The sequence below is a fragment of the Ahaetulla prasina genome, chromosome 2 (genome assembly GCF_028640845.1).
Source record: "Ahaetulla prasina isolate Xishuangbanna chromosome 2, ASM2864084v1, whole genome shotgun sequence".
Classification (NCBI taxonomy): domain Eukaryota; kingdom Metazoa; phylum Chordata; class Lepidosauria; order Squamata; family Colubridae; genus Ahaetulla; species Ahaetulla prasina.
Window position 1 is genome coordinate 255,816,261 of NC_080540.1, and position 144,179 is coordinate 255,960,439.

The window sequence follows — 144,179 nt, forward strand, 5'->3', positions numbered from 1 at the left end:
AAGGGAACTATTCTCTTCTACTCAGGTTTTTGGAGGAAACAATGGCATGTCCCAAGACAGATTTTGTTTTCTAGGCATCTTAAAAATGAGTTAACTATATATTAACCTGAAATAACCCTTGAGATTCACTCTTGCCTATGTTTATCATTTTTCTCTAATAGCCTTAGCCATGCATCCTTTCTAAAACAAGAGGATATGAGGTATTTAAAAAGGGTATTCACATAATACTACACAACTTGTGGTAAGTTTTCTACCATATGATTTTTTCCAACAGTTCTCTTACCCCCAGCGCTAATGAGCAGACACAGCCCACACATATCTAAAAAAATGTTCCTTCTTATGCTAAGGGAACCCCAATTCAATAAATATATCCTATAAGAAAAGGATTCTATATATAAAATATATATAGGGATATATATTTTAAGATGTATAAACATCTTAAATTCCATTTTCTGAATTCTGTGTGAGAATATGTCTTCTTTGTCCTTCTGAAAAACAATTGTTTTTCCTTGAAGGGAAAGCATTTTTATATCCACATAATCAAGTTACTTTTTGTTGAAGATGACACTCTCCGCTTTAACCAATGTCAAACATTAAAGGTTGTCCTCAACTTATGACTACCATTGAGTCTGGAATTTTGATTGTAAATTGTTGGAGTCATTAAGTGAGATGCTCACGTGACTCCTTTGCTCAACCAATGCAATCCCTTGTAGTTGTTAAATGATCTTGTTGGCAGGGGTGAAATCTACTTACCTTCCTTACCGGTTCGGAAGTGCACGTGCCACATGAGTGCATCACATGGGTGCACAGACCTTCTGCGCATGAACAAAACCTTCTGGGCATGCGCAGAAGGTAAAAAACACAGAAGGTTCAAACCAGGAAGTAATGACTGGTGGGTGGGCGGAGCTTTGCTCCACCATCGCTACCAGATCTCCAAACTACCAACCATGCTCGCTACCGGATCTTATGATCCGGTCCGATCCGGGAGCATTTCACTCCTGCTTATTGGTCATTAAGCAGAGGGAGTCCCAAGTGTATGGATATCTCAGGGAGGTTGGGTAGCCCAGGCTCAACTGTGCATGAGTTGTGGGGGTGGCTGCAGTGTGGCACCATGCAGGAGTGCCAAAGAAAAAAGCTGTTTCTGCCCCAGGATGGCACAACTAGATGGCAAAAAAAAAATGCCAAGAATTTCAAAAACCAGGGAAGCCTCCACAGTGAAGTGTGAAGCATCTACCACGCCTCCCCCACAAATGACCAAAAGCCTGGGAAGTTTCACATTGGGGTGCAAAGTTCCGAATGTCCCAGAGATGCACAGGATGTGCACAGTGCAAAGCAGCCATTCCTCCCCCCCAAAAAAAGTTCTGAATACCTTAGAAGCCCACCCCAGTCACTCTCACTGCCTAACACTCTACTGTGCAGTAATCTTCACAGTTTTCATCATCCCAATGCTTAAGAGGCATTCCCAGACTAGCCTTTTGAAAAGTAGAAGAATAAATGCTAAAAGCGGCTGCTCAGCTTCAGCCTCTAAAAACACCCTCTTTCCCATATTCTGTTTAAACTGTTTCAACTCCTACCCTCAAAACAACGCTATAGAGAACTGCACACCAGAACAACTAGACACAAGAACAGTTTTTTCCCGAAGGCCATCACTCTGCTAAACAAATAATTCCTCAACACTGTCAAACTATTTACTAAATCTGCACTACTATTAATCTTCTCATCGTTCCCATCACCAATCTCTTTCCACTTATGACTGTATGACTGTAACTTTGTTGCTGGTAATCCTTATGATTTATATTGATATTGATTGTCCCTGATTGCTTATTTGTACCCTATGATTAGCATTAAGTGTTGTATCATTAAGTGTTAAATTATACCCTATGACCATCATTTGTGTTGTAAATGTTGTACCTTGATGAAGGTATCTTTTCTTTTATGTACACTGAGAGCATATGCACGAAGACAAATTCCTTGTGTGTCCAATCACACTTAGCCAATAAAAAAAAATTCTATTCTGAATTCTATTCTATTCCCATATTCTGGGGGGAAAACAGAGCAAAGGAATCTGTTTGATGGTTTTTAAGGAAAAATTTTGGCTTGACGTCTGTGGGCTAAAACTATGGAGCAGGTTCCTAGAGGAGATGCACTTCACAGGAAGCCATTTATTCCCTTCCTACAATTGTTGAAGTCAATAAAGGGAATGAAATCACACTCACTCTATTACATACTGTTAAAACTAGATTAAGGACCCCAGATCATGTGTCTTCAGCCTGAAAAAGCAAGAGATAGTACAGTAGCAGCACTGACAGGTTATTTCTTTTATGATTTGTTTTAAGAGAGCAGACATGTTCTGAATGGAAATTCTAGCCTTTATGACATTTATGAACATATATTATGTTTATTTCTACAATATATATAAGACTAGAGAATCTCTGGGGAAATTTAAGATGGCAGATGGAATTGGGCTATACCTTATCACCATATAATTTACTTAACTTTTTTTTTGTTAACAAAGGAAAAACAAAATTAACGTAGAAAGATAATAAGTTAAATTTGGAAGTTTTCTATATCACTCTGCTGCCAACTACTTGTTATTTAGATCTTTGAAGGGATAAATGAGTTTATTCCTTTATTTGTTTTCTTAAAATGTTTTCCAGATGTCACCTGGTTGCCCATTGATTTATCTTCAGAATTATAAAAGTAGAAATATTATGGATCTAGAATTCAATTAATCTCATGTGATCCCACTTCAGAAAGGACAGAAAGAATCATTTCCTATGTTCTCCTTATCTTAAACAAAAACTCTATAATATTATGTAGATTCAAAGAATTACTGAAATACCCTTTTGCCTTTTCTCTCTTTTAGAACTTCAGAAATCTGGTGATTAAAAAATGACCAGGGATCATTAAAGACAAAAAACTGGTAAACAGAGATAGTGATCCAACTGGACTGGCCAAACTCAGCACTGTGCATTCTAAAATCTGTCAATTTTTTTATCTTGCCAAGTTTCAGACTTTTATGCATATCCACCACATTTTGAAATTATTCAAATCATAACTCTAAATTCTTCTAGTCTCTCACCTTGTCCAGAATATCATATTGTACTTGCTTTGTTTAGAATTTTTTTGGAAAGGAATTAAAACCCAACTCATTTGTTTCCTTCCTATTATTCAGTAAGATTTGATGGAGAATATTGAATTTCAGTAGGTTGTAAACCATTCAGATTATCTAACAATTAATTAACTAGTAGAGCACCAAAACAAGATATGAAAGATTCCCCTGGAAAGGTTCCCCTGGCACATATGTGCTAGTCGTTCCCGACTCTAGGGGGCAGTGCTCATCTCCATTTCAAAGCCAAAGAGCCAGCACTGTCCAAAGATGTCTCTGTGGTTTTGTGGCTGGCAGGACTAAACACCAAAGGCACACAGAACGCTGTTACCTCCCCACCAAAGGTGATCCCTATTTTTCTACTTGCATTTTTTACATGCTTTCAAATTTCTAGGTTGGCAGAAGCTGGGACAAGTGACAGGAGCTCACTTGTTATGTGGCGCTAAGGATTCGAACCACTGAATTGCCGACCTTTCGATTGCCTTAGCCATTGAGCCATCGCATCTCTTTATGAAGGATAGAAAGCACCTTACCAAGGATTTCTTTAATACCTGCAATACTACTGTCCATTCCCATCCTTCTGTTGTCACACTCAGGTAGAGGCATGAAGTTTGTCTGGGCTAGGCAGGTTAATTAACTTCCACTGTTTAAAATATTTTTAGAGGTAGCTGAAGACCACTATATTTTCATTACATAAAACTTTTAATCAGTACCTAACCCTAAACAGTGACTCATTCTGAATATGCCCATGGTTCTGTCCATTATTATTATTTTAATGATAAAGCTACTGAATTTTGAAACAGGGAGTGCTAATGACAACCATTTAACCCTCCTACAAACACCTGCTGTTTTCAGAACTGGAATAGCAGTTCCTTGATTAATGATGACGGGTAAATAATAAATTAAACTGGGGGGGGGATTTCATCAAAAGTATTGCCATTCCTTGTTTGAAGATGAGATAGTTTTGAAAATGGAACATTTACAACTAGTAATACAGGGTAATTTTTAGTTTAATTCAGCAATTCATGAAGTTAAAAGCTCCAGCTGTGATCCTGCTACGGAATGCCAAAATGCATTCAACAATATCAAATGACATTATCTATTTCTTGCATTGGAAGAATTAAACTAGTTTCATCCTTCCATTTTTCATATGATAAAGATGACTAAAGCTTTCAAATTAACTTTTTTTTTAGAATATAGTTTTATATAATGCAACAAAACCTTTGAGTAACAACTTTCAGAATATCTGCATTTTTCTTGCAAATAATGCTAACTTTTATGGGAAGGGGAGTGTGGAACAAATGAAGTATAATACAGTTGCATTCTGTTCTTTTATTTAGATAAGAAATTACAGGGCAGCTGTCATAAAGAACCCTTGGCATCTCAAAAACAGAAATATGATGACTGGGAACAGAGAATTGTGCAAGAAAAGAAAGAAAATATTAAATGCTGCAATTCTCACCATCTATTTAAGTCCTACTGTAATTAATGAGGTTTTATACAGCACTGTCATCAAAGATTCTGCAATACTGAAAGCTTTTTCAGAACTAAAAAGCTTTATTCAATCCTTGGATTCTTTAAATAACCTCTAAGCTTTAAACTGGTACTCATCATTTCATTCTAGTATCTCAGACTTCAAGGCTGATACTACTTTCTTTTCTGTGACTCATATTTCTTGGTTCACTTAAAACATGAATCAAGGATTGAGTTCAGTGTTTAATTTTGAATGCATCCTGTTGTCCTGAATATTCCCCAAACAACTGACATTGTTCATATTAAAATGAAACCAGCTCTTCAGTTTGAACAGTAACTGTTTCCTGAACAGCTTATCCGGAAATCCTGTTATTGAACCATTTTGGTTTTACACAGGAGAAAAATCCTTTATAATACGGGAGTTCCCTAAGAAAGCTCACAACACTAATTCCTTATTACTCCCTCACTTACAAACTGAACAAAACTCTCATTGTAGGGAATTGGAGCAAGACCATAAGGATTGTGACAAAAGGCTGAAAAATCTTATAAATGTTGATTGCTTTGAGTTGAATGGATCCTGTCTTTCTGGGCATAAAAGTGCCCAGAGGTGGATTCAAAGTGTCTCAGAGTTAATCTAGTCCCAATTCAGTCCTGTTTCATTTGGAATGCTATGTCCAGAATACTTCAGAAAGCTTTGGATTCACTGGAGTTAATTCTATGTCTAGTTCCCGGGAATTAATTCCATTGTTGTTCTGTCACTAGCCTTCAAGAAGTGTTCTGATGTGTTATTGCTCAATTATGTTTTAATTTCATTTCCAAAATGGATGCTGTTCTTCAATGATAGACAGTTTCTTTATCATTTACCATAAATATATTTTCATTGAGTTATTTTTAGTAAAATAATCCCATTTCTCAAAGGCATATATGGTGAACATGCCTTAGATCCATTTTAACAATAACAACAACAGCAACAGCAACAACAACAATAATAACAACAAACAATTTTTGGTGTGTGTCTCTGTGTGTGTTTCTCTGCTGTTGGATGGTTGATGAATAACAGTATTCAAGATGATGAGGAAAATCAAGCCTATTGGACATGCAGCTTCTCAGTTTCTTGGATCAATCGAACCATTGGGTGTTCTATTTCAGGGGTCTCCAGCAATAATTAGCATACCTGCTGTTAGGACTCTTTCCTTTCCTTCTGCTGAATCTTCTATTTATATTGTAAATGTAGATAAGTGACAGGAAAGGCCAGTAAATGTCCAGTAGCAGGGACTTTATGAAATGGTCCTGGATCTCAGGAAATCTTCAGTCTTTCCTGTAATATGAAATTTATTTCCAAACTCACTACCGATTTCCCAAACCCAGTTTTCTTCAGGAAACTGCTGAATTAAGTTTAGTTTAGTTTCACAAAGTTTCTTTCATTCTGCCCATTATCCAGCAAACATGGTATCTGCAGAGGCACAAATAATAACAGATGTGTGATGACAAAAATGAGCAAAAATACTCATTTGACCAGTAACAAATAATTGTTGAACAACTGAATACAAATGGGTTACATAGAAATCTGAACATTCTGTACCCAGAAAGAAAATGCTATAATGCATGATATGGGGACAGACTGAATGTCAGTCAAGTTCATTGTTATTCTAACTGTGTGAGCCAGCATCTCACTTTGAAAAGAGAAATCTGTAAACACACCCATTATCAGTATTCTTGAGAATGTTTCATTTTATGGAGACATATAATTTGTGGGTCATTGTTGTAACAAAACCAGAAAGATACATGTCATGAGGGACTAGTTGTGGCATTTATTTGAAGGCTAGCATGGAGATAAATTAACTTTTATGTTAAACAGGCCAGCAAAGACAGAAATATTCAGTGATCATCAGTGACCTTGGAATGAATGTATAGGAGGCAATAAATATTCCCTCTACAGAAGGAAGAAAGCCATGAACAGAACCATCAGTAACTGCATAGAATACAATCGATCAGATCACAGTGCAGTTTATTTGGCAATTTCCAAGCATAGACGACACTTGTGCTGTTTAAACCAGATATTTGTGATTCAAAATCAATGTCCATGGCAAAATTGAACCAATCACCTGCATCATTCTTCTTCCCAAATTCAAACTTTTGAATAACTTTTGAATTGATTGAAATCACTCAGTATGTAATCAATGCCTTTTGCCTTAGAATTTTTTCGATGCTGGCAAAGAAACCCTTTATTTCAAACACTATTGCATCAATTGTTCGGGTGTAGATATGCACAACTCTAATTTTGAGTGGGTTGGTACAGATTTGAATGGTTATCGTGTAATCATTAACTGTCAACAAGCCTTCTAATGCTTGGTTGAGTTTCTTGTTTGTGAAAGAATGTCAACCCATTAGTTTTCTTGATGTCATGTCCCAAGTAATGCACTCCTCAGACTGGAAATAGCAGTTGTCTGCCCAGTGTAAGTTACTAGCACCAAGGAGGTTGATTCTCAACAAGCCAATCTCCCATTTGTTGATATCCAGTTTACCCTGATTCATTCCTCAAACATTCCATGTAGCTATCTGATGTGTTTTCATGCAGCAAAGATCCTTGCTTTTACCAATAGCTGCATCAGCAACTAGGATTCACCCTGGTACTGTACATCATTAATGCCTTGGTTTCTCACTGCAGGCTCTTTCTCTTTCTCTGTAGTTTGTTGGGTATTGTTTGATCTGGGGTCCTACCAATGGGCACCATATAAGTTCATTTTAGAGTCTTTCCATTAAAAAAACCTTATTGGCAAAGTTTTTGCAAAGTCTTACTTCAACTCTCCCCAATTATCCAAGCTTGGCATCAGCAGATATGTACATGGCTAAGTTAATATAGTGGTAATTTAAAACAATAAGTAAGAATGATAAGTATGGTATAGATTCCATATATGCATACAGATCTTTGTAGACCTGTATAAGGTAATGCAATTTATGAAATCAGAGGACCACTTTAGACTCCAAATGCCTATGTCCAGAAAATAGAGAAGTAAGGATGCAGAATGTTTTGTAGTAAAAGGGAAAAGGTGCTCTAGAACAGAGGTCTCCAACCCTGGCAACTTTAAGGCTTTTGGACTTCAACTCCCAGAATTCCCAGCAAAGCTGGCTGAGGAATTCTGGGAGTTGAAGTCCACAAGTCTTAAAGTTGCCAGGGTTGGAGACCCCTGCTCTAGAATGCATGGAAAGACAGCTAAAACATCCACAGTGTTTCTTGGTATCTGCATATTTATTTATTTGGTCTGAACTTTTGAGCAGAAGAATATTGCCAGAAAAGATAGATGCTATAACTTTTCATTCATTTAGGATGAAATAGATTTTTTTAAAATTTTACTTTAAGGAGTTTTTATAACTTCAGTATAGCAAATACAGTAATTGACCTGGAAATTCAATAAGAGACATAGAAGTGAGAGGGAATGAAAGGATTGTGAGTAAAGAAAAGTGAGATCCCAAAGATAAATAGTGTAATAGCTTATTGTGCTTAAACTGATCTTTAAATTAAACTTTACTTTGGAATGAGCATGAGCTAGACTTCAGAACAAATATATAGTTATCTAATTATCCTTCCTAAAATTCAGTATTTTCATTCTAGACAATATGACTATCAAGAAAGAAAATATTAAACTGAAACAGAAGAAAGCACGATATAGGGGTTTTTGCTTTACCGCATCTGCACTGCTAGTGATCTCCCAGTTAAATTTAATCACCAGTTATAGTATGTAACCAATGAAATAATTAAATTGTCTTCTGTTTCATTCCTATATATGTTAGTAGAAATAGTAATGTGTTTATAATTTGCACCAGAAATAGTTTGATTCATCATTTTCCACTGCTTTTTAATTAAAATATTTAATTAATATTTCAGCATATATTAAACTTGCCAATTATTTTTATGAAAATGTAGACTGTTGAAAATTGTTGACTGTTGACTGGGACATAGACTAACTTTTACAATAACATTCTTCTGTAAGCTTACTTACAGAAAATAACTCAACATCTTCCAATTTTAGCTATTGGAATAGTAATGTTAAGTTTTCAGGAAACCTTACAATATCATCTGGCACTTTCCTCCTTACTCTCTCTTGCCATACTGATAGGATAAAGTTATTTGACTTTAAGCAAGCTGATCCCTTCATTCAGTAAAGCAGAATGAGGAAGGCTGATAGGATTATCTGTCTCTTCTTCTTCCTGCACTAGCCTTCAATCTAAATTGATACCTAGTACTCCTACAATGACAGCAGAGGAAAAATAAAATGGCAAAATAAATTGCCCCTGCAATCCATATTAATAACTCCTTAGTGTTTGACTTCTCCTGTGAAACTCAGATTTTCTCTTGCTATTTCATTTTGGCAGTTAAAGTCTGAGTATTAGTTCAACTTGCAGCTGGCAAATAGGCACTAACTTTCTACAGCTTTGGTAGTATAAACAAATATAATAGTTCAGTTAGCAGAATAAAATGAGAGTAGTGTGGGCTAGAATCAAACACAATAAAAACTTTATATTTGTCCTTGTTGCACATTTAGCTCAATAAAGTACTACAAATACAAGCAAAGTTTATTTATTCATTTATTTTCCTTTATTTCTGTAAGCTGCCCACCATGAGTTGGCTGGCCATGTAAATTTTCTTAATAATTTAAATAGATAAATTAAATACACACAATGGCATATGTATGGGTTAGAAGATTTTACAAAACAAAATAATATGCATAATACACCTCTGAGACCAATATTAATCCTCTTCATACTGTATGTAGGGTTTCTAAGTAGAAAAAAATCAGGACTATGAATGAAAGCACCTGCTTTCTCCCATCATTCAGTATTTATCTGGTGATCCAAAAGATGACTGCACTTGGTACAAAGTGAAGTATAGATCCTTGCGCACTCTAGAATCTAATAAATTAGAAATTAGTTTGAGTAGCAGGTACCAGATCCGTTCCAAACCCTCAGTTAAGTGTGTAAAGGTCAGAGGAAGAAGAAGTTGACAACAGAATGGGCATATCTCTAACTGATAGGTCTGCATTTCTCTATGCATTCAGATGAAGACCTGAAGAAAGCTAGGTTTAGAATGAGAATCTTCAGGTCTTCACAGGAAGGTCCCTTTCTAATATTGCAGTTCATGCTGGATTTGGGGTATCTACCTTGGAGGTAAAACATTTTGTCCTGGTCCTGCTTATCTCCTCAGTTTTTGAGCACTATTGGGTATGGGCAAGAAACATTACAAAAGGGCTTACCTTTTTAAATATTTGTTCATCACCTAATAGTCTTCATGGTTTGATCATATTTTGGCTTGTTCCTTTATTACACCATCTGGGTTGTTCCTTTATAATGATTTTGCTCTCTAATTTTTGCATCCTGAAGGCCAACTCCTGGTACTTGTTTTTTTGGATCCATACTGAATGTTCAGCTTTCAGGCTCTAATCCAAATACAGAAACACACCAGTTAGTCTCTTTAGTATGGAATACAAAGTAGAAATCATGAAAGCTACCCAACCTTTCCTTGTCTTGACCATACCAGTTAATGTGATGGCTAATTTTCCGATAACTGTCAGCTGATTCAGGATCCTGATCACAAGGTGAAACTAGCTAGCTCAGAATATAATTGTGACCAACTTTGCAATGTTCAGATGGTATGTTACAGATTCCACATTGGGTGTATGTGTTTATTTTGGTTTTGTTTCCATGTTTATTTCATGAGTTTTCTCAAATGCAGGGGGGAAAAACAGGTCTGATATTAGTAATATGCTCTTTGCTCACACAACACCAATTGTAAAACAATGTTGACACATCACAGATTGGTGAAATTGATGCATGTTTGCTTAAAGAATTAAACTCTTTTCTGTTCTTTTATCTGATAGTCTGTTATTATGATGAGTATGGGTCATTTTTTTAAAAAAATCCTGTCTTTGTTATTTTTATAAATAACTTGAGACTTTGAACATACTTAATCATCCTTCCTCCCACTATTTCTCCACAATATAAACCTTCTGAAATGGATTGGGTTGAGAGGGTATGATTGGCTGAGAGTTATCCAGCTTTCATGCCTAATGTGAGTCTAAAACTCATAGTCTCCTGGTTTCCAGCTTGGTGCCTTAGACCAAAATGACTCTTTTGACTTCACATTCCTTCCCAATCCATCAGCCAAGGAGCTGACCTGTACTATGGTCAGAATATGGATATATTTTGGATCTGTTGGCAGTAAGGACAAATGGAAGGATAGGTATATTGGACTTAGTGCATACTGGGAATGCTCTGATGGTGAAACAACTGGATTTTATTTAAAAGGATGCACAAGATTCATTTCTTTTAAAATAAATATACTTTTTCACTCTCAAAGAACTTTCATTGACATTTAGAAAGCATATCCTTAGTCTACTTTTTTGTAATGGCCCTTTTTTGAGAAAGAAGAATAGCTGAAATTCTGGTTGATTCAAAATATGACAAAACTATGTGAAAACACTACCCAATCAAGCAGTCTTTGATTAAGTTAGTAATTCTTACATTTCAGAAAAAAGTGTTTTTGCAAAGCATTACGTGTTCCCATATGTGTTTCTTTATGGAGAAAAGCAAATTTCCAAGACAGTCTTCTTCATTACTAATATGTGTAAGAAAGGAAAAAAATCTAGGGCACATCTGGGTAATCAAGTATGTATGTAGTATCTATCTATCTATCTATCTATCTATCTATCTATCTATCTATCTATCTATCTATCTACAGTATCTATCAAATTTATATACTAGCTATCCCCCCAAATAAGATGGTGAGTGGCACATCTCCTATCTGCTGGGGCAAAAAATAAAAACCTCTCAGAAAAACAAGCTTTTTTTGCTTGAGAATCATCTGAGTGTTTTATAAATACCAACCCAATTTCTAATTGGGGCAAGTGAAGTTCCCAGTCATTAGTGTTCATCACTAATGTGATGAACTTAGTGTTAAGATATACATATCTCTTTCTGCATATCTGTGCCCTCTAGTTCAGGGGTCTCCAACCTTGGTCCCTTTAAGACTTGTGGACTTCAGCTCCCAGAGTTCCTCAGCCAGCTTTGCTGGCTGAGGGACTCTGGGAGTTGAAGTCCACAAGTCTTAAAGGGACCAAGGTTGGAGACCCCTGCCCTAGTTGGATCAAGGCAGATGAGATTAGTAGGAACTGCTGTCATAGTGGGACTGACCCACTCCATTTGCATCCCATTAGATGTCATGCTGGTATCACCAATTGCAATTGCCATGTATTTCTAGAGGATATATTGCTGATATTTCCAACAGATTGAATGTAAATTGATTGTGTGTCCTTAGGAAGAAAAAATACCTATAGTTAAATAGTCTGTTTAAAATGAAGTGCAGCATAAATAAATTACCTGTTATCAAAGAAAGTTCATCTCTATCAGGACTGGCTTATACTGGCAAAATTAAACATAATTAAAGATTCTGTACAGCTAAGTGGAGGACAGGCCTTTAGGGATTCCTACATCACTCAACACACTCTCAAAAGGCTCAAAAGGTACTTCATTAACACAATCCTTAGATTATGAAACAATTAATTAGCACGTAGGAAGAAAAAACAGTAAAAGAAATACAAAAACATCAGTGGCACTTGTAATGATGTTTAATTTTATGGGCAAATTCCTAGTGTGGCATTTATTCCCATAAATATACAATTCTACTAATGTTCATGATAGCTCTCCTTCTGAATGAAAGGTGGAAAATGTATTTCTGAAGCTTTGAAACTATTTGATGCCAAATCTTTAGCTCCATTAGTCTGTGGTTCACAGATGGTTTCTTATCCCAATTACAAACAACTTGAAATACTACAACCTACATTTACTAGAGCTGTGTTACAAGCACCTACTTGTGTATCCAATGCAACATGACAATTGCAGTTATTTGAGATTAGAGACTGAGCAATTAGAAACCAAGGAGCATGTCTGTTACTATTTAACTATTGACTTAAATGACATTATTTCTTTTCATCCTCCTTATTTGATCTGACCGCTTTCAATCTTCATGAGTACAGATTTGAGTAAATTCATGCGGTCCATCTGTAGATTTTCCATACCTTTATAATTTATTCAGGCTAAGGAATAATCAGAAAAAGACTTTAGACATCAAATACCAAAATGAAACTAGTTTGGTCCATGAATATATTAGAGAATAAATAGAATATTTCAAATAGCATCTAACCTGTAATATTACATCTCTTACGTACCCTTGTGACTTCAGCATACTTGATTCAATCTATCATATGTTGGATGTTCAACTGGATGAATTCATGCTAAATTTATTTCCTCAAATATGAACATTTTTATTACACACCAGAGAACTGTGATTCATTGGATCATCCTTTCAGAGATATTTCCTTATCAAATTCCTCAGTACCTTCAACAATGGCAGAACTTCTAATGTACTTGAAAAATTCTTAAAAATTCAGGGAGATATTCAGAGATGTATCTGCTTTCAAATTAGCTCATGTTGAAAATATACAGTACAGTCAAACACCAGGATTTTATCGCAAGAAATGTTTTATGGAATTTTTTATTGTGTCAGAAAATATTTTTTGATAATTTCAATGTCGTAAATGTTTAATAAATGTTCCCAAATTTAAATTCCACAGGAACCATGGATCCCAGATTTTGGATGCATTCTGTAAGTTAGCCCATTCGAGGTATCCTGGTTGAAAAAATATTGCCCTATCATCCACTATTTTGCCAAGGTAATGTTACAGATACAAGAATTTTAATAATTTTAATTTTAATAACATTTAGATAACATCGCAAGGGTACTATCCTTATCTGCAAACTACTAACTTTAGGTTCCATTGAGGAAAAATGTTTGTATAGCTTTCTTTAAGCATTTTTTATCTGCTATTTAAAAGTTATTTTATTCCTCTTTGTTTCTGTTCTTTATACAGATCTTTGAACAAAATAAATTGGATTGGTTGAATTCTATTAATGGCATCCAAAGCAGCTTCTCTCTAAACATTTTCTTCCTTCAGAGCAAACTGATCACATTATTATTGTTAGAACTCTTACTATTATTTATCATAAGCAAGCCAAAAATCACCAGAAACCCTAATCCTGCATAGACTATTGAATTTCATTTAAGTTATCTCATTTTGAACACAGATAAGACTAAGGTTGTTTGGAGAGCTTTTATTTTATTTATTTATTTTATTTGTCACAATAGTATATATAAGCATAAGCATGAAAATAACTATATAATATATAAGCATATATATGAGCATAAGTATGTGATAACTATATTAATTGGATATAGAATAGAATAGAATAGAATAGAATTTTTATTGGCCAAGTGTGATTGGACACACAAGGAATTTGTCTTGGTGCATATGCTTTCAGTGTACATAAAAGAAAAGATACATTCATCAAGGTAAAACATTTACAACACAATTGATGATCAATATATCAATATAAATCATAAGGATTGCCAGCAACAAGTTATAGTCATACAGTCATAAGTGGAAAGAGATTGGTGATGGGAACTATGAGAAGATTAATAGTAGTGCAGATTCAGTAAATAGTCTGACAGTGTTGAGGGAATTATATAATGAAAGGAAACAATAGGACAGGAATGGTAGGCACGTTTGTGCTCTTGGGCACGCCCCTTATAGACCTCTTAGGAATGGGGTGAGGTCAATAGTAGAGAGGTTTTGGTTAAAGCTTTGGGGATTTTGAGAAGAGACCACAGAGTCAGGTAGTGTGTTCCAAGCACTAATAACTCTGTTACAGAAGTAATATTTTCTGCAATCAAGATTGAAACGGTTAACATTGAGTTTAAATCTATTGTTTGCTCTTGTATGATTATGATTGAAGCTGAAGTAGTCTTCAACAGGAAGGGCATTGCAATAGATAATTCTATGAGTTAAAAACAGGTCCTGTCGAAGGCAGGAGAGTTCTTTTCAAGCAGAAAAGAACTCCAAGTTTCTTTTCAAGTTTTTCAGAGTTCTTTTCAAGTTCTTCTCAAGCAGCCTGCTGTACAGTGCATAAGAACAGAACTCAAGACACTTATATACCATAAAATTGTAGCTATTTATGGACTTTGTTCAATAACAGAGATTGGGAGTCTCAAAATCAGAACCCAATAATAGTAATTATAAGACCCCCAAACTAACATGACATGTGATTCTTCCAAGATCAGTTCTTTATTGTTTTCAAACCTACAGTAAGACAACATCTTGCCAGATTGAGGACTCTACTATCTGCATTTATAATATAATCTATAAACTATTAGAGAAAGGCGATCTTCGCCCTCTTCCTCGCAGCTGTAAGATCCAGACTGAGTTATCTTTTACTCTTCTGGAATGAACTACCTCTATCTGGAATCCACTTCCTTACTATATTTCCTCACACTAATTTAGTCAAATAGATACAGCACACTAGTCTTAAACATCACTTCATAATACTTTTCAGCCCTCTGTTTCTAATAGGTTTATAGAACCAGCATATTGCCCTCAACAATATAAATCCTCATTTACCAACCTTGGAAAGATGGAAGGCTGAATCAACCTTGAGCTAGTCAGGATCAAACTGCTGGCAATTGGCAGAATTAGCCTTCAACGCTGCATTCTAACCAGGGGTGAAATGCTCCCGGTTCGGACCGGATCACACGATCCGGTAGCAATGGCGGCGGGTGGTTCGGAGAACCGGTAGCAAAAATTCCTGCCCCCCTTTCACCCCGCATGCTCAGCTGAGCCACGCAATCATCAGAGGGTTTTTTTAACTTTTAAAAGCATTTTTTCTTTGGCCAAAAAAATGCTTTTGAAAGTAAAAAAAAAAAACTCTGATGATCACGCGGCTCAGCTGGGATTGTCAGAACCCTTTCAAAGAATTTTTTCTACAAGCTCTTCAGTCGAAGAGGCTGTAAAAAAAATGCTTTGAAAAGGTTCTGGCAATCAGGCAACTCACCTGGGATCATCAGAATCCTTTCAAAGCATTTTTTCTACAAGCTCTTCGGATGAGGAAGTTGTAGAAAAAATGCTTTTAAAAGTAAAAAAAAAAAAGTTGGCCCCTCCCAGCCAATCACATTACCCCCCCCACCAAGCCACACCCATAGAACCAGTAGTAAAAAAATTTACATTTCATCTGATTCTAACCATTGATCACCATTGCTCCTACTCAAAACATTAGTTATCATAGAAAATAAACCTTATTAATAATAAGCATACTTGCAAAGCCTTATACCTTGTTGCTGTCCATTCCAAACAAATTTGATTTGTGTGTGTGTGTGTGTACATTTTATTTGTTTCATGTACAAAAAGGCTGAGGATACAAGAGGCCATAACAAATGGAACAGTAATTTCAAGGATAATGTTAGTAACAGTGCTATGGAATCTACATGAAGAGAGCAGCAGTAATGGATATTTTTATGATTTCTGGGATTGGATCACAGGGGGGCATATTCATACTAGCAGTTCATGTATCTTTGTTTACAGCATAAAAAAAACTCACCAAAGTTGCAGTTTGGGTGATTTTTATTTCCTTTTATTTTGGAATTCTCTAAAAGTAATCTAACCAAAGACTGCTATATGTATAGCCTTCATAATAGTTAATAAAGTCCAGTATAATAAATGGGAGATGTAGGAAAAGTGACTTCTGCAGTCAACATCTGTACCGAAACAGCTACAATGATTTATCTCATCTAATTTTTACATCACTCTTCGTTTTCCTGCTGTAACATTCTCAGTAAAACTGTTCCTGCTTTATCTGATACCAACGAAGAATGCATTTTCACTGCTTTAGTGCCATGACATTCATCTTTCAATGTATTTTAATTTAGTCATTGGAATCTTTGTGATAGAAAGTGTTTCAGTCAGTTTTATCAATTACACTAGGATCTCATTTCAGAATGAAAAAGGAGTCTCTTGCATTATTATTTTGAGGTCAGCAATAATTCCAAGGCCTCTCTTTGAATGTAGAAATGCTGCAATATTTTAGTATATTTCTTCTATTTTCTTCACACCATGCTATTAGTTTTCATGATGTCCAACTTTCTATGGTTTATAATAAGCGCCACAATGAGAAGTACTCAACCATTTTCCTTTCATCCAACTTGATCAATTCAATTGCATTTAGTATACATGCTTTCAGAATGAATTCAGGTGAAGAGATAGTGAATCAGAAAAAATCCTTACCATAAACCTGATGCAGTAAATCAAACACATTGCAATAAATTACTTCAGAAGTAATATTTAGGATCTTAATGACACTGATGGTTGCTATTTGTCAAAAGACGAATGGTCAGAATTATCTCTGTATATTTTTACATGATTGTCTGCAGTACATAGGGATTAGCCAGTGGCATTCAGGGAGATGACAGGTCATTAAATCATCACATGGAGGAAAAAGTTAAATGACACAATGAAACTTGGACGCATCACCACAGTGCTGTGTCACTGAGCTTAAACTCATTGCAACATTGTAATAAGTGTGTGAAATTTAATGAAGCTCTTCTGCTAGGACATTGACCCTTGTTCCACATACCTAAAAAATTATCCTGCAGAGGACACAGTGGGCCAAGTGAGAGAAGAAAAAGTCTTTTCATTCAAGTGGACCTTGACATGCACAGTAAAAAAATCCAGGAAGAGTCCTTACTGTTGCTCATGTAAAAAATAAAAGTCCCAGATACCAGGTAATGTTGTAAAAACCATCTGCTTCCATCCGTTTATAAGAAAGAGCTGGAACTAGACTCAAAGATAATTTCAAGTGCCACAGCTTTAAAAGGTCTATGCTTAGCTCCACCTGGCCCAAATAAAGTTCAACATGTTTTCTCTCAAACTATTATTAAAAGAATGATGGGAAATCAAACTTAAATGAGTTGTGATTCAGTGAATCTAAACACAATTCATTGGCTGCTTCTAGGGTCTCTGCAACCATGATAAATAACTACTCATAAAATTATTTGAACTGAAAGAAAAGTTATGAATGGTATGAAAAACCTTATGGACACTTACCTACCCAATTTCACAAAAGTTGTTCTTTTATTGCTGCTTCAGAAAATCAAATCAATTAATATCAAGTCAGATCAAATCTTTTTTGTAGTCAGCGACCTGAAACTACGTACGCTTCGAAAAATAATTGAACCAAATGAAATAAAATTGTATATTAGTTCATTTTGTTATATTACACACATACACACACACACACACACACACACAATTACAAAAGGTTAAAAAAAAGAGAAAATAATTTGGTATAAAAATACAGATTAAAAAAAGAAATTTCTAGAATTTTAAAAATACCTAAATTTTGCTTTAGTGGTTATTAAAGTTTATAAGATTCTTAAAAGATAACCCAAGGGTTTGGGTATCATAACATATTGCATCATGTTATAATGTATTATATTATATTAAATATAATATTTTCGTAGGTTTTCACGGGTATAGGGTATAGGTATCTAGTCTTGGCATATTCGGGTCTTTTCCCATGTAAGGTTGAGGGTGTCTTGGTGACGTTTCAACGAGGTCTCACTCATCATCTTCAGGCTGGTGTTTTCGGCTTCGTGCCTGTGTGAGCAAAGTGTGGTCGGAGCTGCCGTCTCTCTATAAATACTGGTGGGGAGGTGGGGAGTGTTGCTGTGACCAAGCCAGCTAAGGTGTTGGTTTCAAAGTATTCCATATGTAGGTTTGCGATGACGGGTGAGAGGGGTGATCCCATGGGTGCTCTTTCTGTTATTCTTCTAAGAGAATAATTATGGAAGCCATTGAAATAGAGAAACACCCCCACAACATGAACAAACGGGACGACACCTCCCATCTACCAGACATCTGGAAACTAGCCTTGGTCAACAAATGAGTCCCAGCCACGAAAATTGACACCGGACCCAGGAAAACACACAATGCCACCACCAATCATCCTCACCAAATTCAAACCCAAACCCTTCCCACAGACGAAACACAACCATACAGAAGCCAGACCATGCTGGCACCATACAGAAGCCAGACCATGCTGGCACCACTGGCTGCTGCGCCCCCCTCCAATCCCCACACAATGCAAGCTGACACACACCAGGAACACATGACAAGACCTCGGAGTCGTAGCACAAACCAAAACCCGGGATGCTGCATCACAGCCATCTGCTCAAGACATCAAATCACATCACAGAACTCCAGAGGCCACAACAACAAAGCTCAAGAACAAAAGACTAGAACCACACCCACACAGAATGCTGCAAAACAGCCGACCAATCTGCAATCCATCTACCAATCAAGATACAACCACACAGCCAACCAACCCGCTCACAGCAACACTCCCCATCTCAACCAATCTGCAAACACCCACTCCATTTACCTATCAAAATGCAACCACACAGCCAACCGGCTTGTTCGATGAAGTCTCATTTGTCCTCTTCAGGCTTCAGCTTCGTGCTTCTAGGAGCAATGTGTGATTGCAGCTGTAATCTGAGCACAACCAAGCCCCCACCCAAACAGGACACACCCAATCAGAACACAAAAACCCCCCCATCCAACCAGAACACAGCCAAACCCCCACTAGCAGTTAAAAGGAAGAAACAGCTGCGATCACACATTGCTCCTAGAAGCACAAAGTTGAAGCCTGAAGGTGACGAATGAGACTTCATTGAAACGTCGCCAAGACACTTCTAATTTTACGTGGGAGAAAACCCGAATAACCAAAGACCTACATATATAAGATCTACATATATATATACATACACATACACACACACACACACACACACACAAAACACACACACACAGTGGTGGGATTCAAATAATTTAATAACTAGTTCTCTGCCCTAATGATTTCTTCCAACAACCAGTACACCAAATTGCTCAGAAAGTTAACAACCGGTTCTCCCGAAGTGGTGCGAACTGGCTGAATCCCACAACTCTGTGTGTATGTGTGTGTGTGTACACACACACACACACACACACACACACACACACACACTGAGTTGTCTCAGTACTGTAACCTGGCCTGAAATCAGATGGAAAAAGATCAGGATAATATTCTGTAGCTAAGTTCCATCCATCCTTTCAAAAACTTTCCTGGAAAAGTGGACAAGTTATTAAATACTGTTGAGTCCTAGGATAGAGTCTTGACAGGTGCCCAAAGCGGGTGCTATCTTCCCTTCTTTTAAAGAGATATTAACCACCACTTAGACCCAACCATATGCCACTCCATGGGACGCTTTGACTAAATATGATGAGATAAGTCTAATTCCTGAACTCAGAGGATTGATCAGTTTAAACTCTCCCATAAAACATAATTCAAACATGTCTCAATCACTTCCAGAGAACCTGTCCAGGTAGAGTCTAAATCCGAATGAAGTTCATCAACTTTGATCAGCAGATGCTGAAGATATTCCTCACTGCATCCATGAAAAAGCTCTCCCACCTTTTCCTTGTGCAGGAGAAGCCTAGTTATCCATTCGCCAGCTATATTCAGAAGCAATAAAAGTGAAGAAGTAGGTTCATTTTACTTCCCTTATTTCCATAAGAATAGTACTAAGGAAGGCTTTTGTCTATTCTCCAGTGGCTTCACTCTATGTTTCTCCATCAACAATCTAGGTATTTTGTGTATTAGTTCATTTCTTACAGTTTCTTGTCCAGTATCTGCAACATCCTCATTCCAAACTTTCCATCAAATTGTGTACCAGACCTTAAGGAAAAATCCTGTTTCTTGGAAAACTAGATAGAGTCCATTAATCCCCTGAGACAAGCTGAACAAATAAAAACAAAAACTCCAATGTTCTTCAAGACTATTATTAGAGGGCAAAAGATTGATATAAAATTACCCAAATCATCAAAGAAAATAACGTGTTCCTGTTTTGCCCCATGCAGTTCCTGACAACTTCAGTCATATTCCTTCTTCTGATACCATTCTTTCATAGCATTGGAATGATCACTATAGAATCAGTAGAATGTTAGTATCAATTCCAGTTATATTCCATTGCTTTGTCTCAGGTATCAAGAATATCTAGCCACTGGGCTCCAGTGTCCCTTTCCAAAATTACTGAAGTTATTATGCATTTGAAGCAAGGCAAAATGTAAGGGGAGGGAGATTAATCCCTGTAGAATTACTGAAGGCAGTTTTCAAATGGGCCTCAACCCTGTTCAATTTGATTACATATATCAATTTCATAGCTTGGATTCCATCTGAAAGGCTAGATTGCACTAAACCACTCTCTGGACATCCATTTCCCCATCATCCATCACTAAAGCGAAAGAAAATAATTATATTTTCAAAAGCTCCTGTCTCTAATTGTCATTCATGAAGAATAGTTGATGCTACTCACAATGCAACTATGTGATTTAAATACCTTGGATTCTTTTTCTATGCCTCCAAGAGTTGGTTTGAAGAATGGAGATCATAGAATTATAGAATTTATAGATTTCTTATAATCTGATTCTTTATTCATTGCAGAAGTCACTAGAGCAAGTGTTTTCCAGACTGTAGTATCTCTTCTGTCATGGCATATCTCTTTCTCTATTCCTTTGAGTGTTAAGGGGTTGCTGTTGTTAGTTGTGAAGTCATGTCTGACCCATTGTGATCTCAAGAACAATGTTCCTCCAGGCCTTCCTGTCTTCTACCATCCTCTGGAGATTTAAGCTCATGCCTACTGCTTCGGTAACTCCATCCAGCCACCTCATTCTCTGTCGTCCCCTTCTCCTTTTGCCCTGAATCTTTCTCAGCATTAGGCTCTTCTCCAGTGAGTCCTTCCTTCTCATTAGGTGGCCAAAATATCTGAGATTCATCTTCAGTATCTATCATGTTTATTATATGATGATATCAGAAGAGGAGCTTCTGTACCAATATAATATTGGAATGCCATAAAGGTAAAGCTATATATGCACAATAGTATCACAGGATAATTTAGTGTAATGGAAGAACACAAAATTGCATGCCTACTATATGGATTTGTGACTCCACTGTAACCAAATATTTGCAACCTATGATTGAAGTGATAATGGGGCACTGTTCTACCTTAAAAACAATATGCCCCATTAATTATGGTCTATCTATATCAGTTAATGGCTAGAAGATCCCTGTTCATATCCAATGGATTTGATCAGGTGGTTGACTCTGTCTTCTCCATTATATGGCAGCATTATTTAAGTGGACGAAGACTCTGTTCATATTATTTGTCTGTATTTGGTCTATTCATACCAATTAACATTTCTCTTGAATTAGATTCTGATTCGTTTATTAACATACATCCAATGGAGAAACTATTATTTCACTACTCTTTGTTTTAAGACCAAAAAGATTCTTTCTCAAGACATGGAAAATGCATCAGCTTGACCATAAGCCCTATTATTATGACAGTGCTCACAAAATATAAACCTGTTTGACGAGCATGACTGTTTTCAATTGCTGTGTGTCAATAACTTCCAAGATAGAAACAATGGTGGCATGAAATTTGTCATAGTATAATATCTGCACTGCAGATCTGTCTTTTGTTCATGGATGTTGCGAGAGAACTAACTGTGGAACTAGAACAGTGCAAAATTGGCCTTTGCTGTGCATATAGCAGAAAGTATTAAGGTTTAGCTAATCTACGTTAAGGGATTGTGAGTATCTCCTTTCACTGAGACGCGTCTGTCTTCTATTCCCTCCTACTTCTTTTACCAAAACTCACTGAAGCAGGTGTTTCTCTGTGCTTTCAAGATCAACAATCATTCACTGAGTTGATTGGGGAAAAGGGGGGGAGGGAAGAACCCTAATGTACACTTAAATGCTTTCTTTTAAGCTGAATAGAAAAAGAAGGTACAGAAGCAAAGAAGTGTTATTTGCATTATAAACACCACAAAAGCACTATTACTTGATAATCACACTTTGAGAAAAGAAATGCTAGCATTATGGCTGATTCCAAGAAAACGGAGCCACATTTCTAGAGTGACTCATTTTTCTACAGTGAATTTTGCAGACAAAATTGTTGAGACCTTTCCTCCCCATATTTATCTATGATTGCTGTAACAAACAAAGCCTTCTTTATGATAAGCAACATGTATGGCTTAACTACCTTTCTTGATTCATTCAGCTGCATTTTGGAGGTTTTTTTCCTTCATTATTTTTTAATGAATATCTTTTTTATGTATATAATGTTATTGATTATAATTCTGGTCTTTGTGTTCCAGCTATGTATTATCTACATTGCCTTTTAATGTACTGAGGAAGGAAGGAAATGGTAAAATAGAATATTCATAAAATAACCTTTAAAAGTCTTAAGTCACTTTTTAAGGAGAATTGCCAAAATAGGTAGCCAAATGAACCGGCCTTTCAATATGAGTGCAAAACTAAAGAAAAACAGAATTTTAGATTTTGTTAGCTAAGATTTTGTTGGGATCCTAGAATAACAAGGGAAAGGGAGGGAGGGAGGGAGGAGAGAGAGGGGGAGGGAGGGAGGGAGGAGGGTGAGGACGAAAGGGAGGGAGGGAGGGAGGATACAAAAGAAATCCACACAATTGTATATTTGTTTTACATAAAAATTCTTTGATTTACCAGACTGACCTTTTCTGTAGCGTAAATAAAATCAATGGACAGACTCCTACGCTCACAGTTGCTCTTAATATTTTTGTTTATTTGTTTTTTAATGAAGAATAGAACAGCATAAGACCACACGTAATACTGACTCATCCATAATTTGACTGTTGGTGAAGTGTTAGCATATAAAAGAGTATGAATTGAAAAATAGAAATTGAAAGGATAAACTTTCAATGGGTGGGAAAGCATTGTTGGTTTTTTTAGATATATAGGTACAAATATGGATGCAATTACTTCTGAAATTTTGCCAAATACCTTTCCCTTATAATGACTCTTGTTGTGGAGCAATACATTGCAGCCTAGAGATGATATGGTTGCCATAGTCCTAGATATTTAAAACTACCTATCATTATGGTGTATTAACATGACTAATTTATAAAGTTTTATTACAATGCTGTACTTTCTGGATCAGTATACTAGGATACTGACAGATCCCTTGCTTAATTCAGAAAGATCAAAAAAGGCAGTGATGCTTGATAGAGTTTTGCAACTTCTTAATGAACAATACATTTCTTTTAAATTGATCTGACAACTGCCTAGTTATTATGGCCACTGAAAATATGCCTAGTCAGTATCTTCAATAACTCAAAAAAAGAATCCTAAATATGTATTGGCAGGGGAGGGGAGGGAGAGATAAAAATGAAGAGAAGATAACATATTTCTGCACTCCCAGAATTCCCCAGATTTTGTCTATCAATATAATTAAGAGGCAATATTCTGATGAATAGTAATGCACATTTTTGCCTATTTTTTAACAACTTTAACCAAATAAATTTAACACATTTTTTACATAGAAAGAAAATTCTAATTCTAAAGAAATCTTTAAAAGATTCTAAACTGGAAAAAAATCAATCCAAAATTTGTCTCCAACACTCTAGTGGGATCATATTACTGCCACATGTGTTTGGACACTATGACTAAATAATAACAATGTAAACTGCTGCCAATAGAAAGTTCTCAACCACTGCCCTAAATAATATATCAAGCTTTGGGCATTTAAAAACGTTATTAATCTGAAAGACGATTGCATAAACAGAGGGATAGAATCAAGATCACGTGAAGTGTTAATACCACTTTATAATGCCTTGGTAAGGCCACACTTGGAATACTGCATTCAGTTTTGGTCGCTACGATGAAAAAAAGATGCTGGGAAGAGCAATAAAGATGATTAGGGGACTGGAGGCTAAAACATATGAAGAATGGTTTCAAGAACTGGATATGTCAAGTTTAATGAAAAGAAGAACTAGGGGATAGCAGTGTTCCAATATCTCAGAGGTTGCCAAAAAGAAAAGGAAGTCAGGCTATTCTCCAAATCACCTGAGGGCAGGACAAGAAGCAATGGGTGGAAACTAATCAAGGAGACAAGCAACTTAGAACTAAGGAGAAATTTCCTGACAGCTAGAACAATTAATCAGTGGAACAACTTGCCTCCAGAAGTTGTGAATGCTCCAACACTGGAAGCTTTTAAGAAGATGTTGGATAACCATTTGTCTGAAGTGGTGTAGGGTTTTCTGCCAAAGCAGGGCATTGGACTAGAAGACTTCCAAGGTCCCTTCCAACTCTATTCTACTCTACTCTACTCTACTCTACTCTACTCTACTCTACTCTACTCTACTCTACTCTACTCTACTCTACTCTACTCTACTCTACTCTACTCTACTCTATTCTATTCTATTCTAGTATGAGCTTCTGATTGATAGTCTTTTGAATTCTATCCCTACACAAATTTTCTTTTCAGTATATACTGATGATATTTGTGAAAACCAATTCAGGGCGTCTGGTTACACATCTCAAGATATTTGACTTCACCTTTCAAATTCACCTTGGGCAAATGATTTGTCATGTTTAGTACCTCTTACTTTTTTCACATGGAGATGGTCTCATTTAGTCCATTTTCCTTTCCAACTTTCCCTTTTTGCTTTTAAATAATTGTTTCTCTTCCCTGAAATGTTATTGATTCATTCATCCAATACACCACTTACACACAGAGATACCTAGTGTCAGCTATCCCAGGCAGAAAAGACAGGAAACGTGACCAGATCAGCTAATTCTAATTTATTGTGAGATTACCTTAACAGAATCTTGCTAGTCTAATAGTTCAAATCTTCTGCCATCTCTTTTCCAGGTTGATAAGTTAGGGATGTTCCTGTCTTTCTTTCTTTGATGTTATACAGCTGTGGCCTATAGCTTTTCTTAACTGACCAATTTCTACACATCTCTTCTCTATCTCCTAAGGTCATTTCCACATACCATTACACCAACAGAGATGTTACTACATACAGCCTGCCTATTTTATCACCATCATTGCTTTCTATATTATTATGATTTCTCCATTAACAATGCATGCGTTTGTGTCTCCATGCATGCACACACCTCATTTTATATTCCAAAACAGAATGGAATTTTGTCCTTTGGGTTGCATTTCAATTGCCCTGAACGTTACCAAAAATGACAAATGTCAGACAGCTGAATCCTGACAATAATGTAAATCAATGAATAATGTGAAATCATATTGAGGGAGAAAAAAAATCTTATGGTCTTCAAAATGTGGTCTCAATGAGTATGAACTGAATTCAAATGTAAAGAAGGTAGTATATTTTCATTTTTATTGCTGTTTACTTTTTCTTAGTAAAGTTAATTAAAGGGCTTCCAAGTTCTGAAATCAGTTAGAAAGGATATGATACACTTAAGATGTCTTCTTTAAAGCTTATTCTTTCTTAAAATGAAAATGTTAGTTTTTTTAAAAAAAAAACAGATACGAACTATAGCTATAAATATGAATAATCTGATCTTCAAGGAATGTCTGTCTTTCAGTTATGTAGAAATCCATGAGGAGTGATCAACCAAAGGTAAATATTGTTTGTCACAACTCAGCACTGTATCTGGTCAATTAATTACACTGTATACATATGCTGAGATCTGTTTCTCTGCAAGAAGAAAGCTATTTAGAGACCAACAATCACCACATGGTATCTGCCACTATTGGTGAATATATTGTGTGATTTCCTTATTGTCATTTAGCCATAGTCAGAAGAGTCAAACATAGAACACTTATTTAATAATTCTTATTACTAGTAGAAGTACAATATAATTATAATATAATTTATTATATTACATATAGTAATATAATTGATTTATAATGTGATTAAACTATTTGGGAGTATTTAGATCAACATGTTAGATATATGTAATAAAAAAAATGAAATAAAATCACGGACATCTTTGTTTTGTGCTGTCCAACATACACACTTGTGCCTTTATTTTAAAATGTGCATGAGCCCACCTGCTGTTTTTATTTTACATCAGGATACCAATTACCTTGCCGTAAATTATAACTCCAAAGGAAAAAACAACAACAATCCATTCATTTCACATTTTCATTACAAGTGTCAGATAATGATGGATTTCAAATCACTCTTTGCTATTATGGACTTGACATCTAGCCTGTTTAGCAATACCATATGTATAAAAAGTATCCATCTGTTTAACACTCTTTATTTTTTTCTTCCCCTTTGGTGGTCTTGCATCATCAGTGAGATTAAACGTTTCTAAAACAGTGAAGATGTTTAAGATGTGTTAACTTACAAGCTTTCATGAATCGTGGTCTATTTCAACAAATGCATTTACTAAAATTCTGATAAATTATTCTATACACAGACATATTTCAGGAGACAGTAAAAAGTCCCAGTGATAATGGAAGTAAATAGTAAAAGAAGTGAGAGACTATAAAACTTACCTGTCATGATAACAACACACACACAAAATCACAATAACTAAATCAATATAAGGAAACTAGATCTTTGTTAATCCTAAGGAAATGCTATTCAATTTTCTGATATATTTAATTTCATTGTTCATTGTTTTGCACTGAAAATGGTCTTTATAACTTTTTGTCAAAGTGCTAGAGTAGAATGTGCTGGAGAAATCCCCTGCTGGATTTTGAATGCTGCCATTTCTGAAATTGAATTTCTGTATTTTTTCTCCTTTTATATAGATATTGATCAGATGGTCCACTGTAAAGTGCAGTAGGGCATGACCCTATGTAGAAATACAATTCACAAAAATGCAATATAAAGTGTTTGTTTACGGCGCTACAAAGCTCCTTTATTTCTTACATATTCTTTATACGATATCCTATAAGGACAAGGTCTATGCTGGTCTTCAGAGACCTATTTTCACTTTGCTGAATATTTATATGAATTTTCTCCACTCCTCCCCAACCCCCCAAGCAAAGGGCCCTATGTGCAGCAAGAGAGATTACAGATAGTCATCGGCTTATGACCCTTATGGTTCAGCAACCATTCAAGGTTTCAATTGTGCCGAACTAGGGGAGTTTAATAATTGATCCTCAGATCCTTGTGGCTGCTGCAGGGTCTACAGAGTCATGTGAACACAATCTGAGTACTCAGTGTCCCTTTCATGATTACAGTGTCATGGTGAGCCATAGCTATGGGATCATGATTTCTGACATTCCCTGTTGGCATCCTACAAGCAAAGTCAATTGAAAAGCTCGCAGGAAGTTGGAAGTCATTCCCACTCCTGGCACTTTTGGGTCCCCCTCCCCACTCTGTAGCACCTACCCAATGTCAACATCCAAGACAGCCATTCGGAGTTGCCACAATTTTGGAGAGGGAAGGGAATGCATGAGTTGCTGCAGAGTTGAGTGTTGGGTGCTAGGTGTTGGGATAGTCTCACTCTGGGGATGTGTGTATCCAGAGGAGTGAGGATCCAGAAGAAGGAAGGTCCAGAAGAGCAAGGCAATTGCTGCTGACTCAGAATCCATAGATCCAGGCCCAAAGATGCTTGCTGGAATAAGCCAGGAGAAGTGTGGGTGGGGTGTGCTGAGCCCTCATAGCTAGTTGGCTGGCGGAAACTGATAATGCTGTATAGAAACACTTTTGCTTTGTTCATTGTGTGCCGAGCTGAGAGTCCAGTAAAGAAACTTGTTGAACCCACAGTGTGGCTTCTTCTTTTGTTGGCTAGGCTTGGAACTGTGATGCCCAAAGCATTTCCTGCCTCCCTGCCTCACTTGTCCTTCTACCTGTGCTTTGTAGTACCTGCCCATGGCACAACCTTATCTCTCTATAGCACCCACACATCTGTGTGTGCTCCAGAATGCTTGCCTGTGGCATTTCCCACCCAGTCAAGGCAGTTTAAGAATCCCATTAATTTGAATGAGTTTTTAAAGTACTTCTTTAAAGCAGTGGCAACTTTTTTTTTCCAGCTCACCCCAAGAAAAGCAGAAGGGCTTTAAGTATGCAAAGCATCTAGATCCTAAGAAATTATTGTGTATGTATCCAGATATGCAAGCAAAATGTTGGAGATGTAATTGTGATGACGCTACACATTTTCATATTTGGTGGACTTGTAAGGATATAAAGGCCTTTTGGATAAAAATTTGGTGGATTTTACAAAATGTTTTGAAAAAGAAGATAAAGTTCCTGCTGCAATTTTTCCTGTTGGGAATTATTACGGACTGTACAGTAATTGAGACTAAATTGAATTTAAATCTAATAACAGCAGCAAGATTACTAATAGGACAGTATTGGAAGAAAAAAGAAGTACCTACAATAGAAGAATGGATATTGAAAGTTGCCAATTTGACTGAGATGGTGAAAATATCAGCCTTTTTGAAAGACAATATGCAAGAAAGATACTTAAAGGAATGGAAAAAATGGATTGACTATATTCAAAGGAGATATCAGACTAAGAGTTATCAGACTGCTTTTGAATGATTATGATGTATTATTCTTGATTGTTTTCGGGGGAAGTTAGGAACTGACGAGAATTATAGGAGTATAATTAAGTTGGGACGAAAATTTGTTAGCATATGTTTGTTTTATTTTTAACTATACCTTGTGCTCGTTCTGGGAAGTCGGGTGGGGAGGGGGGTTGTGAAGGGAGGGGGGAGGGGAGGTGGGGGAACGGGGGGGAATTTTCTGTAAAAATTATTCAAAAATTATTTTTTTGAATAAAAAAAAAAGTATGCACAGCATCAAACAATTTTCCAAATCATTTCTGAAACTTGCATAGCTCTGAATTCCACTGAAATGATCCTTTATTCTAACATTCTGCTATATGCGCCAAATATCTGACCTTCGGACCTTTTGTCGGGAATTAAAAACTCATTTATTCATTCAAGCGGGACTGGACTGATTTTTTAGATTTTTTAAATTTCTAAATTTTAAATTTTAAATTTTAAAATCTTCTGTAATTTTATATGGGGTATTTTAGGTTGGTCAATTTGACGGTTTTAATTCAGGCACTATTGAATAGGTATTTTAAATTGATTTTTAACTTTGTATACTTATTGCTTTTTATCTTGGCTGTACACCGCCCTGAGTCCTTCGGGAGAAGGGCGGTATAAAAGTTTAATTAATAAATAAATAAATAAATAAATAAATATGTTATTAGTTCTATTCTTGAAGGACACATGTACATGTACATCTAGAAATCTTAAAAGGTGCATTTATTTAATGTGTTGTATACATTACATATTCAAATATAAGATATTTGGAAATAAGTAAAGTCCTGTTCTCTAATTATTTATTTAAACAAATGGGGAAAATAGTTGAAAGGAATATACACTTCATAATTGGTAGCTTCACAAGACTGAGACGCAATGCCAAAATGTTGTTTAATCCTATCTCTCTGCTACAAATGCAATACAACAACATAACTTTTTTCCCCTCTACAAAACTACAATTTGAATATATAAATTCATTTATGCCTTTACATTCAAACTCAAAAACTGTAACAAAACTTCACATCTAGCAGTACCCAGGATAGAAATTTGTATGAATCCAGCCTTGCTGATTTGTGAAATATATGTATATGCAATCAGGAAAGTGCACAAATGTTAATAAATACTTTTTTTTAAAGGATTTAAAATCTATCTACTTTGCCATGCTACAGCAACTTTATACCAGAGCAGCTGAGGAGATCAACATTTAACTTATTGTCTTTTCAGCATAAAATACCTAAGGGGATCAAATTTATGACAGTAAAAAAGCATTGCTGTCAGTCTTCTCTTTTTCAGTTTGTTTGCTGTTCTGAGTCACTGGTCTGAAAATGTATAGAACTGAAAAAGGATAAAATAATAATAATAAAAAAAATCTGTAAAACTTTTTTAGCAAGTATCAATAGGCTTTCAAACCTGAACAGTTTTTTGAAAAAGAATTTAAATCACATAAAATTAGTGGCCGATCCCTAAATAACTTGAAACAGATTTTGTTTTAAAGGAGAAAAAATAGCCTGTAGGAAGAAACAATACAATCCAGATTTCTCTATCTGTAAAGGTTTTTTTTTTCCATAACACAAAACTCCTTAAAAATACATGCAGTCTTTATCTTGCAACCATTTGTTCAGCAAACATTCAAAATTACAATGGTGCTGAATGAAGGAGCTTGTGACACACGCCTGAAGTTATAGCCAAGGCAATGGTACCATTGTCACATGAGAAGAAATTTGGACACATGGCAGCCAGGTCACACTTAGAACCTCTGGGGTTCTGCAAATCCTCCACCACCACCTCCCCCACAACCTAAGCCACCTTGGACAAAGGACTTGGCGGCTGTGCTAGGGCTGGGACTGAAATAGAAGCATGGGGCCTTTAGCAGGCCTGCTACTAACCCAGGCCTCATCTTCAGCCCTAGTCTGCCTTGCCATTGAGGAATACCACCTAATTCCCCATGATCTAGACCACCCTACACAGTGACAACTGGTGTCAGCACCAAAGCACCAAAGTTTCCAGTACAATTCTGGTTCCTTAAATAGTCCTTTCCAGAACTGGAGGACTGCAATGAAGAAACTACAGGAAGCAGCCATGTTTGAGGCTCTTAAGTGGAAAAGGCAGAGTAAATTGAAGCAAAGCAGAACCCTGTTTTGGTTTTCTTTCTGTTCTGATTGCTCCCTACTCCCATTTCACAGTATACCGTAACATCTCCACAACTTGCACAAGGCCTACATTGGGCCTTCCAAGGTCTCCCCTGTTCCCCCCAAGATTTCCCCACTCTCTTTATCTGGGGCTCCATGCATTTAAAGATCCACAGGCTCACTTAACAACTGCAACAAGGTATGGCTAGATTGAAGTCATTAAGGGAAATAATCATATGATATCTCACTCAACAACTGAAATTTTAGTCCCAACTGTTATAAGTAAAAGACTTACTTTTGGTTTGGTTTGGTTTGATACTTTTAGGATGTGAAATTAAAAAAAAGACTAGATAGTGTTGATTTAGACATTCATGTTGTGGGTGTAATTATATTTTTCCTATGAAATAACCCAGGGACAACATATGTGGGTTTTCTCTATCCCCTGTACCAGTTGATCGTGAATGGCTTTTCAAAATTATCCATCAAATTTAGGGGCAGAAAAGTTAGTTATACTTCTTTTTTACATTTTTCCAGGGAAAGAACTTTTCTTTTACTTTATAAAGGTGTATATTTCCCTTTACAGCAAGAACTATTAGTGGAAAAAAGAAGTAGAGTCATCATGTTGTACTGTAAGGACAAATAATAGCTATTCTCTATTATCTCTAAACAGGCAGTTCACATACAAGAAAACCAATGTACATATGTATATTTAGTCAGTCAGATTAAGGCAGGGGTGTCAAACTCAATTTCATTGAGGGCCCCATCAGGGCTGTGGTTGACCTTGCGGGGATGGGTGAGTGTGGATGACTGGGACCGTGTGGCTGACTAGGTGGGCGTGGCCAACTGAGTGGGTGTGGGAGAGTTTGACACCACTCTCCAAACTGCTGGCATGTTTTTCTTCGCACTGGGTAGACCAGGCCAAAGCCACGCTGGCCCAATGTTTCCTCTTCACACTGGGTAGACCAGGCTGATGCAAGGTAGGTGGAGCCCTTACATTTTCCAGGATGGCCCCGCAAGCTAAATCCAACCATATCATGGGCTGGATCCAGCCCATGGGCCTTGTGTTTGACACCCATGGTTTAGAGACTGATAAATTACAGATGACTTACATTTAAAAAGAGGGAACAATTAAAAGAAACAGATCATAAACTCCCAGAAGACAATAAATTTATGTTCCTATCAGGATATTTTTGGATGAGGAAATGTTTTAAACCAGCATATAGCATGGATCAAAATGCCTTTGCATGTGTAAAAAAGTAAAGTTTAAAAACATATATTTCACTAATGGAAAATAGACACACTGCATTATGTATTTTCTAGTTTTGTAACCCTCACAGTGCTGGTATCTGTTCCTATATGACAGATCTAACAGTTGATGCTAAAAAGTAAATAAATGTTTTTCTCTTTACCTTATGCTGACTGAATTGTCATTTTTCCACAATTTCTTATGAGATTTCACTAAAATGAGCCACGGTGGCACAGTGGTTAGAGTGCAGTACTGCAGGCTACTTCTCCTGACTGCTGGCTGCCTGCAATTTAGCAGTTCAAATCACACCAGGCTCAAGGTTGAGTCAGCCTTCCATCCTTCCAAGGTGTGTAAAATGAGGACCCAATTTGTTGAGGGCAATATGCTGACTCTGTAAACCACTTAGAAAGAGCTGAAAGCACTGTAAAATGATATATAAGTCTAAGTGCTATTGATATTGCTAAAATGGCAAGCAATCAGGGTGGCTGTGAATAGCTGAAGAAAGGATTGTACAATGGAAGGGAGGAGATTCTGTATGTATAGAATCCTTGCCCTCTCATCACTAATGAAGTGTGTTAGGTTCTTTCAGTCAAAGGAATTTGCCAAAATAGTTATGTTTGTTACTATTAAATAAAATATTTATTCATTTGTTTCTGTTGCCTTTGAATCATATTTTTCAAAGTTTTACATACACATACCCCTACATAGATGTATTGATGCAAAGTGTTGATTCATTCACTAAGCCTACCTTGTTTTCTAAGGATTCAGCTTTACCTGCTAAATTATAGTTTTGATTCATTGCATCCTGCTTCTTTTCAGAATTTATAATTGCTAGTTAGGTGCCAATCTCTATGTAGGAAAGCTTGCCCAGTTATTATCACGGTTACTTATACAGCTGTCACATTCTGGACCAGTGGAGTTTTCTAAATACTTGTTCAAGAAAATGCCACATCTATTAGCTGAATTTGAACAGGGCCTATTTAATTTTGAGCAGATAATATGCATCCCTTTTACTAGTTCTAAATTATTTGGTGAGTTGAATTACTTTTTTTTGTAGGATATGAATCTTGAATATATAAAGAAATAAATGCTTTAGATCCTGATAAGCATACCATATCTCCATTACTCCTTATTTATTTATTTATTTATTTATTTATTTATTTATTTATTTATTTATTTATTTATTTATTTATTTATTTTATTAGATTTATAAACCGCCCTTCTCCCGAAGGACTCAGGGCGGTGTACAGCCAAAATAAAAAGAAACAATGTACAGTTAAAATAAAATTAAAAAACTTATTATACAGTGTGGCTGAAATTAAAATAGTTAAGAATCTAAAAACCCCAATTAAAACCAGAGAGAAGTTTAAAATTTAAAACTAAACAATTTAAGAAAGCCCCGCACGAACAAACAGATATGTTTTCAGTTCGCGGCGGAAGGTCCGAAGGTCAGGTATTTGACGTAAACCAGGGGGAAGTTCATTCCAAAGAGTGGGGCCCCCCACAGAGAAGGATCTTCCCCTGGGGGCCGCCAGCCGACATTGTCTGGCGGACAGCACCCTGAGAAGGCCCTCTCTGTGTGAGCGTACGGGTCGGTGGGAGGCATGCGGTAACAGAAGGCGGTCCCGTAAGTACCCAGGTCCCAAGCCATGGAGCGCTTTAAAGGTGGTAACCAGAACCTTGAAATGCACCCGGAAGGCAACAGGAAGCCAGTGCAGTCTGCGCAAGAGAGGTGTCACATGGGAGCTACGTGAGACTCCCTCTATCACCCGCGCAGCTGCATTCTGGACCAACTGAAGCCTCCGAGTGCATCTCAAGGGGAGCCCTATGTAGAGAGCATTGCAATAATCCAGGCGGGAGGTAACAAGAGCATGAGTGACTGTGCATAGGGCATCTCGATCAAGGAAGGGGCGCAACTGGCGCACCAGGTGGACCTGGTGAAAGGTCCTCCTGGAGACGGCCGCCAAATGATCTTCAAACGACAGCCGTGCATCCAGGAGGCTTCCGCTGGCAACGCAGGCTTCGCGGATGTTCCTTTGGGATCGTCTGCCCTGGGTTTCGTCAAACCGTCCCTGACAGCGTAAATGGGCTGTCAAACGGTTTGGAATTCTCTCCCCCGGTTGAAGGGGGAGGGAAGAGGGGTCAGGTTTTGGGTAGAGCTCCCCGGGATCCCCTGGAATTTAACCAGGGGATCGAAGGGTGAGAGCTCCCCTTTAGCCTGACGAAACTCCGTGCCCAGGGTGCTTCTGTTTATACAGAACGAGAAGCCGCGACCATCTCTGTGTCAAGATTTATTCCTAAAAGAGAATTCAACACAGACAGAACAGAGCAGGAGGACTAGCAAGAATTTGCAAGTAATAAATCTTAACTTCAGTTCTTAAATAGCTTTCCTTTGAATTAACTTTCAACTTGAGTGGATCTAAAATGGCGTTTGCAATATACAAAGGAAAGCGAAACTATAAAGAAGAGCATAATAAGCTATTTTTTTTAAAATGGAATGAACAAGAACTGTTAATGATTTTTTTCTCCTTTTACCTTTTTCTTTATCATAATGTTTAAGAAGAAAAGTTTATTGATTTTTTTTAGATTTTACAGTTTATGAATGGCTCTTAAGCAAACAGAACTAACTATTAAAATCTTGCAAACTTCCTCATTTCAAATATGGAATTTTTTCTTTTATTTTTTTTTAATAGAGAATTTGCAAGTAATAAATCTTAACTTCAGTTCTTAAATAGCTTTCCTTTGAACTAACTTTCAACGAGTGGATCTAAAATGGCGTTTGCAATATACAAAGGAAAGCGAAATTATAAAGAAGAAGAGCATAACAAGCTATTTTTTAAAATGGAATGAACAAGAATTGTTAATGATTTTTTTCTCCTTTTACCTTTTTCTTTATTACAATGTTTAAGAAGAAAAGTTTATTGGAATTTTTTTTTCTCTTTTTGGTAGATTTTACAGTTTAGGAATGATTCTTAAGCAAACAGAGCTAATTATTAAAATCTTGCAAACTTCTTCATTTCAAATATGGAATTTTTTTTTATTATTATTATTACTTTTTCTTTTTTTTTAAATAGGAACTTTTGGAGGTTTATCTTTTCTTAATAAGTTTTTAATCAAGAGATTTTTACACCAATATATTAAAGATTGGAAAGTCTTTATTGCTAGATGTTAAGTTGATTGATGAGCAGATGGTGGAAAAGGTGTAAGAAAATGTGTAAGGAAATGTGTAAGATAGAAGACAAGGGGAAGGAGAATGCTTAAGATGTGATTTTGATGGTATTTTCTTTTTTTTAACATATATATATAGGGTTTAATTTTTACAACTGACTTATTTTGGGTATATCATTATTTAATATATGTGAGGTATAAAGGAATGGGAAGATGGAATATTGTTTAACCCTTGGAGGATAGAAAAATTTATGGATGTAATGTTGGTATCTGGTTAAATAGAATTTAATTGTTATAATTGATATATTTTGGATATAAGTTATAATCTTAATAATGTTATTTGATAGATGTAAGGTAAATTGAAGAAATATTAATATTTGCAATGTTATTTGATTTATGTAAGTGATATTTTTGGAGATTGAAAATGTGTAAGGAAATGTGTAAGATAGAAGACAAGGGAAGGAGAATGCTTAAGATGTGATTTTGATGGTATCTTTTTTTTAATATATATATATAGGGTTTAATTTTATAACTGACATATTTTAGGTATATCACTATTTGATATATGTGAGGTATAAAGGAATGGGAAGATGGAATATTGTTTAACCCTTGGAGGATAGAAAATTTATGGATGTAATGTTGGTATCTGGTTAAATAGAATTTGTTATAATTGATATATTTTGGCTATAAGTTATAATTTTAATAATGTTATCTGACAGATGTATGAAATATTAATATTAGCAATGTTATTTGATTTATGTAAGTGATATTAAAGATATGAGAAGATAGAATATTGTTTACTTTTGGAGATTGGATAAAAATTTAAGAATTTAAGCTGGAAATATGAATCATATTTGGGATACTGTTTAAGGAAGAAAGGTATATTATAGAAGAATTTCTGATGAATACTGGAAGATGGAATATCGTTTTGGTCTTGATCGATGAAGATTGGAGATATATTTGGTCTTAATTGATGAAGATATTTTATTGATGAACTGGAAATATTAACTTAATTGGAAGATTCTGAAGATTTTAGGAGTGGAATGGACTGATATATAATGGACTGGAAGAAGAATGTACTTTTCTGTTTTTGGAAGGGGAGTTAAGGTCTTAGAGAGAGGAGTGACTATGGATTTGACTTATGTTGTATTTTAATTTATGATTGTTAATTTTATACCCTGTACTCTGTTCTGGGAAGTCTCGGGGTGGGAGGGGAGGGGGAAGGGGAGAGGGGAGATGAAGGATCAATGTAAAGGAATGATTGAAGATATGTAATTAAGAAATAGAAATAATTTGAAATGAAAGCGGGGCTGCTCAGCTGCCATTTCAGAAGGGAATGAAGAGGGAGAGGAGGAGTGAAGGAAGAAAGTAGGTAGGAAGAGAGAGGTAGAAAAGGGGGAAAGGAGAGGAAGAAGAAAGGGGAAAGAGAGAGGGTTAGAAAGGGTGGAAGAGAAGAGTAGGGAAAGAGGAGAGGACGTAGAAAAGTGAAGGAGAGGAAGGATGAAGAAAGTAGAAGAAAGTAGAGAAGGGAGGAGGAAAGGTTTGTTAAGAAGGAAGTGGTAGCTGGGCAGGTCCGAATAAGTAACAAATGAAAATTTAATGACTAATGTTGAATAAGAGACTGTATATTGAATAGGTTGTTGGAAAATGAAAATAAAACTTTAAAAAAAAACAAAAAAAACCCCAACAGCCGTGCATCCAGGAGAACACCCAAGTTGTGCACTCCCTCCTTTGGGGCCAATAACTCGCGCCCAACAGTCAGCTGCGGCTGCAGCTGATTGTATCGGGGTGCCGGCATCCACAGCCACTCCGTCTTGGAGGGATTGAGCTTGAGCCTGTTCCTCCCCATCCAGACCCGTACGGCTTCCAAACACCGGGACAACACTTCAACAGCTTCGTTGGGGTGGCCCGGGGTGGAAAAGTACAGCTGAGTATCATCAGCGTACAGTTGATATCTCACCCCAAAGCCACTGATGATCTCACCCAATGGCTTCATATAGATGTTGAACAGGAGGGGCGAGAGAATCGACCCCTGCGGCACCCCACAAGTGAGGTGTCTCGCGGCCGACCTCTGCCCCCCTGTCAACACCGTCTGCGACCGGTCGGAGAGATAGGAGGAGAACCACCGATAAACGGTGCCTCCCACTCCCAACCCCTCCAACCGGCGCATCAGGATACCATGGTCGATGGTATCGAAAGCCGCTGAGAGGTCTAATAGGACCAGGGCAGAGGAATAACCCCTGTCTCTGGCCCTCCAGAGATCATCCACCTTATTCTTTATGCCGCCCCCCATAGGCTTCTATACAAACCTAAAAGGATATGCATTAAGGTTAATGTTTTCTAAAGGTATATCCTTCTGAGACCATAAAGCAGTACAATCTGAAAACTGCAATCATTTTTTTCCTATCTTAAATATACATTTACTTTGATATTTTAGTCCCATGAAATTATTCAGTAATAAATGTATTGTTAGCTTTAGCGTTAATGTATATTTTTAAAGGAATAAATATATACTATGCTATGAAGAATAGGACTTGCTGACTCATAGGCAATATTCATTGTAGCTTTTATCACCTAGAAAATTATTATTCTGAAATAATAGTGTAAAATCAAAGATTCATCTCAAAGGAAGAATGTATTTATAATTCTGATCCAGTGGAGTAATGCTCTATTGCCATTAGGTAAGAAACTAGTCAGTAGTCAGATTAATCAAAGAACTAGGATAACTTATTTTTTTCTCAACAAACTTTTTATTATTAAACATTTTCATCTGAATAAGGAAAAACATTTTATTACTTGGCTGACATATATATGCACTTTATTTTTAAACAAAGAAATGAGCCAATGACAATTTTATGTCTCTTACTTAATGTATGCCCCTAAATTAAATCAAGAATGAATGTGAAGTGTCAAAGCAATGTGAATGTGCTATACACAACTCAAATAACCTGCCATATGAACAGATATGTTGATTAAAGTTCTCTCTGTTAGAAGTGTCAAAATGTTTATTCTCTGGACTGTTCTCTTCCAATATATCTGATCTGATATATATCCATCAATCAACAAACTCATAAACTTGTCAATAACACAGCTAGGTTTAAAATATTGAACAATGAGATCTGCCCTTGTCTTTTGTTTGTCTTAATTTATTGGAGACACTATTTTTTATTATTGCAGTTGGAGATGTTTTTATATCTATATTTTTAGAAAGGACATATACAATACAATGGCCCTGTAATTCTTTCTCCCTTGTAAATATGGAGCCAGGACTAGAGAAAAGGCACCTATTTCATCTTAAAGTAGTTGACTTACTTTATTTTTTATTTTTTTAAAAAATGGAAATTCCTCTCATAAAAATGCCACTATGGAAATTTAACTGACATCCTTTGTACTTTCTCTCATGTTATATATTTTAACTCCTGTCATTTTTACTTAATGCATTGAGGAAAATCATTCACCTTGTATAATACTGTCAAATTCTCCTTTATAAAATCCCAAAACACATCATTCTGTCTAAATTGGGTGATTGAAATTTTGCTGCAAAATCTCATTAATTAATTTTTTTATCTATTTTTTTCATCATTTATTACATGCTTTCATAAAAAAAAAATTCAAATTTTCAGATTTCAGCATATATTTGAGGAATAGAAGTTAATATTTGACCCATAATGAAATGCATCAGCTGAACTTTGAAAAGAAGATGAATAAAATAGACATAATATTTTATGTTTTGAAAATAACAATTCATCCATTTTTACAACAATATGCTTGTAAGAAAGCCTTCTAAATTTGAGAAATTCTAAAACGGCAAATCTTTTAATTTTTTAGGATATCTTTATGAGCACTAAGAGTATAAATATATCTTAAGGTAGCAAATAGTAGAATTTGCATAATTGTTATTTTTTGAAATGGTATGTGGGTAAGATTTTGTGAGACAAGTTGAAGAGAGGCTGCCTAGGGAACGGTTATATCAGAAAAAGAATAGCCTGAAGCTGGATAGTGAATAGGATAGAATAGAATAGAATAGAATAGAATAGAATAGAATAGAATAGAATAGAATAGAATTCTTTGTTGGCCAAGTGTGATTGGACGCACAAGGAATTTGTCTTAGGTGTATATGCTCTCAGTGTACATAAGGAGAATAAAATACATTCATCAGGAATAAAAAGATACATATTATATATTATTTTACATATTTAGATATATATTATTTTATTTATTTTGTCAAGCATGTATTTTATGACTGATACAAATGTAAACATAATTATAAATACATGAAAAGGATACAAATAAAGGAAAACATTAGGACAAGAATGGTAGTACGCTTATGCAGAACGGTAGTACGCTTATGCATGCCCCTTACAGACCTTTTAGGAATGGGGTGAGGTCAACAGTCTAAGGTTAAAGTTTTGGGGATTTGGGGAAGAAACCACAGAGTCAGGTAGTGCATTCCAGGCATTGACAACTCTGTTACTGAAGTCGTATTTTCTGCAGTCTAGTTTGGATCAGTTTACCATGAGTTTGTATCTATTGTATGCTCTTGTATTGTTTTGGTTGAAGCTGAAGTATTCATTGGCTGGTAGGACATTGTAGAAGATGATTTTATGTACTATGCTTAGGTCAGACCGAAGACAGCGAAGTTCTAAGTTGTCTAAGCCCAAAATTTGAAGTCTGGTGGCATAAGGTATTCTGTTGCGAGCAGAGGAGTGGAAGACTCTTTTCATGAAATATCTCTGGACTCATTCAATTGTATTAATGTCTGATATGCAGTAGCGGGTTCCAGACAGATGAGCTGTATTCAAGAATTGGTCTGGCAAAAGTTTTGTTTGCCCTAGTTTGCAGTTCAATATTACCAGAGAAGAAGCTACGCAAGATTAGGTTAACAACTTTTAATGCTTTTTTATTTTAGCAATACTGTTACAGTGAGCTCTGGCACTTAGATCATTTGAGATGTATACTCCAAGGTCTTTGACAGAGTGAGGGTCATCTGTTAGGTTGTATCCAGGTTCTATTTTGTGTTCTGATTTTTTCCCCAATGTGTAAGACAGAGAATTTGTTGATTGAGATTTGGAGTTGCCAATTGTTTGACCATTCTGACACATAGTCAAGGTCTTTTTGTAGAGTAGCAGCATTGTCAGTGGTGCTGAATAGTTTTACATCATCTGCAAAGAGAATGCAGTTGCTTATAATATGATCGCAAAGGTCATTTATATAAAGTATAAAGATTGTGGGTCCTAAAATGCTGCCTTGGGGAACACCGCTGTCAACAGGTGCAGGGTTAAATAAGGTGTTCCCTATTTTGACTATTTGCTGCTTATTTGATAGGAACACAGCTATCCACTTACGCAGGAATCTGGAAATGCCATAAGATTTTAGTTTTAGAAGTAGCTTATCATGTACCACTGAATTGAAAGCTTCACAGAAGTATATATAAATTGCATCTATTAATTTACCCTGGTCAAGTTTTGAAGTCCATATTTTTTTGCAGTGTAATAATTTCAGGTTGCAGGACAATTTTTTTCTAAACCCAAATTGCTTGTAGAGAGTAGGTTGTTAGTCTCTAAATAGAGGGTAATGGATTGGTTTATGATTGATTCCATGACTTTGTAGGTGACACAACATAAGGAGATTGGTCTGTAATTAGGGGTTGGGGTCACCCTTTTTGAAGATCGGGATGACTGTGGCTAGTGATCATAAGTTAGGTAAGGAGCTGGTTCTGAAAGATATTTTCTAGATTATGCTAAGTGGTTCTGCTATGGTGGTTGAGAGCTTCTTTAGGAAGTAGGCACATAATCCATCAGGGCCAATCAATAGAGATGGTTTTAGCTTGCATGGTGCCTTTTCAATGGCATCTTCTGTGAAATCGACATGTTATAGATTGTTGTGAGTAGTTATGGTACAATTAGAAAATGAGGGGCATGAGCCATTGCTGTTTACAAAGACTGAACTGAAGAATGTGTTGTAGAGGTTGGTCTTAACGGTTTCATCATTACAGTCTTTCCTGTTTGGTCCTTTTAATGGTGAGATGAATCTTGAGTCTTTAAGTTTGTTTTTTATGAAATTGTAGAAGGCCCAGGTGGATTTAGTGCATGTTAGGTTTTCCTCTTGTTTGCTGTGATAACTGATGCATTCTGCCTTTATCTATCAGCATACGGTTTTGTAGTGACTTTTAAAGTTAGCTACGTAGCCAGTTTTGTTTTTGCGTCAAAGAATTTTTTTTTTGTTTGGTCTGAAGCTTCCTTATTGTTATGGGTAATTTATTTTTCCTGGTTTTAGGGGTTATTAGTGGTACGTATAGTTTGATGATTCTTTTGACTTCTTGCAAAAAAATGTTATAATGGTCTTCGGCAGTGATGGAGTCAGTGAATAGAGTTTGCCAATCAAGAGATGAAAGGTCATCAGTTATGAGATCATAGTTGGCTTTTCTAAACTTATACTTTGGGATTCCATCGTTATCTATGTGAGGACCTAAGTTGAGATAAAACTCTATCATGTTATGGTCACTGTTGGAAAAAGGTTCTTTTATTTGTAATCCATAAATTGAATTTAAACTTTTGTAGAAGATGAGATCAAGACAGTTGTTGAGTCTAGTGTTATTAGTTACTAGTTGATCTAGTCCCAGATTAGTTACAGCATTGTACAGGGTTGCATGTATGGGTTCAGTTGTACATTTGATTAGGGTCCAATTAATAAAAGGTAGATTTAGGTCACCAAGAAAGATAAGAAGGTGTGGGCAGGAGGCTGCCCATGTTAGTAGTGATGTTAGTTTGTTCGCATGTACAAGGTCGTAATCAGGGGCTCTGTAACAGAGTATGAAGAAAATTGTGGTGTTTAGGAAGAGGTTGCATATGATGGTTTCAGGAAGAGCTAACTCCTGTGTAATTTGAATATTTTTTAGATTTTGGGATTTCTTATAGAAGATAGCAACACCACCCCCTCTGCAGATTTCATGGTTGGACCTGTACACGTGACAGTCTCTTACTGTGGTAATGGAGTCTGGTAGTGATGAAATCAGCCATGTCTTGCATAAAAATATAATGTCGAATATAGTCGTATTTAGTAGAAGGAGGAATTCTGGTATTTTGTTTACGAGGTTTCGTGAATTAAGTAGTTTGCATTTAAGGTCTGGGGCAGTGGATTTTGAGAAAGTTAGGGGCATGCATGCCTAGTGTTGTTTGTTGGGGTGGTGGTTATTGGGATGCGGACTGTTTTTCTTACTTTTAATACAGTCAGCACAGTAATCAATGTATAAGTCAGTTTCTCCCTGGTTTTGGCGTGTTTTGAGTTCACACATAGTTCACAGGAGCAAATTCTTTGAAATGTAGATAGGTAGGCCTTAAGCAAAGTTTGTTATAGTTTGAGTTGGTTCTTGCAATTGAATTGATGGTATGAATGAATTTCCTTTTGCTAGTCTAATTTTTGCAAATTACTCTGCAGAAATGTGGAGCCACAGAACCCTCACTGTATTTAAAATCAGGGCCATATCGGGAAACAGCGATGATTTCTTCTGGGGAGATGGATGGTGTCTGACAATTGCTGATGATGTCACATACTTTTGTAATATCATTGGATTCATTTGTGTCCTCAGGACCAAATAAAATGGCAAAGATGACATTTGTTCAATGGCATCTTTGATGGGTAAAGAAATGTCATTTGTTGGATAGGTGGCTGGTTATGGTAGTTGTTGTTGTGGTGGTTGTTGCTGTTGTTGTTGAGGTTGTTGAATTGGTATAGAATTTTGATTTACTGGATGATCAATAAAACTAAGTAATCAATGATCAATAACACTAATTAATAGATGTAATATACACTTTATTCATTTTATTTATTTATTTATTTATTTATTTATTTTTGTAATATATATTAATAAGTGGGAAGAGATAGATACTAGTAAGGAAGGGAAGAATAATAGTAATACAGTCTGTGTAAATTATTTGACAAGGCAAGAAGCTCAGAAAAGACTCATCCTAAATTTTCCTGGCTTTAAAAAAAATAGGGGGAGATTTGTACTTGCAAGACTCTTTTAATGTAGGTAATAACACCCACATAACCCAGTTTAGACAAATGGGGAATTGTTTATAGGTTTCATACATTCTACTAGGCTTTGAATCTAAGCAGGTTTAGCAGTTGGCTTCTCTGAGCCATAGAATGTTAAGTGGCCTCTCCTTCCATAAAATAAGGTCTCTTTCCCTTTCTCTCCTGCCTGTTGCCCCCACCAAGTTAACGGTTCTGTTTCATCAACATATTGGGGAACGAAATACAGAATGACCGGAGCTAGGAAGACAAGTGTTCCAGCATCAAATAATGGACTATAACTATAATTGTAACTATAGCTTACAGTGTTTGTGGCATATTTTTCCTCCTGCCTGGGGTTGGTGAAACTGGCATATAATTGCAGTTCTTGAGTAAAAGTCAAAAGATGGGAGCTTTAAATGGACACCTTTCCTTTGATAGAAAAGAGGTAGGATTTATTCATTAAAAAAAAAGCACAGTTCACCACAGGAACAGAAAGTGGAAGCAATTCTCCATTAGAAGAATAAACAGAGGAGCAAGCACAGAGGATGACAATAACAACTATAATTGCTGTAATAAATATTCTATACTGCATAAACTAAGAAATAATTTTAAGATTCCTGCAAGGGAGACAGGTTCTAAGTGTTCAGAGGAGGAAAAAAGATGTTACAAAATGAGAGACAGAATGGTGGATCCCTAAAGGGCAGAGAAGACATAGCTATGTCCTGTAAAAGGCAACAAGTCTTGATTACTGCTACATGGAATTGAAATAACTGAACTAAATGGAATAATTGAACTGGATCAGGGACAATGCAGGACAAATTCCAAGACATATTGAGAAGCTATTTGTGTTAACGCAGATAAAAGAACAAATAAAGGCAATATTGTTATTAATGCCTATTCAGTCTGTCTATTTAGAAAGAGATACTGTGATGCATTCTAAAATGAATTGTACATCTTTCAAAGTGGTTTGAAGTGTTACTTCTGGAAGACATTAATTAACAAATATTGGGAAAATCAAATTTGTCAAACACAGCACTTTCTAGAAATTCCTGACTTGTCTCACTCATTTTTTTCCCTACATGGTAAAGAGAAACCAACAATCCTTGAATTAATATTAATCAAAAGAAATAACAGTGCTCTACTAATCACAGATTAGTATCAGCTAAAGGATTTAGAGTACCTTAATAGATATTATGTTCAACTCGAATAGAATAGAATAGAATAGAATAGAATAGAGTAGAGTAGAGTAGAGTAGAGCAGAGCAGAGCAGAGCAGAGCAGAGCAGAGCAGAGCAGAGCAGAGCAGAGCAGGGCAGGGCAGGGCAGGGCAGGGCAGGGCAGAGCAGAATAGAATAGAATAGAATAGAATAGAATAGAATAGAATAGAATAGAATAGAATAGAATAGAATAGAATAGAATAGAATAGAATTTTTTATTGGCCATGTGTGAAATGGACACACAAGGAATTTGTCTTGGTGCATATGCTCTCAATGTACATAAAGAAAAGATATGTTCATCAAGAATCATAAAGTACGACACTTAATGATAGTCATAGGGTAAAAATTTAACACTTTATTATACAACACTTAATGATAGTCATAGGATACAAATAAGCAATCAGGAAACTCATCTCAGTCCTTCCAAAAAGTCACCTCCCCCATTTCTGTTGCCAATCAATTGGAGCCAAAGAAGCAAAGACATGATAACTCTTCAAATACCTGAAATGATGTCATGTAGGAAAAAGTCAAAACCTATTTTCTCTTATTCTAGGTGCAGAGTTCAGAATAATGGATTTAAGTTATAGGAAGGCAGATTTTGATTGGCTCTAGGAAGAACTTCCTAACAGCAATTTATTCGCATAAAATTTTCCTCAAAAAAGTAGTAAGCTCTCCTTTATTGAATGTAGTTTAGACAGCTATCAAACTGGAATGTTTAATAGTGTTCCTGCACTAACCAAAAGGAATGGATTGAAAGGTCAATTCTATGATTCTATGGATGAACAGCAGAAGGAAGTTGCAGGGTCTTCTTTCACTATTTCTATACAAATAAGTCTTCGTGCTCTATTATCAAAGTCCTTTACTTCATAGATAGTAGTTTCCTCATTTGTAATGAGAGTGTAAGATTTTCCCAATATATCTGATTCTGTCTCAAGTGTGAAAATAATTCCATTGTTTTCATTGTAGTAACATCATCACCGTGACTCTCATTGTTCCACACAATAAAATAATTGAAGCCATTTATCCTTAGAATATCTGCTCTATAACTCCATTATGGCTGTTAAGAAGTTTAATAAATAGCACTATGTTCTAGTTGGGTCAGTAGACACCAACTGACACAAATTTATTTCTTTTGAAAAAGTAACAATTTTTCTTCTCTTCCTAAAAGATATATCTGTTTTATGTTATAAACCAAGTCTTAAATTGTGCTAAATTTAGCTGAACAACGAATGTGAAAAATACAGCTGTAAAAACTATAGATCTTATTGGGAAATAATTAAGCAATACAGTAGCTAGGTCTAGGTCATCCGATTGAGGATGTAATTTAAGAGATGATCTATGCCAAATTATTTCAATATATTATCAGTATGAAGAGATGTATTGACAAATAAAAAGGGTTTTCTTCTAACTATTCTCATTTCTTGTATTGTAGTTTCTAAAAGAGAGGAATGAAGTAGGCCAACTGAAAAATTGGTACTCATTATCTGGACCATCCAATGGATACACTGAAGCATACTTGACTTTATTAAAGCAAATAATAATAATAATAATAATAATAATAATAATGAAAAAGACTTCCATGATCAATATATAGATACTGACAATTTTGTTAGAAGAATAAAGAGAAAAATGAGAGATGGATTCTTTTCTAAAAGAAGAGATTAGGGTTGGATGGGAATTTTCCCTTATACTCCAGGGAAGTAACCTAGAAAGTACAACAACAGCACATTTTTTTTGTCTAGGATACAAACTTCAACTATCTCTGGGGACTGAGTGGCTCTGAATTTTGGGACCAACTGGTTCTAGTATTATGCTGGACTATCTTTGGTGCTGGATGGGGCTACATTGCCCCAGATAGACTTAGTACAGAACTCGAGGTCCTCCTAGAATCACAATTTGTCCTGGATAAGCAAGTGATAGTCAAGGGATTCCTGGATTAGCAGGCCCTGCTCACAATCAATCATGGCCTAATTACCTCCAGTTTGAATTATTGCAATGCACTCTACATGGTGCTATCTTTGAACAGTACCCAAAAGCTTCACTTGGTACATGCTGAAGCAATGCGAGTATTTATGTGCATTCTAAGAACAGTACATGTTATATTTCTGGTTTGTGAGCTACATGGATTGCCAATTTGCTTTTGAATCCAATTCAAGGGGCTGATTTTGATCTATAAAGCCCTGTAAACATCAGGCTATCTAACAGACAGTCTGTCTCCAGTTACACCAGCCCAATCCACTAGCTCTGGTAGAAAAGGCATGCTGTGGGTAGCATTATATAGGGACCTATATTTCAGATGTGCCTTCTCTGCCATGGCCCCTGCCCTATGAAACATTTTTCTCCCTGAAATTATATTACTGTAATCTTCATCTCTTTTTATACTCTGGAAGACCCTAAAGACCTGGTTATATTATTATGACTTTGGCTCCCAGGGAACTGGAGATATGCTTAGGTGGCACCATTGTTGAGCTGGCTATTTTTATTCCCTCTTCACCAGGGTTTGTATTTCAGTTTTTATAATAGTTACTGTTAATGTGTGGTTTTTAAAAAATTTTTAATATATTTTTATTTATTTATTTATTTATTCATATTTTTATACCGCCCTTCTCCGAAGACTCAGGGCGGTGTACAGCCAATAAAATGACAAGAATCCCCAAAAATTTAAAATACACTATCAAATTTAAAAAACTGATTCAATCGCTGTAACATTAAAATATTAGCTAAAATTTATCAAAACTAAAACCTAGGTAAAACCCTATAAAAAACCCACTAAAATCCCTATACTAAAATCAATCAGGCCAGCCCCGCTTGGTAAAAAAAGAAAGTCTTGAGCTCGCGCTTAAAGGTCCGGAGATCAGGGAGGAGATGGAGTCCCACCGGCAGCTCATTCCATAAAGCCGGGGCCCCCACAGAGAACGCCCTTCCCCTGGGGGCTGCCAGCCGACATTGACTAGCCGACGGCACCCTAAGAAGACCCTCCCTGTGGGCGCACACTGGACGTATCGGACAATGGGAGGTAACTGTCGGCAGCAGGCGGTCCCGTAAATATCCCGGTCCAATGCCATGGAGTGCTTTAAAGGTGATAAAGGTGATTATAAGGATATAAATGGCTTTGCCCATTTGTAGTGCACCAGCCAGAGTCACTTTTGGTGACGTAGGCAGTTATACACAAGCATATTTACATGCTTCCATCAGATATTGTGAATGCCTATGTTTATGTTGATAATTTAATCTTATACAATGCTGCTATGTTCTTTCACACTTGCTCTTATAGATGTGAACCTAGAATGGGAACACAATGACTCCTATGACTCAAAAATAGGGCATTTTCCATTTCCTATTGATCTCTTCCTATGCTATATTCAGTCTTTGGAGTAATTCAAATTTATGCTTGGTTCTACAACTTCCAGTGCCTTTGTTCTAAGTTTTGCCCACAACAATTGGAAACCTCTAAAGTACCTGTTTCCTTTCTCCTATTCTCAAGAGGTTCCCAAGAGATCCATCAGATCTCATGGAATTATTCCAAAACATCTGAAAACATTGAATTCAGACAAACAGTCTCAGATTAATGGCTATTATCATGCAAAATAATTTAGAATGAGAGATTATTGCCAGTCCAAATTTATCTAAGAAGTTTTAAGAATGAATTTTGAATAGAGTCATACCTGATCTTTTTGCTCCACTCTAGGCACCATTCCATAATGTGTTTGTGATATCCTGGATTAGTTTTGGAACCATCAGTGTAAGCATGAAAAACTGAAGTGGAAAATATGATGGAATAAGTGTTATTGCTTTAATAGTAATTTGCAAATGAAAAGGTATTGATATTGCTTACTGCTTTTATATGTATTTTTATGATAAAAGGCTCTTATCATACAACTTTTTAAAAGAGCTTCTTTAAAAACATTGTTGCATGATCAAGCTGGTATTGGCATTAGCACACTGCAGTATTGGCTTACTTATCCAATATATGTTGTGGAAGCAAGTTAATCAATTGACTTTAATGCAGTTCACACTACCTTAATCATCTTCCTCCAGTTGCCCTTACTAATAGCAAGGTGACGGTAATTAGTTATTGATGGCAATCTTTGATATCAAGACCACAGCTACAGATCCTATTGATATTGCTCCCTAAATCTCTGTAGACTCAAACAATACAAGTTATACATATACATAAAGACTAAGCAGAAAAGTTAAAATAAAAAAGCTCATAAAGAGCTTAACAATTCAGAGACTGGTAGCAAAACCCAAAATTAAGTATCACAATGGTAAGAGAATAAGCCTAAACCTTCCTTAGAACACTATCAAAATTGTAACTTCCTTACATTTCCCTATGAATTTTTGTCTATATTATAACTGAAAAAAGAATGATAAAAAATGAGTATTTAATATTGTTGTATTCAAGAATGCTGTTCTTCTGAATTTGTAAATACAATAGTCATAGGTGACATGAATGCTAGTCACTAAGTGGCATTATTTGTCAGCCTTGCCAACAGTTTGCTGATTCCCAAAAACTTGCACTCTGCATGCGTCAGGGTAGAAAGTGGAGAATAGCAAGCCAGGAGCCAGAGAAGAACTTTGCTACGTTCTTATTTGTTCATGGTTTGCACTGAAATAAATTCACTGCAGTTTCTTCCTTGATAGTCAAAGTTCTGTTTCCATTATTTCCAGGGGTGAAATCTAAAATCTGTGGGCGTGACTTAATTGGTGGGCATGGCTTGGTGGTCAGATGACTGGGTGGGCGTGGCCAATAACAATAAATAATAAAAATAATAAACAAAGTATAAAAAACAATAAGAGGTACCAAAAATCAACTATCACACTTTACACACACACTACACAACACAACTGACTCACACACAATGTAAAAGCAGCTGCACTTCACACTTCACATAGCCACAAAAAGCTCAAAAACCAACTTTCACACTTTACACACACACAACACAACAGACACACACACACACAAAAAATGCCACATACAGCTTTCTGAGATTTTGTGTTTTTGTGTAGTTAGAGTGAAACACTATAAAAACACACCAAATCTCAGAAAGCTGCACAAATATTTTATTTTATTTTATTTTATTTTATTTTATTTTATTTTATTTTATTTTATTTTATTTTATTTTATTTTATTTTATTTTATTTTATTTTATTTTATTTTATTTTATTTTATTTTATTTTATTTTATTTTATTGTGGACTTCAATTCCCAGAGTTCCTCAGCCAGCAAAGCCAGCCAGCATTAGTTGATCACTGAGGAAATAGATTAGCTAAGCAATTGATTCTGTCTGGGCTAAAAGTGAAACTGCTTTCGGGCTGCGAAAAAAGTCATGCGTTCATCAGTAATCAGGTAAGTGCTTTAGAATCTCTACTCTTACTTGTAGAAAACATGTTTTCTACAAGTAAGAGTACAAGTAAGGCTCTGCTGATGAGGAACTCTGGTGAGATTGCCAAAGGAGACTTTTTTTTTTTTAAAGTTTAAAGATCTCAGCTGAGAGGCGGGATCCTCAAAGGCTTTTTTTACTTTTAAAGGCTGTTTTCGGCTGAAGAAAAACCGGCTTTTAAAAGTAAAAAAAACAACCCTCTGCTGATGGTGCGGCTCAGCAGAGGCGGGGGGTGGGGCCAGGGATTTTTGCTACCAGTCCTCCGAACCAGCAGCCGCCATCAGTACCGGATTGTGCGAGCCGGTCCGAACTGGAGCATTTCACCCCTGATTATTTCCTACAATACTATTTTGCTTTATTTCACCCTATTTACTACATGTTGATGGTAGGAGGCATTTTATGACAGTGAGACAAAAGTGACTTAGTCTGAGTTCCCATTGTTCCACATAATAGAACACTCAAAATATTTAATATTTTGTTCCATCTCATCAAGGGGGAAACCAGCAAGGCAGAAAAATCTTATCTTCAACCAGGAAGGCTTAACTGGAAATAGTTTGTAGGAAGCCATAATGGACAAATCTGAAAAAAGGGTAGGTAAAAATTTAAAAGTGATCCTTGGGACCTAACTAAATAAAGAACTAGATCTTTAGATTTTATATATGTATATTAAGGTTCATTATATATGAAATAGTATTTATTATTCTTTGTTGCCTCATCCTATCTTCCTCCAAAAAGTCCAGAGAGGAGGTTAGATCTCCTAGAGGAATTCTATGGTAAGGGCCTGAATGCAAACTTGACACATCAGTACACAATTCGCACAAAATATTTCATTGGAATTTTCTAAGTGGGACTATTTTATTTGATTCTTTTCATTTTACTACAGCAAAATTAATGCCCTATGTGTTAACAAGGCCATTAAAACTAATATAAAAAGTGTTTATTATCTCCCTGGAAAACTCTTCTATACTGTATAACCTGTTATAACCTGTTATAACCTAAAAATCAGATGGTGTCTCAAAGTTTGATTTCTATGTCCTGTTTGGTTTACAGTATACCATTCCAATTTTCTCTGATTCTTTTGTTTAAAATGTCAAACAAAATTCCAGAAATGCTAATTGGAGCAAATTACACATTATATTATTTTTTAAATAAAAAGAAGTCATGCCAAATAATAATGCAAACTTCCACTGAGAAACAAGATCTGTAAATCAATTTTATTTGAAATTTCATTTAAGTGTTGTTGTTTTTACCGTAAACAGAAAATACATTATATTGTATGACTTCCAAGTGCCATATTTTAGGCTTCCTTCCTTGAAACCTAAATAATCATGTACTGTTGAAGAGGATTTTTTTTAAGGAGTTAAAGTTGCATCTTTTAATGCCTGGTTTGAAAATCTGGTGAATTTACTTTTTCTTCAGGAAATGTAACTTGGACTTCTATACAGTTTTCATTTCTAAGTTGGTATGTTTTCTACAGAAATGAATGCAGCCACAAAGGCTACCTTTCTTCAGAAGGGACTCCCTCAAGGTCACTTGAGAATACAGTCTAAATGTTTTTGTTATGTTTCACAGAATATCCTGGCATTGTTTATGTGAAACAAGAGAAATGAACAAGCTAATGCAATTCATTTGAGAAAGTTGAAAATCAATGTACAACGTCCTTCAAGGTAGACTGGAAATATTTGATAATAGTAGGCAAGAGTCCATCTGTGACATAAAGAGTTTAATAAAGCATTGTCTTGGTACTAACAGTATTTTAAAATGAGACTGTACATAAGATGGGAAAACATTGAATCCTTTTATCCTTCTTTTACATTTGGTCTTTCAGTTTGATTTTTTTTTCAATACCAAGAAACACCAGTGGAAAATTTCTTCATTAGTTTAGTAGCCTCTCCATCATATTGTGCAAAGTAATTAAATTATTGTTCTCAAGGAACTAAATTAGGAGTTATTTTGGTGTTCATAGAAGCTACCCATATCAATAGAAACTTAGTTATACAATAGAAAATCAAGACTTCTATATTTTACTGTTTCAATTAGCCATATTAAAGCTTATTCTTTTTTCCTCAGATGTCATTTGAAACTGGAATATTAGATAAATCAGGGAAAATCAGTGTCAGGTATATATCTAACATTTGTGTTAAATATTATTGGTGAAAATATCCACTAAAGTTAATATCAGGTATGTATAAACAGTCATTAAAAACAAGATAATAATTTAACTTAGACAAGCATTGATAAGCTGATCATGAGTAGTTACATCAAACTGCCATGTTTCACTCTCAATTTTGTCTCGCCCCCACTTTCCGTTTGGCCATATTTTCAAACCATGCATTTGACTGCACCCATTCGTTGTAAGAATTTCTCTGAGACTTATGCCATGGACAGAAGCATTCTTAAAAATAATCAATGCAGATACATCAATGGGCACTGTCTTTATATTCCAGGAATACACTAATCAGTTCATCCAGTGGCAATGAAGTTAAAGGTCATTCTCCAAACAGATGTTTATTACTCAAGGAGTTAGATATGAAAATCTAAGTGTTTTATTAACCAGCTTTATTAAGAGGGAAAAGTTTCATTATAGAAATCTGGACAACTGAATTTGTTTACTCAAGCATAACATTTATTTAAGGTGTTTTTTTTTCGGTAGGAATACTTTGATCATTTTGTAAACCACCTGGATAATATAGTAGAGAAGTAGCTATCAGTTTTCCTGTTAATAAAAGAATGTGCATATTTTGCAAACTTGTAATAATTGCCATTCTTTCCAACCTCTAAAAAATCCATTACAACAATATATAATGGGTTAAAGATAACATGTTAGATATGGACAAGCAATCAATTTCTATTCTGTTGCTTTTGCATTCATAAAGCCAGTCCATCTCAAAAACATCTGCATAAAAGTTTTCAGTTAAATACATTCTTAAATATGTTAATTTCAAATGAATGCTGCATTGAAATAGATTTCTTTATTATTTAATCCCCAAATTCACATTTGATTGGACATTCAGTTTATTTTATGAGCCAAGAATTGTACCACAACATTCAGAAAACTTAAATTCAATAGAACATTTGTATATTATTCCAATAAGTACAATCAGGTTTACATGAAAGCTCAAATTCTAGAAGAATCCCAGCTTTGATTGGATGTAATTATCTAAGTGTACTATGGCCAAATTGTCACTTGGATATAGCATTCCTTTACCTGAATTAAGGTTAACCCAGTCCAATTTTACATTGTGTGTCTGTAATTACATCTTGCACACTTCCTCTTTAATTCCATAATGCTGATTTGTAATATTGTTGAATCTTTCATGGCCATCTTTGCTTGCTGATCATCATAATCTCACTGCTAAGAGAAATTTAGCATTCTACTACACTTTTTTTTAACTCTCTGCTTATCCCAATGTTTATTCTGTCATGTGACAAAGTCACATTGAAGAGTTTGGTTTTTAAAGATAATCCAAAATAGCTTTTTTTTACCACAACAAAGATTACAAGATGTTCAAAATATTAAAGAAATTTTGCTACTTGATACAGACTGGAAATATGAAGAATGATGTGTGTTTCCTGTGTGTATTGAATTTCCCTAAAAGGGATTTTTGGCAAAAAAAAATATATATTTTTATGTGTGTGTGTGTGTGTGTGTGTGTTTTACGTTCACAGGTAAAGTATACTATTTATAGAAATAGACATTCTACCTCACTCATTTTAAATAAATGAGATACCCATGTTGGAAATCAAAAGCAGTGCCAGCTATTTCTCCTCCCTTGTATCTCATATAGAACAGAGGTATGAAACTCACGTCATCATGGCACCATCATGTGACATATTGGGACTTTTCCCCCTTCGCTCAACTGGGCATGGGCATGGCCAGCGCATGACGCATCCAGCCTGCCAGCCACAAGTTTAACAGTCCTGATATAGAACATTTGGGGATAGAATTTAGCTCAATTCAAGAATTACAAAATGGCTAGAATTCTTCAGGCAAACTGATCAGATCATCCAATCCCCTCCCATGGTATCTGATAGTGAAGACACCAATGTCTTATTTAGTGCCATGTCTTGTACACAGGTTTAGCAATGGTATTGGTTGATTAAGAGTGCCTGTACAGATCTACATAATAGAAAAGCTTGGAAATTACAGAATGAGATGATGCAGGGAGTTAACGATGCTAGCAATTTGGTGATACTACTGCTCCATGACCTACATTGGCTACCAGTTTGCTTCTGGGTGCAATTCAAAGTTCTGGTAATCATCTTTAAAATCCTTTAAGTGTCTCAGTTACTTACAGGACTGTATCTTCCCACTTATTTCTGCCCATCCTATCTGATTCGGGAGCACAGGCATATTGTGAACAAGGAGTGTCAGCTGATAAGCCTTTTCTGCCAGTATGACCTGCCCCCTGAAACAGCATTCCTTCTGTGTCCCCCACCCTGCTGAAAAGTTTTGAAAACATGGTGTGGTGCTCAAGCATGTGATGAAGTAGAATTATCAAAAGGAGGACATCTATTTCTTGTTATCTTTAGTCCAGCAAGCATAGCCTTAAATTAAATTTTGCTGAGTTTTTGAATATCTCATCTCTGAACAGCTTTTCTCTGGGTGCTTTGCTTCCCTAGAAAATACTAACTACAAGGTAATAGGTTCTGCCTGTGATCTAATTTGCTGATTAGTGTCCTCTGATAAATTGGGGCTGCTTGCAATTTACAAGACCTAAATCAGTTACACACTGAAGCCTTTTGATTTCTAACCAGCTCTAGAACATACCTGCAATTAAAAATCCAGTCTCTCTAATGCTGGAAATGTATTTTCAAGTACTTTTCTTTTGCAGTTTTTGTTGTTGATGTACTTTTTGTCACAGAGCCCAAGAAAGTTAAAATAGTATGTCACTGTTTTGCCTCCATTGTTCTTATTCTCCAATTGTCCTCCTTTACTGTTCAGATATTTGGTAACCCTATGCTGAAACTCCTTTATGATTCTACTAGCCATTGTGCTTTTATTTTTATGTTTGTGTTGTATTTTTAGGTTCATTTTAGTAATTATAGATTACTACATTTTTAGTTATATTAAAGTTGTGCACTGCCCAGAATTATGTATGTGAGATAGGCAGCCATATAGAATGAGTAAATAAATAAATAAAATCATTATTTTAGATTTTTTAACCCAAACACTGTAAATCAAGTTAGAACTTTCAGCACAGGCATCACATTATCCATATAAGTTGCATTTGGAATGTATGGCAATCTCCAGACATTTATCATGTAGAGTAAGTTGCAATAACCAATATGTTACACAACCAGGCTTAATGTAGATCGTTGCAAATAATTCCCTAGAAAAAGAATTTTGTTACTAGAAGAAATAGAATATGCTTTTAATGAATGATAGTGAATTCATGAAAGTCGGATGATTGGTCTCAGTTACATTCCTTGTACACTTTTTACATTATATTTAAAAATTCCTTTGTTTAAAATCTTCTTAATACATTTAGTGATTGATTGATAGATAGTTTGACTGATTTTATTTGTCCTTTCTTTTAGGAGTTCCAAGTGGCATAGCATTCTGTTGTTCTCATAACACCACCTCTGTGAGGTAAATTCTGGTAAGCTTCTGTGGCTGAAGGTATATTTAAATCTTGGATATTCCCCTTTTCTGGGCTGATAAATATTAAGAAATACTAATTATTGTCCAACTTACTAGGAAAATCTTTTCCACATTACTCTTTTGAGTGGAACTACAATAAAGCATGATTTGAAATCTTGTTTTATTTGTATATTACTCTAAGTAATATACTCTGACCTTGCAGTTCACATGAGGGGGAAAGGGAATGGTTCAATGCAAGAAAGGATACCCAGGCCTGTTGCTTGCACAAATGGAGATTCACACATGCACATACTCGTGCTTCCATTTCCCTGGCCTGGTTCAAAATGGGCTGTGGGCCAGGTGTTAAGAACTCTGCATTAAAGTTCACATTTGGAAAAGTTCATTACACCAAAGATAAATAAATAGCTAAATACAAGTTTTGAAATTATAGAAGAAGTTAAAAAGTTCTTCAAAATTATATGATAAGGCTCATATTGATGATGAAAGCCTGAATAAATATATTGAAGATTCTGCAGTAAAAAAAAAAAAACCAATGAAAAGCTTTGATTTTTTTTTTAAAAAAACTTTGAATTATTCAAGAAACACTTCAAAGAACCAATGCAACAAGTTAAGTTTGAGAAAGTGTCAGGCCCAAATGGGCTGATAGGTCAGCATTATTAGGAACTAGAAAAGGAATTGTTAGAACCTTTGACAAAACCAAAACCAATTAAAGATATACAGGCAATACCACATACATGGGAATAAACATATGCAACTTTGATTAATAAAGAACAGAATAATCCAGAAAAACCACAGACACACAAACAAATCTCTTATTGAGTGTGGATTATAAAAAGAGTTTTCAAATATGATATATAGTGATCAAACAGGTGACATAAGCAGTACAGATTTAAAAAAATGTAATAGAATATATCAGCATGAATAAAAATGAAGTATTTTTATTTTAAAAAATAAAAATAAAAGTGGTAATATGTTTTTTAGATGTAAATAAAGCCTTTGACAATCAAAGTGACCATACAAACCCAGGGTATGCCTGAAAATACTTTTCATAATCAATCGATTGAAAATTCAGGGGTGAAATCCAATTTTTTTCCCCTACCGGTTCTGTGGGTGTGGCTTGGTGGGTGTGGCAGGTGAAGGATTTTGCAAAATCTCCATTCCCACCCCACTCTGGGGCCAGCCAGAAGTGGTACTTGCCAGTTCTTTGAACGACTCAAAATTTCTGCTACCGGTTCTCCAGAACCTGTTAGAACCTGTTGGATTTCACCCCTAGGAAAATTGACCTTTAAATTTCATGACAAGTGTATACTCCCTGTTTCTTGATTCATATTTCATCTTTTTAATTTTTTTTCTTCTCTTTTCTTCTTTTTTTTGTGGTAATTTGTGTGTGTGTGTGTTGGTAATTTGTTTCCTTTTTTCAAATGTTTTAATAAATAAAAAGGAAAGAAAAACATTGTTTATTATTCTTATGTTCTTGATAAGAAAGAAGTAGCAACTGTATAATAAAGCTCAGGATGTTGCTTCATCTAAGATCTCTAATGTTCAACACTTTAATAATGTGTGGTGGTGCAGCAGTGCATCAACTATTCTGTTAAAGCGGAAATAGCTGCCTAGTCTAATAAATGGAAGCCTTTTTTTCTTCTTCCTCTAGGCTAACAGAGGTGAATGGGAATGATTATTTTAATTATACAGAGACTTGCAGGTTTCTTGTAAAGGATCTTGAATTCATAAATAAGTAAATTGTTGATTTTAAAAAAACCTTTAGGGTCTACTTTCATCGGTGATAGATAGATATATCTTGAACAAGAATCTATTTTTTAAAAGTCCTATTTCTTTTTTAAAAAATGAAGTAAAAGATTTATACTTAATTGCCAGACTGCTGCTATAAATTAGTTTTACAATAACTTTATAGATTTACTTTTCTTTCAAACCTGTGTTTATTTCTACATTGGTTCTCATCCACATTACTTTGAATATTATTTCATGCATCATTTTATAGCAAGTTGTTATCATAAACCTGATCTCCAAAATCTTCATCCTTGCATATAGCCTTCTGTTTGCTAAAGAATGGTTGATATCATAAAAGTTTATCAGTAGTCTTCTGTTACTAAATCAAAATATATACATCAGTTTAGGTTGCACTGAAGAGTGAATGAATTACCGTATTTTTTGCTTCATAAGACACACCTGACCATAAGATGCACCTAGGTTTAGAGGAGGAAAACAAGACAAAACAAAAACAAAAACACAGATAGGTGTAGTCTCATGTGCCAGCTCTGCCTATTGACTCTTGCACTGTGGAAAAGAGATAGAAGAGGCAGGCAATGACAAAGAATAGAATAGAATAGAATAGAATAGAATAGAATAGAATAGAATAGAATAGAATAGAATAGAATTTTTTATTGGCCAAGTGTGATTAGACACACAAGGAATTTGTCTTGGTGCATATGCTCCCAGTGTACATAAAAGAAAAGATACCTTCGTCAAGAATCATAAGGTACAACACTTAATGATAGTTATAGGGTACAAATAAGCAATCAGGAAACAATCAATATCAATATAAATTGTAAGGATACAAGTAAGTGGAAGGAGATGTGTGATGGAAATGATGAGAAGATTAATAGTAGTGCAGACTTAGTACATAGTTTCACAGTGTTGAAGAAATTATTCGTTAAGCAGAGTGATGGCGTTCGGGAAAAAACTGTTCTTGTGTCTAGTTGTTCTGGTGTGCAGTGCTTTATAGCTTTGTTTTGAAAGTAGGAGTTGGAACAGTTTATGTCCAGGATGTGAGGGGTCTGTAAATATTTTCACAGCCCTCTTTTTGACTCGACCAGTATACAGGTCTTCAATGGAAGGCAGGTTTGTTGCCATTGTTTTTTCTGCAGTTCTAATTATCCTCTGAAGTCTGTGTCTGTCTTGTTGGGTTGCAGAACCAAACCAGACAGTTATAGAGGTGTAGATGACAGATTCAATAATCCCTCTGCAGAACTGGATCAGCAGCTCCTTGGGCAGTTCCAAAGACAGAAGAGGCAGGGTTCAGCACTGTAAACAGACCCCACTGCTGCAGCCAGGCTGCTATTCACCAAAGACGCACAGAGATTTCCACCCACTTTTTTTAGGGGGGGGGGGAGTGTGTCTTATGGAGCAAAAAATACAGCAATATAAGAAAAGTTAGAAACACATTAGCACAAATCTGGCAGAAGTAATGCTTTTTATCCCACACAGTTTTTACAGGAACACTTTTTTTGAAAAATGTAATACAGCTGGATTGCTTTATTAATAAAGGTCATTAATGAAAAATAATTAGGCTATAGAATAATATTGTTGTAGGAAAAAATGATCATAGAATAATACTGCCATAGTAAGCATTTATGTATGTATGGTTCTATCAATTAATCAATTTTTAAAGAAGTAATATTGCTTTCCATACCATTTTGAAACTTAGAGAAATGCAAGCTGAATTAGCAAATATTTTCCTTATTCAAATTCCTGGTCTATATAGGATAGTCCAGTGGGTCCTTTTGAACAAAGTTAATAGAAGAAAAAGCTGTACCCTATACATAAAATGGAAATATCACTGAATATATTAAACCACTTCTTTAATGTTTCTTACCTGCCTATAGGGACCATGGTCTGCCCCAGGGGACCACCAGCATAAAAACAATTTAGCAAATTTATTATTACAACTACATTAAACATAAGCAACTCAAATAAAATAGATTGCAGTGCATTTTCCAATTTATTTTTTCATCTAAAGTGAGGGAGAATAAATTAGTTTTAAAATCAACTTAATAGAATCACTTCCTAAAGAGTGGGAAGTTTTTTCTATACTCCATGGAGCTTTTCTAAACTTCTCCGTGGAGTTTGAAATTAAAGTTCCAACTATACAGATATCCTAAAGCAGAGATTTCCCACTTCTCAACTTTAATCTGAAAACAAAGGGGAAAAGAGAAGAGGAACAAAACAGAACTCCGTTGGTTCTTTTCTGATTCTCAAATATTATTTTAAATTAGGTTTGGACTATCCAAAATAGCTTAAATCAATCACTTCCAAACTAGCTTACCCCAAAAGGACCCAACTTCATCTAGTTTAGGACGAATGGTCTTAAAAAAAATTGCCAAATTTGCAATTATACTTGCTTTTTTTTCTCATCCACTTATTCTTTTCTTTTTGTTAAACATTCTGAGATTCCCAAATGGAGCATAGTTCTTTGTTTTGAAAATGCTTCTCTCTCTCTTTTAAACATTTTCATTGTATGAAAGTATTGTACTTACTTGTGTTCTTCCATATCTATACAGCGGAAATGAAAGGATGTTTGTGCAGAATGTTTCCTTGAAAAACAATACTGCTCTATCACACGCAGTGGGTGGACACATTATTTTGACATTCCTCTTTTAATTAACTTGTCGTACAAACAAAGGCTACTAGATGAACACAATTTATCCCTGGAATATATTTTCAGCCAGGAGGCAGATGACTATTGCTCACAGACGAAATAATGTACTTCTACTTGCTCATGTAAAACAAACTTTAAATGTCATTTTATAGTCATGAAAATTACACAGCACAGGGCCATCTTAAGATACAGCAATTAACAGAAGAACCTCTCATTAACCTGAGGTTCGAGGGTCAAAAACTATCACCAATTGTTTCTAACACAAAATTAAATTGGTTTACGCCAAGTATAATGATCTTATAATCAGGAAAAAAGTGAAATAAAAAAAAGAGCGTTGCTTGAAGGATGCATTAGAAAAGAGAGAAATATCATCCAATACATAAATATGACATTGTTCATAGTCATGACTAAAATGGTTATTGTATATTTTTCTGTTTCTATTAAATTGGAATGCACCCTTTTGGCTTGGAGAAGAACGATTTCTGCTTGTCTTTAACATCAACCTTGGCATCATTTTTGAATCCTCTGAAGTCTTCCTCATCTACAATAAGAGAAAATCTCAAATATAGGTGAGAAGTTTTATATCCAAATATATTTCAGTCTTCCCTTAAAATATTAACAGAATCCACAATGGTCTGAAAATCAATGTCTCCAAATTTATCAAATTAGCAAACTTCCTCAAACCCCAAAATAAGTTATCCAGACCTAATCCACATTCAAAAGATAAGGTCTGCAAACACAAATATAGTTGATTAAATTAAGTCTCCTAGCAGAACTGTATCTTCACAAGAATACACACTCTTTCACACATGTGCACCTCAGCACATAGACACTTGCACACTCCAGACAAGCAATCCCTATAAAAGTTTGCTGCTATACCCCATTTCTCTGCAGCCTGCCCCTAAAAGCAAACTACTTATATGCTGTCACAATTGCCATCTTAATTTTTTTTAAACCCCATCCCCATGGATGTCCCAGCTGTGAGAATCAGTTTATAGTTGCAAACCAATGTATGATTAGTTTCATTTATACACTTTTCTATATACAACCACAATTATTTGCCATTCAGAGTCCATTAGACTAAAATTAGGGGAAAAGAGGCTGTAACGGGAAAGGTGGGTGAGATGGAAGATTCTCACAGCTGGGGCATTAATGGGAAGGGAAGGAGTTAAAAAAAGGTTAAGATGGCAGTTGTGACAGCATATAAGGCCCAATCTCTTTTACATATGACAGAAATAAACACTGGTGAGCTTTGATTGCACAGGTATTATCATCTTGACTTTTTGACCCCTCTGACAGATGTCACCTCTCATAGCTTCTTAAGCTCTTTATATAGAAGGTCACAACTTTTATTGTGTATATAATGTACATTTTTTTTGAGAGAGAGAGATTGGTTTTTCCAATGGAGGATGGGAAATAGGGAGACATTGCTGTAAGGGCAGAAATGACACTTTTCTGTGACTATAAAAATATCACAGAATAGAATAGAATAGAATAGAATTTTTATTGGCCAAGTGTGATTGGACACACAAGGAATTTGTCTTGGTGCATATGCTCTCAGTGTACATAAAAGAAAAGATACATTCATCAAGGTACAACATTTACAACACAATTGATGGTCAATATATCAATATAAATCATAAGGATTGCCAGCAACAAGTTATAGTCATACAGTCATAAGTGGAAAGAGATTGGTGATGGGAACTATGAAACGATTAATAGTAGTGCAGATTCAGTAAATAGTCTGACAGTGTTGAGGGAATTATTTGTTTAGCAGAGTGATGGCCTTCGGGAAAAAACTGTTCTTGTGTCTAGTTGTTCTGGTGTGCAGTGCTCTATAGCGTCGTTTTGAGGGTAGGAGTTGAAACAGTTTATGTCCAGGATGCGAGGGATCTGCAAATATTTTCACGGCCCTCTTCTTGATTCGTGCAGTATACAGGTCCTCAATGGAAGGCAGGTTGGTAGCAATTATTTTTTCTGCAGTTCTAATTTTCCTCTGAAGTCTGTGTTTTTTTTGTTGGGTTGCAGAACCGAACCAGACAGTTATAGAGGTGCAGATGACAGACTCAATAATTCCTCTGTAGAACTGGATCAGCAGCTCCTTGGGCAGTTTGAGCTTACTGAGTTGTCGCAGAAAGAACATTCTTTGTTGTCCTTTTTTAGTGATGTTTTTGATGTTAGCTGTCCATTTGAGATCTTGCATTATGATAGAACCCAGAAATTTGAAGGTTTCTACTGTTGATACTGTGTTGTCAAGTATTGTGAGAGGTGGAAGTATGGAAGGGTTTCTTCTAAAGTCTACCACCATTTCTACGGTTTTGAGTGTGTTCAGTTCCAGATTGTTTTGGTTGCACCACAAGGCTAGTCGTTCGATCTCTTGTCTATATGCGGATTCGTCATTGTCTCGAATGAGACCAATCACTGTTGTGTCATCTGCGAACTTCAGTAGCTTAACAGATGGATCATTGGAGATGCAGTCATTGGTATACAGAGAGAAGAGAAGTGAGGAGAGCACACAGCCTTGGGGGGCCCCTGTGCTAATTATACAGGTATTTTATGTGATCTTGCTTAGCTTCACCTGCTGCTTCCTGTTTGTTAGGAAGCTTGTGATCCACTTACAAGTCTGTTCCGGTACCTGTAGCTGGTTTAGCTTAGTTAGAAGAATGTCTGGAATGATGGTATTGAATGCTGAACTAAAGTCTACACAAAGGACCCTTGCATAGGTCTTTGGAGACTCAAGATGTTGTAGGATGTAGTGCAGAGCCATATTAACAGCATCATCTGTTGATCTATTTGCTCGGTATGCAAATTGCAAGGGGTCTTACAGCGGATCCGTGATGGTTTTCAGGTAGGAAAGCACTAGCCTTTCAAAGGTTTTCATGACTACAGATGTTAAAACAACTGGTCTGTAGTCATTCAGTTCCTCGATGGTGGGCTTCTTCGGCACTGGGATGATGGTAGAGCGTTTGAAGCAAGAAGGAACATAACACATCTCTAGTGATTTATTGAAAATATGGGTGAAGATGGGGGCCAATTGGTCAGCACAGACCAATATCAAAGGCAAAACTCAAAAACTTTGGAATTATTAGAGAAAATAGTTTGATTTTATGTTTTACAATAAATGTTTTTTGCTACAAGAAGTCTACAAAATACAGAATGAGGAAGTAAACAGCTTTCTGCAAATATAGCCCCAGCTACCTTCTTTTAAACAGAACAAAAAAATGAATGAATGAGCAACAGTTGAACTTTGAAATAAAACTGTGGGATACTTCCTGTAGAAAAAATAAATTTGACACATTAATTGATTTTCTGTTATTTGAAATTTGTTAAATTTGTCTAAAAGCAAATTGATTGCACTGATTAACATCTATAATTTATGCAGTGCTAATTATTGGACTTTTTATATTTTTAGGTAATTTACAAGATAAGAACCCACTTACATTTAATTGTGTGCTTTAAAAAATATTGTCCTGGGGGTCTCTCTCTCCCCCTCCTTCTCTCTCTCTCTCTCTCTCTCTCTCTCTCTCTCTCTCTCTCTCTCTCTCTCTCTCTCTCTCTCTCTCTCTCTCTCTCTCTCTCTCATGCACATGCACTCATGCATACACATGTACAGACCGAGAATTTGAATTCAGTGTTATGCTTGCTTACTATCTGTATGTCTGTATATTATACTAAGAGCATGTATGTGTGCTATATTACGTAGTAACTATGATGAAAACATATCCTTGCAAATGTAAAATATATTTTGCACCCAAAGCACCCTTAGATGGAATGGACTATCATTATCTGCATGTGCTGCAGAATTGCAATGATAGCTAAATAATTATAACATAGCATATTTAAAACAATAGGTGGTGCTAAGTTAGCACTGGTGTTGTGTGAAGATAAACATATATCCATAATTGGGGGCAAAGCACTGCAATTCCAATAAGCTGGAAGAGTGGTGGATCTATAGCTCTAGGAAACCAAGCTTAAATTTTAGCAATGTTTTAATACAGTTTAGCAGAGGATTTTCCACTTTGGGGGAAAATCCCATAAAAAAGATGTTTTCAAAATGGAGGAAAGTCTCCATGAACAATCTTTTCAGCTGTTTTTTATTATACTCACGCAACTATTAAAAAAAGAAAATGAAGGTATTAAATATGTTGCAAGGCTACTAAAAACAGATTAAATGATAGCATCCCTTTTTATATAATAAGCTTGAGGACAGAATTCATTTAAACATATGGACAGGTGGAAGTTAGCTTGCATCTTCTCTATAGTGTTTGGTATAGTTTGTACCGTGTACTAGATGAAGAAAATTGTGTTATAGTTAGTGTAGTCTGTAGAATGACCAAAGTAAAGTATGTTCTATACACAAACTGGAATCTTTGGCTTCCAAAAGAGCAATGTTATACAGAATAACCTTTTTATGTACTCTTTGATGCAGCATCCAGTTTAAACTTCACAGAAATGGTTGTAATTGCTGCTTCATGTGGCTTTGACATCAGTTGAAAACTAGAAGGCTAAACTGTGCAGCTGGTGAGTCCTCAAGTAGACCTCATGAATCAATGGAAGATTACAGTGAGACACAACCATTATAAGAAAGAGTGGATGATTTGATATGATGAACCATGCCAGATGCTGAGAATATAGGACCAATAACTCAAGTAGAATGCAAAGCTATTTTTCAGCACCACATATGTTTCCAGAACAAACTATCCTTGGCCAATGAAGAAGAAATGAGCGGGTGAATTACATAAATTAAAACTTTAATTTGTGATGCGATTTCTGTTCGTCTGTAACTTGAATCTTGCAGTGCATATGTACGAAGTTTTAATTGGCCAAGATGATCTTTATAATGATTGGAGGAAAGAACAACTGCAGATTATTCCGCTGCTGAAGAAAAGATAATCTGTTGGCAATAGATAGAAAAATGGTTTAAGTGATTAAGTGATTATTGAAAGGATGGTAGAGAGTACATCTGAGAGCTAGATGCTATATCACACATTAAGAGCATTATCAGGTATAGCTATTGTTTTGTGCATTACAAGTTGATATTTGGGAACATATTTTACATTGCAGCTAGGGATTTGTTTGAGAATATACAGCAATAGTAGAGGAAATTTTGAATCAGATATACATATATTGATTGTATGTGTGTCTATGTATGATTCTGTACATTTATATATACAGACTATACATATATACATATATACATATATACATATATACATATATACATACATACATACATACATACATATATATATATATATATATATATATATATATATATATATATATATATGTAGGTCTTTGGTTATTCTCGTTTTCTCCCGAAAAATTGGAAGTGTCTTGGCGACGTTTCAACGAAGTCTCATTCGTCATCTTCAGGCTTCAGCTTCGTGCTTCTGGGAGCAATGTGTGATTGCAGCTGTTTCTTCCTTTTTAACTGCTAGTGGGGGTTTGAACTGATTGGGTGGGAGCTTGGCTGTGCTCTGATTGGATGGGGTTTTTTTGTGCTCTGATTGGCGGGGGGGTGTCCTGTTTGGGTGGGGGCTTGGTTGTGCTCAGATTAATGTGAGTTGCAGGGGGATTTGAGCTGGTGAGTTGCATTGCTGTTGTTTGGTTTCGTGTTTGTGGTCGTGCTACATCTTCATAGTGGGTGTCTGTCTGCTGTATGTATGGATTGGAGGGGTTTGAAATGGCTAATGTTGCAGCTGCGGTCTGGCTTCTGGTCCTTGGTCGTGCTTCCTGATCAGTGTGGGTTTGGGTCTGCTTTCTGGGTGGATGTGTGGTGGTGACATCCTGTGTGGACCTCGTGAGTGTGGGTCTGGTGTCATTCCTCGTGTTAGGGACTCGTTTGTCAATAAGGGCGGTCACCCCTCTCACCTGTCATTGCCAACCTCTACATGGAACACTTTGAAACCCAAGCACTAGAAAAATCTGATCACAAACCCAAACTATGGCTCAGATACGTAGGCGACATTTTCATAATATGGCCACACGGGAAAGAAAAACTTGACAACTTCCTCACACACCTCAATAGCCTACACCCCAAAATACAGTTCACCATGGAAACAGAAGTTAACAACCAACTTCCCTTCCTAGATTTCTTAGTCTACAAGAAACCCAATGGCTCCCTAGGACACACCATCTACCAGAAGAAAACACACACAAACCGCTATCTGCATGCACTCTCACACCACCACCCAGCACAGATCAATTCCGTAGCCAAGACACTCATCTCTAGAACAAAACGCTTAGCTGACGAACAACACCTAAAAACCGAACTACACACTCTCACAAATGTACTAACATCCAATGGATTCCAGAGAAATAAGATTACCAAACTAAAAAGAACCCCCCACTAAAATCCAAGACAGAGAACAAGAAAACGGCACAGCCCTCCTTCCATATATAAAAGGCACCACAGACAGAATCAGCAAGATCCTCCACAAACATAACATCAAGACAGCATTCTGCACAAACCAAAAAATATCCACCATCCTAAGAAACCCCAAAGACAAAATTGAGTTAGAAAATCAAGGAGTATATGAAATCCCATGCACCGCCTGCCCCACCACATACATCGGACAAACCAACAGAAGAATAAGTGCACACATTGAAGAACACAAGAACTCAGTCAAAAAAGAGGAACCAACTTCTTCCCTGGTCCAACACCTTAAAGCCACAGGACACGATATTGACTTTAAAAAGACCAGAACTATCGCCAAAACTGAACACTTTAACAACAGAATAAACAGAGAAGCCATCGAGATAGAAAAACGCCCACACAGCATGAACAAACGAGATGATACCTCCCGCCTACCAGCCATTTGGAAACCCGCCCTTATTGACAAACGAGTCCCTAACACGAGGAATGACACCAGACCCACACTCACGAGGTCCACACAGGATGTCACCACCACACATCCACCCAGAAAGCAGACCCAAACCCACACTGATCAGGAAGCACGACCAAGGACCAGAAGCCAGACCGCAGCTGCAACATTAGCCATTTCAAACCCCTCCAATCCATACATACAGCAGACAGACACACCCACTATGAAGATGTAGCACGACCACAAACACGAAGCCAAACAACAGCAATGCAACTCACCAGCTCAAATCTTCCTGCAACTCACATTAATCTGAGCACAACCAAGCCCCCACCCAAACAGGACACACCCCCAGCCAATCAGAGCACAAAAAAACCCCATCCAATCAGAGCACAGCCAAGCTCCCACCCAATCAGTTCAAACCCCCACTAGCAGTTAAAAAGGAAGAAACAGCTGCAATCACACATTGCTCCCAGAAGCACGAAGCTGAAGCCTGAAGATGACGAATGAGACTTCGTTGAAACGTCGCCAAGACACTTCCAAATTTACACTGGAGAAAACCCGAACAACCAAAGACCTACATACAAACACCCGTGAAAACCTCAGAAAACATATATATATATATATATATGGGGGGGGAGTACATATATATGCAAGTCTTGGTGTATTGGGGTCTTTTCCTGTGTAAGGTTGAGAGTATCTTGGCAACATTTCGACGAGGTCCCACTTATCATCTTCAGGCTGGTGCTTACGGTTTTGTGCCTGTGCAAGCAAAGCATGGTTGGAGCTGCCGTTTCTCTATAAAAACTGGTGGGGAAGTGTGGAGTGCTGGCTTTGTTGCTGTAAGCGGGTTGGTTGGCTGTGTTGTTACATCTTGATAGGTTGATGGAGTTGATGTTTGCAGATTAGTGGGCTGTTTTGTAGCATCCTGTGTGGGTGTGGTCCTAGCTGTGTCCCCATTAGTCTTAACAACCTGGGTAATGCAATGTGCTGCAACATCCTGAGCTCTAGTGCTGTGACATCCTGAGTATTGTGCTGCAACATCCTGGGCAGATGGCTGTGATGCAGCACTCCGGGCTCTGGCCTGACTCCGAGTCTAAGGTCCTGTCATGTGTTCATGACGTGTGTCAGCTTGCTTTGCGTGGAGATCGGAGGGGGGTGCAGCAGCTGGTGATGCCACCATGGTCTGGCTTCTGGATGGTGGTTATATTTTGTCTATGGGATGTATTTGGGTTTGAATCTGGTAATGATGATTGGTGGTGGTGTCATGTGTTATCCTGGGTCTGGTGTCAATTTTTGTGGCTGGGACTCATTTGTTGACTAGGGCCCCCCACAACATGAACAGATGTCTGGTAGGCGGGAGTATCGTCATGTTTATTCATGTTGTGGGGTGTTTTTCTATTTCGATGGCTTCCATAATTATTCTCTTGTCATTAAGACTAATGGGCACATAGCTAGGACCACACCTACACAGGATGCTATGAACCAGCCGACTAATCTGCAAACATCAACTCCATCATCAATCAAGATGAAAAAACACAGCCAACCAACCTGCTTACAGCAACAAAGCCAGCACTCCACACCTCCCCACCAGTATTTATAGAGAGATGGCAGCTCTGACCATGCTTTGCTCGCACAAGCATGAAGCCATAAGCACCAGCCTGAAGATGACGAGTGGGACCTCATCAAAACATCACCAAGATACTCTCAACCTTACACAGGAAAAGAACCAAATACGCCAAGACTTGCATACCTATACCCATGAAAATCTATGAAAACATACATACATACATACATACATACATACATACATACATATATATACATATACATATATTTGTTTTCATAGGTTTTCCATGAGCCTTTGGCATTTAGTCATGCTGGCCACATGACCATGGCGACATCTTTGGACAGCACTGGCTCTTCGGCTTTGAAACGGAGATGAAAACCACTCCCTAGAGTCAGGAATGACTAGCATATATTTGCAAGGGGGATCTTTACCTTCACACACACACACACACACACACACACACACACACACACACACTGAAATATTATATAAATATATATTGAAATATTATATAAATATATAACATTGAAATATTATATAAATATATATTGAAATATTATATAAATATATAACATTGAAATATTATATAAATATATAGCTGCTGTATAGTAGCTATAGATAGTTAAAAAAAAATTGAATCTCACCACTGCTTTTAGTGTTCTCCATTCTTCAATATTCCCCAAATTTCCTCCTACTGAAATGGATTAACATAGGTTTATCTTATTTGACCTGGAAAAAAAATCAGAATGATAACTAAATAACAGTGGAAAATTAGATGTTTTATTGCATCATTTTGAGTCATCTAGATTTCTGCAGGTATGGTAGCCTCAGCCAAGGTTTGCTTAGCTGTCACCTCCACTCAACTGCAAAGGATTGTATTCTGCAGAATATCTCAGAAAATGTCAGTGCTTCTGCCATAGGGTATAGCAAGAAAAAATATCTTCTGGGCAAGCCTAATAGACACCCAAATTCCTATTCCTCTCCCTATTTGCACAGTGTCCAAATGTATCAAAAATATGGCTCATCTTCTCTCTTCCTGGACAGCATTTCAAGCCTGATGTTATGCAGTCCAAGCCATCTGTGTTAAATGTCTCAGGCCTCAGATTGGCAGCTGCTGGAAAAATCAGCCTATTTGCTAAAAATGCCTATGACACTGTTAGAGCAATGTTAGAAATAGAACCTAGCTCTTGTTTTAGCACCTGAGGTTTTCATTTAATTTAACTAATTAAAGGATTCAAAGAAAGGCAAAGGAGACATATTGAAATTTACTGGTACTCCTTTGCTTGTTCATGCTCTAAGCATGGAAACTGTATTGAACAATCCATCAGATCTCCTGAATAGATGGAATATTTTACACACAGCCTGAATCCAAAAAGTTAACTGTCAATACAATTTAGATGTTTCTGCCCTAAATATATTAGCATATATTATTCATTTCTTTCCCTTGCACATGAAATTTGAAATCTTAAACAAAGAGAGGGTTAAATAAGAAGTTATTCAATTTTGAATAATAATTTATAAAACAAATGTTAATTGTAATCCTGATAAGTTAGGGTAGAACAGTTCTTTTGAAGAATATGCATTGTTCATGGGACATAAGCCTCTGATGAAATTTATTCCCTGTTATTGGTATAAAGCCATTCTAATTGATTATAGTTTTATCAAGAGTTATTAAAAACATCATTGTTGATCTAGAAAGCAACAGAGTGGCTTGAAATATATGACCAGATTGAATATATATATGTAGGTCTTGGCATTTTTGGGTCTTTTCCCGTGTAAGGTTGAGAGTATCTTGGCGACGTTTCGATGAGGTCTCACTCATCATCTTCAGGCTGGTGTCTTCGGCTTCGTGCTTCTCATCAAAACGTCGCCAAGATACTCTCAACCTTACACAGGAAAAAAGCTGAAAATGCCAAGACCTACATACCTATACCCATGAAAACCTACGAAAACATATATATATGTATAACAAAATACCTTATGCCACCAGGCTTGAAATCCTGGGTTTAGAAAATTTAGAACACCGCCGCCTTCAACACAACCTGAGCTTAACTCATAGAATCATCTGTTACAACGCCCTTCCTGTTGAAGACTACTTCAGCTTCAATCACAACAATACACGAGCACACAATAGATTTAATGTGAATCGCTCCGATCTTGATTGCAGAAAATATGACTTCAGAAACAGAGTTGTTAATGCACTACCAGACCAAAATCCCCAAAGCTTTAACCAAAAACTATCTACTATTGACCTCACCCCATTCCTAAGAGGTCTGTAAGGGGCATGCATAAGAGCACCAGCGTGCCTACCGTTCCTGTCCTAATGTTCCTTTTGATTGTATCCAATTTCATATAGTTATTACATAATTATGATTATATATATATGTTTACATATCATATAAATTATCGTATAAATTATTATAAGTTATTTCATGCTTATGCTTATATATAATGCTGTGACAAATAAAGAAGCACGAAGTTGCACGAAGTTGCTCCCAGAAGCACGAAGCTGAAGCCTGAAGATGACGAATGAGACTTCGTCGAAACGTCGCCAAGACACTTCCAATTTTACACGGGAGAAAACCCGAACAACCAAAGACCTATATACAAACACCCGTGAAAACCTCAGAAAACAAATATATATATATATATATATATATATATATATATATGTATATATATGTATATATATATATATATATATATATATAAAATATGTCGCCAAAATACTCTCAACCTTACACAGGAAAAGACCCGAATACGCCAAGACCTACATATATACATACATACATACATATGCAACGTTTTCCCCCAAAATAAGAACCTGTCTTATTTTTTTATTTTTTTGAACCCTGAAATAAGTGCTTGGCCTTATTGTCATGCGCTCAAAAGCCCAATTGGGCTTATTATCAGGGGATGTCTTATTTTGGGGAAATCAGGATAGATCATAGATGATAGATAGATAGATAGATAGATAGATAGATAGATAGATAGATAGATAGATAGATAGATAGATAGATATGTATGTTTTAGTTTTAGCCTTGTTAGCCACCCATAATAATTGATATGAGATGAATCGCATATAAATTCAGATCAATCAATTAACTTGGTAAAGAATTCTGCAGATGAATCCTGTAGAAACTACTTTCCAATTTTTTGCTCAATGACAAATTCAGATGAGGATAAGGATAAGGACATACAAAGACGAAGAAAGGGCAGCACATGCGCTTCTGAACTTGTTGCTATTCTCTATTCAGAAGTAAACTAAGAATTTATGTACAGATATTAAGGTGAGACTAGCTGGTACAATGCCAAATATTTACTTCAAATGCCTATGTCTATATTTATAAACATCTGAAAAAAAATATAAGTTTTTAATAAAAACACTTTATGGTTATTTACTTAATTTTGTTTACATTGCTACCATTCTCCCACTCTTTTTAAAAACTGAGCTATTTTCCCACCAAGATTTATTCTAAGGGTTTTTTTTTTTACTACTTCTCTTTTTTCCGTTAACAGTCTTAATTTATAATATTTTATTTCATTAAAGAATAAAAGGCACTTTGACAATGGAGTGCTGATATAGATCGTTTAATGCTCAGCTGTATCCATTATCATGAATTAAAGGAATTATATGTAGACTAGTAATCCCATCAGAGCACAAGGCTTAATTGAATGGAAGTAGACTGATAAATTGACAATTCTATATGAAGTTATCATTTCCTAGAGCATATTCACATGAATTGGAGCAGGAAGCATTCATGAGTAACATTTATTATTTCATACTGAGTTATTTTAAGGTTTGCAATATGAAATGTAGGCATGGATTCTTTATAACAACCCAGCCATATAACTCCTATTCACATTATAAACCCAGAAGCAATACATTTATTGCTTCTTTTGAAGTAAGAACTGAATACAAACTGCAAGCATAAAGAACACAATAAGCCTCTTAAAGGTATGCTTTGAGCAGACAAGAAACTTTCATTATATAAAGTAGATGCAAATTATTTTTCAGAAGGTTAATGTTATAGACTAGGTATGACTATATTTCTGTGCATTTGGGTAGCTGCAATATTTTATATATTTATTTCTAGAATTGTTCCCACTTTTTAAAAATGTGGGCCAACCATGGTAAATTTCAAAGAAATAAATAGTGCCATACCAAGTACTACTAGGTAGGGAAGCATTAAGAGATACCAGACTCTAGACTAGTTAAACAGAGAGATTTAGTCAAAGGGTACTGTATTTTTATATAAAATTTATAGTCCATAATATGTATACACCAGCCTCATATTCTATCTCAGAGAAAGTAAGCAGAAACATCTTTCAGAAACAATGTGTACATCCAAATGACAATGCAAATGCTGTGCTGTTGTAACACAAACTCTACCTCACAAGCTCTCCCCACTCTTTGTGCAATGTTGTATTGCATATGCAAAAATGGCAGAACTGGCCACAGAATAATGCAACTCACATTTATCATCTGCTTTCTTTTCGACTGTCTTGCAGAGACCTCAGATGATTGGCTAGAACTAGAAACAACCCTGTCCAAATTCTAGGGATGTGATACTAGTTAATATAAATTCCATTTCTCCAAAAGTGAGTTTTAGACTCAGTGCATTTGAAAAAATCCAGTTTGGGTGAGATGAATGTAGGCATTTTACTATGTTCGTGACCACAGGATTCCCCGCTCTGAAAATCTTTAAATCTGATGACAGTATTTTGTTATATGGTTTGGAAGCTTCAATTACTTTCCAATTACTTTGGAATTTGACTGCTAGGCGTCTAACTACCTATCATACATTGCAGTTTCAAAAGAATAACACCCAGTGAAGTATGAGAATCATTTAAACAAAAAAACAGACATATTGGACTTTTTCTTAAATCTAGTTGATACCACTTCTATGTTATGATTGCTTGTCTGATTGAAAGTAAACATAATAATTGCAATCAAGCTTCTTAACGAAAAGGCATCCATTTTTTAGAAAAAATATTTAAAATATTCTAGAATGACACTACAACTGCAATGCATTTTAATATATATATATATTATATATATATATATATATATATATATATATATATAGGTCTTTGGTTGTTCGGGTTTTCTCCCGTGTAAAATTGGAAGTGTCTTGGCGACGTTTCGACGAAGTCTCATTCGTCATCTTCAGGCTTCAGCTTCGTGCTTCTGGGAGCAATGTGTGATCGCAGCTGTTTCTTCCTTTTAACTGCTAGTGGGGGTTTGAACTGATTGGGTGGGAGCTTGGCTGTGCTCTGATTGGATGGGGGTTTTTCTGTGCTCTGATTGGCTGGGGGTGTGTCCTGTGTTGGTGGGGGCTTGGTTGTGCTCAATCTAGTCTGTGCTGCAGGGGGATTTGAGCTGGTGAGCTGCATAGCTGTTGTTTGGCTTTGTGGTGGCGCTACATCTTCATAGTGGGTGTCAGTCTGCTGCATGAATGGATTGGAGGGGTTTGAAATGTCTAATGTTGCAGCTGCGGTCTGGCTTCTGGTCCTTGGTCGTGCTTCTTGATCAGTGTGGGTTTGGGTCTGCTTTCTGGGTGGATGTGCGGTGGTGACATCCTGTGTGGACCTCGTGAGTGTGGGTCTGGTGTCATTCCTCGTGTTAGGGACTTGTTTGTCAATAAGGGCGGGTTTCCAAATGGCTGGTAGGCGGGAGGTATCATCTCGTTTGTTCATGCTGTGTGGGCGTTTTTCTATCTCAATGGCTTCTCTGATTATTCTGTTGTTAAAGTGTTCAGTTTTGGCGATAGTTCTGGTCTTTTTAAAGTCAATATCATGTCCTGTGACTTTAAAGTGTTACGTCATCGGGGTTGATTTTGGTCAGGCTGGTTTCAACTCCACATATAATGGTTTCGGTGGGGATGTATTTGGGAGTGACTGCAAAGTTGAATCCTTTGGAAAGGACATCGGTTTCAGCTTTGGTGAGGATCCTACCTGAGATGTTATGCACTGTTTGTTTCATGTGTGGCTGTGAAGGGGGAGGGGTTTGTTTCTGGCGTTCTTGTATATATATATATATATATATATATATATATATATATATATATATATATATATATATATACAAGGAAATCCACCATCTGACCAGGACCTATGAAAAACTAGAAGTCCAAAGAGCTTCCATTTTATATGACCTTGCATTCCTACGAAACTGCCGAGATCAAAATTTAATCCCCACATGCTTCCAATTGAAATTCCACTCCAACTCTGCAGCCGCCAAACGCATCCTAAAAAGAACAGAATTGGCCCTAATCAGAAATGAACTTCACACAAAAAGATTCCTCCTAGATCAAATCAACAAAGATCTTTTTTGCCTCAGTCATTAAGGTAAGAACATGGTCATTAAGCAAATATGATTTCTCCATTGACTTTGCTTGACAGAAGTTAGTTGGGATGATCACAAATCATGATTTAATGGTCCCAGGGCTCTGCAACTATGGTAAATACATATTGGTTGCCAAATGCCCAACATGCTACAGGGATGCTGCAGCAGTGTAAATTCAAGGATTGATTGTCAATCACTTTTTTTTTAGCATACTTTGAATGGTAGCTAAATAAATGGTTGTGAGTCAGGGACTACCTGTAAGCCAATAGAGAGAGGACTCTTCAAGGAATAAAAACCACCTGTTACTCAGAGTTGTGAATTCTGTTAGTGAGTTATATTTACACACATATTTCTGGAGTTGGAGCTGGGAGTTGTTTTTGCAGAGAGCAGGAATGGATTCTTCTGTTTTGCCTTTTTTTTTTGTTTATTTATGGACCACATTGGCTTTTGTTTTGTGGTGGTATCTCATAAATCCCAATTCTTTGTCTTTTAGATATACTGAGACTGCAATTTCCATGCTTCCAAGAGATAAAGGGGGGAAACCTTTACCTTGGTAGACCCTGCTGCCACCAAGGTACCAGTATATTGCCCCCTTCTCTTGTAGAAGACATTGAAATAGTCCTTAACTAACAACAATATGTGACCATTTAATTGTCAGGGCCACAATCATAACCCTGTTTTCCTCCTCCACCCAGGGGGTATCCCCTCCAGCTGCTGTGGGTAACCCTGGGATACAGCCTTTAGAGAGATAAGTCTGAAATGTCCATTTGTCTGGCTGTTGTGCCGTTTTGTGGTTTCCCATCCCCCCTGGCCTATGGCAACTCAAGAGCAGCCAGGGATGCTTTCCGAGTTGACATTAATATTATTTCATTGATTTTTCTTTTTTACTCTTGGTATTGCAAGAGCTAGTCGTTCCATTTTCCTGGCAAAGATTTTTTATAGCAGTTTGCCATTGGCAACTTTCTAGGAATTCAGAATAGAGGTCTTCTACTCCAATCCCTGATCAAGCAGGAGATCCTATACCATTTCAGACAAGTGGATGTCCCGTATCTTCTTAAAAACCTCTTGTGATATAGACAAGCTTATTCACAATTTCTGAAGATAAGCTGTTCCACTAGTTAATTATTCTCACTGTTAGAAAGTTTCTTCTTAATTCTCTCCTTGATTAGTTTCCATCCATTGTTTTTGCCTGCCCTTTGGTGCTTTGGAAAATAAGTTGACCCTCCTCTTCTTTGTGACAGCTCCCCAAATGCTAGAATACTGATATCTTGTCCCCCACCCCAGTCCTTATTTTTTCTAGACTATCCAAACCCAAATCCTGTAGCCATTCTTCACATGTTTTAGTCTTCAGGCCTTTAAACATCTCAGTTGCTCTTCTCTGCACTTTTTCCAAAGTCTCAATACCATTTTTTGTAAATGACCAAAACTGGATGCAGTGTTCCATGTGTGACTTTACTAAAGTTTTATAAACTTTGATTCTATGCCTCTGTTTATACAATCAAGGATTGTATTAGCTTTTTTGGTTGCTGCCACACATTGCTGGGTTATATTTAAATGATCGTCCACTAGGACTCTAATGTCCCTCTCACAGCTACTGTTTTTGAGCCAGGTTTTGCCTAATCTGTATTTTATTTAGTTTGGCATTATCTTCAAGTGAGAGATATCAAATGGCCCAAGGTTACTTAGCTGACTTCATGCCTAAAATGGAACTAGAACTCAGAATTTTCCAGTTTCTAACTCTAGTGTCTTAACTACTATACCACACTGGTTTCACTTCAATATATAGGTAAAGATAAAGGTTCCCCTCGCACTTACGTGCTAGTCGTTCCTGACTCTAGGGGGCGGTGCTCATCTCCATTTCAAAACTGAAGAGCCAGTGCTGTCTGAAGACATCTCCATGGTCATGTGGCCAGCATGACTCAACACCAAAGGCACACAGAATGCTGTTACCTTCCCACCAAAGGTGGTCCCTATTTTTCTACTTGCACTTTTTATGTGCTTTCAAACTGCTAGGTTGTCAGAAGCTGAGACAAGTAACAGGAGTTCACCCCATTACATGGCAGCACTAGGGATTCAAACCGCTGAACTGCCGACCTTTTGATTGACAAGTTCAGCGTCTTAGCCCCTGAACCACCACATCCCTTATATATATATATATACCATATATATATATATATATATATATATATATATATATATATATATATATATATATATATATATATATATATATATACCAGACCCACACTCACAAGGTCCACACAGGATGTCACCACCACACATCCACCCAGAAAGCACACCCAAACCCACACTGATCAGGAAGCATGATTAAGGACCAGAAGCCAGACCGCAGCTGCAACATTGGCCATTTCAAACCCCTCCAATCCATACATACAGCAGACAGACACCCACTATGAAGATGTAGCACGACCGCGAACACGAAGCCGGACAACAGCTGTGCAGCTCACCAGCTCAAATCCCCCTGTAGCTCAGACTAATCTGAGCACAACCAAGCCCCCACCCAAAGAGGACACACCCCCATCCAATCAGAGCACCAAAAAAAACCCCATCCAATCAGAGCACAGGCAAGCTCCCACCCAATCAGTTCAAACCCCCACTAGCAGTTAAAAAGGAAGAAACAGCTGCAGTCACACATTGCTCCCAGAAGCACGAAGCTGAAGCCTGAAGATGATGAATGAGACTTCGTCGAAACGTCGCCAAGACACTTCCAATTTTACGCGGGAGAAAATCCGAATAACCAAAGATCTACATATATATATATATATATATCCCTTTCATGGATTAGATCTGATAGACAGAGTGCCTGATGAACTATGGACGGAGGTTCGCAACATTGTACAAAAGGTAGCAACTAAAACCATTCCAAAGAAAAAGAAATGCAAGAAAGCAAAATGGCTGTCTGAGGAAACTCTGCAAATAGCTGAAGAACAAAGGGAAGCGAGAAGCAAGGGAGAAAGGGAAAGATACACCCAGTTGAATGCAGAATTCCAGAGAATAGCTAGAAGAGATAAGAATGCATTCTTAAATGAACAGTGCAAAGAAATAGAAGAAAACAATAGAATAGGGAGGACCAGAGATCTCTTCAAGAAAATTGGAGATATGAAGGGAACGTTTCATGCAAAGATGGGCATGATAAAGGATCAAAATGGCAGGGACCTAACAGAGGCAGAAGAGATTAAGAAGAGGTGGCAAAATTACACAGAAGAACTATACAAGAATGAGCTTAACATCGCTGATAACCACGATGGGGTGGTCACTAACCTTGAGCCAGACATCATAGAATGTGAAGTCAAATGGGCCTTAAGAAATCTGAGCAACAACAAAGCTAGTGGAGGAGACAGTATTCCAGCTGAGCTATTCAAAATCTTAAAAGACGATGCAGTAAAAGTGCTACACCCAATTTGCCAGCAAATTTGGAAAACTCAACAATGGCCACAGGATTGGAAAAGGTCAGTTTACATTCCAATTCCAAAGAAAGACAATGCCAAAGAATGTTCAAACTATCGCACCATTGCACTTATTTCACATGCTAGTAAGGTTATACTTAAAATCCTACAAGCTAGGCTCCAGCAGTATGTGGATCGAGAACTACCAGAAGTACAGGCAGGATTTCGAAGAGGCAGAGGAACTAGAGATCAAATTGCCAACGTATGCTGGATCATGGAGAAAGCCAGGGAGTTCCAGAAAAACATCTACTTCTGCTTCATTGACTATGCTAAAGCCTTTGATTGTGTGGGTCACAACAAATTGTGGCAAGTTCTTAAAGAGATGGGAGTACCAGACCATCGTATTTGTCTCTTGAGAAACCTGTATGTGGGTCAAGAAACAACAGTGAGAACTGGACACGGAACCACTGATTGGTTCAAAATTGGGAAAGGAGTCCGGCAAGGCTGTATACTATCACCCTGCCTATTTAACTTATATGCAGAACACATCGTGAGACAGGCGGGGCTAGATGAATCAAAAATTGGAATTAAGATTGCTGGAAGAAATATCAACAACCTAAGATATGCAGATGATACCACTCTAATGACAGAAATCAAAGAGGAACTAAAGAGCCTCTTGATGCGGGTGAAGGAGGAGAGTGCAGAAGTTGGCTTGAAACTCAACATTAAGAAAACTAAAATCATGGCATTCGGCCCTCTCAATTCCTGGCAGATAGATGGTAAAGAAATGGAGGTAGTGACAGATTTTATTTTCCTGGCTCCAAGATCACCGCAGATGGGGACTGTAGCCAAGAAATTAAAAGACGCTTGCTCCTGGGGAGGAAAGCCATGGCAAATCTAGGCAGCATACTAAAAAGCAGAGACATCACCCTGCCAACAAGAGTGCGTATAGTCAAAGCTATGGTTTTCCCAGTTGCAATGTATGGCTGTGAAGGTTGGACCATAAGAAAGGCTGAGCGCCAAAGAATTGAGGCCTTTGAACTCTAGTGCTGGAGAAGACTCCTGCAAGGCGAACAAACAAGTCAGAGGAGATCAACCCTGACTGCTCTTTAGAAGGCCAGATCCTGAAGATGAAACTGAAATACTTTGGCCACCTAATGAGAAAGAAGGACTCACTGGAGAAGAGCCTAACGCTGGGAAAGATTGAGGGCAAAAGAAGCAGGGGACGACAGAGAATGAGGTGGCTGGATGGAGTCACTGAAGCAGTAGGCGTGAGTTTAAATGGACTCCAGAGGATGGTAGAGGACAGGAAGGCCTGGAAGAACGTTGTCCATGGGGTTGCGATGTGTCGGACATGACTTCGCAACTAACAATAACATATATATACACATATATATATACATATACATATATATATATATATACACATATATATATATACATATACATATATATATACATACATACATACATACATACATACATACATACATACATACATACATACATACATATATATATAAGATTTAAAATGGGTGTCAGTCACTTAACAACCATCTTACTAAGCAACATAATTTTCAGTCCCCAAATATGGTCTTCAATCAAGGACTCTTTGTATACAAAGAGAAGCATAGAAACTATATTCAAGGTCAGAAAATGGTAAAAAGAGGTGTTAACAACATTGCTACTTCACTCCTTTCCCTATTCATTCTCTCTTTCTCTTTCTCTTCCTTTTTCTCTTTTTCTTTCTCTTCCTTTTTCTCTTTCTCTTCCTTTTCCTCTTTTTCTTTCTCTCTCTGTCTCTCTCTCTGTCTCTCTCTCACACACACATACACAGAAACATACATAGAGTGTTATTACAAACCATACTGTCCAAATTAGTATTGTACCCAGTGTATTCGGTTTCCGCTTCTCTTTTGCTGGACTTTTAAAATACATTTCACAGTTAAAAAAGTAGTATAAGAGTTCACAAAAGGGTCAAAAGAAATAGAATTTTATATAACAACAGAGTTGGAAGGGACCTTGGAGGCCTTCTAGTCCAACTCCCTGCCCAGGCAGGAAACCCTACACCATCTCAGTCAGATGGTTATCCAACATTTTCTTAAAAATTTCCAGTGTTGGAGCATTCACAACTTCTGCAGGCAAGTCGTTCTACTTATTAATTGTTCTAACTGTCAGGAAATTTCTCCTTAGTTCTAAGTTGCTTCTTTCCTTGATCAGTTTCCACCCATTGCTTCTTGTTCTACCCTCAGGTGCTTTGGAGAACAGCCTGACTCCCTCTTAATTTGTCCACTTAATTGGACAAATTAAGCATCAATTTTATTTTATTTTATGACTTCCAGAATTCCAGCATGGAAACTGGGAAGAGAGAGTACAAAAGCAAAGTATTGAATAAAACAAACATTATGTTTCTTTCTCAGATTCACATAACTGTGTACACAACAATTGGATCTCTGCTGTTTCAACTGGAAGCAAAGATCTGGCACACACACTGAAATAGAGCTGAAGCCAGCTGGAGTTGCAAATGGAGAACAGAGGCCCTTACTATATTAACTTTTACAATAATAGAAATTTCCTATCCTTGTTTATTCAACTGAATTTTGACAAAAATCCTTCACTTTTAAAATGTTTTCTTTCCCTCTCAAAAAACCTAGATAAAATTCTTTTGAAATAATAAATTTTAATGATGTTTTATAAAGCTTCCACATGAAGGTGTGATTAAAACCTAGAAAGAAGATATACCTTGAAAATGATTAAACAGAGTTAAAGATCTATTCGGAAAAGAATTTAAATGGAGAAAATAGATGCTTTGAAAGGAAATATAAAACATAACTAGGTAACACCATCCAGTGGCCATTCCCTGAAGCTCATATATGTTTTTTTTGCTTTTGCTACTTTATACATCACAATTCAAACTTGCTTATATATGGAATGCACCTTTCTTTTCAGAAGATCTGTACAATTAACAACTACATGCAAGGGAAGCAAAGCCAAATTATCATTTTTTCTCCTGTATAAATAGACTAAAACTCAGTAATTACTTTCTGGACCCTGTGTTGTCTTTTACAAACAAAATTCTGCCATCCTTTATTGCTTAAAGATTTGGTTTTAAAATGAGTTTCATATTTCTAATAATAAAGTTGTAGGTTGCTTAAGAGGACAAGTCAAATTGCCTTCTGAGTTAGAGCTCCCAATCTGGTATACCTTTTCTCTAGTGAGAAAATGGAGAATTATCTAAATTGTGTTCAGGACAATTCCTTCCTTCCTTCCTTCTTTCCTTCCTTCCTTCCTTCCTTCCTTCCTTCCTCCCTCCCTCCCTCCCTCCCTCCCTCCCTCCCTCCCTTTCTTCCTTCCTTCCTTCCTTCCATGCTTCTATTCTTCCAATTCTTCTGACACAAAGAAAGTAACCAACTCAGCCAGGTTTCAAGCCTATCAGAGGCCCAGAATTCACAATCTTCTGTTTTGTAGGTCAGCACTTAACCCTATATTAAACTGGCTCTCAGTCATGCAGATAACACAAAACCCCTTACACTGAACTGAATTTGGGATGTAAATATTATTATTTAATCAAGTCAGTATATCATATCACTGAGCTATCATCAGCAAAACATTCAGTAAGAAGGTGGGAGGAAGAATAATATTTAGAATAAGTCCCTGCCAAGCTCATTATGTCTGAAGATACTTATAGTAATCTTCTGTTTCATGAACCCTTAAATGGGAATACTTCCCAGGGGTGAAAAGTGGTTGCCTCTCCCACTACACAACAGATTCTTGGGGGGTGGGGGGAAGAGACCAAGAACACACAAGTTTTCCTCACGATAATGGAATGAAGATGGGGAGGGTGATACTGGCTTGTATTTCTGCAAAATGGTTAGAATAACAATGCTTTTCTATTTTGAAGGCAGGGAAAGAAATAACTCTGTGGTTTTCTGACTTAGTTATCACAATATCTTGATTAGCTTAGGAATTGTCCAGATTTACTTGTTAAAGGGGCAGTGGACTGGAGCATTTGTTAGTCTTCAAGCAGCAAAATATCATAAGCTATCTTTAGTCTGTCTTTCTTTCTTTCTTTCTTTCTTTCTTTCTTTCTTTCTTTCTTTCTTTCTTTCTTTCTTTCTTTCCCTGGAGTTATGTGACTATGGAGACAATATTTAAAGATGTCTATCCTTAACTCATAATACATAAATTCAGCTTTAGAAAAAGTTAACAGATTCCAAGCTATAATTTTAATAACATTAAGTTCCTCATTTATCCAGTGTTTCCATCCTGTCTCCCTTTTGCAGATGCTTACAAATGAAAGCCCAAATGATTTACAATGGTTCCAGCTGCAATATCAAACAATATTAGAAAAAAATGAAAGAAGCAAGAGAGGCACCTGTTAGAAATATGTTCACTATAAACTTCCTATAGTAGGATGGCAAGATCTATGTGTACTTCCAGCTTTTTATTTGCACATGTCATGATTATCCAGAGCACACTGGCAGAGTCGATTTTAATTTTACTGCAAAACAATTTGCCAGAACACGTTGCCTCTTCAATTTGTCAAACAGTTATTATATCTCACCAGTTGTGACTCATGAATTTTGGCACAAAAAGGGGTGAATGGGTTGATACAGGAAGAGAGAAACATTTAAATGCTTTAAAAATATGTCTACAGAAACATGGTATTAAGGTATTAAAGTATTAAAGTATATAAGTATTAAAACAATGTACATAAACGTATGTCAATTAATACAAAAATATTAATAATATAAAACTAGTACAGGCATATTAATCTTAAATTTAAAAGAAAGCTCTATAAAAAGTGTTTTAACAATTGAAACTAGAAGATGCTTATATATGTTATTTTCCATATTTTATGGCTATTAACGTTCTACAACATTTCACAAAATAAACTTATCTCAGTACTTGCTTTAAAAAGAAATTCTGCTTGTGTAAAATTCCATAGGAGTCCTGTTATTTAAATCTATTAAAATAAAACTAAGCATGAATTTACAGTAAATGCTTGGAAATATTTAACATTTCTGTTTCATTTTATTTTTATTTTGATAGCAAGGGAGCCCGCACAAGATTGAAATGCAGATATATACGGCAAGTCATGTGACATATGTCAAGTTATATCCAATTCTAGAAGGTGCTGCTCATCTGATTTCCTAGCCGAGGGAGTCAGCGTCTTCCAAAGACATTTCAGTGGTCATGTGACTAGCATGACTATACACTGAGGTTTGTGGAATGATGTTAAATAAGTGATGCCTCTTTATCTATTTACATTTGCATGTTTTCAAACTGCTGGGTAGGCAGGAGTTGGGGCAAATAACAAGAGCTCACCCCATTGCATGGCACTCAGATCTCTCTCTCTCTCTCTCTCTGTGTGTGTAATATATATATATATGAAATAAGATCAGGTCTTACATGGGGTGTGGGTATAAGTTACACATGCCAAGTTCATCATCTTTTTAAACAGAGGATAGAGGGAAGAAAAATAAGATGCATACAATGGTACAACCTCACATACATACAGTACATACCTTGAAAAGAAAAACAAGTTCCTAAATACATAAAATCAGAAAAACAGGCAATAAAACATTTTTGTCTGCTTAAATTCTTGGCAATGATAAATCAATATACAATAAATTGTATCAGATGAAAAATATCAAATTTTCCTTTCAGGTAAATATAATGCTTAGTTAAATCAAAATTTGTTCAGGTTCAAAATCTGTTTAAATTCCAATGTAACAAAGATCTATACTAACTGCATGTTAGACACGTGCAAACTGCAAGCTGTCAAGTGCGAAAAAAGTTGGCAAGGTTTGCAGGATATTTGAATTCAGGAAGAAAATAAATACAAAGACTTTTAGACTGCTGCCAACTTTTGTCAATGAGTGCAAAACCTGTTCCAGTAAATAGGTTGGTCTGTGAGTGTCTTATTTGAAAGGAGATTATGCTCTTGAATTATGGGTGCTGCCAAAACAACACTTACTATATTTCATTTTCTGTTAAATTTGATTGGAATGGAATATAATTAATATAAAGTTTACTTTCTAATAACGTACTTAATAATTTTATCTATATTATCCTAGACCTAGACCATGGCAACAACTTTTCAATACCTAAGGGAGGCTTTAATCCAAGTTTATAAAGCTAGAAAATCAGGTTGCACCCCACTGTTTTAGAACTCAGGGTTTCACTGGGAAGGTGAAAATAGGCAATATGATTCTAGCCATTGAGCAGTCATTGGATCTTTGTAAAAAGGGAGCAGTGCTTTGAATATATGGTTCCACTGCCATCTTGCCTTTCTTAATGTTTTCCCAGATGCCTTAGTAAAAGCTTGTATATTGGAAAGTATTAGAAGCTACTAGCATAAACATTTACAAATGAGCAGACAATGAATGAAGGTCAGAAAGAAAAAAAATGAAAAATAAATTTTTCATTCATGCCTCTGGGAGAATATTTGTACAATCTGTTCTAAATTATCTTCACAGTGGCAAAGACATTAACATTAAATTAGCAAAACATTAGCAAAAACTATGACTGATCAATTAAGAGTGCAGATGAAAGATGCATAGAAACAAATGCAATTATGTAGAACAAAAAGAACTTATATTATGGAAATGTGTTTATTCACAATACCAACATTTGGGTGGCTCATAGCACTAACATTGACTATCCTAAACATAATAAAAAGATAAGATCAACCAAAAAAATCTCTAAGGTAAAAGACAGTAATCAGATACCACATGTAGCAGTTATCTCAAATCCCCAAGTTCTAAATTTAACAAGCCCATATAATAAAAAATTAATATAATAAATAATGATATGACAAAATTGTATAAAACTCATTTACCAGTTTTATATTAATATTTAGATAAATAGAAGTCATAACAGTAACAACAGTATATGTAACATTTCATAGAAGTGATTAGACATCTTCACAAATGTAAATAACTATGAACTTCTCAAGAGATGAATTTGAACCAAATTGAATTGATTCAGGGGTATCAAACTCATGGCCTACAGGCCTGATGCATCATGCGCTGGCCATGCCCATCCTCGGTTTAGCAAAGGGAAGGAAGCTGTACATCACGTGATGATGCTGTGACGATGTGATTTGACACCCCTGAATTGACTCACAATAGGTTCATTTAAGATCAGAGTCAAAGAAGAATTCCTACAAAAGTTTCCATATTCTGTGGATCTACAGAATTTTTCCAAAGTTTTAGTGTTTGGGGGTTTGTAGGAACATACAGAGGGGACAAAATACATTTTTCTCAGGTCTTCAGTTCAGTAAAGCATCTTGATTGTGAATGGGGCAGAAACCTAAAAGAGTAGAACTTTGTATTTAAGAAATTTAACTTTTGATCACAATGAGCAATTTTGTCCTAGATATCTCCTCACAGTTTTGTGGGATAGATCCTAAAGAGAATAATTAGCCTAATTCAGATTTTCAGTGAAATGTTGTCTTATCTGCACCAAAACTTTATCAGTAGGGTGCAGTGCTCCATCCTCTCCTTGCAACCTCTGCACATGATCAGTTTTCACAGCCAAGGCAAAGGTACACTCTTCTCATTAGCTTATATAAAAAAAATTGTCTATGAAAAGCAAAAATGTACATGTTGCTAATATTGATCGAAGATGGCAAGGTCTTCCAAAGCAAAATCTGGGAAATAGAGGTGAACATGAGTTGAGCTCTTATTTTCAAAGACAGAGCATAACCGAAGAGCCATTTCTCATATATAAGCACTAAATTCATATGAATGAACAAAGATGCTGTTTTTAAATATTTCAAGGGAGTGCACAAAATACTGCACTTTTCTAACTTACAAGCTTATTAAGTGATTTAAGAAGCTCAGTTTGAACATTATTCAAATTTATTAAGTAAATCTTAGGCCTGAAATGTCTTTACTGATCATGTTTTGAACTTATTCTTGCTAAGCTTTATGTCTTCATAATCCCTTTTTTTAATTCTACTTGTTTAGTTAGGAATTTAGAAGCTTGCTGTATTAAAATAAATAGCTTACAGAAACAAAGAAGACTTGTACAAAGGTTTTATCCATTTAAGGACATACAATGTCAATGGATGGGAGAGAAGCCTATCTAATTCCTCTGTGAGGAGGAATATTTTACTCTATTACAAAATCATATTTGCAATTAAGTCTAGAGTATCTTAGCCTGATGGCTTCCTTCTTTTTTAACTGTGCAATCTTATGCATGCCTACACTGTAATAGTCCATTGAGCTCAAATGAATTTACCTCCACAGAACTATGCATAGATTTTCAGCCTCAGTATCACAGAGATAATATTTGCTTGTATATTGACAAAAAAGATGCACTCACAGTAGATATTTACCCATATATTTGCTTTGCGCATACTTCTTAGCTTCTGGTAAAATTCTCTATGATTAATGTTAAATAGAAACAAATGCTCCTTTCCCCCAAAACTTTATATTTGATACTCCCCTTCCTTCTTGATGCCTCTAGGCAAGGCAAATCAAGGGAAAGGATATGTTAGATGCCAGAGATTTTTTTCCCAGGATGCAAGATGCCTATAGTAAATAGAGGATAAGAACAGGCTGAACTGAAAGGCAGGGTTAAGCATGCCATTAACTTGGAATCATTGCATTGCCACAAAAGGCTTAAGTCCACCCCTCACGCCTCATTGACTCTTATCTATTAGTTTTGCCTATTAGTTGACTAGATTCTTGAATAGAGGTAACAACACCAAACTCTTCTGTGCTTTGAACTCAATGAATGCTCCTGGTTATTTGGGCCTGACAATAAGTACTAAAAGTCCAACCCTTCTTAGCTTTTCTGAGATCAACCAAGAGCTATTAGCAGCTGTCCTCAGCAATTCTAATGATAGGTTGGCAAAATACTCATTTTGTTGTTGCTAGTCAATCCCAACTGCAGCAGTGAAATTTGTGTGTAACCTATTATTGACATACCCCCTGATTTTCATTGAATGAAAAAAGGAAAACATAGAAAAATTAGTTAGGTTAAGAGAGACTTAACATATCTTAAACAGACTTAAAACTTTTAAAATCATGAGAAAAGAGGAGCCACAAATACTTTTGCTCTCTATATATCACTTCATCATGCACAGCAACCCTTGCCTGCCAAATTAATAAAGGGAAGAAACAGGTACCAGGTTGAGTATCTTTTTCCTCTAGTGGGAATAAGTCTTTGATAGAAATCCTTAACTGTTTTGAAAAATGTAAGTAATGTAACACTTTTTATTAAAGGAATCCACTACTGAAATTATTACTTTCTTTGATTCCCGTTTGACACACAATTTATCTTCACCATGACTTGGCATTTCATTCTTTAGCATTTCCAGGACTCATTATGATTGGAAAAATGTCATTTATCTATCAATGAACTTGGTACTATTTCAGCATTTTAAACTCAGTGCCTCAAAAAGCAACAAACAGTAAGCTTGGTTATCAAAGAAAAGAAAAAAATATCCTAATTACAAAATTTAGATGTAGTGGATTTATATTATTTTATTTACACAAAATGACAGTATACACAGCAAACAAGATAACTATGCTGGATTTCGTATCATAGATCACTAGTCGAACACTTCCCAAGGGTTTAGGACTCTGTGATGTATCGGTGAATTATGCGAGCAGATCCCAGTAAGGTGGCCTTCTGCAGCTGACCAATGGTGATCTTGTCAGCGCCAATTGCTTTTAAGTACTTGCCTAGGTTTTTAGACACAGCTTCCAGTGTGCCAAGTACTACTGGAACTACCTGCACTGGTTTATGCCATAGTCTCTGCAATTTGATTCTCAAATCTTGATATCTAGTGACTTTTTCAAGTTGTTTCTCGTCGATTCTGTTGTCACCAGGTATAGCAATGTCGACTATCCACACTTTTTTCTTTTCCACAATCATGATAGCTGGGGTATTGTGTTCCAAAACTTTATCAGTCTGTATTTGGAAATCCCACAGTAGTTTTGCATGCTCATTTTCAATCACTTTTTCAGGCTTATGATCCCACCAGTTCTTTGCTACAGGAAGATGGTAGTTGTGACACAAGTTCCAATGGACCATCTGAGCGACTGTGTTGTGACATTGTTTGTAGTTGGTCTGAGCTATTGTCTTACAATAGCTCAGTATGTGATCAATGGTTTCATCCGCTTCTTTGCAGAGTCTGCATTATTATTATTATTATTATTATTATTATTATTATTATTATTATTACTACTACTACTACTACTACTACTACTACTACTACTATTATTATTTACTTTATTCATTAAACATGAAACTCAGCCAACTGATCATTTAAAAATGTGTCACAAATACCATTGACTGGTGCTAATGGTTGATAAAGGTTGCTGCCAGTGTCCTTGGTTGCTGCCAGTGTCAACCAAGTATCTTCTTAAAATATATGAAGTTCTGAGTAGCACAGTTTTTTGCAGTTCCGCTGGTCCTATTGCAGGAAACTGCAATTTCTTGATGTGTTTTGTAAAATTCTTGGGCATGGTACCAAGTGCCCCGATGACAATGGGTATCACTGTTACATGTTTCATCCATAGCCATGTAGTTTTGATGGCTAGGTTGCGACATTTCGTGATTTTTTCCAGTTCTTTTTCTTCGACTCTGGTATCTCCTGATACAGTTATATCAATAAACTATACCATTTGGTCCTCAACAACCGTGATATTTATTTATTTATTTATTTATTTAATCATATTTATATACCGCCCTATCTCCCGAAGGACTCAGGGCGGTTCACAGGTGCTTAAAAACATATAAATACAGAATAAAAACAATTAAAAAACTTATTTTAAAGCCCGTTAATTAAAATATACAAATAAAACCCAATTAAAACCCAGAAATTTAAAATCTAGCTCAGTCCTGCACAATTAAATAAGTATGTTTTAAGCCCGCGGCGGAAGGTCCGAAGGTCCGGAAGCTGACGGAGTCCGGGGGGTAGTTCGTTCCAAAGGGTGGGAGCCCCCACAGAGAAGGCCCTTCCCCTGGGCGTCGCCAAACGACATTGCCTCGCTGACGGCACCCTGAGGAGACCCTCTCTGTGAGAGCGCACGGGTCGGTGAGAGGTATTCGGTAGCAGTAGGCGGTCCCGTAAATAACCCGGCCCAATGCCATGGAGCGCTTTAAAGGTGGTCACCAGAACCTTGAAGCGCACCCGGAAGGCCACAGGTAGCCAGTGCAGTCTGCGCAGGATGGGTGTTATACGGGAGCCACGAGGGGCTCCATCTATCACCCGCGCAGCTGCATTCTGGACTAACTGCAGCTCCGGATGCCCTTCAAGGGGAGCCCCATGTAGAGAGCATTGTAGTAATCCAGGCGAGACGTCACGAGTGCGTGAGTGACCGTGCATAGGGCATCCCGGTCCAGAAAGGGGCGCAACTGGCGTACCAGGCGAACCTGGTAGAACGCTCTCCTGGAGACGGCCGTCAAATGGTCTTCTAGAGACAGCCGTTCGTCCAGGAGGACGCCTAAGTTGCGGACCCTCTCCATCGGGGCCAATGACTCGCCACCGATGGTCAGCCGCGGATTAAGCTGACTGTACCGGGATGCCGGCATCCACAGCCACTCTGTCTTGGCGGGATTGAGCTTGAGCCTGTTTCTCCCCATCCAGACCCGTATGGCCTCCAGACACCGGGATAGCACTTCGATAGCTTCGTTGGGGTGGTCTGGTGTGTTGTGTTGTGGGTGATCTGGTGTGTTGTGTTCCAAATGATGATCTGTCTGTATTCAAAAGTCCCACAAGATCTTCACTGTCTCATTTTTGGTAACTTTTTCCACTTTGTGCTCCCATGACTTTTAGGATACAGGTATGTTGTATTTTTTAGTGGCCAGTGGCCTAATTTAGCAACTCAATCATGTCTAGCTTTGTAATCAGTTTGCGTGATTTTGCTGTACTCACATATTATGGTAAGTGTGAAAGAATTTCAACTTCGTTATTGCAAAGTCGGCAATTTGGATTGTCAGTGGATTATTATTATTATTTGATAAAATTTGGATAAATTGTCTCTAAAAGGGATAACAAATGTTTGGATCATAGATTCAGTTTCAATAGAAGTGACACCCTACTCATTAAATCTGAAATCTCATATATATTTCTTTGGAGTAGTGCATGGAAATTACTTTTAAACAGAGAAGTATAATTGTACTGTAAATCCAAATAAGATGTAAAGGCACTGTGACAAATTATCTGCAAACACCATTTTGATAGGTACTTTTGGTGTAGGAAATGTTTAAAGATTTTTTCAGGAAAGAGAATTATTTACGTTCTGTTTCCATTCAAGCAGGAAAACACATTACATTTGTGTCACTTAAAAAAAAAACTAATACTGTCAAAAATGGCTGTACTATTATCTCATGCAGATGAGTTATTGATGTGTTGCTGATGTTCCTTATACTATCAAAGTAGAACCAAGTTGTTAGCTACAAATGACATTAATTGTAATCTCTTTTTAATAGCAGCAGTTAAATTATCTCTTACATGATGATCTACTGTATATTGCATCCTTAGGTTCTATCCAAATTCTTTAGCCACTGTAGATAATTTTAAATGAAAGGACTCTTGCTTTCACAAGTGCTTTGTCAGCAGTAATCAGACAGTATTAAAGTCACTAGTTTGATTTCATTCAATTAGTTTGACTGGAACAGAGAGAGAAAAGTTAATTCTCTTGTTTACTTATATTAAAGAAAATTGGTAAATAAATAAGTGAAGTTCATAAATAAAAATGCAGTTTACTAAAGACTCTTAGCAGTGCTAAGGAAGTTTATTGTTGAATTAGTAGTGTTTAAGTATCACTATAAGAGGAATATTGTTTGTATTGTGAGCCAAATTGTGTCAGAATAGAATTTACTGCTTTCACTGATTGTAAGAAGTACTAACATTTATCAGGTTAATAAACTCAGAATATCTTTTAAGGACAATTTCTGAAGCCTGGCTCCCCTTAAAAGTAATGAGACTTCTTATAACTGATTTTAGAGACATCTAGAGCTATCAACTACTAGCAATTAAGAAAAAGACAGTACTGTATATTTGATAAATATAACTATACACTGGACACTGCAATTCAGTTCAGTGCTGCATTAAAAAAAAACAAATTAGGCTAAAATTCAATCAATTCTGAAAGAGACAAGAGCAAAATGATAGCTGACAACCACCAACTATTTCTGGGTGGTAATTATAAATAATTCTAATACTTGTATCATCTAAAGCAGGGGTGTCAAACTCACGTTGTCACAGTGTCATGATGTGATGTATCAAACCTTTTTTCCCTTCGTTAACCCGGGCAGGGCCGGGGCCAGCACATGAAGCATCTGGCCCGTGGGCCATGAGTTTGGGACCCTGATCTAAAGAGAACATCTAAAATCTACCTGAGCCATTTAAGGGTGACCTGGATATTCTTACTGCTTTGGAACATTTTACACTAAGAGTTAATTTGTTGGTTCATTTAAGATATTACAGAACTGAAGCAAACTGAAGCATTACAAGCTTAGGATATTTACTATCACTTTTGTCATGGCTTCCCTCTTGGCTATTTTCTAATATTATAATGTGGTCTAGAGGAACATGAAGATGGAATTCAATAGCTATTAGATAAATGCGAACCTACCTCTGGAAAGAAGGAAAAAATGAAAAAAAAATTCAGGAAAGAAATGTCCTGCCTTTGGTATAAGAAGTAGGAGAAAGAATCTCTGACAGATTTTCAAGATTCTTTTATTATATCCATTAATAATAAAACAGAGTTCCAATAGTTCCTGTGTTGCCTACTTTCTTAACTAATCTACCTTGAAGAGTTGACACATGGTAAAATACACTTAATCCTCAATTCTAATTGTTGAGTGACTCCCTCCCATTTTAGCACATCTTTTAATTAATTTTCACAGACTTACCCACTTCCAAAAAATCAGCCTCCAATTTCATTTCACACATTATGCCATCAATTAACAGAACATTTTATAGAACTGTACCAGAAAAAAAACCCTCATAACTTCCTGAGTTGAGCCTCTTCTCCCCATTGCATGCATCATTCCAAGTTATTTCTGTTTTTATGTACACACATACATATGTGAAAACTTTGTTGATTCAAACATGCCATCTTTTCAAAGAAACGGATTCCATAATCCATTCCTGCAGAACAATTCACCTTTTTAAGAAGCTTTCATGTGACTCTCTTTGACTTCAAATTAGCATATTCAATAAACAAAAATGAAAAAAAATACCAATCAATTAACCTCAAACCCAATCTCGAACTTTTGAAATTCTCAGCTAAAATAAAAACAAATGTACCATAATATTCAGACCAGGATTTCATCAGATATTTAAAGTGTGCATATGCAGCTTTCCTTCAAGTGAGAGATAAACACTAACTTGCTATTAATCAGTTGTTGAACTGCAGCCAGAATCACTCTGATTATTAGCAACATATAATCTAAATCTCAGTAAATATGCAAAGCCTTGTTTTCAGTTGATGTAACATTTCCTTGATAAGAAAACAACTTTATTATGTGGGAACGTTTTCTCCCTTCCTGATTTGGAGAATACTGTACAGAAGCCAAATCCTAGAAAGAATGCATAGCCCTGTTATAGATCTATAGGCTTTCAGTTTACACTGAAATCAAATAGGTTTAGTGGTTTCTGCTCAAGACCAAAAATTATTGTGAAAGCAATATTCCTCCAGCTTGCATAAATTCATGCCAACTGTCAAAAAGTGTTTTCTTATACAATATGAACACATTTGATCCACATGCAGTTGAAGAGATCTTTTTTTAAAGGAACAACAAAGAGATCTTTTTTTAAAGGAACAACAGAGATCTTTTTTTAAAGCTTACTGTTATCAATACTAATAATGCTACCAAGCTGAAGGGTAGATTTAATAAAATACAAAATCTTAATCATTTTGTAGATTTTCATTTGATTATAAGTCATTTTGCTAGAGGCACGCCCAGGAAATGTCTGAATCAATAATAATAATAATAATAATAATAATAATAATAATAATAATAATAATAATAATAATAATAATAATAACAACAACAACAACAACAACAACAACAACAACAACCAAGTTGGAAGGGACCTTGGAGGTCTTCTAGTCCAATTCGTACTAACCTTCTACTTTTACTTCTGAATATTGCAAGTACCATCTTCTGCAGTTCTACTGCAGGAGGTTTAGTAAGGATGCTGTTTTCATCACATAAAATAAGATTTGAGTAAAAAGAAAAATTTCAGTAGTTACAGTTCTTTGCAGTGTATTAACACAGTTATTCATCATTGCAAGAAAGTATGCATGTTTCTATTCCAAATTTAGTAAATGTTCCACTTGTAAATAATTGAGGAGCAATTGTAGGGTCATACAGATGCATTCGGTATTCAATAGTCATTTGTAACTTGAAAAAGAGATAACCCAGTCATTTGTATTCATATTAGACACTCATAAAAATTGAACTTCCCTAGTTGCAAAGTATATAATTTTTCTGTGTTCTTTTAACTTTTTTTAATGTAGTTTACAACATTCCAGTAAATGCTTAAAATTAGCAAATAATTTTCTAGAGAGACTAACGTGAGAACCTTAAAATGAACTAAGACCATAACAGGAGGAAAATTAACTCACTGAGGCCATTCTTATTATTGCACATTAAATAATTTCTTGACAAAGAAAACCTGTCAACAAGAAGCTATTCCACCCTGATAAAGCATCTATATCTATGGAATCACGATAGCTTACATTAGTAAATAATAGGCTGTATTTGAAAAAGAAAGAATCACAAAACAAGCAAGCAAACAAATATCCAAGTCAAACATAAACACAAGCTTTATCTCTTTTTACTACAAGCTGTCAAGCTGTCCCTCCAATACCTAGTCCCTGTGTTTTCTTATATAATACCAGTAATACCCAAGAGTAATGAATTGCCTTTTCAGCAATAGCACAGCATATGCCTATATAGCAAAAATGATATTAAGGGATAACTAAACCAGTGTATTGATGCAATCTTAAGTATAGAACAAAAGAAGAAAGGAAAGAGAAAGACATTGCAGATCACAAAAAAATTTGGATCCATATATTATAGGAAAGTGATTGGATTCCCAGAGAAATCTCAAAAAAGAAGTTCAGTTGTATCAGAAACAGCACTGTAAAAAATGAAACGCCAACAAATGAAGTAGGATTATGCCACCTCAAGACAATGTCTATTTATATTCAATGCACAGGAACACAATCCTTCTTTTACATCTGGTTGCTCTAACTTAATAAGAAACATCAATTTTAATCAAGTTTCTCCTCTAAAAGAACCTGAACAGAAGATTGCAAGAAATAGTCAAAAGAGGGGATTGTGCTACACCATTGAATGCTGTGATTAGATTTACATACCACCTTTCATTCAGGAAGTCAAGGCAATATAGTCAATACTAGCTTCTTCTATTTTCACTCACACGAACAATTCTATGATTAGGCTCGGCTGAAAGAAAAGAATTAGGACAAAGTGACTCAGTAAATGTCTGTAGCTGAGCAGGAACTAGAACCTGAGTTTTCCCCCTTCTAGTCCAATACTAGCCAGTGCTATACTATATCCTATAAATGAGTAGCTCTCATTTATATTATTATTATTATTATTATTATTATTTATTCAATTTTTATACCGCCCTTCTCCCGAAGGACTCAGGGCGGTGTACAGCCAAGATAAAACAAAACGGTACAAAAATATACAATTAAAATACAAATTAAAAAACTTATTATATAGTTGGCCTAAAAACTTTAAAAATATATAAAACTAAAAACCCCATTAAAATTAGTAATAAATTTAAAACCAATAAAAATTTAGGCCAGCCCCGCGCGAATAAATAGATGTGTTTTCAATTCGCGGCAGAAGGTCCGAAGGTCAGGTATTTGGCGTAAACCTGGGGGAAGTTCGTTCCAGAGGGTGGGAGCCCCCACAGAGGAGGAACTTCCCCTGGGGGCCGCCAGCCGACATTGCTTGGCGGACGGCACCCTGAGAAGTCCCTCTCTGTGAGAGCGCACGGGTCGGTGGGAGGCATGAGGTAACAGCAGGCGGTCCCGTAAGTACCCAGGCCCTAATCCATGGAGCGCTTTAAAGGTAGTAACCAAAACCTTAAAGTGCACCCGAAAGGCCACAGGTAGCCAGTGCAGTCTGCGCAGGAGCGGTGTTACACGGGAGCTACACGAAGCTCCCTCTATCACCCGCACAGCTGCATTCTGGACTAACTGAAGCCTCCGGGTGAACCTTAAGGGGAGCCCCATGTAGAGAGCATTACAATAATCCAAGCGAGAGGTAACGAGCGCATGAGTGACTGTGCACAAGGCATCCCGATCAAGGAAGGGGCGCAACTGCCGAACCAGGCGAACCTGGTGGAAGGCCCTCCTGGAGACGGCCATCAAATGATCTTCAAACGACAGCCGTTCATCCAGGAGAACACCTAAGTTGCGCACCCTATCCTTTGGGGCCAATAACTCGCCTCCAACAGTCAGCTGCGGCTGCAACTGTCTGAATCGGGGTGCCGGCATCCACAGCCACTCCGTCTTGGAGGGATTAAGCTTGAGCCTGTTTCTCCCCATCCAGACCCGTACGGCTTCCAAACACCGGGACAGCACTTCAACAGCTTCATTGGGGTGGCCCGGGGTGGAAAAGTACAGCTGAGTATCATCAGCATACAACCATTCAGTCTTACATTCAAAGTTCTCAACACATAGCATCCCCTGACTTCCCAAGTTACCTAAACTTTATTTTACTGAACATTATTTTCACCACCAGCTTTCATTCCTTGTGTTCTCTTTAATCCTATATTCAATGAAATAAAGCAGGGGTCGGATTCGTCAAGTGCTGGCCACACCCAGCTAGCCAAGGGGAAAAAAGTTGTGATATCTCAATTGACGATACTGTGACGGCGTGAGTTTGACACCCCTGAAATACAACGTACTTGGATGCTGCACAATAACATGACCATGACATTGCTCTGCAAGACATCTATGTCACCTTTCACATATGGACCAATAAGCACCATGTTCCTCCTTGGATATCTACTCAGGTAAAATAATAAATTATATATGCAGAGGTCTACTTGCTAAATGGGTAACTCTTGACTTACAACAGTTTGTTAGTGACTGTTCAAAGTTACAACGGCACTGAAAAATGTGACTTCTGACCATTTTTCACACTTATGACCATTATGGTGTGATCACATGATCAAATTCAGATGTGTGGAATCTGACTCATATTTATGACCAATGCAGTTCCCTGGGGTTATGTGATTCCCTTTTGTGACTGTCTGACAAGCAACGTCAATGGGAAGCCAAATTCACTTAACAGTCGTGTTACTAAGGTAACAGCTGCAATGATTCACTTAACAACTGTGGCATGAGAGAGATCATAAAATGGGGCAAAATTCACTTAACAAATGTCTCACTTAACAACATAAATTTTGAGCTCATTTGTGGTTGTAAATCGAGGAGTACCTCTATAGAACATGGATTTCTACAGAGAAGCAGGGTCATAAATGGGACACCTGGAAATCAAGGTTATCACTGTTAGTTGGCAGGTTCCTTTTCTTCAGTTTAGTAACATCTACATTGTGCTTTGATGGTCAACAGGACAAGTTAAAAACAGCAATCTTTAAGTTTGTCATTATGTTTGTCAGCTGGAAGGCAAGGGTGGGAGGGGTGAAGAGTCATCAATTCTAGATTTCTACTATAAAACTTTTCATACCTGCATGCCTTTATTTTTGCTTCTTTGCTCTTTTAATCCAAAGGTTAGATTTTCCATGGTTAGATGTAAATTAATCATACTTATCTATTTTTAGGATTTCAGAATAGGTTTGCTTGTTACTCTAAAGTGGGAAAGCAGAAAAAGATGTATGAATCTTGAATATTCTTCTTCCCAAACTTCCAATGAATATGCAATAGAATAGCTAAATAGAATAAAGCAGTTTAGAAGAGGAATCTCTCAGAAGAGATGCAAGCTGTCTCCACCCAAACTAGTCAATATGTTATTGCAGTTAAGAGGCATGGATCCAGAGGTGGGTGAAATTTATGCACAGGGAATACTTATGTTCAAGCACAATGCATCAAGGAACGTGAGAGTAAAGAAAAGTAGATTTTCACCTGGCCTTTGCATGGATTGATATTATCACAAGCATATCTCTGAAAGCAGATGCATTGGGGAACAATCTGAAATGCTCCAACCATTCAGTAATCCTTTTATAAACTATTATTCTGAGACTTGGCAAAGAAGTAGTATTAATATCGAAAGTATTAATATAGAATATGGAGTTGTTTTTAATACACTGGTTGTGATCAGTTTGTTCTGCTGTTTCTCAGTAAATATGAAAATTATATACTTTTTAAGGTAGTTTTATGTCTTTTATGCAAACATTTATGTTCTTTATAGATTGGTACTGGTGGGAAATGAAACACATGAAATAAATACATTTCCACATTTAGGGCATCATTCATGTCCCCACACCTGCCCCAAGATAAAATTTATTTTAGTTTCACTACAGAAATAATATTAGAGAAGAAACATCTATATTTTATAACTTTTATTTGCTAGCTTACACAGAGTTCTGTTGAGAACTGAAATTGATGGTGTAACAGTACTTGCATTTTCACTTTACATCATATTTTGTAAAAATGATACAAAAAATAATAAAACTATGCTAAGAGTTTAACTATGCTTTCAAATTTCTTAATGATAAAATTCCAGAACTACTGAGGTATTATTTTTTTGTATGAATCACTTCCATGGGTTATGAACATTAGAACTGTGCAGAAACTTCAAAACAGTAACAGAGTTGGAAGGGACCTTGGAGGTCATCTAATCTAACCCCCTGCTCACGCAGGAGACCTATACTAGGGATTCAAAACGCCGAACTGCTGACCTTTCTGATCAACAAGCTCAGCATCTTAGCCACTGAGCCATTTAGCCAGGTGTTTTACATGTGTTTTGCAAAGTGTTCTAGCATGAGAATTAGCAAAGTGTTTTAGCTTGAGAATTTAACATGAGAATTTTACATGTAATGTAATGCAAGAGAGTAATGTAATGTTAAAGCAAGATACTTCTACTATCACAGCAAGAGAAGCAAAGTGTCAGTTTTATATAAAGTCTTATGTGTGTATATTGGGAGGATGGGTATATCGTCTTTATAGCAACTTACAAAATCTAGACTTTAATGCTCTCATGAAAATTAATATTCTCTGCCAAGGTCTCTTTTACAATCTGACATGAGTACATTTGTTTGTTAGTTTAATTTATATAGCCACCCATGTCAATAAAAGTTTAACCTGTAGTTATAGTGGCATCTGATTTACCACAGTATGCTTTTTGCTAATTAAAGAAAACTAGACTGGTTATGGAAAGACATTGAACTGAATTTCACAATGAGAAGGGAATAATAGCCATCCATTACTATTGTGACATAAGGATTGGAGGGATGGTAATAGACTACTCCTGGCTAACGTTTAGGAAATTTGGTGACATGACTCCACATAATTTTGAGAAAATTATCATTGAATAATGATCAATAATCATTGAGCATAGAATGCAAGTTTAAATAAATATTGAAGGAAATAACTAAGCTTTGGTCAATATATTATTTCAGAAATGTAGATCATGACAACTCATGTAAAAATTTACAAAGAACGAATTCTTCATGAATCCTAATATGGGAGCTGCCTTTACATTATCCTTTTGCATATGATACCAAAACAATAAAACTCTATAGCTGCTACTAAAAAGAAATGACATTGATTCTGATAGGATTTACTCCTATTTTCAGTCACTATAAATAGAAATTATATGGTGCAGGAGAGTGAGATTATTGCTATTTTAGTGTGATCTTTCTGGGAAGAAAATATATTGCATACCTACTTTCTGATTCTTTTCATAGACCTTATTCATGTATAATGAAGACAGTTCATTTCAAAATGATTTCCATATTTTAAAAAAATAAATATAATTAAATCGCTTTTGTTCTAAACATTAAAAAAAAGAAGTAACATGAAAAAAAGATAAAAGGAGGTTAAAATGATGTTAATTGCCTTATATAATAAATATGTTTAGTTAAAAGTTCCCCCAGACAGACTTATCAAATTATTGAAAAAGAAACTCTATCACTTCACAAACAAATGCAGTCCTGTACATTTTTAAAGCTAGATATATCTTCTAGTAAAATATCAGAAAATTTTGGATTTGGAAAAATCTTTAAAATCACCTGCATTAATCAAAGCAAATAGAGATTTCTAATCATATGCATATTAAACAAAATTTTTACCTAACCTTGACTGAACTGAGTATTGGAGGGGAGGGGAATTGTGTGCTTGAAAGCAGTAATGGTTAGTAGAAAGAAGAACTTGGGGGAAAAAAGTCATTTCCCCAACCTTGGAGGGAAATTAATTTTTTAACTTAAAAATTAAATTTAAATTTATTTTTTGTAATTTAGTTCCAAAAAGAAGTAATATGTCATGCTTACTTTGAGCTCTTAGAATGTAATATATCTTTACCTCAACAGAAAATGTGAAACAGTCAAAACATGCATAGCGTTTAGACATGTATAGTCTGTAGAAATAATTTGCCTAGCAATAGTAACAGCAATAGCATTTAGACTTATATACCGCTTCACAGTGCTTTTTACAGCCCTCTCTAAGCAGTTTATAAAGCCAGCCTAACAGAGAAACAATCTTCTGAATCTGTCCCATAAGTCACATACATTCAATGCAGCTACTGTGAAGTCTTCTAGGCATTTGTTTTATTTATTTATTTATTTATTTATTTATTTATTTATTTATTTATTTATTTATTTATTTATTTATTTATTTATTTTTATTTATTTTGTCAATCACATATAACAGGTAAAATTATAAACATAATTTGGATACATGAAAAGAGTAAGTTAAAAAAGGAATATTAGGACAGGGACGGTAGGCACGCGGGTGCACTTAAGCACGCCCCTTACAGACCTCCTTTTTATTTATTTTATTTTGTCACAACATCATACAAAAAGATTATATAGTATATAAACATATATATGAGTAAATGTTAGGAGGTAGAAGCATATATATATATAGGAAGAAGAAAAGAAAAACAATAGGACAGGAATGGTAGGCACGTTTGTGCGCTTATGCATGCCCCTTATGGTCCTCTTAGGAATGGGGTGAGGTCAATAGTAGAAAGTTTTTGGTTAAAGCTTTTAGGATTATGGGAAGAGACCACAGAGTCAGGTAAAGTATTCCAAGCACTGATGATTCTGTTACAGAAGTCATATTTTCTGCAATCTAGATTAAAGCGGTTAACATTAAGTTTAAATCTATTGGTTGCCCTTGTATTATTGCAATTAAAGCTGAAGTAGTCTTTGACAGGAAGGACATTACAATAGATGATTCTGTGAGTTAAACTTAGGTCTTGTCGAAGGCGACGGAGTTCCAAGTTTTCTAAGCCTAGGATTTCAAGTCTGGTGGGATAAGGTATTTTGTTGTTTTCAGAGGAATGGAGAACTCTTCTTGTAAAATATTTCTGGACACGTTCAATTGTATTGATGTCAGAGATGTGGTGAGGGTTCCAAACAGGTGAGCTGTATTCTAGAATTGGTCTAGCAAATGTTTTATATGCTCTGGTTAGTAGTGTGGTGTTTTTGGAAAAGAAGCTACGCAAAATTAGGTTTACAACTCTTAGAGCTTTTTTTGCTATGTAGTTGCAGTGGGCTTTGGCACTTAGATCATTTGACATGAAAACTCCAAGGTCTTCAACGGGATGGGGGTCGTCTGTAAGGTAATGTCCATCTAGTATGTACTTAGTTCTTGGGTTCTTTTTTCCTATATTAAGACTGAGCATTTGCTGGTTGAAATTTGGAGCTGCCAATTTTTAGACCAAGCGGTTAGATGGTCAAGGTCGTTTTGAATGATAGAAGTGTTGTCTGTGGTGTTAAATAGTTTGACATCATCAGCAAAGAGAACACAATTACTTGAGATATGGTCACAAAGATCATTAATGTATAGTATAAAGAGTGTTGGTCCAAGGACGCTGCCTTGAGGAACACCACTCTTGACAGGAACAGGATTTGATAAAGCATTGCCAATTTTGACCACTTGTTGTCTGTTAGACAGAAAAGCAGATATCCATTTGTGGAGGGGTCCTGAGGTGCCATAGGATGTTAGTTTTAGGAGAAGTTTATCGTGTACTACTGAGTCAAAAGCTTTGCAGAAGCCTATGTAGATTGCATCTATTGATTTGCCTTGATCTAGATTTGAAGTCCATATGTTTTTGCAGTGCTTAAGGAATGGGGTGAGGTCAACAGTAGACAGTTTAAGCTTAAAGTTTGGGGAGTTTGGGGAAGAAACTACAGAGCCACAACACAGGTAGTGCATTCCAGGCATTGACTGTTAGTCATATATTCTGCAATCAAGTTTGGAGCAGTTTACCTTGAGTCTGTATCTATTATTTTGCTCATGTATTGTTGTGGTTGAAGTTGAAGTAATCATTGACAGGTAGGACATTGTGGTAGATAATTTTATGTACTATGCTAAGGTCAGATTGAAGTCTGCATGGTTCTAAGCTGTCTAAGCCCAAAATTTGGAGTCTGGTGGCATAAGGTATTTTATTGCGAACAGGGAGTGGAGGACTCTTCTTGTGAAATATCTCTGGACTCTCTCGATTGTATTTATTTCCGATATGCAGTGTGGGTTCCAGACAGATGAGCTGTAATCAAGGATTGGTCTAGCAAATGTTTTGTATCATCTAGTTAATAGTACAATATTACCAGAGAAGAAGCTACGCAAGATTAGGTTAACAACTTTTAGTGCCTTTTTGGCAATGTTGTTACAGTGGGCTCTGGCACTTAGATCTTTAAAAATGAATACTCCAAGGTCCTTGACAGAACGAGGGTCATCTCTAAGGTCATGTCCATCTAATGGCATAGGGCCGGGCTATTTACGGGACCGCCTACAGCTACCGAATACCTCTCACCGACCCGTGCGCTCTCACAGAGAGGGACTCCTCAGGGTGCCGTCAGCGCGACAGTGTCGTCTGGCGACGCCCAGGGGAAGGGCCTTCTCTGTGGGGGCTCCCGCCCTCTGGAACGAACTCCCCCCAGGACTCCGTCAACTTCCGGACCTCCGAACCTTTCGTCGCGAGCTTAAAACTCACTTATTCATCTGCGCAGGACTGGATTAGTTTTTAAATTTATGGGTTTTTTTAATGGGTTTTTTATTATTTATCCTAAATTTTTAATCTCGGCCAATTGAATAAGTTTTTTAATTGTATTTTAATTGTATTCATATTGTTATATTATTGTGTATTTTTATCTGGCTGTGAACCGCCCTGAGTCCTTCGGGAGAAGGGCGGTATAAAAATTTAAATAATAAATAATAAATAAATAAATAAATAAATAAATAATTTATATTTTATGTTTTGATATATTTTTTTGCCAATGTGCAAGACAGAGCATTTGTTTGTTGAGATTTGAAGTTTTTTTTAATTTGCATTTATATCCCGCCCTTCTCCGAAGACTCAGGGCGGCTTACACTATGTTAGCAATAGTCTTCATCCTATTTGTATATTTATATACAAAGTCAACTTATTGCCCCCAACAATCTGGGTCCTCATTTTACCTACCTTATAAAAAATGGAAGGCTGAGTCAACCTTGGGTCTGGTGGGACTAGAACCTGCAGTAATTGCAAGCAGCTGTGTTAATAACAGACTGTCTTAGCAGTCTGAGCCACAGAGGCCCACAAGTTGCCACATGTTAGAGCAATCTGCCACATAGTCAACGTCTTTTTGAAGGGTAGTTGCATTGTCTGTGGTGTTGAATAGTTTAAAATCATCAGCGAAGAGAACACAGTTGCTTTTAATATGATTACAAAGGTCATTTATGTAAAGTATGAAGAGTGTTGGACCTAAAACACTGCCTTGGGGAACACCACTATTAACAGGTACAGGATTTGATTGAGCGCTTCCTATTTTGACCACTTGTTCCCTGTTTGATAGGAAGGCAGCTATCCATTTATGTAGGAGTCCAGAAATGCCATAGGATTTTAGATTTAGAAGTAATTTGTCATGTCCCACTGAATCAAAAGCTTTACAGAAGTCTATGTAAACTGTGTCTATTGCTTTGCCCTGATCGAGATGTGCAGTCCATATGTTTTTGCAATGTAGTAGTTGTAGATTACAGGATAATTTTTTTCTGAAACCAGATTGTTTGATAGAAAGTAGGTTATTTGTGTCTAGATGGAGGGTAATAGATTGGTTAATGATTGATTCCATGACTTTGCAGGTGACGCAACATAAAGAGATTTTAGACCCTACCCTAGGGTCTCAACTAGGATATAGTCTTCCTTTTGGAAGATAGGTATGACCTTGGCTTGTGACTATTGGTAGGGCAAGGTGCTGGTACTGAAAGATTTTTCAAAAATTATGCTTAGAGGTTCTGCAATTGCAGTGGAAAGCTTTTTTAAGAAGTATGCACATAGTTCAACAGGTCCAATAGATAGAGATGTGTAGTTTAGATTGTGTAGTGCCTTTTCAATGTTATCTTCTGTAAAATCAATATGTACAAGATCACCATAATCACTGTAATTGTCGGTACTATGGCTGGGAAATATTGGGTGTGTGTTGTTGCTGTTTACATGCACACCAAACATTAGTGCTGGAGTCTAGTAGAAAGGGTATTTTTGCCAATGAGATGCATTGTCAAATGTACAGATCTATTTTTGATATGCAGAAAGAAGTAAAATAATTCTAATACATTTTTTTAGCCTCCTAAGAATGGGGGGGAGGAGGAAATGAATGAGATATGGAATGACTCTTTTTATGACCTTGTAATCAGGGTGAGATAGGAGTGACTGAATTTACTGACTGGATACTTTCCTGATGCCTACATGGAATTTGCAGCATATATTTTCTCTCTACACCTCGATAGAGAAATATTTGTCACTGCCTAGGATTGAACTCTCAAACCTTATGAGTAGGAGGCAAGAGTTTTCACTTCTAGACCACCGCACTGCTCTGCAATGTGGAATGACTCTATCAATACCTATATCCAGGTATCATGCATCTCAATAGGTCCTTTCCAAATAACAAATGGTATTTAGAAAGGAACTTAGAAATAATATAAGGATTTGCATACTGGTCTATCAGCAAGAGATCTTCTTTGGGCTCAGACACTCAGGGTAAGTCCTCTTAACATTCCACAAATTCCAGCTTATAGCCATGACTGGAAAAAGGCAACACCAAATCATTTCCACGTTGTTGCCAAGAAAACTGCATGACTTTTTTTCCATATAGTCACCAGAAGCCTAAATTGATGTAATATTTATCTTACCTTATCAGCATGTTTTACCTGGAACACTCCAGTTATGGAGAGAATTATACATTTATTCAGCAAAAGATAAACACAGCAAGGTCAAAGTTGAAGGAACAGGACCAACACTTAGCATTGCCCAATTTCTTTCTATTTTTAATGCTTCATATTGTGGATATGCATTTTTGAGACAATGCAAAACTTTCATGATAATCCTGCCAGTTGTTAGAATTCTGTCCTATAACTGAAACAAAATTATTTTATCTTCCAGTATCTAGGAAATGGTTAACACATGGAATTATCAAAAACATAGACAAATCTATCCGAAGTATTTATTCTAAGTTCAGCAGAAGACCTAGAGGCAATTAAAATCAAAAGAAGGATCAAAAGAATTACGTTTTAATGGACAACTGTTTCCATATGTGTCAGAATAGGTTTTCCAGGTCACCTTTGTTGGGCAGGAATAGCATATTAAATGGGAAGCATTAAGAAAAGCAGAATGGAAGCCAGATAGATCTGAATCTTAGCACACTCTTCAATGTTCATCTATACATATTTCACTGACATGAATGGAAGCTCTATAAAAACATGGAGGTGCGCTTGTAAAACTCCTGTTCATTTCCTTAAGGCATATGGGGGGAAACGCCACAAGGGATTGCATTTCATGCTAACTTCTGTGAAGCCACCCTGAAATTAGAGTTAAAGAAATATGATCCAGAACTTTTGTCATGCAACAGAGACAGAACATAATTTGAACTTCCTGCCATTGCTGATAATGAAACATTCATGTTTCCACATGTGAGGTCAAATGTACGGAGGGATTCCTGCCATACATTTTTATTATTCTTTTTAAAACGGATGGTATAATTTCAACAATTTGAAGGATTGCTTGTAGTAGAAGAGGTCATAATTTGTGTTTTACTAAGGCATCATATCTCTCAGTGCTTAAAAAATGTACTTTAAATATACCTTAATTATTTTGATTGCTTTACTTAGCTACTAGATAGCTGGCTGATTTGCAATAGGCAAGAAATGCCCCTTATAAATCAAGGGTCACCCTTCACTGTAATCACAAATGACAGAATGAGTTTCATTAACAACATTGGCTTCTACAACTGATTTTTTTCCTCTTTTTCTCTCTCTCCGTCCTCTCTGTGTCTGTGTGTTGATATTTTTTTAAGGAAATACTACTAAAATTTAGATCTGTTACTAGAATTCAGGTCAGGATTCAAATGCATTGATTGATAGAGCTTTATAAAGAAGTCAAGGTAAGATAGATTCTCTGATCTTCTGGCATTTAGCCAGAGCTATCAATCTTCCATTTCTACAAATGGTAATATTAATCATGTACAATATATTTCTTCAACCAAGGCCCTTAAAGTACCTCCTAAAGCATTCAGACAATACAAAAATAATAGAATTTAGTATGGTGAATATAAAAAAGGACCAAGCAGGATAAGAAATGCCAATTTCGATAACCTTGAAGCTTAACTTTGGATCAAGAATGGGTGGAAATCATGCTTTCTTCAAACTTTAAGAATCTAATCTCATATCTGAATATTAATGTGTAAGTAAGTCTCTGAGTAAGTTACTGTACCAACCAGTTCATCACTAATTCATCTCAGTGGAATAAGAGGAACATAAGATATGATTGACCCAAGAGAAGACATTTCTAGCACTTTGAATATGATACATCTTCAGTAATAGCAATGGGATCCAACCATACATTAGCCTGAATCTAAGCTTTTCAGTGAATCATGATGTAGTTCATACAGTACTTCAGCAAGCGATTAAAGTACCTAGAAGGTTGTGACAGTTCCATTCCTCAGTTAGGCAAGGATATAGAATGGCTTGATGCCCAGAAGATATTGTCCATCCAAGATTTATAATGATCTATTGAGACACTGACCAGCTTTCCAGGGCTACATAAAAGAAAAAGAAAGAAATCACACGAAGTCTGCAACATCCAAGTTTATTGTCATTTCAAATCCTTACTTCTCTTGAGTCCTATTCCTTTGAACAGATATCAGCATTTATCAGTCTTCTGCCCTTTAAATGCACTGGGTCAAAATTCACAAAATTTCAAGCTACATTGTTGCATGGGTATCAAGTTGAAAAAAGACTGCTATAATATTCCTTGAAGTTTTCAAATAAATGTAGAAGAATCTCTAAAATCTAGGACTCTCATAACTTGCTTTTCCTCTTTTCAATTTTCCCGAACAAATCTTTTTTTCTGTCATTCTTTTTTCCAGCTCCTGGTTCTTTTTGTAATAAATAAAAATGAAGCATTCCCAGTGAGTCAACTATACCAGAAAAAAGACATGGTGGAATCATGTTGTAACCATAGATTAAAAGCAGTGGTAGAATTCATTTTTTTTACTACCGGTTCTGTGGGTGTGGCTTGGTGGGCATAGTGTGGCTTGGTGGGTGTGGCAGAGGAAGGATACTGCAAAATACCCATTCCCACCCCACTCTGGGGCCAGTCACAGGTGGCATTTGCCAATTCTCTGAACTACTCAAAATTTCTGCTACTGATTCTCCAGAACCTGTCAGAACCTGCTGAATTTCACCCCTGATTAAAAGGTAAATCTATAATTTCACTTATAACTGCTGTAAAGAAAATCAGAAGCTATTTCTATGTATCTTTTTTTTCTTTTCTGTTTTTCTTTTACGTTTTGAATGACTTTACTTGAGTGTCCTTCACTAAACCAGCACTGAATTTCAAACAGTAAGCAAGAGGGCTAATCAGAGGTAGATACTTATTTTTAAGGTCAAGTTCATTACTTTCAAGAGTTGAAAATTAATTAGTCTTTAGTTTTAAGAAGAAAAATAATACCAAAGTTAGGATAGTCACAGTTTCCAAATGATGCTACTACCATTTTCTAATTGCCTGGGAATTAGAACAACCTAAGAAAATTAAATTAGGTTAAAGTACTCCCAGATGTTTTCACTGGTCACTGCCCTGTTATTTGAAAAACAAACTTTAAAATTGTTTAACAATTAGAAATCAATTAGAATCTTTTTTCTTAGAACACAGAAATTGCATATATAGATATGTATATGTACAGTATATGTATATATGTATATGTATATAATTTTAACTGATATGAGCTTTGAAAACCAACATGATTTTAGTATTTCCACTTATTAATATTATGCAGTATATATCTGATCTTTAACTATTAATACTTAAATGCTTAATGAGCTTAATGGAAATTTTAATGAGTTTTCCATGATTCACTTAGATGGCTAATTAAATAAAATATAACTGATATAGTCACTGATGCTGTCTTCATGGCAAATGTGTTTTTGACAAAGGATTTGGTTTGCTTGATGTCTGTCATGGATAATGTCACCTTATTTTGATCTGAATCATCTGCCTGCTTAAACTGAATCTGAATAGATTTACCAAAGTAAATCTCTGACTACTGGAAACATACTTCATTTATATTGTTGTAATATCTGCATATTGCAGCACATGCAATATGCAGATATCACATATCACATGCAATATGCAGATTCCACATTAAGAAATCACATTCCTTAATTTAATATGCATTTACCTTGACTGAATTTTTTTAAAACATTAATGAATACATTTACAGTTTAACTGCATAGGGGAAGAGTTTATATTATATGCTTTGAATGGCTCCATGGCTCCAAACAGAAATAGCTAAAAGCAGAGATTCCTACGAATCTGACTTCGTTGTTGCAATTACAAAACTGGCATTGCAACATCACAAATGGGATTTCTTTCCCCTTGTGTAGGTATATATGATGTCATGATACTTCTTTTGCCATTTTCTTCCTTTCCTTCATGATCCTCCAGCATCCAAGGCTGATATAATCTAGAAATAATCTTATTAATGATCTATAAATAATGCAATTGCATTTTAATTGAAAATCAAATGGAATTTTGTGCTGCCCTCCCTTCTTCATGCTGGCTGCATTATTTTTGAGAGTGAAAACCCCAGCAGACCTCTCAGCGGCAGTGTATCAATCATCCTGAAAAATGTATTCATCCCTGGTCTAGATTGATTGACATAACTCTGCAGTGCTTCAGATAGTGGTCCAGAATGAAGCTGCGGTATTTGCATGAAAAGCATGTGTCCTGCTATTGAGCTATAGCTTCTCTCTTGATGGTTCATAGAATATAGTCATTGTGTATATTGCAAGGATAAGATCTTTCAAGAATTTACCGGCTATATTAAAATTTCCAAGGTGTTTATTTGAATTGCTCTGTCATGTTGGATGTCACTTGCAAACTTGCAGCAGATAGCTTTGAAGTGGTAATTCAATATTTCTTTTCTGAAACATTGAATAAGCTATAGTATAACTACCTACATTCATGTTAGTTTAACTGGAGATTAGGAAAATTTGAGAAATTCAGATTTAGGCAGAAAGGTTTAGATAGTTGTACAAATTTAACATAAAACATAAAATAGGACCTTTTTGAAAATAAAGATAGTATTATCTAATTCTGTATTCTTCCTAATTTAAAATTACAGTACAATTTAGGCCCGTTGTGTTAGCAGTGTTTTTGCCACATGAAGGTGTGTTGCAATGAATTGAGGGATGCATCATTGCACCTTGATTAAGATCTGGGTAGGGCTGTTTGCCTCAATGAGAAATTCTGGTACAATGACAGGAGGTTTGACACTTGTGTATTACATGCTTAAAGGCCCATTAACTAGTCAAATAATGTGGCTGTTCTGCTCCATTGTTTAAAAGCAAGGTGCCACATTGTTTTATAGTTCTTCTCTGAAGGAGTAAATGTGACTTTGATGGAGCAACATTCTTTGCAAACCTTAAACTAGTTTCAGCCTTGGCAGTCATTAATAAAGTGTTTATATTACAGTCAAACCCATCGATGTATACAAATCTTGATTCTCACTTTCAGGGAGTGAATACACATACACACACAAGCTTAATGGTGTGTGTGTGTGTGTGTGTGTGTGTGTATGTGTATGTATAAAGGTAATTTTAAGTGGAAGAGAGCAAATGGATCATAAACTTTGGTTCTCACTATTAAGCTACTATTAAATGTGTTTTTGAGAGAATAGAATAGAATAGAATAGAATAGAATAGAATGGAATGGAATGGAATGGAATGGAATGGAATGGAATGGAATGGAATAGAATAGAATAGAATTCTTTATTGGCCAAATGTGATTGGACACACACAGAATTTGTCTTGGTGCATATGCTCTCAGAGTACATAAAAAAAAGATACATTTGTCAAGAATCATAAGGTACAATACTTAATGATAGTCATAGGGAACAAATAAGCAAATCATATTAGAAAAAAGTCAATGTAAATCTTAAGGTTACCAGCAACAAGGTTACAGTCATACAGTCATAAATGGGAGGAGATGGGTGATGGGTATGATGAGAAGATTAATAGTAATGCAGACTTAATAACTAGCTTGACAGTGTTGAGGGAATTATTTGTTTAGCGGAGTGATAGCATTCAGGGAAAAACTGTTCTTGTGTCTAGTTGTTCTGGTGTGCAGTGCTTTATAGCATCATTTTGAGGATAGGAATTGAAACAATTTATGTTTAGGATGCGAGGGGTCTGTAAATATTTTCACAGCCCTCTTTTTCACTTGTGCAGTATACAGGTCCTCAATGGAAGACAGGTTGGTAGCCAATGTTTTTTCTGTAGCTCTAATTATCCTCGGAAGTCTGTGTCTGTCTTGTTGGGTTTCAGAACTAAACCAGACAGTTATAGAGGTGCAGATGTCAGACTCAATAATTCCTTGGTCAATTTGAGCTTTCTGAATTGGTGCAGAAAGAACATTTTTTGTTGTGTTTTTCTGATGAGGTTTTTGATGTTAGGTGTCCATTTTAGGTCTTGAGATATGGTAGAACCTAGAAATTTGAAGGTCTCTACTGTTGATACTGTGTTTTCTAGTATTGAATGAACAGACATGATAAACATTTAGAGTTTGTGATGTCCAACATCCTAAGCAGGAGTGTCAAATTTGTGGCCTGTGGGCTGAATGCATCATGTGCTGGCCACGCCCCATCCCCAGTTTAGAGAAGGGAAAAAAGTTGTGATATGTCACATGATGACAAGGTGATGCAGCGAGTTTGACACCTTTGCCCTAAACTATTATTAGAAATGGATAAGTGGTTTGATCAGCAAAAAGATATATAGGCATGATAGCAGAATAATAATTTTTGAAATTTTGTTATATTTTGCAACAATGATTTATTGGATTCAGTTTTTTCCACAATGGATAATTCTTGATTATTTTTTTTCAGCATTGTTCCAATTCAGTATTTTCCCCCAAATGTAATGATAAATAAAACATATCAGAAATATCTCTGAAAGATTATAAATGCTCATTATCCTGCTAACATTAATCTGTATAAATATGTACATAATTTTGAAAAACATACAAAAGGACAACTTTAGAGGCAGACTGTATATAAATACAAATGTAAGGTATCAAATGCTAATGTTCAAAATATTTAGTTTAGCATGCCATTTCAAGTGAAAATGAAGGTATTTTGTGTATACATCTCATATAATTTGTAATTATGTGCTCTACATGAGCTGTGACAAGTAAGCTATTTGAATGCAGATGATATTGTTCTTTGTATGAGATCAACTGCCATTGATAATTTCAATGACGGATAACAGTCATTAATTGATTTAGCATCCAAACCCTTTGTTCAAAGCAAGATATTAATATTAAAATGCCAAAATAAATAATACAATATTTTTTCAAGGGATTTGTGTTAAACCAGCAGAAAAATTACAATATTTTGATTGAGTACTGATGGATTGTTCTTGATATGGTGAATGAAGAACATTTATATGATATATAATCAGAAGCATGTTTTATCTATAAAATATTATTTTCAGCATTTCAGAAGTTAAAAGAGATGGCTCTGAACTGTTGGATAATCTTGGATAATGGTGATACAAACCATGTGAATGAGAATTGCATTAGGAGCTGTGAAAAAATGTTTTTTTGGCAGAAAGGAAAAATAGCTAGGTAAGCCCAGAGCTCACTGTAACAACATTGCTAAAACGGCATTAAGAGTTGTCAACCTTATTTTATGAAGTTTTCTCTCTGGTAACACTGTACTTCTAACTAGGGCATACAAAACCTTTGCCAGACCTATCCTTGAATACTGCTCATCTGCCTGGAACCCATATTGTATTTCAGACATTAATACGTTACAGGGAGCCCAGAGACACAAATAAATGGATATAAATAGGCAAAACATAGCCATAACAACATAAAGTGATTACATATAAATGGGGACAATATGACAGGGATGGTAGGCATACTGGTGCGCTTATGCACGCTCCCTTAGGGACCTCTTAAGAAAGTGTAAGTCCACCATAGTCAGTTTAAGGTAAAAGGTATGGGGGCTAGAGAAACTAACAACAGGATCAAGTAGAGTGTTCCAGACATTTACTATTCTATTGCTGAAATCGTATTTTCTGCAATCAAGATTAGAGTGAATTACATTTAGTTTGTATCTATTGATAGCCCTTGTGTTATTGCGGTTGAAGTTAAAGAAGTCATTAACAGGAAGGACGACAGGTAGGATAATCTTGTGTACTAAGCGTAAGTTGGAATGTAGACGGCATAGTTCAAGGTTATCCAGGCCTAAAATTTCAAGCCTGGTGGTATAAGGAATTTTATTGTGAGCAGAGGAGTTGAGTACTCATCTTGTAAAATACCTCTGTTTCCTTGTACTTGTTGACAAAGAATTAAATAAATAAATGAAAAATAACTAGATATGACTGACTGTTTATTAGTCTTTCTAATCTTCCATGATGGCCGGAACTTTTCAAGCCCTGATGCTATAAAACTGTTCAGTTGTGGCAATTTCAGAAGTAGGACACATATTGGTGGTGTCATATAGAGAGACTTAAAATGACCCCCTTACTGGGAGATGTATTCCATAATGAACATAGCTAGACAAGTTGTTTGTAAAAAAAAATAAAAAAATCAGAGAAGCAGCGGTTTTCCTTCAAAGTGGGATCTATTTTGGAAAGTTATACAGATAATATGATTATGTACATAAAGAACGTCTGGCAAATTATGGACTGCACCCTCCACCTATTATTTTTAGCAAGGCGTTAGTGATGATAAAGTAAAGTGAAGAAATATATACAAATGAATTATAGAATGCAGAATAGGATTGAAAAACAGAACAGAACATATAGAAGAGACCATGTATCACATTTCACTTTCTTGGAAAATAAGATGAAAGAACTGTTGCCCGGGAAAGAGAATTTTATTTATCTTAGCTTCTCCTAGGAAGCATGGCATTAATTAGAATAATTAATGTTGAATATCTATATATCATCCCAGTTAATTAGCACAAAACCGTATGAGATAAAAATATTACAACAGGACAGGTTGTATGCATACCTGTTCAGAAGTAATATATTTCCCATTAGGTTCAAGGGTCTTATTCTTAGATAAAAGAGACTTATACAGGGAGGCTTATATAAGGATACATTGTGAAGGTACTAATTGTTTATATTTTCCTGATATAGCACAAATGTAAACCAAGGAGAATATTGCAAAAGTTAACTTCTTTTGTCATTTTTCAGAAGGTAACAATGTTAGCCTTTTTTGCAGAATCAACAAAAACCCTTGTGGCACTTTAAACCATATCAAATCTATTATACTATAAACTTTCACAGGCTGGAGTCCTGATTCCATAATAAATGTACTTTTTTAAAGAGGCTGCCAGATCCTTTGTTATATATTGTGCAACATTTATATTAGATAATTATTTCTATATTAAATTGAAACTTCTTTTCATGGTTCAAAAAGGAGGGCTTGAAATGGGCACTTGGGTTTATTTATTGTATATTGGTGTATCATTCTAACTTTGTAAAGATATAAAGATATTTGGAATGCCTTTCTAATTTGAAGGAGACTTTATTGAGTAAATCAATAATAATGGAAAGCCAAGGCAGAAAAACAAAATACAATTTCAACAGCTTTTCTTGGTAGCCCTACAAAATAAAGTTTGTGCAAAGCAATAGGATTCTATCTCAGCTTTTATTAGAATATTTCAAAGATGATTCAGGACCTTCCATCCTACACTGGAAGAAAACAAAGACAAATGGAAACTAATGACTTTGGAGTGAGGAGGAACAGAGGAAACAGATTACAGAATATAACTGCCGGTATATTCATAGATGTAGACATCATATTCATCAGCCTTTATGATAGTAAAAGTGAAGGCAACAATTGGATAAAGGAAAGAAAATAGCCGCAGGTGGGCGAGGAAACACAGGATGAAATAAACATTTGATCTTAGGTAAAGTAAAGAAGGTCAACATTTAATCTGTTTGTTATCACACACTGCTAATCCTTCTCCCTAACGCTGAATAAGTAAATTTGTGCAATTTGGGCAGTTGGCTTAATTTACTTCCACACTATACGCTATTACAATGTTAACTACTGACTATCACATTGTAGTAATTCTCTTTTTTATATGTAAAATAAGAAAATATCATTTAGCTGCAAATCTGAACATATTAGACATGTCGTGCACCTTTGAAGCAGTGTTTCAGAGATACTTCCTTACCAAAACAGAAACAAAATGACCATTGATGGGCAAAAAATTGGTGAGAGTGGGAGTGACCTCTGATTTCTTCTTGGCTTTTCCCTGAATTTTCTTGTGGTAAGCTGGCAGGGAACATCAAAAATCTTCCTTTCTTTCTTTGTTCCTTCCTTCCTTCCTTCCTTCCTTCCTTCCTTCCTTCCTTCCTTCCTTCCTTCCTTCCTTCCCTCCATCCCCCCTCCACCATTTTGTGAATGGTGAACAGAAACAAAATGACCATTGATGGGCAAAAAATTGGTGAGAGTGGGAGTGACCTCCGATTTCTTCTTGGCTTTTCCCTGAATTTTCTTGTGGTAAGCTGGCAGGGAACATCAAAAATCTTCCTTTCTTTCTTTGTTCCTTCCTTCCTTCCTTCCTTCCTTCCTTCCTTCCTTCCTTCCTTCCCTCCCTCCATCCCCCCTCCACCATTTTGTCATTCTGTCATTATCTTCCTCCCTTCCTAAAATTCCTTCTCCATTTAATTTAGTTGTGGGAAACTTGCAGGAAGAAAGTCAGTGGGGAAGCCAGCAGCAAGTCGCAAGTACAAGGCCAGCAGATAGGTGGTTACTGTCAGGTGGGTGAGAGAATGAGGTGATGGGCTGATAGGCTCAGCCTTCTATTGTTCCAAGGTCAGTAAAATGAAGGCACAGATTATTGGGTTCAATACGCTGACTTTGTAAACCACTGACAGAGTGTTGTAAAGCGTTATGGAGCAGTATATAAGTATTATTGCTATTGCTATGTAGATTGGGGAGAGTGCTCAGGTTACAGGCATATTTGGAGGGGAGTTGGTTCACGGCACCAAGCACCCTTCTGAGAGGGATTGTCTCAAGCACAGTAACAGCTGGACAGCCCTGAGGCTTCAGATGGAAAAAGCACACAGCTGCAACCAGTCAGAAATGAGGAAGATGAACTGACTTCTGACACCTGATCCAAGGGCACATAGGACAGAGAAAAGGCAGGAGCAGAGAAGGTCATCCAGTTTATTTGCGAGGAGAAAGCCTTGCCTTTCTTGATGGGTTGCACTAGAAGCTGGATATTTAGCACAGTAGACAGATGGAAGCAATTCTGGGAACAATATGTTCATTTCCTAGCTGTGAGTTTTCTGGTCGTTGTGATTCTTGCTTTGCTTTGGATTGACCCTTTATGAACTCTGGACTTTTCTTGCCTTAACTTGGATCATGCCTTGTAAACCCTCTTGTATTTTGGATTTAATTTTCCCTGGAGGGTTTACTTCGATTGGGAAACTTTCAAGTGCCTTGTGGACTTATTGACCATTGCTCTGTAGACTAGAATTGGTCTACTTGTGGCTGGACTTAATTGGGACAGTTCTGAGTTTTTGGTTAATAAACCCACTAAATGACAGGTGTGTGTGTGTGTGTGTGTGTGTGTGTGTGTGTGTGTGTGTGTGTGTATTAGCAGGACAGCACAGTTATACAGACAAGGTAGGGAGCCAGGGGGTGGTGTGGGTTAGGAAAGGTGCGTGGGATGTGCAAGAGGTGCCACATGGATTAGGTGAGATGTGTGTAAGTGCATAAGGCATGCCATTTGATTGTAGAGATTTAATCCCTTTGAGGTTACTGAATTCACAGATTTCATGTTTTGTCTCATGATGATTTCCTGTATGCTGCATATGATATAAGAAAAAATATATTCTCAAATTTGATTCAGCTGAAGACTTTTTTAATCTGCAAAAGCAGAAATTAGGGCAAGAGCTGAATCAAAACAGGGAAGGGAAGGGAAGGGAAGGGAAGGGAAGGGAAGGGAAGGGAAGGGATAAATTTGTTATAGCTATTAATTTGAGAAAATTGTTTCATATCAGGCTGTCCATAATTATCCTTAATACCCTTTTTTTACTCTTTTTATCATTAAAATATTCTAAGAGGATTTTTGGGATGAGGTAATTTTTAAAATAAAGTCACAGCTTTACTTTATTCCTACCTGCATCATTTTCTTATCTATATTTCTAAGAAGTGAGATGTATCAGCAAATGAATAGCCTCCCATTTGTTCTATAATTTTGACTGTACACCCTTTCTTTAGATTTGCATAAGCCTTAGGATGGCAATTGTTTCTCATATCCAAATAAGAAGCCCATGATTCTTAAATATCTCTTGACAGTGAAAGTAAAATAATTCCAAGCCAATTTTCTCCTTCATCACACATCTTCAGAAAGAAACAGCATGCGATGTATGTAGGACGTAGAACTGCTGTGACCAGGGAACAAGCAACTGATTATAACTTTGGCTCATCTGCTTCTCTTGTTCCACTTGGCAGAATAGATTAGCTTTTATTTCAAAGTGAGGGTATTGGATAACTCTCCAGGATTACTCTGCACTCTGTTTGTAATTATTCATAGGCACAAATTAAATATTATACTCTTCCACTCTTTCAGACTTGAGTAAGACAATAATAGCTCAGGTTCACATTAAATTGTGCTTCCAGATTGGGCTTGAGATCAAGTATAGTCCTTGCATTAGTGAGATGCTTCTTAAACAAATGAAATATTATTCAAGAAATAAACCACTTTATCATTTCTCACTAAACTGTTGTTTGTGAATATCTTCCTTTCATCTCTGCATCCCCATTAAGCTGCAGGCCTTTGAAATGTATTTATTAAAAATGTGTCTGTGGCATGGTATTTAATGAATCTTAACTAAAAATAAGCTAATGGCTTTAAAGGTATTTAAATCAATGAAACATCAGTAATAAAGGATGTTTTTATATTCTAAAATGTCTCGGGACCCTTAACCTTTATGCTTGAAACTGCTGCACAATATCCCTTCATAACTTTTTGCTTTGTTCCCATTATTGCCCATGGAAAGTTAATTCTAGACCTCTCTGTCTCTCTCTGTCTCTCTCCGTGTGTGTCTCTCTGCCTCTCTCTCTCTCTCTCTGTCTCTCCCTCCCTCTCTCTCTTTTTCTCTCTCCCCCACCCCCCGTCTCATTTTGGTAGGAAATATTGTTGAAAAGAAAATGGATTAAAAATATTCCCCAAGGTCCAAATCCTGTTTCAAAGTCTTAGTCCTGCTCATCTCCCCCTATTATTTACCCTTTTAATTTATGCGGAGCAGTTGCATTGTTCAAATCTATTTATTATTTCAATATTTATATCCCTTGGATACACGATAGGCTGTCAAAGCTGCTCCCAAGGCAATGTACTGATCAATAAGTCTTCCCCTGCAAAACAATAGAATAGAAGAGAACTGAGGGTGAGATTTTTAAAAAAAAAACAATAATTCAAGATACTGATGAATATAGAAATGTTATAATGCAAACAGAATGGTGTAATGTTTACAACGCAAGCAGATTTGATTTTTAATCATATGTATAGCTTGCTTTTGTAAAAGAGGGGAGTAAACAGCAACAACATTAAATTTTTATAATAAACTTCAGTTAAATCAGAAACCAATGACAAAGTGAACTGTCAAAAGATCATTGTTCTGGCAATTAATTTCTCAGAAATGCTGAAATATGTAAACAAATCTTGGCCAAGTAAAAAACAAGAAAGTAAGGACAGGCACATTTCCAAAAGAACACATCCCGTAGTTAGAGGGCTTTATCAGAGTAATGTCTTGTGTCCCTATTATTATTTATTTTATTTATTTATTTATTTTATTAAATTTTTATACCGCCCTTCTCCCGAAGGACTCAGGGCGGTGTACAGCCAAAGTAAAAACAAAGATATATACAGTTTAAAACAACAATTAAAAAGAGCAAATTTTAAAGGCCGATTATTAAAATTTAAATTAAAAAGTTAAAAAATATTAAAAACCCAATTAAAATACATCACTAATTATGCCAGTCCCGCTTTAATGAATAAATATGTTTTGAGCTCACGACGGAAGGTCCGAAGGTCGGGCACTTGACGCAGACCGGGGGAAAGTTCGTTCCAGAGCGTCACTGCCCCCACAGAGAAGGCCCTACTCCTGGGGGCCGCCAGCCGACACTGTTTGGCGGACGGCACCCTGAGGAGACCCTCTCTGTGCGAGCGTACGGGTCGGTGGGAGGCAAAAGGTAACAGCAGGCGGTCTCGTAAGTACCCGGGTCCTAAGCCATGGAGCGCTTTAAAGATAGTTACCAAAATCTTGAAGCGCACCCGAAAGACCACAGGAAGCCAGTGCAAGCTACGGAGCAGCGGTGTCACGTGGGAGCCACGAGCGGCTCCCGTTACTACTCGCGCAGCCGCATTCTGGACTAACTGCAGCCTCCGGGTGCACCTCAAGGGCAGCCCCATGTAGAGAGCATTGCAATAATCCAGCCTAGACGTAACCAGAGCGTGAGTGACCGTGCATAAGGCATCCCGATCAAGGAAGGGGCGCAACTGGCGAACCAGGCGAACCTGGTAAAGGCCCTCCTGGCGGCGGCCGCCAGGTGTTCATCAAAGACACCCGCCCACCCGGGGGGCCCCCCAGGTGCCGACCCCCCCCGTTGGGGCCCACTACCCCCCCCCCACCAGCCAGCGGGGGATGCACCTGACTGTACCGGGATGCCGGCATCCACAGCCACTCCGTCTTGGAGGGATTGAGCTTGAGTCTGTTTCTCCCCATCCAGACCCGTACAGCTTCCAGGCACCGGGACAGCACTTCGACCGCTTCGTTGGGGTGGTCCGGGGTGGAGAAATACAGCTGAGTATCATCAGCGTACAGATGATAACTCACCCCGAAACCACTGATGACCTCACCCAGCGGCTTCATATAGATGTTGAACAGGGTGGGCGAGAGAATCGACCCCTGAGGCACCCCACAAGTGAGGCGCCTCGGGGGCGACCTCTGCCCCCCTGTCAACACCGTCTGCGACCGGTCAGAGAGATAGGAGGAGAACCACCGATAAACGGTGCCCCCCACTCCCAATCCCTCCAACCGGCGCAGCAGGATACCATGGTCGATGGTATCGAAAGCCGCTGAGAGATCTAATAGGACCAAGGCAGAGGAGCAACCCCTGTCCCTGGCCCTCAGAGGTCATCCACCAACGCGACCAAAGCCGTCTCCGTGCTATAACCGGTCGAAAGCCGGACTGGAACGGGTCCAGATAGACAGTTTCCTCCAGGTGCCGGGGGAGCTGCCATGCAACCACACTCTCAACAACCTTCGCCACAAAGCGAAGGTTGGAGACTGGACGATAATTACTCAAAATAGCTGGGTCCAGGGAAGGCTTCTTGAGGAGAGGTCTCACCACCGCCTCCTTCAAGGCGGCGGGGAAAACCCCTTCCATCAAAGAAGCATTTATAATCCCCTGGAGCCAGCCTCGTGTCACTTCCTGAGCAGCCAGCACTAACCAGGAAGGGCACGGGTCCAGTAAACATGTAGTTGCATGTAACCTCCCCGGCAACCTGTCCATGTCCTCGGGAGCCACAGAATCAAACTCATCCCAAATAACCTCAACAAGACGCGTCTCTGTCGTCCCGGCTGGATCATCGCCATCTTGGTCCAAACTATCCCGAAGCTGAACGATTTTATCGTATAGATAACCGTTAAACTCCTCAGCTCGTCCCTGTAAGGGGTCATCCCGTCCCTCTTGATGGAGGAGGGAACGGGTCACCCGAAACAGATCTAAAATTTCTGGCAGACTAATATTAATGTCTTCACTACTGGGTCTTAAAACAAAATGAGTGCAACTATTTTGAGGCAAGTACACTATGCTAACAGTGACATTTATTATATAGCAATACCACTTAAACTTATATACCGCTTATAGTGCTTTTACAACCCTCTCTAAGTGGTTTACAGAGTCAGCATATTGCCCCCAACAATCTGGGTCCTCATTTTACCCACCTCGGAAGGACGGAAGGCTGAATCAACCTTGAACTGGTGAGATTTGAACTGTCAAACTGCAGCTAGCAGTCAGCTGAAGTAGCCTGCAGTACTGCACTCTAACCACTGTGCCACCTCAGCTCTTTATTGCAGGTTTTATTGATTTCAAGGAAGATTTTGATAATATCTCTAGCATAAGAATTTGGCACATTCTCAGCAGTTCTCAATATAGCTAAACGACTCTTATTTCTAATTCATCAATTCTATCAGAAAACCAGGCTTAGGGTAAGATATAATTGGGGAGGATACTTTCTCAAGTTTATTCAGACTGTATTGTGACCTCGGCCCAAGTAGTTATTACCAGACACAATCAGTTCTAAACAAACGTAGTTTATTAGAATAGCTGAGAATTACTTCATTCTCAATTTAGTCCAAATTAATTCCAAAACAAATCCTTTAGAAAAAGTCCTTCGGCCTTATCACAAACCTTTGTCTTCTTTGGCACCCTGCCAAAGGCTTTTCTTGGCAAAGTCCCATGAAGTTCAGAAACAAGAGACGCTGACTAGAAACCAATGTAGCAATGTTGCTTTTCTGCAAAGAGCCCAAGAGCTGTTGCTGCTCTTTTAAGCCTTGTGGAGGAGCCAATCATCTCCTGGCCTTACTCCTAAGTTGTCCTTTTTGCTTTAGCTGCTCTTGCCTTCTGGCAGCTCTTCACATGCATGCACTAGGAGCAGGCTTCTCCTGTTCCTTTTCCTCTCTGCTGTCTGTCTCTAGAGGCTCCGGAGTCCACACATTGCTCCCAGATGGCACTGGCCCTATCTCTGCCTCCGATGCAAAGCCCTCATCCTGTCCTTCCCCAGAGTCCAGGATTGGCCCATGTTCCTCCCCAGCCTCCTCACTGTCCGACTACCTATTAGTTCCACTGACTGCTGATGAACCACAACAGACTGTTAAGGGTGTGAAAATTGCTGCATCCTAGCACTACCGCTCTTTAACACATACCTCAATTCTGTGATTAAAATTATCCAAATAATGTTATCCATGCTCCTAAATTAGCCAATAAACATGTTCCAATTTTACTCTATGCTAACAAGGCAGTTCTCCTTTCCTTGTCTTTTGTAGATACAAAGCAGGCACTGAGAACCCTGGCATCCCACTATAATGAGGAACAATTAATAATGAATCATGACAAATATAAAGTTTTAATCTTTTCTAACCAAAACCCAAGGCACAAATGGATAATTATTTCCCATGAACTACAATAGGTTAAATGTTTAAATATTCGGGCATATTATCTTAGTTCTTGAGAAAATTAACAGCCCAAGAAAATTATGTCACTAGTACTTCCCAAAAGAGCACACAAGCAATAATTACATTTCATAGGCCACAGGGTTCAAATTACATCCCAACAGCAGTTAAATTGTTTACAGTAAAAAAGTTTCCCAGCTATTGTATGGATACAGCTTCACCATACAGAAAACTGAAGGCTTAAGAAGCCATTCAATAAAATTTTGTCAACATTTTGTTTGACACCCCAAAATGAATCCCAGTGCATTATTGAGACCTGAAGTTAACATGTCAAATATTAAGATTCAGATCTAGACTATAATTCTAAATTCAGGTTTTAGAATGAAGTTTGACCCCATAGGCATGATGACTCTGCTATTGTCAGACAACTACCAATCCCATTGGTACCACACCTGCATAGCAGAACCTTGGAGTCTTAATTATTCTCCTGAATATTTAGGCCAATTAACCTTGGAGAAGGCCAAATCAGTAGTAAAAGAGAGAATCAGGGATATTTATCACCAAAACAATATCACTAGTTCCCCTGAACTTTGTCTCCCATCATTAGATAGTTGCAAACCCTCTATTCTGAGGTACTTATACAGTCTAAGTACATACAGATGGGCCATTTCTAGACTCTACTGGAGAGAAGATTTAATAGGATTCCTTATTCAATGAATCTTTGCCCTTGGGAATCCAGGGAGGTAAAAATTCTTTCCCGTCCTCATCTGGTGCCCTTTCAATGATACCTTATTGCTCAATCATATGAGGGCCATACCGAAAAAAATTATGTGTAATATTTTTAAGGAATGCTAACCATATACTCAAAGATCAAGTGGTCAAATATTTTCCCTAAGTGCGCATTTTTTAATAGGCAGTTCAATTGCCTATTTTTTCCCTTCCCCAATAACTAATTGCTAAATTAAACTATTTCTTTTTTTATTGTACTATTTTATTGTAAAGGCTGGTCAAAGACCATAATAAAGATATTTGATTTGACACTTGTTAATATCCTGTCATCAGTCTTTTGCTAAATTAATAATAATAATAATAATAATAATAATAATAATAATAATAATAATAATAATAATAATAATAATAATAATAATAATAATAATAATAATAATAATAATAATAATAATATCCAAACAAGAATTTGTTAGATGTTTCTCCATCACTATGGATAGACTATTTCTGATCAACAAATAAACTTAACAGTTCACCAGACAACACTTATAGTGATATTTCATGCTTTTGGGATAAACTGGCCACAAAGAAGTAACGATGGAGCAAGATGTACAGCTAAGGTTAGATACATATCTGCTGTTTCAGGAGGACTGCATCCTTCTTCTCTCTCTTTTTGTTTCATGACACATATCCAGTATCTATATAAGATAATCCAACTCAGTTTATAAAGCGAAATATAGCTACGTGTTATCATCATACTAATGATAGCTTGGTCATCATTGCAATGGCTTTATAGAGCAATTAAAACTATGATGCAAAATCTGTGGCATGTATTTATATGATACTAAACAATTTTATAATGCCCAGAAATCACAATTAGATATAACAAATACCATCACTGATTATATCAAAAACCACTTAGAGCAGGGATGAAATGCTCCCGGTTCTGACTGGATCTCTTGATACGGTAGCAATCGTGGCCTGTGGTTTGGCAATCTAGTAGCGATCGCTGAACCACCAGCAACACCCACCACCCAGGTGTCATTACTTCCTGGTTTTAACCTTTTTTAACCTTCTAAAATAAAAAACTAAAAAAAACTAAATGAGATAAAGGTAAAGAAGGTAAAGAAGGTTTTTTACCTTCTTCATATGCGCAGAAGGTTTTGCGCACGCACAGAAGGTCTGTGTGTGCATGTGATGCATGCAGTATGTGGACTTCCAAGCTGGTAAGGAAGGTTAGTCAATTTCACCCCTGACTTAGAGGTCCAGAAGATTCACCAAAGAGGGATTAAGGTGTTAAACTACTGAACCTCAGGAAACATTATGCACCATGTTGTCTTCAGTTCTGCTTCTTCTAGATTCCATGAAATGTGACAGGGGTATTTCTTCATTAGCATTTTTATTTTATACATAGCTATGTAGCCATAGATGTCTTTCTAGTCTTGCTAAATTCATGAGCCTACTACTCATTATTAAAGTAAAGGATTTGGAAACTAATTGGTCCTTTTCCATTATGGCTTCTTCCTTCCACAGCTTCTAGTTAAATTAACCTGGTTGTTCTGTCTAAGGACTTTACCAAAGTGGTGTGAACCTTGAACCCATATGCAGAGAAAACAGAACATATTTAGGAAACTAAAATATAGCCATTATTGTTGTTCTACAATTTTTTTGGGCTCCAGTTAAGATTTTCAGATAACTACTAAGTGTTCTTGATTGCTTTATTTCAGTATATTTATTTTTACAACATATGCTAGAATGATCACATGTATTAGTTTACAGAATTTTATCTTAAGGGTTAAACTCCACTGAAATATCCTTTTACTGAATGCCAGTAATTGAATTGGCATGACTATTTCTCTAAGATATCTTTTTTCACAGTTTTCAAAGAACTTGGCAATGAATTGTTAGATTATTGTGTATCACTGCTCAGGCTGCATCTTACATCTCCAGTGTCAAGATGTAATATTCTGCTGTCTTTATTGGTAAGGAAAAGTCATTAAAAAAGTCAAGATCACTTAACCCTGAAATTTCAGATAGCTCGATCGATTGTTACTCACACTGAATATAGTATTACCTAACCCCTTGGGAAGGAAAATTAAGTTTAAAAACCCACAATTTTAACTTCATACTAGGTTGTTTTTTTAAAATCTTCTGCAGACTGAAAATAATGAAGCTATACATCAATGTCACATAATTAGAATAATATAATAAGAGTGAACTACCCACTTTCATATTAAAAGAAATGTCTTCTGTATAAAAAAAATGACAGAGTTGATCTAAAGTCAAGAACCATTTAGTGCTGAGATCTGTGCTGAGATCTGTGTCCTCATCTCATTCTGAGGATGGCAGATGACAGGAATACAGGATCCTCTTTCAGCATCAGCTTTATTTCTACTTTAATGTTCAGACTACCTGATTCTATTCCAGGTATTCTTCCAATGTCCAGCCTAGTATTAGAACAAAGGAGAACAGTATCCATAGATCAAAAAAAGCCAAGTTGTGTCTTTGGATTGTAATGGACTAAAGTTCTATGAATCTAACTGATAGTGCAGGATTGAGATAATGTGTGTGTGTGTGTGTGTGTGTGTGTGTGTGTGTGTGTGTGTGTGTGTGTGAGAGAGAGAGAGAGAGAGAGAGAGAGAGAGAGAGAGAGAGAGAGAGAGAGACTTCAAGGTGACAAACATGCCAACACTTCTTCCTCTAAATTAATTTAACATCTGATTTTTAAGATTATTTTTTTTTACTGGCAGCCATAACTAAGAGGAATATGCAGAAAAGGTCTGTCAAGACTGGACCTTGTATGATTAGATAAGGCATGGAGTATTAAAAAGGCTAGTCAATCACAGTCCAAGTTTTAAGTGCTCCCAGTTTCAATTCAAAATTCGTAATTAATTTACAAAATCCATTTGATTTGTTAGGACAAGCTTGTCCAATTCAGCGGTTTGAACAGACTGGAAAATCACATTGCTTCAGTGCTGGTTGTTTTATTCAGTTAAAAAAAAAAGATCATTTGTGCATGTGGAAAAAACTGTCAAATGTCTTTTAGGGTTAATTTGGAAGTGTCTGGTTCAGTTGGACTCTTTGAATTGTTGCAATGAATTGAATTAAAAATTTGAATTCAATTGCCAGTCAAACTGAAAATGCTAGATTTAAGCATAGTTGGCATTAAGATCAAATTACCATAGCGAGGCTACTCAGAAGAAAGAGCCTACTTCCATCCTGTTCAATATACCACCCACCTAAGTTGTTTCTTTATACAACTGAGCACTTCTTTACCTTTTTGGCCTCTGGCTTTTCATCTGGTGGTGACACCATTCACATGAACTGGGTGGTTGAAATTTAGCTCAAGCTAAGGTGTTTATAAAATGAGTCTGTAGGTTTATTTAGAGGGAGCAATACAACAGGATATGAGCTGTTTCAATGGTCCTTTGTGAACAAGGACACCCTCTGATTCTGATCTCTGATCTCAAATTCTGATCTCTGTTATGAACAAATTGATTGATTGATTGAAATTTATATGGGTGCCCAACTCAATCTCAGTCACTTTAGGCAATTTTCAAAGATAAAAATCTCATATGAAAATAATGAAAAGTGATAACCCCAACCCCCTAGAGACAACAGTCAAAGAGCCACTTTATGGGCTTCATCCCACTCTGGGTTCCCCAGGCTCATTGGCAAAACCAGGTCTTCAGGATAGATGTAACTCCTTAGGAAAGGAAACCCGAGTATTCCTTGCTCTGATAGGTTGGGTATATGTGATTGGGAGAAGACTGAACGTATCAGTTTGGTATGATACCAGTGGTGGGATTCAGCCACTTCTGTCCAGATTGCGTAAACTGGTAGTGGTGACTGCGGAAGACTCTGCCCACCTGCCGGACGTAATGTGTAACTACTGCACATGTGCACGCTCACATTTGCGAAACGGTAGGGAAGGTAAGTGAATCCCACCTCTGTATGATACAGTTTCTCTGAACACAGCTAGGTTTTGCTACACTGTAAAATTAGTCAGACCTTGATCACCCACTGACAGTTTCACCAACAATATATATTATAATATATTATTATACTCTGTCCTGTTGTGTTCAGTTTTGTTCAGTCCTGTTTTATTTTATTTTAATGTTTAACATTTGTGCTTATCTATGACCATAATAAAGATTGATTGAGTGATTGAGTGATTGATTGATTGATTCATTCATTCATTGGTTAGTTCATGGATATTGACTTTGGGGCAGAGTCAAAGACTGGTTCATCTTATCACAAATGTCTTGTGGAGTTTCAGGTTTGGAGTCTGACCTGGCTTCCTTCTTCCTCCAGTGACATGTTGTATATCAAGGCAGACCTGGCAACAAAGAGCATCAGAAAGCTGTAAAGCTTTGCTGATATCTCATGGCATCTGGATTTTGCAACCCATATGTTATAATATATATGCCAGGGACATGACAAATGACCACCAATTACAGTTTACCTAGTGATGTTGTCTCTCTGATTTGTAGTATAGTGAAGTGCTCTATTATAAAGAGGAAAAATGCATTGTCAAACGAATGCTGCAAATTCATTCACCCACCCTCTCTCTCTCTCTAAAAAATAATAATAATAAAAAAATCTGAACAAACACATAGGGATAGACCTCTGGATAAGAATTTATTTTTTTCCAAATCTAACAGATATTCTTGAATTCTAGATTTTTGTGGGTTTATTGTTGAAGATAAGTTGATTTTAGTTTTGTTAATTTCAGTAAGATTTCAATTTATACTCAAAGATCTTCTACTCTTCTTTCTTTGCAAAGTTGATAGCAGGCAATTCATTTTGCACTGCAGCTTTACACCCTTTCCCCCCCCCCAAAAAAAAATTATTTCTCTAATCTAATGAACTAGATAGTATATTACTTCTAAATGAGGACTAAGGATTTCCCCCAAAAATAATGTATCTACAAAATGTGAGGATTATCCTAACTTTTCTGATAATGTGGTAATGGGGATGAATTTTATATATATATTTAATCTTCTCTTTGGGGAGATAATTTTAAATCCAAGATTATTTACCTTTTTGATTGTAGCCAACACCTCCAGCAATACAAACTCCTAGAAATCCCTATTAGATCGTAACATACATTAAGAACCTGTAGGCTTATCCGTTCTACCTCTAGGAACATAAATCTATAAAGGGTATTTGGATAAATCCCTGAGTAAATGCTGTTTTTCTCCTTGTGGTTAAATATCAAGAGAAGAGTTTGCTGGAGCTTTTTTTTCCTTCTTTGAATCAGTATGGCAGACCCCACAGTTTCAGGTTTTATAATGAGGCAAATTACCAATTTGCAATTTTTTGTGTGTGCTCGTCTGTGATGCTTTTTGATGATCTATAGGTAAATAATTATGGACAGCTTGCTCTGGATGGGAAAGCAAGGAGGATTCTTATCAGACTTCTAAGCTTATGCTAGGAAAATAGCATCTGGTTTATCATTACTGCTGGAGGACAGTTCTAATTACATGTATTGAAAATGCCAACATCTGACTGAAAGTACCATTAGGGTCATAATAACTAACAGTCACCAACTATTTGAAAATTCCCTTTCTGTGTGTGGATTACAAAATGTTTTTTAAACTAGCAAATATCAGACAACATAATAGATTATGAGTAAACAGAATGGCATGTAAATTTTTTTCTCCTAACAATGGATTTGATTAGTTACCATATTTTCTGGAGTATAAGACACACTTTTTTCCTTCCTAAAAGAGGCTGAAAATTTGGGTGCGTTTTATACTCTCAATGTAGCTTTTTTGAAGCTTTTTTTCAGCCCTAACGAGGCGCTAGCGAGTGAAGGGATCTCTGTGCTAAGCTTTTTTTTCAGTGAACTGACCTTTCTGCTTTGCTTGTTTCCTCCTACTCTCAGCTGTGAAGCTTTTTTTCAGCCCTAATGAGGCGCTAGCAAGTGAAGGCTTTGCCTGCTCCCTCTGACTCTTAGCTGTGAAGGTTTTTTTTTCAGTCCTAATGAGGCGCTAACAAGTGAAGCGATCTCCATGGTTTACTTCAGAGGTGGGTTTCAGCAGGTTTTGACCAGTTCTGGAGAACCGGTAGCAGAAATTTTGAGTAGTTCAGAGAACCGGTAGCAAAAATTCTGACTAGCCCCACCCCCATCTATTCTCTGCCTCTCAGGCCCAGCTAACTGGGAGGAAATGGGGATTTTGCAGTAGCCTTCCCCTGCCATGCCCACTAAGCCATGCCCACTAAGCCATAACACACCCATTAAGCCACACCCACAGAACTGGTAGTAAAAAAATTTGAAACCCACCACTAATTTACTTGCTTTTCTCATTGCTTCTCTCTCCAAAGATCAGTTATGCTTTAGAAGCTGTTTTTTTACCCCCAAGCAGGAGATAAAAAACAGGAAACTAATGTGCTGAAGCTGACCAGAATAAGAACGCTAGCCAGATGAATACTTGGTAGGCATTCCCCCATCCCCTATTTTCCTCCCCAAAAACTTAGTTGTGTCTTATACTCCACTGCATCTTATACTCCAAAAATACGCCATTTGTTATCCTTTTCAAAAAATATCTCTATATTTTCACTTATTGGGAAAATATAATACAGATTTTTATCCATCTAAACATCTGATAAGCATTCACTTCATAGCTATCACTTTGACCAATGGGATAGTCCAATCTAATTAAAACCTAAGAAAAAGCTGAAGTAGATATGTTTGTCAGTTCTACAGATATTGTATGTCTAGATTTAGGTCTATGTCTAGATCTAGAATTAGTGTAGGTCTGTGTCTCTACCTATTTTATCCCCTCCTCTGCCCCTTATTGTCCAAATGTTAGCAGGCTTAATGCCTATCTGTTGTTGGCATTATTCAATGCTGCTGCTTTTATTTTTATTAGTCTAATTAATATTTCTTATTTAAATTTCTTATTTTCTTATTAAGTTGTTGCTCATACTATTCATTGATTTAAATACTCAAAAAAATATTTTCAATAGCATATTTGCAGAAATACTTCAACCAGTGAAGAAAGTCATTCTTGATTATTTATCATCCTTCCAGGGCAGATTTGAATCAACCTGTAAAGACCGGCATATTTTCCTTTCAGAGAAGTTTGTAGAGAGCAATTTATTTATTTTTTCTTGAAGCAGTTTAAAATGAAGGAAGTACATTTAGAGCCCCTGAGTACAAATGTGCTATGAAAACTCCCAAGGCACCTAGTGTTTTTTTTTTAATTTTTTAATTAAAAAAGCTGCCTATCATAAGAAATTACAGGTTTTATTTCTTACAAACATAAGTATGTTTGCTTATTAACATTTGCTTTGGTTTCAAATTATGGAATTATTTATACAAGCATCCTCTGATGACTCTGACATTTGTTCTGGAGAAATTCTGTCTACACTGAATAGTTCTCTTAGTTATCAGAAGTCAGAACTGTTTGGGATTGCAAGATCCACTTTAGTTACTACTTGTTCATTTGATAATTACCACTTCCTGTTTCCTGTTTTGCTTCTTCCTTTTTTTTTTTAATCAGTTGTTTAATCTTCTATTTTTGTTTTCATTGTCAGCAGTTTTTATTGACGGGTTAAGAACAGTAATAGTTTACTGAATGTATAGATTACCCAACTCCTAGGGACTCTTGGTATTATTGGTGTAGTAGTGTTGAAATATTTCCTTGCTCCATGCCCAATTCACATTTTTTCCTGCGAGCAAGCACTGATTACTACTGCTATTTAAAAAGAAAACAATAATACAAACACAAGTTCATGCAGCCTAAATGAACACAAGGGCTTCGAAATAGCTCTGCTTTATTTTTCGCTATTGGATCATGTGGTCAATTTACAATAAGATTTTCTGACATAAAAGGACATAAAAATAGGCAATATAGATTTTTAAAAAGCATATAAACCATAAAATATGGGAGGGTGGCAAAAATCTAAAATATAATTAGTAATAAACTTCAATACACCATTAAACATTTATGAAATTGGTTTCTGAGTGAGGTTCTATGGCAGACTAAACATCCATGAAGGACTAGGGAGAGCTTTTCAGTGGAGATTGATGGCCAAATGGTGAATTCTGACTGGCGCACTATTTCCAGACCAGAAGGGATCATGAAGCCTTCAAATTGGATTCTGAACAGGTACTCCTTGTGAGACTGAAAGAACCGAAGGTTTTGCAGTAGACTCAGAAGTTGAATGTCTTGGGGTTAAGGACTTTAAACATGGCTCATAGCTGTAATGCAGCTTATACGAACAGATTTGAAATATCCCCACTTTCTTTATCACTATTGGATATGGTCAGAATGGTCAATTAACAATAAGATTTTCTGAGCAGCAGGATAAAAGAAAGCAACACAATGATAAAATATTTTTTATGTTTAAAATGTTTTATGTTTATGGATTAAAGGAATGGGGGAAAAGTTTGAAATAATTTATCATATTTTTCAGACTATAAGATGTACTGGTGTAAAAGACGCACCAAGATTTCAAAGAGGTAAGTAAGAAAAAAATAGTTTTGGCCCTCCCTGGCCCTCAGGAGCACTTTCTGCACACCCCGTTTTTTGCAAAAATGGGCCTGTTTTTTGCCTGTTTTTCACAAAAACGGGGGAGTTTTTGCCTTTCTCAGCTCCCAGGAGCACTCTTCAGGCCTTGCAAACCGTCTGTGTGCCCCGTTTTTTGCAAAATGGCCAAAAAACAGGGTGCACAGAAGGTATGGGAGGCCTGCAAGTGCTCCTAGGGGCTGGGGGAGGGCAAAAATGCCCGTTTTTGCAAAAATCAGGTGAAAAACAAAACTGTTTTTCACAAAAATGGAACAAGCTGGGCTTGGCTTCAGGAGGCCAAAAATGGCTTTCTTCAGTGTATAAAACACACCAAGATTTCCACCCTCTTTTTTGGGGGGAGGGGGAGTGCATCTTATACTCCAAAAAAAAAAAAGGTAAATTTTCAGCAAAAAGCTTAACAAGAATTTGATGTAAGAAAGTTTAAAACAGATAAAGAGTGCAAGAATAGAATAGAATAGAATAGAATAGAATAGAATAGAATAGAATAGAATAGAATAGAATAGAATAGAATAGAATAGAATAGAATAGAATTTTATTGGCCAGGTGTGATTGGACAAACAAGAAATTTGTCTTGGTGCATATGCTCTCAGAGTACATAAAAGAAAAGATACCTTCATCAAAGTACAACAGTTACAATGATAGTCATAGGGTACAAATAAGCAATCAGGAAACAATCAATATCAGTATAAATCGTAAGGATACAAGCAACAAAGTTACAGTCATAAGTGGAAGGAGATGGGTGATGGGAACGATGAAAAGATCAATAATAGTGCAGATTTAGTAAATAGTTTGACAGGGTTGAGAAATTATTTGTTTAGCAGAGTGATGGAGTTCAGGAAAAAACTGTTCTTATGTCTAGTTGTTCTGGAATGCAGTGCTCTATAGCATCGTTTTGAGGGTAGGAGTTGAAATAGTTTATTTCCAGGATGAGAGGGGTCTGTAAATATTTTCACAGAACTCTTTTTGACTCTTGCAGTATACAGGTCCTCAATGGTAGGCAGGTTGGTAGCCAATGTTTTTTCTATAGCTCTAATTATCCTCTGAAGTCTGTGTCCTTCTTGTTGGGTTGCAGAACCATACCAGACAGTTATAGAGGTGCAGATGACAGACTCAATAATTCCTCTGTAGAACTGGATCAGCAGCTCCTTGGGCAGTTTGTGCTTTTTGAGTTGGCACAGAAATAACATTCTTTATTGTGCTTTTTTGATGACGTTTTTGATGTTAGCTGTCGATTTTAGATCTTGTGATATGGTAAAACCTAGAAATTTGAAGGTTTCTACTGTTGATACTGTGTTGTCTAGTATTGTGAGAGGTGGAAATATGGAAGGGTTTCTCCTAAAGTCTACCACCATTTCTACAGTTTTGAGTGTGTTCAGTTCCAGATTGTTCCAGTTGCACCACGAGGCTAGTTGTTCAACCTCCCATCTGTATGCGGATGTTGAATGTAATGTTGAAAGTTTAAACATGATGAAAATGCTTTTGAAAATCCTGCAATTAAACAAACAAACAAGAATTTGTTTAACATTAAAGAATGTAGATAACTGGTGGATTTTACAAAATAAAGATAAATGTAATAAGAGTCAGACTGTGATGGTGACTTTAACTATGCAGTGCCATTTGAGACGAAAGTATTAAGAATGCTAAGACAAAAAAGGCAGATAATCTGTCTTTTATTTCTCCTCTTGTAACTGAGATACTTACACTTTTAGATTAAAATAATGACACCTACGAGAAAACTGGCAAAAAAAGGAGAAGGGTAGAAGGGATCATTAGAGCAGCCTGAAGAAAGAAATTCAGAACTGCTTTAGAAAATGTTTGCAGAATTAGGGAAAAAGCTGCCTGAATCACTCAATACTAAATTGACAGCTTTTGATGAGAGAATGGATGAAAGACTTGTAAAGTTAAAAGAGGAGGTGAAAAAAGAGGTTAAGAAGATGAAAAACTCTGTAAACAGGTGAGTAGAGATGTAAAGCAGATTAAAGACAAAGTGAAAATTTTTGAAAGTAAGATAAAAGTTATAATTTGAGAAATAAAAATAGGTTTAGATAATCTGGCATTATTGGAGTTGAGAGAGAAATAATGTTGCTTGACTTAGAGTGATACTAGTGGATTCTGATGAAGATGTTAGAGAAAAAGGAAATTAAAGCTTTATCCCATTTTTTAAAGTATAAAATATATCCCATTGTACTCGACAGCAACAACAACTATATTAGAGAAATACAATGAGCCTATAGCTACCCAGGAATGTAGGTACTAATAAGATAACTTTTGTATAGCATGTATCAATAATGTATTTTATGTATAGGAGAAAGTGTAGTGCAATAGATGAATCAGTTCAATGCCATAATCATTGACCATTTTGATTATAGTGGTAGGTGTTTTTTTTTTCCAATTTGGCTAAAATATCCTAAGAATATTAACTATATGAAATTGAAATAAATGGTTGAAATGGAAGGAAAGGTAGATGTTCAAATTTAAGAATGTATGAATCAATGTCAATTTATATGCATTCCATCCATATTTTGGCATTACACTACATTATGAAACCTAAAACTGGTTAAAATAAAAAGCTTGCAACTTTTTATTCTTACATTCCCTTGCCAGTTTCAAAAATTATAGGGACACAGACAGAAATATATATAAAAGTGAAAATCACTCAAGTATTAATCCCAAAATCTCCAGAACCGTAAAGCCTACAAACTTGAAATTTGCCACCTATGTTCCTCTTGACTTCTAGGTGCTCACTAGGAAAGGATTTTTTAAAATGACCATCAGAGCATTAATATTTTCTATATTATTATTAACACACACATGCTAAGGAGTTCTACTCCCCCTCCCCACCTAAAAAGAAATCTGTTCCAAATGCAAAACACAAGCAAAGGAGTTTCACTTTCAGTTTTACTTTCACAGCAGCAAGCAGCTTTACTACAGAACAGTTGATCTAAGCCACACCCAGCCTCCTTCCTGTCTCCTTCTTGCTGACACAGCAAATTCTGTTTGAGTTTCCAAACACCGCTCAACTCTCTCATACACTGACAGGATGCTAGCCAGATGAATGGATGCTATGGCCTGGGACATTCTACTCCCCCTTCCCCTCTGTTCCAACTGCCTGTTGCATTATATTAACACACTCTGATGCTACGGAGTTACACATTCTACATTAAGTTTCAGATTGCAAGTGTCAATTTATCAAGCCTGAGCACATAGTTTCGTAGCGAAGCATGGGCGTCCAGCTAGTATAACCGTAATAATGGATTTAGGTTAAATACCAAACAGAAAAGTTACTTAGTAAAGTGCAATTTTAATCTAAAGCAATACCGGATGGAAATAAAAAAATCCAGAAGATGAACAGTCATACATTGTACTCCAAACTACTCTGAAATGACTAATATGGAAGTTTTTCTGGAAGGAGACATATGAATGCATAAATAAAAATATTAACACTTTACAGTGTTGAATAATTTTATTCATAATTCAGGATATATAAAGTCTTAATGTTATATTTCTTTTCATTGGAATGATTCCCATATGGATTTAAAAATCAGTTGAACTATAGGAAAATGATCAAATGTCTGCATTATCATTTGTCTTTTTAATAATTCAGGGCACGTTATATAAAATAACTTATTAAAATCATCATCATCAGAGTATCTTGTCCCATTTTGGAGGAAAAGAGCAAAAAGGTACCTCTTATTATAAAGTACCACAACAATTACTCTTCTACAAGGCTGTAAAAGTTCAGTCGGAGATACTGATTTACTGAGTTGTTCTGCTTTCAGAAAACAGAAAAAGTACTCAAATTGTGTTTTACAGACACTGTAAAAAGCATTTACTGTTATTGTTAATAGAGAGCTCATGAAAAAACTTTCAATTGTTCTGCATGCATTTTGCAATTTTTTTTTAATACACATGCACTGCATGTCACTTGAACTATTTAGCACTGTCTATCAATAAAGTTATTTTATTCTCTGGAATGCCAGATTTATTTTTGGTGAAATAGATGTTCACACTATCCAATGTTGCTCAGAGAATTAATGGATATCTAAGGTCTTTAATAACATGGTCCCCCAAAAATAGCTTTTTTATAACCTTCTCTCTTTTTTTTCTTGGTCTGAGTCTGTTTAGCACTATCCCATCCCCATTTTCATTTTTATTTTCATTTTTTTCTTTTTCTTTTTTTCAAGTAGCATTTGTTTTCTGAAGTTGGCAAGTGTAAAGGCTTGAACCTTGAATGCTTTGAGTCAAAGTTTGATTTCTAACTGCAGGGGAAAATGCCAACGTGAAATGCAAAAGAGATAAAGAGATATTTCTCCCCTCTTGATAAATGAATTCTTTTGAAAAAAAAGAAGTGAGGAAAATAAATCCACCTCCTCTTTCTCACTAAAAGCAGAGAATGGTCAATTTGTTAATCCAAGCACAACTGTTAAATTATATGAAAAGTCAGTTTTTAATAAAATACTCCATGATACTGATGCCTGGGCAATTATTTGGGTGAAACAGACAGTGGGCAAAAAAAAAAAACCCTTTCCCCATCAACTGTTTTCAGAACCACACAAGACCGCATAATGAATTTGCCACCTTCCAAGCTCAGGAAGCATTTGTGTCTCTCTGCCCTTAGACTTCTTGCGCTGACCTTTTGTGTCACCAATCCTTAACTCAATCTTGTAGGTTCAGAAAAAGTCAGACATGGTGGCTTTCTGCCATGGGGAGAGTGACAAGCACTTTATCAGAGTTTAATTAGATTTTCTTCTTTACAACCAAGAACTCAATATCCCTTTCATAAAATACTCTCTTTGATAACATGAGTCTGCTGAGGCTCAAGAGAGCTCCAGAAGTGCAGCTCACCTCTTGTCTAGCGACATTAAGGCATCAAAGTCAAGCATCGGTAACACAGTGAGAGAAAAGTAGATTTGATGTGAATCAAGTCTATTTCATTTATAACTAACAATTGGTATATAGATTTTGTCAATTAAATCATTGTTCCTTAGGCTGGCCGCATCACAGGATAAACCTTCTGCTCCATTAGTGTATCTCACCAGAACTGTGAAATGTTTTTCAGGTAGTTACACAGAGAAAGATAAAGCTGACAAAAATAATGTTAGGATTATCTTTTATCACGACTAGAGGGCTATATCACTAGAATCAAAGGAAATCAGTAGCTTAGTAAATCTGTGAGCTGAAAGGAAACATCTTGAGTAGCAAAAACAACTGTTAAGGAAGATATAACTCTCTTCCATTATATAATTTAGCCTTTTTATATGGTTTCCTACTCGAAAAGAAAAACCATGGAGACAAGTTTCACAATTATGCTAAACAAAAATATTTTTCAGATAAAGGTTTTATCTTCAAAATAAACTACCAAAAAAAAAACATTGACACTTCTGTAGACCTCTGCAGTTTCAAAGCTTAACCCTGGAAAATAGGTATGTGTGAAATTATGGAGGCTTTCTTTTCTTTCTCTTATCCTCTTGAATCCCCATCTTAGAAACTGAAGTCTTGCTCCCTACGCATCATTGCACTCTCTCTAGTTCTAAATATAACAATATGTCAGCATGTTAAATTCTTTTCAGATAAATTATTTAATCAATAAAGTGGGATGTAATTTACTTATAATGCTGATAATTTCTCTCTTGTTTTATGTCTTATGTTTCTTACATACAAAGAACACTGGTTAGGAAGCATATGAATGTTTCATAAATATGAAACATTATTTCATTCTCATGACACTCATATCTCATGGAATTGAAAAAGTTGAGTAATAGTGACTTGTGAAGCATCCTATGACCTTCATTTTCAGATAGGAACTCTAGCACTTTAATCCTAATAGCTCAAAATACTTCTTTCCCAATTTACATGTCCTGTTAATTGCCCAAAAAATGAGAAAGGAAAGAGGGAGGGAGGGAGGGAGGGAAGGAAGGAAGGAAGGAAGGAAGGAAGGAAAGAAGGAAAGAAAGAAAGAAAGAAAGAAAGAAAGAAAGAAAGAAAGAAAGAAAGAAAGAAAGAAAGATTGAAGACTAAGTATACTCATTCTAGTGTCAATTATCAAAATAATGAATGTCCTAGGGAACATTATAAGATCCAATATGGAAGACTGATACTGTAATGCATTCATGATCACCTTTTTATTAATTACATAAAAGATGATTCAGAGGATAACTCAGGTTTTTCTTCTTTTGATGGCAGTGCCATGAAAGAAAAACTATTCAGAGAAGATACAGCACAAAATAGATACTTCAGTCAAGGAATCTATTATAAAAACAGTTGGAGAGAGAAAAGAGAGAAAGATGTTGATTCATTGACCTTTGAAAATTATAAATAGTAAATCTTATATCGCTTTTTAAAAAGTCATTATCCATACTTGAAGCCTGTCTTGCATAATATCTAGTATTAACCAGATAATTTTTCTAGGTTCTTTTTTCATGGTCTGTTTTAATAACTTCAATTCAACAGGTTCAAGAGATAATAACGTATCACCAAGTTTCTCTTAGCAAAAAACATAAGCATCCCTCAATAGTTAAAATACTTAAAAAGTGTGCTAGCTATATACTTTTTTATATTTAAAATTGCACTGTCAACTTTGCATGAATTAACTCAAAAACCAATTGGAAGCAACCTTCAGTCCAATAGAAAAAGGATCATCTTTGTTTATATGCATTATATTTATTTATGTTGCTTGGAGAGACATGCTCAAAACACATTATCTTTGTTCTATTCAGTTCTATAAAAATGGAACACTGACTATCACAATATAGCCCATTATATATATATTAGATTAAAAGCTAAGTAGTGTAAGACCATAATAAAATGTATCTTCCTTTGCTATTTGATATAAACCTTAATGTATGGCTTCTATTTTTACATTTTCCTGCATACTAATGACGCTATATTTATTTTATTCTCTCTTAATTCATTTCACAAGAATCATCAGAATTCTGTTTCCCAAATGAATGAAATTGTGGAACGACCTAACCATTAAGGTTGAAAAACCATTTTTATTTCTTTTAGACTAAGATTGACATTTCCTATAGGAGTGTGTTGGCAATAACCAAATATGCAATTAGGCAAAAAAAGAAGAAGAAGAAAAGGAATATATTTACTTTGCTGCCTCCTTGATAAAGAGCCACAACATACTCTACGGATGGTTTGATGTTTCTTCTTCTCTTTTTAATTTTTATATCACATAAAAAATTTAGAAGTATCCATTTTGTTGGAATACTTTGCTTGTTCTATTAAAAGTTTTACACAATTTTGATTTCGGGATTTTTTTTTTAACCATCCAAATGGAAAAAAATGTTTTCTTTGAAAGCCCCAGATTTTCTGTTCATTAGGGTAAATTGAATGCTGTATGTGTGTTTGTCATCAACGCACACAGTTGGGATCCCAGAAAAAGACCATTATTTAAAAAAAAATCCATGAATCATATTAACTATTAAAAAAACCAGCATGAACATCCTGAAAAAAGATCAATGAAAATCAGCATTGGCCATATGGTTTATCTTAAAAGCACTTTGTGTAAAAGCTTTCCAGTGAGTGGTACAAACTGCACATCCCAAAGGAGAAACTGAGCATTAGATCTAAGTATTTCTGTGGTCTCTAAAGATAATTTTAATGAGTTTATCAGTGTTAGAACATCATGGTTAATTATAATTTAATCTAAATTTAGAAGATCAGATTGAGAGGGAAATTCGGGGCACCAATTATAAAATACAAGGCAGTATCAATTAAGTTGAAAGCAATTACACACAGAGAGACAGACAGACAGACACACATATATAAATACATACATACAACAGAGATACACACACACATACATACATACATATACATACATACACATACATACATATATATATTCACATATACATACACATACACACACTGTGTGTGTGTTTGTGTGTGTCTATTCTAACACACACACACACACACACACGTGTGTGTGTGTGTGTTAGAATATATGTTCTTAGTCTACTTTTAATGCCTACATTTACATAAAATAATACTGAAAAATAATGATAATTCTGTTTGTTTTTCATTCAACTCTGTTGAGAATAACTTAATGTCTAGCTCAACAGAAGAGCTACTAGTATATTGACTAAAGAAGTTCAGTAGGTTGCTTTTAATGTAAGACAATATGGAAAAATAAAAGAATTCACCCAACAGATTTCATTTAGTTCATTTTTAAATCAGAATTTACTGCAGAATATAATTGCTTCAGCAGCAGAAACAGCAGAAAATAATCATCCTAAAACCCAGAAAAATCATATGTACATATCAATATGTGACTTTGATCTGAGTTTATATTTCAGCTTTATTTTATAGCCTTCCATGTCAGTGTTAACTATCTTTCACTGCAATGTAGTAAGAAACTATCACTTCACTTTCCGGTTACAATCAGATGGATCCCTTTGAATGAAAGAAAAAATGCTTATTTTATTTTAGAAAAAAAACACTATACATATGTATTTGCGAGTGTGTGTACACACACACACATACACACACACAATATATAACTAAAATACAAAAGATCAACATTCAACTTCTTATATCAGGAAGAGCAATTTTTACAATTTTTGAAGTAGGACAATATTTTATCTCAGTGACATGTGATCAGTTTTCCTGTTTTGTCACAGCAGTATTTTAATTTTACTCACAGTTTGCTCCTGGAGGTAGTACAATAGATTCTACACTTTCAGAAAAGTGTTGTAAATTTATAATTGAGCCATAATTTATGAGCAAGAATCACAACAGAATTATGTTCACAGTATAAAGCAACATCATGCAGTGATTGCTTCATTGTGGAAGAAAAATGCATACTTTCCTTTGAGTCATTTTAACTGTGAAAACCCCAGAAACAGATGAAAGGTGAAGATATGAATATCAGAATGCAAAAATCAGGAAGGAGAGAACAAAGAGAAGAGGAAGCTTCTATTTATATAGAAGGAATATAGTATTTTATTTCAAATTTACGAAGATTTTACTATCATAAATATTTAGAATTTGTATGCATTCTTATGTAAACATAAAACATTATCTTATTGTACATATACTTACTAAGTCAGAAGATGACACTTAAAGTTTTGCAGTAGATGTAATTTCAATTTGTGGAGAACACTAGACTTAAGAAGGCTGCAATATATTCATGAAATAGTATGCTATTTCTAAAATTCTGCATAAATGCACTCTTATTAACATAACATAACAACAGAGTTGGAAGGGACCTTGGAGGCCTTCTAGTCCAACCCCCTGCCCAGGCAGGAAACCCTACACCATCTCAGTCAGATGGTTATCCAACATTTTCTTAAAAATTTCCAGTGTTGGAGCATTCACAACTTCTGAAGGCAAGTCGTTCCACTTATTAATTATTCTAACTGTCAGGAAATTTCTCCTTAGTTCTAAGTTGCTTCTTTCTTTGATCAGTTTCCACCCATTGCTTCTTGTTCTACCCTCAGGTGCTTTGGAGAACAGCCCGACTCCCTCTTCTTTGTGGCAACCCCTGAGATATTGGAACACAGCTATCATGTCTCCCCTAGTCCTTCTTTTTATTAAACTAGACATACCCAGTTCCTGCAACCGTTCTTCATATGTTTTAGCCTCCAGTCCCCTAATCATCTTTGTTGCTCTTCTCTGCGTCTTTCTAGAGTCTCAACATCTTTTTTACATCGTGGCGATCAAACTGGATGCAATATTCCAAGTGTGGCCTTACCAAGGCATTATAAAGTGGTACTAACACTTCACATGATCTTGATTCTATCCCTCTGTTTATGCAGCCCAGAACTGTGTTGGCTTTTTTGGCAGCTGCTGCACACTGCTGGCTCATATCTAAATGGTTATCCACTAGGACTCCAAGATCCCTCTCACAGGTACTACTATTGAGCAAGGTACCACATATACGGTACTGGTGCATTTTGTTTTTTTGGCCTAAATGTAGAACCTTACTTTTTTCACTGTTGAATTTCATTTTGTTAGATAGCGCCCAATGTTCAAGTCTGTCAAGATCTTTCTGTAACTTGAGCCTATCTTCTGGAGTGTTGGCTATTCCTGCCAGCTTGGTGTCATCTGCAAATTTGATGAGTTCCCCATCTATCCCCTCGTCCAAGTCATTGATGAAGATGTTGAAGAGTACTGAGCCTAAAACAGAGCCTTGGGGTACTCCACTGCATACTTCCCTCCATGCGGATGTAGTTCCGTTGAGGACTATACGTTGAGTGTGGTTGGTCAGCCAGTTACGAATCCATCTGGTGGTGGTGCTGTCTAACCCACATTTTTCTACTTTATCTAGTAGTAGGTTATGGTCTACTTTATCAAATGCTTTACTGAAGTCCAAGTAAATTATATCGACAGCATTCCTCTGGTCTACTAATTTTGTCATTTTGTCAAAGAATGCGGTAAGATTAGTCTGGCATGATCTGTTTTTGACAAACCCATGTTGGCTTTTGGTTATTACTTTGTTTGCTTCTAGGTGTTCGGTGATTCGTTGCTTGATTATCTTTTCCAGAATCTTCCCTGGTATTGAGGTCAGGCTGATAGGTCTGTAGTTTCCTGGATCTGTTTTTTTCCCCTTTTTTGAAGATGGGAACTACATCAGCTCTTTTCCAGTCCTCTGGCAGCTCCCTTGTGCTCCAGGATCTTTGAAAGATATAGTTCAGTGGTTCTGAGATCACGTCTGCCAGTTCCTTCAGAACCTTGGGGTGTAATCCATCCGATCCTGGTGATTTGAACTCGTCTAGGGTAGACAGGTGTGCATAACACAACAATAAAAAAACTGCATTTAAGCATAATACCTAAATGTATGTATACATTCATTGCCTTAGTAAGTCTGGATAAAATATGCCTATTTTGGATTTTAAAAGAACAAGAAAACAAAACTGACTGTTTGATTGATGTCTTGAAGAAATTCATCTAAATGCATGCTTCAATATATTGATATAAATTACAAATTTGTTTACAAAACATAGTACTAATGAAAAGCTACATGGGACATAACTGTTAGCTGGAACATTTTCCTAAATTTGGTATATTTTACTGCTTTGAGTCTGTGTGTTCAATATTGACTGGGAGAGGTCAATATCAAGAGAGGAATCTTTCAAGGAGACTTATTATCACTACTACAGTTCGTCATTCCATTGATTCTTCTGTCAGCAATACTGAACAAGTCAAGCCATGGCTATCAAACATAAAAATATCTGTCAGACTATCACATCTCCACTACATGGATGATCTGAAGCTGGATAGAAAAGTACTATCTGAAATTAAAGCATTGTTTAACATTGTCCGATTTTACAGCCAATGTACTGAAGTGGAATTTGGACTGGATTAACATGTCATCCTCATCATCAATGGGGGGAGAGATAGTGGAAATTTGAAGGAATTAAGATACCCTATGGAAACAACAACAAAGATCTAGATGAAGAAAATTATTACAGATACCTGGCATCCTTCAAGATTACAACATGCTAAAGTCAAGAAGAAGGTTAGTAGTGTATACATCATGGCAGTGAAGAACTTAAAGTCCAAACTCAGTAGAGGAAATACCACCAAGGCAATTAACATCTGGGTAATTCAAGTCATTAGATACATAACTGGAATAGTGGACTGGACTCTAAGAGAACTAAAAGCCCTGGATAGCAAGTCCAGGAAAATAATGGCAATGAATCATGCCCTTCATCCACACAGTGACATTGATAGACTCTAATCAGGAGCCTAACTGGGCATGGAATTTTGCAACAAAGAGTTAAAGAATAAAAAGGGGGACATTGGAAGAACATCTAAAACTGGTTCATCATGAAAGCTGATTGAATACTGGAAAACTGGCAAGGCAAAATATTACATGGCCAGTACATTAAAAATAGCAGACAACGTAGATAACAGCAAGAGCCAGAAATGACTAAGACCAGGAAAGTTGAAGAAAGAGACAGAAGGTCTAATTCTAGTTGCAGAAGACCAAGCCCTAAAAACAAACACATACAAAGCCAGAATTGAAAATGCAACAACAGACACCAAAGGCTGCCTCTGTAAAGAAGATGAAAAATCAGTGGTTAGTGGTTGCAAGACAATTACACACACAAACTACAGATAACACCATAACAAAGTAGCAATAATGGTACATTAGAATAACTGCAATACACCTGCCACATAACAACTTATTTAAGAACTGTAAATAAGAAAAATATGGTGGATGTGGTGGTACCTGGATAAAAAAAAAGAACTAAAGAAAACAATAAAACACAAAGACCTGCAAATAGAAATAGGATGGTTGTGGGGGGAGGGGAAGCAAAGAAGCAAAGCCAATGGTGCCTTGGGTGCAATCCAGGTGTGAAATGCTCCCTGATCGAACCGGCTCGCGTGATCCGGTAGTGATGGCAGCTGCTGGTTCGGAGGACCGGTAGCAAAAATCCCTGGCCCCGCCCCTCTGCCTCTGCTGAGCCATACCATTAGCAGAGGGTTTTTTTTTTACTTTTAAAAGAAGGTTTTGCTTCAGCATGCCTTTAAAAGTAAAAAAAAGCCTTTGAGGATCCAGCCCCTCAGCTGAGATTGGCAGAGCCTTTAAACTTAAAAAAAAATATTAAAGGCTACTCTGGGGATCTCACCATCAGCAGAATCTTAAAAAACATGTTTTCGGTAGAAAACAGGTAGAAAAACTCCTTTTAAAAGAGTCTAAGACATTTACCTGATTACTGATCACCCTCACGGCTTTTTTCCCAGACAGAAAGCCCCAAGTTTCATTTTCAGCACCAGACAGAACTAATCTAACTTAGCTAATCTATTTCATTACTGAGTGATTAATGCTGGCTGGCTTTCCTGGCTGAGGAACTCTGGGAATTGAAGTCCACAAACCTTAATAATAAAATAAAATATTTGTGCAGCTTTCTGAGATTTGGTGTGTTTCTGTAGTGTTTCACTCTAACTACACAAACACACAAAATCTCAGAAAGCTGTATGTGGTATTTTGTGTGCGTGTGTGTGTGTGTGTGTGAATTATGTTGCATGTGTAAAGTGTGAAAGTTGGTTTTTGAGCTTTTTGTGGCTGTGTGAAGTGTGAAGTGCAGCTGCTTTTACATTGTGTGTGAGTCAGTTGTGTTGTATTGTGGTGTGTGTGTGTGTGTGTAAAGTGTGAAAGTTGGTTTTTGAGCTTTGTGGCTATGTGAAGTGTGAAGTGCAGCTGCTTTTATATTGTGTGTGAGTCAGTTGTGTTGTGTTGTGTTGTGTTGTGTATGTGTAAAGTGTTAAAGTTGGTTTTTGGTACCTCTTATTGTTTTTTTATACTTTGTTTATTATTTTTTATTATTTATTGTTATTGGCTACGCCCACCAAGCCATCTGACCACCAAGCCATGCCCACCAATTAAGCCACGCCCACAAAACTGGCAGGGAAAATTTTTAGATTTCACCCCGGTACAATCCAAAAACAAGTGGAGCACCATTTGAATACCATTGGCATTGACAAATCACTATTAGTCAATTGCAAAAAGAAGCTTTTCTTGGAACAGCTTGCATCCTCCAAAGATACACTTAACACTATCTGACAATAAGATCTGCCTCTCCCAAGTGCTTGGAAAAGACTCCATAGGTGGATAATGTGAATCCAGTCTAAACATCTGGCTGACTAAGTGACCAACCGTAATACCTCACCAACCCCAGGATAGAAATATAATAACTAGTATTCCCAGATAAACAAGGACAGAACTACATACATACATTCTAATGATATATTCCTGTATTCAAAAGTTTACAACTTAAACATTGTGTATTTCTTAGTTTTTGTAGCAATTTTTTTTTTGTATAATTAGACCAATTCTTGCAGTTCCTTTTCCATTAATTTTATTATACTATATTTATCTTACCTTTGAGAAAATAAA

At 36.4% G+C, this 144,179-nt stretch overlaps 1 long non-coding RNA gene across 2 annotated transcripts; it reads right to left on the minus strand.

The window, feature by feature from the left end:
* Positions 1 to 4,445: 4,445 nt before the first annotated feature.
* Positions 4,446 to 59,929, minus strand: LOC131193299 (uncharacterized). 2 transcript variants are annotated; one of them, XR_009153877.1, is made up of 3 exons: positions 59,903 to 59,929; positions 9,835 to 10,017; positions 4,446 to 6,035 (listed from the first exon to the last, which is right to left on the minus strand). It is a non-coding gene; the product is annotated as an uncharacterized LOC131193299 (long non-coding RNA). The 2 variants fall into 2 exon arrangements; XR_009153876.1 differs by lacking the exon at positions 59,903 to 59,929 and adding an exon at positions 48,306 to 48,399.
* Between the last annotated feature and the right edge of the window lie 84,250 nt (positions 59,930 to 144,179).